Source organism: Calypte anna, chromosome 13 (assembly GCF_003957555.1).
Source record: "Calypte anna isolate BGI_N300 chromosome 13, bCalAnn1_v1.p, whole genome shotgun sequence".
In the NCBI taxonomy this organism is placed as follows: Eukaryota; Metazoa; Chordata; class Aves; order Apodiformes; family Trochilidae; genus Calypte; species Calypte anna.
The window spans coordinates 7,567,077-7,707,043 of NC_044259.1; the positions used below are offsets into that span (position 1 = coordinate 7,567,077).

At 52.4% G+C, this 139,967-nt stretch overlaps 4 protein-coding genes across 13 annotated transcripts in view; all 4 read right to left on the minus strand.

Moving 5' to 3' along the window:
• Positions 1-623: 623 nt before the first annotated feature.
• On the minus strand, positions 624-10,551 carry GRPEL2 (GrpE like 2, mitochondrial). Of its 2 annotated transcripts, none has more exons than XM_030459273.1 (4): positions 8,394-10,551; positions 4,362-4,497; positions 3,662-3,743; positions 624-2,071 (listed from the first exon to the last, which is right to left on the minus strand). In XM_030459273.1, exons 1-4 carry the CDS (start codon positions 8,447-8,449, stop codon positions 1,716-1,718), a joined length of 630 nt encoding a protein of 209 aa, XP_030315133.1. In that variant the 5' UTR covers positions 8,450-10,551; the 3' UTR covers positions 624-1,715. The 2 variants fall into 2 exon arrangements, with proteins under 2 accessions (XP_030315133.1, XP_030315132.1); XM_030459272.1 differs by having other exon boundaries at positions 625-2,071; positions 4,362-4,530.
• A 50-nt stretch (positions 10,552-10,601) lies between these two features.
• On the minus strand, positions 10,602-34,051 carry AFAP1L1 (actin filament associated protein 1 like 1). Its single transcript, XM_030459271.1, has 19 exons — positions 33,960-34,051; positions 19,823-19,951; positions 19,219-19,302; positions 18,757-18,854; positions 18,496-18,607; positions 18,027-18,125; positions 17,132-17,343; positions 15,900-16,079; positions 15,125-15,211; positions 14,770-14,863; positions 14,502-14,654; positions 13,827-14,038; positions 13,294-13,439; positions 12,666-12,744; positions 12,419-12,533; positions 12,045-12,209; positions 11,606-11,784; positions 11,208-11,336; positions 10,602-10,819 (listed from the first exon to the last, which is right to left on the minus strand). The coding sequence occupies exons 1-19, from the start codon at positions 33,973-33,975 to the stop codon at positions 10,796-10,798; spliced, it is 2,313 nt and encodes a 770-aa protein (XP_030315131.1). The 5' UTR covers positions 33,976-34,051; the 3' UTR covers positions 10,602-10,795.
• Positions 34,052-35,339: 1,288 nt separating this feature from the next.
• Positions 35,340-83,281, minus strand: ABLIM3 (actin binding LIM protein family member 3). Of its 8 annotated transcripts, XM_030459280.1 has the most exons (23): positions 59,045-59,120; positions 55,094-55,231; positions 52,637-52,820; positions 52,135-52,247; positions 49,692-49,818; positions 49,470-49,563; positions 46,517-46,604; positions 45,901-45,959; positions 45,352-45,423; positions 44,831-44,986; positions 43,771-43,800; positions 43,059-43,188; positions 42,105-42,203; positions 40,624-40,674; positions 39,326-39,460; positions 39,008-39,072; positions 38,503-38,650; positions 37,798-37,827; positions 37,325-37,383; positions 36,770-36,830; positions 36,544-36,551; positions 36,013-36,093; positions 35,340-35,594 (listed from the first exon to the last, which is right to left on the minus strand). In XM_030459280.1, exons 1-23 carry the CDS (start codon positions 59,082-59,084, stop codon positions 35,481-35,483), a joined length of 2,082 nt encoding a protein of 693 aa, XP_030315140.1. In that variant the 5' UTR covers positions 59,085-59,120; the 3' UTR covers positions 35,340-35,480. The 8 variants fall into 8 exon arrangements, 7 of the variants coding, with proteins under 7 accessions (XP_030315140.1, XP_030315136.1, XP_030315135.1 ...); XM_030459276.1 differs by lacking the exons at positions 43,771-43,800; positions 44,831-44,986; positions 59,045-59,120 and adding an exon at positions 82,983-83,281; XM_030459275.1 differs by lacking the exons at positions 43,771-43,800; positions 44,831-44,986 and having other exon boundaries at positions 39,326-39,445.
• Positions 83,282-93,401: 10,120 nt separating this feature from the next.
• ADRB2 (adrenoceptor beta 2) overlaps positions 93,402-139,967 on the minus strand; it is a 73,332-nt gene continuing 26,766 nt past the window's right edge. Inside the window, exon 2 of one of the 2 annotated variants that reach the window (XM_030458827.1) lies at positions 93,402-95,081. In XM_030458827.1, the coding sequence (XP_030314687.1) occupies positions 94,615-95,081 (467 nt within the window). In that variant the 3' untranslated portion in view covers positions 93,402-94,614. Of the gene's footprint in view, positions 95,082-136,222; positions 139,600-139,967 lie in introns of those variants that run through there. The other variant, XM_030458828.1, reaches the window with a different exon arrangement.

The following is a 139,967-nucleotide window of genomic DNA, read 5'->3' on the forward strand; positions in this document are numbered from 1 at the left end:
CATCTTCCTGAAAATTCTGCAGTGCCAACCAACTAGCTGCATAGTCTCCCCAGATGAAAGATTGTTGTAGGTGATAATTGAGGCTGTGGTAATCTTGAAGTCCACCACAAAAGGATTATGCAATTGAAGCCTGCAAAGGACTGGGAGAAAAATAACCTTTCTCCCAAACCTGCAATGGCATCCACCACAACTAGAGCTTGTAGAGTGGATCTCAAGTAATTGTTAGGCCATGGATCAAATTCCAGAAAGTAAAAAACCCAGGAATTAACAAATCAGTAGGTAAAATATCTGAAAACAGCCATTCCTGCTTTGATTTTGTGTAGTGCAGACCATAGGCTGGTTATCTAACTCTTCTGTCATTATACTGATCCTGCACTGTAAAGGTTTAAATTCTGATCTTAGTGACTGCATCCTTTCAACCTGAGATAAATGACCCCCAGGCAAAAGGACCACTGGGAAATACATATGCCATGCTGCAACAACTACATGTCTCCAACTAAGAGGACAGCTTGAGGTTAGTTTTCACTTCCTCAGCCTTCTGCTTCTTTTGTTTTCTTGTCACCACTGCTAAAATTGGTTCAAGGACACTTGAGATTTCTAGTAGAAAAGATTTTTCTCCTTGTATCAAAACCCTAAAGGTTTAATGTTTTCCATGACCACACAAAAGTGGAATCTGAATGTGAACTGGAAGTTGTTATCTGAGTACCATTATTGGAGAGCTGAGAAAATACAACAGTCCAGATTTCCTGCTTAAGGGCACATCTCCATTTTGCCAGCAGCTGCAACAAAGAGCATATAGTTTATCATGCTTGAACGCTGCACAAAGGCCCATCAGGGAAGACAGATTAAACTCCTCTAAAACATACTTTTTGGTTGGGAAAAGATAGATTTGAGAACAGTCTTTTGGCTCCACCAAGAACCACCACCTGGCTTACCTTTAAGAACAAGGAGGCAAGCTGAAGTTTTACCTGGAGAACAAATGTTAACACCTTAAACTCTGACCTAACAACAGAATTCTAATTATAACCTCATCCCTATTCAACTGTAGTACAACACAGATTTCTTTAATTCAGGATTGTTTCCCTGAAGTGACATGAGAAAAAGCTGCTCCTAAATGTCATTTCAAGTGATCATTCCCAACTGAGGGGTCTGGGGCCAAGGGAAGACATCAAAACCAGCCTGATAATATTACTCAGCTCTTTGAGCTTTCCTCTTCTGAGTGCTTCGCAAAAAAAAAGCCTCGCCACAACCCTGTGAGGTAGGTCAGTAAGTATTATTGTGTTCCCTTAACACAGATATGGAAACTGAGGCAGTGAAGTTATTTTCCTGAAGGCCACTGCAGGAGTCTGTCTCAAAGAGATGGAATCAGGAGACAAGATTCCTTAGCTCTCAGAGAATTTCCCTTTCTCTCCCGTCTCTCCTCTCTTCCCCATAACAAGTCTTAATGGAGAACGAGCAATGGAGAAAGGGGCCACAGTTCCACATTTCTGACAAATAGCAGGACTCCTAGTACTACTTCACATACTCCAAAAAGGATTATTAAATACACAAGTACCTTAGAATGAACGGCAAAATGCCCACACACATTTTAAAGAAGCCAACGTACAATACAAACCTAGCTTAATAAATAAGGAAAGACATGCAGCTGCAGCTGTGACTGTGTGCTGAGGGTCCCCAGCTCAGTAAGGTCCCAGATGCCACGGGCTGAGCCCATGTCATTCCTGTGACTCCACTGCCACGCCGACAAGCGCGTGTCTGATGGTGCGGCCGTGGAGTTTGTAGCCATCCTGTGTCACCAGTGCGATCGTGCCGGGCTGCAGCCCCTCTGCTGGCACGTGGCAGACTATTTCATGGTCATAGGGATCATATTTGCCACCAACAGGGTTCATCTTCTGAAGGCCATGCTTGGCAAACACACTTTGCAATTTGGCCTCTATGAGAGAGAGACCTTCGTAGATTTTCTTCAGGGTTGGATTTGGATCAGAAGGTTCTGCTTCTTCTGCAGCACTCTCAGCAGTCTTCTCCAGGATATCTGCTACCTCCACAAGGTCCCTGCAGAAACTCTGGATCCCTACAGGCAAAAAGAAGCAAGAAGTAAATGAAGGGCAGCTTACAGTACAGAGCTGTACCAATGACATGTACAGTTACATGTACCAATTACAGTACCAATGACATGCAGAAAATTATGGAAGTTTAAAAGCACCTTTAAAGCTACTAATTGATTTGAACCTTTACTTTAGTGAGAGCAGGCCATGTCTTCTGCATCCTGTAGCCAAAGCTTTAGCATTACATGGGTAGCAATCTAAAGACTACTCATATCAAGGTATATGCAGAAAAGGAACATCTATGTACATCGGTACACCTGACCAAAAGTACATTGGCATTTCACTCCAAAAAGTTCAATTAACTAAGATGTGTCATTTACCACACTGTTCCACACCCTTCCATACAGTCTCACAGACACTAATATCTTGCCAAGCAACTCACACTCATGCCCATGCACACAGTGAACAAACACAATGGGGAGAAGTAAAGACAATACATGACCTTTCAAAAGTACATCCACAATTTAATTCAGAAGTTAAAACTACTGTGAAAGGACTGGAAAAAATGGTATTTGGGTCAATTATGAAAAAGTCTTGCACTCTTTTTCATTAGAAAAATGGGCTTAGATCTTACACATTTCAGAAGTGGTGTATTACACTGTGCATACATGTTTAAGCATGCACAGAACAAAGAAGCATGAAGCAGAAGCAACAAAGGAGCAGACAGAAGTAGACCAATTACCAACCACTTCCTCTTGCATCAGAGTCTGTTTTAATTGCTCTGAGACTCCTGTGCCTCTCTCCACGAGCAACTTCCAATAAAGAACCCCATTTTTCTCCAAATCTGAAGAATAATGCATCTAAAATTCAAGGAGCTTGGAAAAAAAAATCCCATCTCAAAACCAACAGTGCTGATTATCCCAAAACTCAACAGCCACCTATAGCACAATGGGTAGGCTAGTAGGAAAAATATAACAGCTCAGTTTCAAAGCTACTTGAGATAACTAACAAAGAAATGCCCAAGATTCATACCTTATGGATAATAAGTTTGTCATTCTCAGACACAGTGCTGGCAGAGTACAACAATTAAACACTAGTTTCTTCCTCATTCACCTTCCTCTGTTGCCAAAGCTACACATCCAACTCACTCCACTGATGCTAAAATATTTATTGTAGAAGTTTCACAGAATTTCTGATATAGAAACTGACAACCTTTGTCCCAGGCAAGATCTACCTCCCAAAAGCTAGAGGAGAGAAAGGCTGTTAATGTAGTGAAGGAGATCACAACCTGATGACACAGCTCTGAGTATGAATACACCCTCCAGAACCAATTCTCAGGACCTGTTAATTTCAACCAGGTCTAAAGAACTACACTCAATTGCACTGGGCATTTTTATCACAAAACAGTCCCAGAGATAAATCTGACAGGAGTTGAACACACAGAAAAAATAGCGAGTAAGCCCAGACACCAACAGTCGAGGACAAACATCATGACAGACTTTACAGTGAATGAGGGTAGGATGGGGTGGGGAGAAAAAAGCTCTTGCTCAGCATTTTACGCTCACTTGGGCAGGCAGACAACTGTGGTAAACACATCTGTGCATCACTTTGCTTACCAAAGAGCTTGGCATCTTCCACAAACTTCTGCGTTCTCCTCCGGACATTCTCAGAATCTGACAAAGCTTTCCGGTACCGCTCCTGGAACCAGAGAAACAAGGGGAGATATCAAAAAGGGAGGTAAAACCCACTCCCTGACAAGTTAGCAGTCCCTTAGGAACAATTTAAAAATAACCCACTTCACATCAGAAGGTTGTGCTGCACTCCAGCAATTTCATTACATTCAAACCCAAGTTTTTCTCCTGCTGATTAGTCCCCACAACTTCAATTCCCTCAAAAAACCCACGTGGGAGCCAGAAGCATTCAGGGTGCAGCCCAACTGCACCCTGCACTATCAGGATGCTGCTTTTTGCATGAGTCAGTGTGGCTATTGGGACACTCCTTTCTCCAGTAGGCAAGTTTGTGGTCTCAGCAACAAATCTGCAATCAGCTGACTTATATCTTGGTGTGGCAGTACTGTCAGGGCAATTATCTCCAAAACTGCCTACAGTATCTATCTATCTATCTATCTATCTATCTATCTATCTATCTATCTATCTATCCTTAGTCACATCTGTTCTTCAATGTCCTTTTAACTTGATCCTTACCATTTTCACCATGCCACTGTCACTAAAGAGGACTTTCCTTCTCAGACAATCTGGTGCAACATGATATGTGATGTTAGTCAGGACATCGTGATGCCACCAGAAGCACACTCACAGTTAAATCCCTGACTTGTTCTTCCAATTTGATGGCTTTGTGCTCCAAGGCATGGTCAGATAGGGGATGTTTGGATTCATCACAGGGGTCTTCTGGGCCACATTCATCTCCTGTACTTCTCTGCTGAGCTGCAGTGCTGAAAACACATGGGGACCCTCTGAAATATAAACTAGTGACAAAAAAAGGAAAGGTAAGTAACAACAGAGTCAAACAGAAGAACTCATATTTAGTGTCATTACTAAAAGTAGGCTTTCCTAAAGAAGGTGCATAGAATTCTAGATAAAATTTTTGTTCTTTTTCAGAAAATATGGACAACTTGCACAGAAACACAAAGAAACAGATGTTCTGAAAAATTCTTTTATTGGCCCAACTCCCTCTCACACCTTACACCAGAAAGAATCTGCAGCAGATTGTTCAATTTACTTTCAAACCAGATCCATTCTGGAAACATTTTGGTATATGCTTAACAATGAAGGGTGTCTCCTTTTTTGGGAACACCTGGGCCCTTCCTCTGAGCAGGACTTCTAACATCCCCTTTAATGGAGGGTTTTGCATATACCAAGTGAAATGCAGCAGGGCACAGAAATCACTGCACTGGCACCAACTCAGGTGCCTGTGTTTATCCAGCACAATTCAACACTACACAGGAACACTAATTTAGGCCCCAAAATCAATACCCCCGAGTTCATGCTACCACACCTGCACTGTTAAGCTTCCTTACTTTTCAGCAAGGTTATATTGCTCTGGTACAATGTCACAGAAGTGCACAGCTTCTGTTTCTGGGTCCTTCATATCAGTCACGAGGCCTAAGTGTTGTTCAGCAATCCTGCTAAACCGAGCTTACAGCAGGAACTGGAAGGGACTGGTCTGTCTCCCTGTACTCCAGTCCTGGAGCTGTGCAGAATGCAGGTTCAGTGAGTTAAACCAGCTGAAAACTAACTCTGTGAAACAAAAAGACTGTTCTGTCTGTGTCCCTGAATAGGTTTGCTGACAGAGCAAATGAGTGCAAGTGCCAGTACAAAAGGGAAGACAAGCAATGGGAAGCCTGGTGAAATGCAGAAGAGAATAAGGACAAGGGGAGAGATGTCCCCCTCCAGGTGGCAGCCAGGGCTTAGACTGGGTCAGCTGTGACCAAAGTACAGTTTAAGAGATTATCTATCTATCTATCTATCTATCTATTTAATACAACACTGCTAAACACTCCACAACACTAACTACAAACTTCCTTTTTTCACCTGCATACATTTGCATATGTGATTTTTTTTTATTAAGTGGGTACTTAAAACATGATCTGTGTCAAACCACTCTCTATCAAACACAAATCTGAAAGTGCTTCTGCTACATACACTTGCTCTAGAATAGAGTGTTCCTTCCACTGATCTTTAAAGAACCACAGGAGGGTCTAGCATCAGGCTCTTTTCAAAGAGCTGTGCAGCCACTGTGGTTCTGGGTTCCAAAAATGCCAAGATGGAAGAAAACCCCACACTTTAACCCTGTCTGCAGAGAGATCTGTCTGGGGCAAAAGGCCTCATCTTGAATGACCTTTAAGATGCTTGTCACTTTCATTTTGTTGACTGGTTAACAGAACTTCAAAATTACAGGAAAGAGATGAAACCAGAGCTCTTCCATTGTAAATAAATCTCCCTTTATAACTAAAAGGTAAGTCTGTTGTAAGCACCAGCTCCAAGCTTTGTCCTTTACCATCTCTCCTTTCATTTAAAGAGGTGCAGGGATGGAAAGCAGCCATGCTACAGATGAACCACATCTGTATGGCTCATAGATGAACCAGAGATGCAGCTGAGAAATGCATCAGAGAAAGCAGCCTTGCTAGGCACTTCACAGGTTAGACTCCTGTGTCTTTAAAAAAATAGACAAATGAGTTAACTCTTTGGCACCCAAGAAGCAAAAATCAGTGAGTCACTTCCCTCTGCAAGCGATTTCCACTACACGGATGGGTGTTCCCTGTGTAGGAGGAGAGGGGCGTGAATGAACTGGTGCCTCAGCTACGTGAAGCAGAGAGCTCCCTGCATGGACTCCTTTCTCCAAGCATGTGAAACCAAGACCCAGAACACTCCTCCGTTGCAGTGAAATGTCCTGGCTATCACGTGCTGCTCAGACAAACCTGCCTTAAAAGTTGCAGGCAAGAAAAAAAGAATCACAGACTCAACTCCAAAGGGAATTCTTTGGAACTGCCATGCAGAATTGAAAATGCTGTTCAATTTACTTCCTCCTCCAGATGAAAGAAATATTCAGCTAAAAATGGCAAGTGCTATTTACAGCCTGCCCTGTGCTCCATCTTCAGAATACTGTAATGATCACAGCTGCCCTAAAAATAGACAGAAATCCCACTGGAGGAAACTGACGCATTCTGAAGTGACAGACACGTGGCAGTCCCAGAGCCTGTGAAAGGAGTGAGCATAGAGCTGAGCTGGTGATACATGATTTACAAACTCATGTCACAGAAAGCCAAACTGATAAATGTAGTTGAGGAGTTGATGGTATCCATATGCTTAAAGCAACTTGTCTTTAAAGATTAAACCACAAGAGCAGATCTCAGGGCAGAATGGAATCACCTCTCTTCCTGTAGCATAGGCACAACACTTTATGAGTTGTCATGTTCTGTCTAAACACAGAGTCCCACCCTACCTCTCCTTAATGCCCCCTCCTCCTCTTCCCAAGTCAGCGTGACAAAGCACACAAATGATGAGATACACAGAAACATCTGTGCTAGTGTTTTATCTCAGACAAGTGTGCTTTGGAAGAAAACCTTCGAATTTCCCCCAATTACTGCTTTCTGTTTCATCAGGAAGTGATACTGCAGATTAATACCACATGGATTCCTCTTTGATGGAAATTAAGCTCATGCCATGGTCTGGTAACCATGGTGTTGGTGGATCAAGAGTTGGACTTGATGATCTCAGAGGTCCTTTCTGGATGATTCTGTGATTCTGTGTGTGATCCTCTAAACTGGCCAAGGAGGCTCCCAGGCCACAGCAAGTTCAGGGTCAGAAGCCCGTGAGATGCACGTAGTGGGTGTGTGGGCCCACCACTCTGTTCCTCTTGGCTACAACACAGGCACAGCCAGAGAATTTGGGTACAAAAAGGAATTTCACAGAGATGGCACGTTCTGGTAGTCCTCCATGAAGAAAGCCTTCTCAGATCCTTTGGACAAAGTCACTTATTTCAAACTTAGTCACTATTTTGAGAGGGCCAAAGCAGTGTTCACACATGAGAGTGTATGACAGCATAAGGACACTCAGACTTGGATCTATATTTATTTCCAAACACAAGTTTCTATTATGTGCTGCACAATTATTTTATTGCATTTAAGTGATCTTTTGGACTTTTTTTTTTTTTTCAGAGAAAAAACTCCAGGATAAACCATGCATTTTGAAGTATTTTCACTTGCCACATTTCACTCAAATAACCCAAGCACCTGCTATGGATTTCACTTTTATAAGCCATATTCCACAACGTCCAAAAATACCCCTGAACACTGCTTTTCTTTCTAAACAACCATTACACTGACTCTCTTCCCTCTACAAAACAAAAAGTACAATACATCCAAAACTGAAAGTACAGGTGCTGCATCACTACCAAAAATAAAAACCCATTAAACACACAGTTTGTGAATAAATGGTCCGGATGAACAAAAAGAGACAGAGAAACCACCCGTGGGTCCGCGTAACCGCAGGAAACACCCTCACAACGTGACCGCAGAAACTTCTCCCTCAAGACGAATTTTTCCTTAAAACATCAACTTTCACAGGAAAACATCTTGCTTACTGCTTTACCTCCAAGCACTCCGAGGAGCAGCGAGACCCTCAGAGATGCAAGCAGTGATCCCCGGGGGAAGGGAAGGGGGACGGGTTACGGTGCCTTTCCGGAGCTCGCCGCCGGCCCACACCGCCGCGGGCGCTCCAGGCCCGGGGTTCTGCCACGTTTGGTACCGGGCCGGCCACAGGCCCTCGGCGGCCGTGAGCGGCTGAGGATGCCGCAGCCTCCCCGCAGCACCCGCACCGCCTCACCTACCTGCCGCACCGCGCCGAGACGACAGACCCGAAACGCCGCAGGGAGCGGACGGCCATGGCCCCGCACGCCGAGAAGGGAGGGAGGGAGGGAGGGAGGGAGGGATGGGAGGGATGGAGGAATGGAGGGAGGGATGGAGGGAGGGATGGAGGGAGGGATGGAGGGAGGGACGGGAGGGACCGGAGCTACGCGCCGGCACCGCCCGCCAACTACAGCTCCCGGCGGGCCCTGCGCAGAGGACGGGGCCCGGCGGGCTGAGCCTGGGTGGGGCACGGCCCGCTGCGGCGGAACCGAACCGGGCACGGCGGAACCGGAAGGCGGGAGCGCGTGTCCGCGCAGCTATTGGGGTAATGGCACCTCAGGTTTCACCTCTTGGTTCTCGGGCCAGCAAGCCGGCCTGAGGTGGGAGAAAGTGTGGTTTGTTTTTTTTTTTTTTAGCCCATGGTGAATAAACATTAAGAAAACCCCTAAAGTGTGGTCAAGTGTGCTTGTGAGCTCCAGGGGAGGCTATAGGAAAGGTGGAGAGGAACATGGAATCAGGGGGTGTAGTGATGGGACAAGGGGCGATGATTTCAGATGGAAAGAGGGGCAGGTTTAGAGGGAATAAAATCTTCACCGTGAGGTGAACAAGCTGGCACAAATTGTCCAGGGAAGGTGTGGAGGCACCATCCCTGGAAGTGTTGAAGGACAGGTTGGATGGGGCTTGGAGCAGCCTGGGCTGGTGGGAGTGTCTCTGCCTGGGTTGGGACTCAATGATCTTTAAGGTACCTTCACACCCAAACTGCTCTCACATGTGATGTTCTCTCACATGCTGTGGTGGTCCAGCTCTATTTCTGACCCCAGGTTCCTCATTTTGTTAATGGGTGAGGTGATGGCTTTGAGAGCATTTTTTCACCATTTCTGAAGTGAAACTGGATGGTGGAGAGAAGCAGTGACAACAGGGAAGCTGCTGCTGAGAAGAGGATGAGCACTGTGGGGAACTGGGCTTTCCTGCCCCTCACCCCTGGCAGAGGGGAAGCCCCATCAGCAGCTGAGCTGATGGCCCTGAAATCACTGCAGTCACTAACCTGGTGTACAGGACTCGTCCAGCCTGCCTGCCTCGACAGCCACTGCCCCAGACCTATCCTAGGCCATTTCACTTTGAGCAGCAGTTTACCCGACCATCCTTACTCCAGCCAGGGGAAGAGGCGTACCAGTGCCAGCATTTTTATTAAAAGCTGCTTACCTAGCTACTAACGAGAGGGTTTTGAAAGAGTGAGCAAAGGTAATTGTGGGAGCTGTGAGCATGAGTGGGTGATAGGTCTGCTGCTTTGTTCCTGCCACAAAAGCCTGGGTCTTTCCTTTTTACTCTTGTCCCTTGTTACTGCCTGTGCTAAATGACCTTCCCTCATTCCTCTTTTGAATTTCAGTCCCCCTCATTTGAAAGCACTGGGTTGTTTTGGTTTTTTTTAATTTTTAAACTTTCCTCTGCACCATTTTGACCACATGCCTTGGCAAACTGTGTCTGACTGCAGGAGCAATAGTGTGAAAGTGCTGCTGGCCAGGAGACAATCCCATCCCTCTCCCTGCTCCCCATACAGCTGCCATGGGGGAAAGGCAGTGAGAGCAAGAGCTGCCTTCATCCCCGGATCTTTGCAGCTCTTCTAAGATGTAAAGCAAGGGTGAACTGTTGTTTGTTTTTTTTTTTTCAAATGCTGCTATTTGAGCTTTGTTCATTCCGAAGGGAAGCCAGCATGCCCTCACTCTTACTGCCTGGAGGACAAGAAGAAAATATTGGACAAGGGCACTTGGTGAAGGACAGAGAGCTTGAAAGATGAGGAACCCTGAGATAAGACCCTGCAGAGCTGGGAGCAGTGAGCAGGGCAAACGATTGGCTTCTCTGAAGTGTCCAGTTCTGAGCAGCTCATGAACCCCAACACTGAGGCAGCCAAAAATCCCCTACAAGTCCGTGGTTGCTTTGGAAAGTGTTGTCCTGGCCTCCAGCATCCCCAGGTTGGCACATGCTGATCTTGATAAATCGCAGCACCTGCTGGGTAGCACTGACCACCAGCCCCTGGGCTCTTCTTCCTTCTGCACCACCACGGACACATACACTTTGTGCCAATCTCCTGGCCCCAGGTGAGGCTCCCCTCAGAGATGGGTTTCCTAAGTAGTATGTGACCCTGATCCACAAAGGACTCCCCTTCCCCACCCGTCCCCCCCCAAATCCCCATCCCACCCTCTTCCCCATGGTTCACAGTGTTGCCCACGAGGCAGCTGGTGCTGCAGTGGTGGGGTGTGGGAGGGCATCTCTCCCTGGATGCCTTCCCAGCACCCTCCTGGCACCTCGGAGAAAGGGGGCTTGTAGTTCTTCTGTGAGCCCCAGTCTGTGGCAGGGGCTTGGGAGGTGTTCCCACAGCCTGGCTTTAAGTCTGCTTCTTTTCCCATTCCTGCATAGAAAGGAAAAAAAAACAGGGTCTGAGGAGACATTGCTGAAGAAGTGAGCAATTAGTCATTTTGAGAGCATCCCACCCTACTAGGAGCTTTGGATCACCTCAGCATCTTCAAAGCCTGGGGTCACAGCTGCTCTGGTCATCACAGAGGTGATGTTTCCCCCCCTGCCCACCCAGCCCTGCACCTTCCAAATCACCCTGCAAGCCAGGCTCATGCCAGCAGTGAGAGCTGCTAAGCTGGGCCAGCCTGGTGGCACCCTGGCAGTACCCCCTGCTTTTGGACTAAGGAGCATCCTTTGTCCCCAGATTTTATGGTCAAGGAAGGAGGATGGGATGAAGGATGAGATTTCCCAAGGGACTGGGAAGGAGAGGAGTGAAGCTGGACCTTGGCCTTCCGCAGCACATTTCCCTTGTTGGAAGGGAGGATGGAGGGACTTCTCTTCCTCAGTTCAGATGCACAGTTAACAGGGACCAAGTGCTCAGAGGGGGTCCCATTTGGCTTGTTTGTAGCTTCCTGTGGAAAACCATGAGAAAGAAGGAGGAAGATTTAGGAGACCCAGGGAGCAAGAACAAGAGAAAAAAAAAAAAAAAAGCAGAAATTATCATGAGGCCAAAACAGATGTGGCTAAACCTAAACCTAAATGACTATTTCCCAACTCTATCCACAGTGGGACAAAGCAGGGGGATTGACCCTTCTTCCCCACGTGCTGCTCCCACCACCACCCCAAGCAAGCTTTCTGGGGGAAGCTGAAGCCATTAGAGAGAGGAAGGAGGTATAGTTACCCCATTCTCAGCCTTGCTGGTCACAGCCAGCCCCAGGGCTGGTCCTCCTGCCAGCGACTGCTTCAGCTGCTCCTTTACTTCGGACAGCTTGAGCTCCAGGTCCACGCGTTGCTCCTCCTTCTCCCGGCACTGCTCCTCCAGCACTGCCACCCTCTGCTCCAGGTCCTGCAGCTTCATCCCTGCTTGCACAAGTGCACCCGGCTCAGCGCCTTCACCGGGGGATGAGGGAACGGGGACAGGGACAAGCCACCCATGCTCCTGGAGGGGGACGCTAGATGGGGCTGCCAGCTCAGCAGCGCGCTGCTGCCAGCCTGGGTCACGGACAGCGATGCCACCGCCAGACCAGTGTCCCCATCCCGCCACAGCTCTGCCGCCCTCCTCCGGTACCCGAGAGCCTTCCAGCATTCCCAGTCACACTGCTCGGACAGCACCAGCCTACCCGTGCTGCCCTTTATGGCTTCCCGCAGCTCTCGCTTCTCTTTCCGCAGCAACACCAGCTCGCTGCGGATCGATGCTTTCTCCTTCTCCAGCTTCTCCTTCTCTGTCAGAAATCGCCTGGCGTCCTCCTCGGCCCGGTTCTTCCCGTACCTGTACTGGTTGGCATCTGCATGCACAAGGAGAACCTGTCATGAAGGCTCTGGCCCTGGCTGTACCAGTGCCACCCACAGCCCAGCTGAGCTGGCACAGCGCAACCCATCACCTGGGTGCTGGAGCTGGCCAGCCCTAGCCCAGGGTCCAGATCTCCTTGGAGTGTCCTCCAGCACTGGCCAAGGGTCCCCTCACTGTGGCTTGTGGCTGAGGGCCCCCACTCACTTGATGCGTGCCTCTTCACTTTGATCTGTGGGTCCACTCTCCGTGACTTCTCGCTGCAGGAGGAGGCATGGCGCTTCACCTGGGCTCCCGCTGGCCGCTCCAGCTCCTCCTCAGCCTGCAGCAGGGACAGGAGAGAGACTGACTGAAACACCCACAGGGCCACTGTGGCCGGGCCAAGGCTCCCCAGGGCATCTTCTCTAGCCTGGCCACAGGGATGGGAAAGGGAGAGCCTCTGATCCATGCTCACCTGAACCTTCTCATAGGGAACGTCATCATACACCACACGGGAGCAGTCTGGCTGGTGGTCCTGGGAGGAGCTGGCCCACCTGTGGGAAGAAGTGTAGAGAAACAAGATAAACCAGGTGCCTCGAACTGCCAAAGAGTGGGTGTGAGTCCACCTGTGCCTGATTAGGACAGGCCCCCTATTGGGCATGAGCAAGACCAGGGGGCCAATAAAGGTGGGACACACACCCACAGAGAGAAGCTCAGCTCACTCTGGTGCGAGGCAATGGAGAGGCCAGCAGCTTGTTGAGCCTCAGGAGCAAGAAAGGCTCCTTCCCGCTACAAAGAAGGATGGTGTCTTCCTTTCCAGGACATCCCTGCCAGCCCCCCAGAGAGTCCCTCCATCTCAGAGGGCTTCCTGCATTGCTTTCCCAGCTTCACTCATGAGCGCTGTACCCTACCCCACCGTACCCTACTACACATATCCCTTAAGTCTTCCATCAGCATTGATGAAACACTTTCACCTTTCCATCCTGTCTGAGGGAAGCTGCTCTGCTTTGGAAATCACCAGCCCTAGAGACATCCCCAGCCCAACGCTCTGCCCCCAGCACAGCCCCTGCCCAGCCCATGGCACAGCAGGAGGACATCCTTACAGGTAGGAGTGCCTCACAGCTGTCACTATGTTGGCAATGGTCTCCACATCCACATAGTCGTAGTGCAAGGCCTCTGGTGCTGTCTGGGAGCCTGTCTCCACCAAAAGCAGACCCAGCCAGCGGCCCAGGTCTTCAGAGCAGCTTGCCTGCAGGAGAGAGAAAGGGTTAGGGTCCATGCCCAGCTCCCAGCCCCTCGCTCTCACTCCCTCCCAAAGCCTCACTGCAGAGAAGGGTCCTCTGGCACAAAGCACGTGCAAAGCTTAGGAGGGTCCAAAAGAAAGCACATGAGTAGATATTGGAGGTCCCAGAACCAAACCCCCAGCTGCCCCACTGCCTTCTTCAGTCCTGCCAGCCTCCAAATACCTGTGCAGCTAGCCCTAGCTCACCAAAAGATGGCCCTGGTCTTCTTTAACGTGTAGGGGAGGAGAAAACAAGGCACTGCTTGCATGCAGGCACTGATGATCACAGGAGATGCATCCCCATGGTGTCCCTCAGGGGTCCAGCACACCCTGCCCACCCTGCTGCCTGCTCACCTCCAGCGCAGCCACCTCCTGCTTGTTGCGAAGGATTCTGAAGGCAAAGGGGTGTTTGGGCCCAAGCCCAGGGACCACCTCACAGCCCTGGAGGACGATGGCATTCACGTGGGTCCGCAGGTCGGTGCGGTCCTTATGGAAGTAGAGGGTGTTGCCCTTCAGGCGACACCAGCGCTCCTTCCAGCACTGGTTAACAAGGACACTGAGGTAGCCTGGGGGGTGGCAGAGTGGAGGGAAAGGTCTCAGCAGCTGCTCAGACAGACCTTGGATAGGCTTTAACAGGACATGGCTGCCCATAGATTATGACATGGCTCCCTACTCACTGAGTATTTCTATTCCTCAGTTTTCTCACAGAGAGCAAGCTGGGACACCCTGGACCCAGCCGAGGTGCCAGCTCAGTGCCACATAATCACCCCAGCCTGTTTTCTGGGGCATAGAGGTGACCCCTAACCCCATCCCCACACACCACGGGAATTTGAAGAGCCAGGACCAAGCACCATTTTGTATCCCAAGGGAGAGTCACAGCTCTCCATCAGTACAGTGAGCTTGTCCCCATGCCACCATCCCTTTACCTCCCACCTGCTCCCCACAGGGCCAGGTTGGGGGGAAGGATGCCAAGTCCCCATCACTCCCAGCCTGATGCAGAGTTCTGTCTCTGCTCTAGCCCACACGAACCACAGCAGGGGATGTCCTCTTCAGTGGAGGAGGTCTGTGTGTCCTCAGAGCATGGCTTCTTTTTGGAGAAACTGATGATCCTGGTGATCTTCTTCCCTGCCGCCCGGCTCATCGAGCCCTTCAGGTCAGCCAAGCCACTCTTTTTGCCCTTTCCTGGAAAGAGAACAGGGTAGCTGTGTGCCCCTGTGACATGTCACAGCATCCCCCCTTGCCAGGAGGGGATGCTCCCTGGCTGTGGTGCCCACCACCAGAAGCCTGCTTGGCTTACCATGCTCGCCGGGCTCTCTGCGGGCTGCTGGGGAGCTGGTCTCACCTGGTGCCACGCTGTCTGAGTCAGAGGTGTGCTTCTCCTGGGACAGTCTCTGCAGGGGGAGCAGGCAGGCATGCTGTCAACAGTGAGCCCCTGCAGAGCCCCCAGGGATGGCCACTATCTGACCTTCATCTCTCCTGCCCTAAGCTGGGATGTTCCCCCAGTGCCAGGGGAGCCCTGCAGACCTGATGCAAGGATAGGAAAGGGCCCCCACACAACACCAGGAGCTCTGTGCTCCTGCTATCCCTCATTCCCCAAGCTGGGACACAGCAGCCCCACACATCACCTTGGCAGCACTGTCAGAAACCATCACCTTATCCAGGTCCATCTTGCACGGCATCACCGGGGAGGTGGGGGCTTCCATTCCACCTGCTGCTGGACTGCTCACTTCCTTTATCACCTGTGGAAACAGCCACCAGCAGCTGCACAAAACTGAGCCAAGGGCCAGGGTTACTTTCCCTGGCTCAGCACACTCTCATTTTGCTACCAGAGCCAGGCTGAACCTCTGGGAGAGTAGTCCTGGAGGACAGGATACCAAGCCCTGCTCAGGGCACAAGACCCAGGGAGATAGCCCCTTCAAAGCTGCAACCAGTTTTGCAGATTTGGTCAAAGATCTTGGAAATCTCAGAGGTGTAGGACTTGGGTGCCAAGCCACACAGTCATCCTGCCAGCACAGCAACCACTATTTTACAGACAGGCAGAGGATGGCTTGCCCAGGCCATGTAAAATGACTCCATCCTCCCACGTTTGGGGTAACAGCCGTGTTTGTGGTGTGCACACAGGCTCCTTTCCCACCCATGGCCCCCTCCTCTTGCCCATGAACAAAAGCAGGAAAGGGCCACAGGGAAGAGGAGGGGAGAGCAAACATCCCCACCCCGCAGGGGCTATCAGCACCGGAGACACCCAGGCTCTGGGAAGCAGCTGGAACAGCCTCCCCAGCTGATGAGAGACAGGAGCAAAGCCCTTCCAGAGGGGCAAGACCTTTCCCAGGGCTGACCCCTCCCTGCCCCAGCCAGGGAGGATGCCAAGAGGGGTCTGCAGCTCCCCAGGGAAAGCGGGGAGGGGGGACATGGGGGAAGCCACGGTACCTTCAGCCACTCCTCAGCCTGCTCCTTGCTTTGCACAGCCAGCACCAGTGCCTCAGCCCCAGGCAGGGAGAACCGGAGCTCGTGCTTCTTGCGGCGCCCATCCTTGGGGACATAGATGACATTGCAGGTGCTCAGGGGCACCTCCACGTGTGGCTGACGGTCCTTGGAGCTTTTGTAGCACTAAGGGAAGCAAAAGGAATTGCTCAGGGTTTGGCTGGAACCCGGTCTGTCCTACTGCCGTGCCACCAAGTAGAGCTGGGATCCCTTCTCAGGGAAGCACAGATGGAGGTGGCTCAGTCTCTGCAGCAGCCCCAAGGGTGGAGGGCTGGGGGTATGCCCCCTCACCCTGGGGGGTCCCAAAAGAGGGGAGCCCTCTGTTTGCTTCCAAGGGAGGAGAGGGCACCCCCACCTCATGCTGTGCGGTGCAGTCACAGCCCTAGGTCAGGGTCTTGGCTTGTATATTGCTATTTTTCTTCAGCCTGGACCGAATCTCCCTCCCAGCCCACCAATGGGTTTCTGTTCCCCACGAGTTCCCCACAACAATCCCATGGGGAGCTCCAGGCTGGGCACAGAGTGGCTGAGAGCAGCCAGGCAGAAAGGGACCTGGGAGTTTGGGTCGACAGGAAGCTGAACATGAACCAGCAGTGTGCCCAGGTGGCCAAGAAGGCCAATGGCATCCTGGCCTGCATCAGGAACAGTGTGGCCAACACGTCCAGGGAAGGGATTCTGCCCCTGTACTCAGCACTGGTGAGGCCACAGCTTGAGTCCTGTGTCCAGTTCTGGGCCCCTCAGCTCAGGAAGGAGATTGAGGTGCTGGAGCAGGTCCAGAGAAGGCCAAGGAGGCTGTGAAGGGATCCAGCACAAGTCCTGTGAGGAAGGGCTGAGGGAGCTGGGGGTGTTGAGGCTGGAGAAGAGGAGGCTCAGGGGAGACCTCATCACTCTCTACAACTCCCTGAAAGGAGGTTGGAGCCAGAGGGAGGTCAGGCTCTTCTCCCAAGTAGCTACCGGTAAAACAAGAGGGCATGGGCTTAAGCTCTGCCAGAGGAGGTTTAGGTTGGATATTAGGAAGAAATTCTTTACAGGGAGGGTGATCAGGCCTTTTAAGAAGGGACTGGATGTGGCACTCAGTGCCATGGCCTGGTAATGGTGTTAGTGGATCAAGGGTTGGATTTAATGATCTCAGAGGTCCTTTCCAACCTGTCTAATTCTGTGATTCTGAGTTCTGGGCTCACCAGCAGTTTCCCATCCCGTATGATGGTGAGCTGCTTGGCCCACTGCCCAAAGCGCTTCTTGCGCAGCAGGAAAGCGCAGATCCTGCAGTCCTTCACCAGGTTCATGGAGGCTTCCTCTGAGGGCCACTGGTGTGTCAGCTGCTGCCCCTTCCCCTCCTCCTCCTCATCTTCATACGATTCATAAGAGCTGCTCATCGCATCCGAGTCATTGTCTGGAAGGAAGCAGGGGAGTCACCCCAGATGGCACCCTGGGGCCCTGCCTGCTGGGGATGCTCATGCACTGCCGGGGCTTCCCATGCCTGGCAGGCTCCAGCACAGAGCCTGGGCAGGGCATGGTGATGGACAGACTATCTCACTCTCTGAAAACAGCAGCGTTTTGACCTCAGCCACCTCCATTTCCCTTCTAAACCAGGCAGGATGCTCACAGACCAGCCCCAGGTGCATCTATCCAAACCCTTGGGCTGGCTTAGTTCTTTGCAAACCTCAGCCTTTGAAAGCCTGGATTAAACCTTCTCCCAGCAATAATCATGTGCTGGCCCCTCTTCCCCACTCCTCCTGCATGGGGCACAAAGTAGCAGGGCTCCACAGTGGTGTCCCTGCCCCAGCTCTCCTCTGCTGTGGCAGAAGAAACTCCTGCAGGGCACAAGAGCTGTGTGGGCAGGGACAACCCTTCCTCATGCAAGTGACAGACACAGCACTGATTGCATCCCTTCTGCTACACGAGGGCATGACAAACAGCACTCCATGTTCCCTAGTTTTTACCTAGCAGCCTCTGACTGACACATGAAGGGTTCTCCAGCCTCAGCTCCATTGGCCCCCAGCCCTCAAGCCCCCACTGTGGGGCTGGACTTTGCCACAGCTCTCCTCTCCCTGACAAGGGCACCCAGATACCTACAGGAGTTTTTTTGCTCCCCGTTGATCCTGGTGATGGGATAATTGCTGTCTGCATCCTCATAATAGCCATCCTCAATGGAGTTGGGGGGGCTGGAGCTGTCTGTGGAGGAAGCAAATGGCAGCTGGGCCTGTTCCTTCTGGTTTCTCCCCAGTGATGCTCTGACTGGTGAGCCTGTGAGCAGGGGCAGAGCAAAGCACACCCTCCCAGGGCATCTCAGCATCAGTTCCTCCACGGCTCCCACCTCTCCCCATCAGTCCCTTCCCAATCGAGCCAGAGCAAAAAGCTTCTAGCAGTAACAGGGATGGGAAGGAAGCAGGACAGGAGCGATGCCAGTGGGAGCAGTGAGGTTTCCTGACCCAGGACAAGCTGTCACACCCACTGAGGATGGGCTGGAAGGTAGAGGGATGCAGTGGACATCCCTCCACACTCCCTCCACCCTCCTGCTGCCCCAGCCCAGAGCAGGACTCACTGCGGGAGGTGATGTACTCAGGAGCCTTGCCAGGACCCAGGGGCAGAGCTTCCTCGTAGTAATCCTCAGGCGGGGGAGTGGTGGGCAGTGGTGGAGCAGGGTCTGCAGGAACCTACAGCAGTGACACCACCAGCATGAGCCAGGCAGAAGAGAGGGTCATGAGTCACTGCAAGGAACAGGAAGGGGTCCCAGCCCCAGCCACCACCACCTCCCCGGGCAGGTGAAGAGCAGACCTTGATGGTGGCCATTTCAGGGACTTACAAGTTTTGCTGTCTGGCTCCTCGCCAGTTCCAAACCAGCACCATCACCACTGTCCCCCTCCTCCTCTTGCATGTCCTGGAGATCCCGCAGGTCACAGTCTGCCCAGGGGTAAGTGGAGAGGGTAAAGGGAGAAGGAAACCCCATAGCTGGCTTCCCCATCCATGCCCTCAGGGGACCCCCAAGGCAAGCACTCTTCACTGGGAAGGTGCTAGGAGATGGAAACCGCTGGTAAACACAGCTGGGCTGGGGTGTGCACAGACCATGGCCATCCCCAAGCAGCATCAGGGGAGAGTGAACAGGCACCTGGGGTGACAGTGCCCACCCCAGGCACAAGGATGCAGCTTTCATCCTCCTCCCCCAGGGCACCCCAAGAGCCTCTGCTTCTCAGCAGGGATGCCAGGGCCAGCACTGCATCCACACAGTGTGACCTCTGGCCTGTCATTTTGGGTCACCCATACCTACCAAACTCCTCGAAGAGAGACTCCACAAAGCTGGTGCCATTGCTCAGGGACGACGTGTTGACATACATGTAGTCCACATCCTTCCCTGGGAGCAAGAGGATGTTCTCAGCCTGGGGTCAGCAAGGTGGCCGGGGCAAGCACCAACATTCCTCCCCACAAACACCAACCCAGGGAATCACAGGGAGCTCCTCTAGAGCAGGAACCCTCAGGGATGCTGCTGCTCTCTCAGGAGGGCAGGAAGGTGGGAAGGCAGGGAAGCCCCAGGTACATGGTCCTCCCAGCCTTCCCGTGGAAACTCCTGAGCTCAGCAGAAACTGGTGTCAGGAAGACCTTTGCAAAGCAGTGTTTCCACAGGGAGCAGCCTCCCCGTAGCCATGGCAGGGCTGATGCCAGACCCTGTGCCCATAGCAGAGAGAAGGCTGGAAGCAAGGATGGGGAGCAAAACTCCCCAAGGAGGCTGAAAAGTTGCTGGGCACAGAGGCAGCTCATCCCTGTCCTGCAGAGGGTTGTCCTGACCCTGCTGTTGTTTTGGCCTGGGGACAGCTGCTGAGGACACCCACTTCCCTGGGGACAGCCATTGGGCTCCATAGAAGTGGGACACAGACCTGGGGGTGGCTGCAGCTTCTGTAGGATGGTGGAGACAGCCAGCTTCTTCTCCTGTGTGGTGTCACTCAGGTACTCGTGGTCCAACAGCTTGAGCAAGACACAGAGCTCTGGGAGGAGTTGGTCCAGCACTGGGGGAAGCATGAAAAAGCCCATCAGCCATGGTGTTGCTGTGGTTAAGACAAGGCAGAAGGAGCTGGAAAAGCTGGAAGATTCCAGGATGGGGATCTTTCCCAGCTGGCCCAGCAATGGCTGTACACAGATGATTCTTTCATGGACAAATTCTCCCACCTGCCCACAGACCCCATGATACAGCATGAATGGAAACACCAGCTCTGCAGGGTTACTGGGCCACTATCAAAGGGCTTAGCACATGTATTTTTTCCACACAGATAAAACTACACCTCTGCCTAACCAACAGTGCATCATAGCTGCTGGTGCCCCCTCACTGTGACAGAGGGAAGGAAGGAAGGAAGAAAGGAAAGGAAGCCCAGATGCCATCTCCAGAGCCACCTGGTGATACCACTCAGGGAGACATCCTCCCACCCCTTGCCTGCTGGGTGACATTCATATTCCTCTGCTCTGCTCAGACCACCTGTGACCATCCAGCCCAGTGCCACCTCCACAGGATCCCCATACACAGTTTAGAGCCTTCGTCCCCATGCTCACCAACAGCAGCTCCTCTGCCCTGCTGTCACTCCTGCCCTTTGGCATCCCCACTCATCCACACTGCTCCAAGGCCACCCCACTTGGAGTCACTGCTCCAAAGGACAGTTTCTGCCCTGCACAGTCACCTGAAATATGTCTGGGGAGGGGATGGGGACTGCAGGATGGGAGAGCCTTGGTCCAACACACACAGCCCCAGAAGTGGCAGAAGGGCTCAGAGTAGTTGAAACCTTGGCAAAGAGGAGCTGCACCAGAAGCCACTGCTCATTTGCTTTCCAGCTTGTGGGAATCCCAGTACCTGCCTGGTCCTGGGCTGCTGAACCTGAGCACAGCATCAGCCTGGGGACAGAACCAGGCAGGAGAGATAGGAAAAAGCAGGATGAGAATTCCCTACCAATCACCTTCAGAGGCACAACACACACAATTGTGGGTCTTGTCTTTGATGTGGTGATTCAGGGGCAAGTTTTCATGAAGCAAAAGCACATTGCAGCTGTGGGGTTACCCATGCAGCAAGGCTCCAGAAGACATTTGGGTGTTCGTGTGGCAGAGCAAGGCTACAAAAAAAATTCATCCCTGAAAGCAACATTTGCAGTGCTGGCAATAGGTGACCAACAGCTTTGGGAAGGCAGGTTGGCCAGGGATGGGATGGGTGGGGAGGACTTGAACAAGGCAAATTCTGGACTCCAAATCTCTCGTGAGCTTCCACACCCATAACTGTGGAACTGCACGTGCAGTGACATCCTCATCCCAGGTCTCTTCCTGTACCTTATCTCCTCAGAGCATGATAAGACAAAACTGAGCTGGATGCAAAGCCAAGCTCCTGTTTTATACAGGACCACAGAGCTGCCCAGCTACACTGGCATCCAGGGTAGATCCTGCAGGGTCCAGTGCCTGCATTAGAGAGGCCCAGCTCAGGGACACCAGCAAACCTGTTGCTCTGGAAGCCACAAAGGGTGGGGAAGAAAAAAAAAAAAAAAAGAAAAAGGATCCCTGCTCCTGGCAGCAACCAAAAGTCATCACATAGTAGCTGAGGAGGCGTGCAGCTGGCTTTGGGTCTCCAGGGACAGGAGGAGAGGCCAGAGGTGACCACAGAGGCAGCTTGGATGTGCTGCTTGATGGAGATGGCTTGAAAGGGAAGCAGAGCATATGCCCTGACAGCACACTGACAGTGTACCTGTCTCCATCACTGCCTTTCCAGGCTCTGCCAGAGGAAGGGTCCCAGCAGAGCAGAGCTGAGCTGGCATGGGGCATGTTTCCCAAGGGACAGGCAGGATGCTGTGTTGCTACAGCTAGTGAGATCCTTGTTAATTATGTTCTTTAAAGAGCTTATGCTGGGCCCTATCTGATCTCCACATCCACTCTGCCCAACATCCATCAAAACCTGGGCTCCTACAAGTTTGACCCAGGATTTTGGATGCTAATTTCCACCCCTGTGGGCCATAATCCTGAGCATGGAGAGAGTCTCCTGGGACTGGTGGGAAGCAGGCTGGCACTGCTGCCCAAAGCAGGGAAAACACAGTAAAAGCAACTGCTGTTTCAAAGGCTTTCAGCGGAAAGGGAACCCAATATGAGTGGGCTGATGCAGAGCAGTGCCTGGCCAAGAGAAGCCCCCAGGCAAGAAGGCAAAATGCCCGGCCCCAAATCACCACCTCCCCAGGATGTGAGGCAGGATGCAGCTCACAAGTCTCTTCCTGCTGCCCCAGCTGATGGGCTTCTATCTCCACAGACCTTCTGCTTCCTCCTCCCCAGCGCCAAGCTAAACAGCAGCCTCAGCCCTTTCAGCAAGAGCAGCTCTGCCAGCACCCATCTCTCTTGGACAGGCTAAACCAGGACAGGTAATCTCCTGGCACAGCCTCAGCACATCTCCAGAAGAGCTGGTAGCATCCCCCAGCCCATGGGGAGGGAGAGGGCAGCCACAGGGAGAGTGAGGTGCCTGATCCTTCAGCTGGAAAATCACCCCACAGCAGACAAGCAACCAAGATACCCATATCCTGCTGATGCTCATCTCACTGCCTTCCTCCAGCATGCACCTCCCAGGGTGGGGATCTGCTCTGGCCACTTGAGAGCCTCCTGGGTGTGATGAGTGAGGGTAAGCACTCAGCTCCCCTGGTCCTCTCTTTGTCACTCTGCAGAGGCAGAAAAGGAGAGAAGAAGGGAAGATCCTCTCTGGGATGTTTGCAGAGTGCTGTGCAGGCAGGATGGTGCAAGCTCCTGCTCAGTGATGTGGTGGTGGCCTCCAGGCTGGCTGAGACACTCAACCTGCAGGGCTCTGTGGGGCAGGGGACTAGTAAGGAAGCAGCTGGGACAAAAAGCAAGATCCCCTCCTATGCACGCAGCACATGCAAGCATCAAGGGACACAGCCATCCTCCTGCCACCTCTGCTGGTTCTCAGCTGGCCATGAGGTCCCACGAGAGAGATGGGGACCACACACACTCCCTTCATCAGCTTCCCAGAGCACACCAAATCCTAGGCCACAGTGCTCACCAGCATCTCCATCCCCTGCCCTGTGTAGGACATCTCACATCACAGCCTCCATCTCCCGGGTCAAGGCTTCTGACCAGCTGAGCACAAAAGGGCAAGCGGGTTGCTATAAATAGCAACAAAGGAGGTGGTGAGGGGGGTGAGGAGACCCCACTGCACACAAGAAGTGAGAGTATCCGATAAGGGAGGTTTGTGACCCGGCATGGCAAGTGGGTGAGCTCATCAGCAACACCCCGAGCACCAGCGCTGAGCCAGGGCGCACGGAGCACAGAGAGCACTGAAGACGCCTTTGTTTCCCCCAGCTGAGCTGTCCCCTCCATCTCCCTTGTTAACATCCTCCAAAATACAAGGGGAGGGAAGGGAGGGCAGTCAAAGAGGCCTGTGATCCCAGGAGGACACACGGCCTGCTGAGCCGAGCTTCTGCCCAGGGGAGCAGAGGAGGAAAGGAATTAATTTCCTATGCTCGTTAGGCTTCCAGCCTAAATAACATTAATGGGGTGGCTGCAGGAAGGAAGGGGAGATTGCTCCAGGGTTGCTGTGTGGAGGGCAGCAGGTGATGGTGTGACTGATTCAAGGTTACCTGGTGAGCAAGGACCATGGTGTTAGGGCTGCAGTAGGTGTTGGGAGTGAGCACAGACCCCGTGCCAGCTGGTGGCTGTGCCCAAGCCATGGTGGGCAGGGGACTGGGCACTGGTGTGGGTGCACAGCCCTGCCCTGGGGGGCTCTGGAAACTATGGCATGAAACTGTGGAGCCCAGGCACAGAGGCAGCATCAGGACATCAGAGAGTTCCTGGGGAGAAGGTGGCACAGCATAGAACAGACACAGGTGCTGAGCAGATGACAGCCAAAAAAGGACCTTCTGTCCCCCATCCACCAAGCCACTACCTCACTCACCATATACCTCCACCCTCGTGCCTGCCTCTGCTGCTGACAAATGTCTCCCACCTGCTGCTGTCTTCTGGGGCTTCTCTTGCAACTGAGATCCTGTGGGATTGCAACACTTCACTGGGCTCAGGTTGTGGACAAGGACATCCCAGGACAGGGAAGGCTGCCAGGGTCCCCTCCCAGAAACTCACTCCTCTCCATGTTAGCCGCCTGCCCCACTGCTGTGATGGGGTGGGAAGATGTCAGCGAGGTCTCTGAGCCTGGGAAACCCAGGAACTGAAGCAGCAGATGGCTTTAGCATTAGCTAACTGGGGCTGGAAGGGCAGAAGGGACCCAGCTTTTCTGGGATGGTGTGAGCCAGAGAACCAGCACCAGGGCACTGGTGACATTCAGGACAATAGGGCAGTATTTCCTCAGTTGCTAAAGCCTGCCCTAGATGCAGCACCGAGCATGATGCTGGCAGAGGAGTTGTGTCCCCTCCAGCACCTCTCTCCACCCTGCACCCAGGCCAGCTCTATTTTTAGACCCCATGAGTGCTCCCCCTGCTCAGGGACCTGCTTCCACAGTGCAGATAAGGGTCTGGGAGCAGCCTGCAGCTGCAGAGCCCATCTACCCCTACCCGGCCTCTGCTCTGTCACAGAAGCCAAAATCAAGTCTTGCTCCAGCAACCTGCAGAGAGGGGGAAGAGGAGGAGGAGGAGGAAGAGGCTCCTGCCAAGCCAAAGCAGTTTCCTGGTGTAAAGACCCAGCTTTTGCAGGGGGAAGGAGAAGGCAATGCATGTGGAGTTGTCACCCCAAGCAAAGCCAGACTACAGCCTAAAAGAGCGCCCAAGGGAGGGGAGATGCTGCTTCACAGCACCACGATGCTGCGAGGCTGCTGCGGTGGGAGGTGCACAGGGACCATCCCCATCTCCCCCATCCTGTGGCTGTGGCTCTCCCGTCCTCCTCCTGCCCCCGGACCAGGCTTCCTCCCAAGCCAGGTGAAGGCTGGGGGCGAGGGAAGCCGGAGGGGAAATCGGATGCTGGGAGTAACAGCCATTGTTTGTAACTAAAATAAAAACCAAGCAAAAATAAATCCTTCCTGTTGGGGGCGGGCAGGGCCCCGGGACTCTGCCTGCCTGCGCAGGGTGGCTTAGAGCTGCCACCGGCAGCAAACAAACATTTATTGCTGCCATAAACAGGTGGGGCATGGGCCAGGGAAGGGGGGCACAGCCGGGGGCAACAGCACCAGTGATGGGGATGCCCCAGGAGATGCCCTGCAGGGAGGTCACTCACCTGTGGCATGAACAGACCCTATGCTGCCAGAGGAGCTGCCCACAGCACAGAAGCTGCTCTGCCCTCACTATGGGCTGATGTTGAGCCACATACAAGGAGCAGCCGGGTGCTGGGATGTGCCTCAAGGCCTCACTGCCTCCCCACAGCCTCCTGACCCAGCACCAGCCATGGGCATCACTAGAGGAGTGATGCCCAAAGTGGGTGTTGACAGCCCCCTCCAGCCCCAGCATGCTGCTTCCCAGCCTGGAAGGGGCAGTTTTCCCCCCACCACTGCTCCTTAAGGAAGGCTGTGGCCTCCTGAGCTCTTCTTAGCTGAGCTCCCAGGGCAGTTCCTGTTCCCATTCCCATTCCCAAGGAGGTTTCCTTCCAATGGGGAGGAGGCAGGCACGCAGCCGGTGAGGAAGTGCCTTGGCAGGAGCTGCACAGCGCTCCCAGAATTGTTCCTTTGTGCAGAAGACAGGAGGACAGACATCTGCCTGCCTGCACCCTGCCTGCGGCCACCACTCCTCCAATGCAGGCAGGAGAAGGGCAGTGCTCAGCCCCAGGGAGGCAGCAGGGATGAACAGGGCATCCCTGCCAGCCAGGAGCAGCTTCCCAGCCAAACATCACCATCACCAGCGGGGCTGGATGTGGGGCAAACTGGGAGGGCTGGGATGGGCTGGTGGGGCCAGGAATGTCAGTCTGGAAAGTACCTCCTCCTAGCAGTGCGGATGCCTGTAGAGCTACAAAGCGACTTGGCATGCTCCAGTCAGAAGGGTTTTTAGAGAAAAGGCAACCATTAAGATAACACTTGAGCTCTGGCAACATCCTGGAACAGTGGAAGATTTGCTGAGGGGCCACTGGATGCACATGAATCATCTCCTCCCTGGAAACAAGGGCCCCTTGAGTGAGGCAGATGAGCAGAGCGTCTACCAACTCAGCATCCAACAGTGTCAGCAGGAGATGGAGTTCTTGAGGCATGACCAGGAGCCCTCCACCCTCCCTTGCCCTCCAACTGCTCCAGCCAGTGCTTCTTCCCACCCCTCACTGTGATTAAGCCCCTTGATGTTAGCCCCAGGGCCTGGGCAGCCATCCCTGCTCCCCCAGTGGCTCCCAGTTTGGGTGCTGCAGCATCCCTGTGCACTGTGGAGCACGAGGTGAGCTCAAACTTTTAACTCATCCCCCAAGCTCCTGGCACCTCCCTGCTGCCTCCCCACTTCCCCATAGCACATCCCACTTCCCTCCAACCCAGGCTGCAGCAGGCAGGGCAAGGACACACATGTTCCAGGGATCTCATCATCATGAGCTTACAGTAACTAGTACTGATAACCCTGCAAAATCAGTCCTGGGAGATAAACATGAAACCTCCTTGCTCAAGAGGGCAGGAGGTCCCCTACCAGCTCTCTCTGCTGGTGCAGTCACCCAGTGGCTTCTCTTCTTACATGAAGGAGCCCACAGGGTTTGCAGGGCCCCTTTGTCCTGCTCCAGCCCTGGGAGAGGGGGAGATGAGCAATCAGAGAGGTTAAATAGTAAGAAGGCTGCCCTGGCTGTGCCTGCGGAGCCTCCTTCATCTGTGGCTCCTTCTGATCCAGACACACACCCCAATGCTGATAGCAGTTCGGGGGGGGGGATTTAATTTCCTAGCATGGCCCCAGCAGCACAGCCAGCTCAGCTGCTTTCAGCAGTGCTTGTGTGAAGGGTCCCATGCCTGGCCCGGTGCCTTTGCCAGCAGCAGCTTGTCTCTCCTGTATAAATAGCTCTGCAGAAAGCCTTATCACACAGCCTTGCTCCTAGCTGCTTGCCCATCTCAGCACAGACTGCCCGAGCAGCAAGTCCATTCTGAGGCAGAGCCAAGCTCTCCAGCACACTGTCCCCAACCCCTCCTGCTTCACCCTGGCCCTCTGTGCTGAAACAGTTTCTTGGAGTCCTTGCTGTGCCCCCAAAAAGCAGGGAAGAGCAAGAGGAGCAGGTCTGGGGCTGGTGCTCTGCCCAGTGCACCCAGACAGTGGTGAGAGCCTGGGCACGAGGGAATCAGCTGTAGGAGTTGGACCTCAAACATCCCCTTCCCAATGCACTCTTCTTCTGGAGGGGAGGTAGTTTCACATCATCCCCACAGTCTTATACATGAAAACAGGAGTCCTGAACTGAGAAGTGCAATTACAGGTTGAGAGAGCTTGCAAAGGGCAAAGATTATCACCTGCATTCACACCCCTGCCAGTGCACACTGCAGAAACCCTTGCTTTCTGCTGTGTGGCCAGTGAAGCCTCTTCCCTATAGAACTGGATTGAAGGAGAAACTGGATAAAAAGGGGATCACGGGGGTTCCCCTCCCAGCGAGCCCCATGCCAGTTTCACACCCCTTGCAGCATGGCCCAGAGGGAGAGCTGCTGCCCAGGGCTGGGGTCCCAAGCTGTGTGGAAGCTCTTCTGGTGATACCCACACTAGGAGCATGGCTTCCCGTGGAAAATCTCCCCTCCAGGAGCAGGAACCACATGCCCAGAGCTGTGTCTGCCAGGGCTGCAGCACCCTTGCCCCGTGTGCTCTTCCTGGCACCCCAGTCCCCTTGGGCAGTAGGTTGGGAGGTGACACCCTCCCCAGGTAGCCCCCAGCAGAGCCAGGGGCCATCAGAAAGCTCTCTGAACTGGCGTTGCTGCTGTAAGAAAACAGCAGAGCAGCCCTTTTTGGGTTGCAGGGGTAAGTCCTTCCTCTTAGCAGCTCACACTGGAGCAGAGCAGCTTCACAAGTGATGCAGGTAATAGTTAACAGGCTGATTAAATCATCCACAAACATCTCCTGTGACCCAGGCAGATAAAGACCCTCTGATGCCCCACACTGCTACAGGAATCCTGGCTTCTCCAGGGGCTGCTGGGGCTGTCCCCCCGGATCTGCTTATCAGTCCTTTCTCTGCCTCCTGAAGAAGATTGCCATAGTTTGCTTCAGCTCCCCAAAAGCAAACTTTTGCCTCTAACCCCAAAAGGCTGCAGCTGCCCACACCCCAGAGGAGGAGGAGGGAGTGGTTTCTGGATCACCCACTCCAACTGCTGAGCACAGCAAGAACTCGAGAAAATAAAAGCACCCAGGTGAGACATTACTGATATTGCAGGGCATGGGCAGGCCCCTCGCTCTACCCTGTACCCCGGGGGGCTTCTAGTCCCAGGCACAAGTTGTTTCCAGCCACAGGTCAGCCCAGTCAACACGATTAGCTCTGCAGAAACACACAGACCAGATTCAGCTTCCAGGTTACATGTCAGAACTGGGTGCCAGTCTCAGTGGGTCTGTGGTGGGACTCTCTGCCCGGGCCAGCCTGGGAGCAGGGCTCAGAGGCTGCTGGCTGGAGAACACGTTTAAATAATGAATGAAAAAGAGAGGTTTGAGATGCCCTTTAAAGGAATAGTCAGGCAGGGGACAAACCTGCTGAGTAATGTATATATATAAAAAAAAAAGCTTCAGCCAGAGGGGAGATGTTAGGATTAGTCAGAACCCAGAATAAACTCTGCTTTCTCCAACCAAAATTTTGGTGTTGGCCTTTTCAAAACAAACTCTGCAGAGCAGGAAGCAGCAGGTTGGCTTGGATTCCCCTGTGGTACCACGACTGGTGCCACAGCTATGTCCCCACCTGTGGCCACCCTTGGTGGCAGGGAGAACACAGGGAAGCCTCCCCAGGTCACACCTTCCTACCTATTGCTATCTTGGAGCTGGGGGACCCAAAGCTCTCACCTCTCTGTAGTCCTTCGACTCCACCAAACCTCAGCCTCCAGGACAGAAGGAATTACAGCCAATTGCAGGCAGGGTAGTGGAGAAACTCCCTGACTCAGCTCCCTGGTGCCAGTGAGAGCTCTCCCATGGGTTTACCCTCCCCACCACCCTGTGCCCAGGCAGACATGACTAGGTTAGTATCCAGGGCTGGTAGTTCTCTGGCCCTCAGATCTCAAAAACAGACACTCCATCCCTACTGACTGATCAGAGTAGAAAGCTCTCTGTACCTCAAAAGGTTGCTCTCTGTAACCTGTACATCCTCCTTCCCCAAAGCTAAGGTCCAAAACATCTTGGATACAATACCCGACCCACAGGAGCAAATCATGGGGAAACTGGCAGGGCTGACATCCTTCTAGGAGGAAGAGTCCCAGTGGGCAGCTGTGCCTGGACCTTCAGACACAGAGGAGAGTCTGGGACCCTGTCCTGGCAGGGTGTGGGTAGGGAGGGCACAGGATTTGCAGGAAGGAGCTGGTGGATCAGCCACCAGCCAGCTCCACTTTCCCAAACTCTTTCAGGCACAATGCAGACCCCTCTTCTCAGAGGTAGTGGGAGAAAAAAACACCTGCAGGGAAAATATCCCTATGGAGTTGGGGGGAGGGAGACAAGTGCTCAGCACTCAGCCTCCTGTGTTAGCATCCCTGCCCCTACCCCAGCAATGCCCAGGAGCTTGGGAACTCTGCCATGCACAGGTTCCCTCTGCCCAGTGGGGGCACTGGGACCCTCACAGTGGCCCCCTCAGCCCCCATCCCTACAGGGAAGCAATATTCCTGAGTTGGGGCAGGCAGGGCATGGCAGAGGATCTCTGTGTTTGGGGGCTGGGGCCTGGAGGACCCTTGGAGGGCAGGATAAGGGTATTTTCTCAGCTGAGAACAGCCTTTCCGTTTCCTTCCCTGGCCCAGCTCAGGTGCAGAGGCAAGGCCATTGGTCACAGCATTTCCTACCAGCTTAACCCCTGAGGGGCTGGGGGGAGAGAGGCAGGAAAACCAGAAGGCTGGCAAGCTTGAGCACAGGGAAAGATGCAAATGCTTTTGTTATTGCTGATGGCTCCATCAGCTCCGGGACTGATTCACTGCATCTGCTTTTAACTGCAGGACACAAATGAAGCTATCAAACCTGCTCCTATGTAACTTCTATTCCTGGCTCTGTCCATTCCCACCTTGGTTTCCCAAAGAGTTAAGTGACACTGGGGCCACATAAAAACGAGAGGGTGAATCCACTGGACAAGGAGCCAAAAAGGGATGGTTCCTCTTTACCAAGTCAGGTGGTTTTAATGCTGAAAAAAACCCCAAAACAAAACAGAAGAAAGCCAAAGCCATTCTTTAAGCTGCTCCTTACAGATCTCCTGCTAATTGCCAGTGATCAGAGCATACCCGAGTCTCCCTGAGCTCCCTCCTATCACTTCTACAATCACACACACATGAAACCCACTTCAAAAAAAAAAAAAAAAAAAAAAAAAAAAAAAAAAAAAAAAAAAAAAAGTATTTTGAGCATGGAAACCCCTTGAAGCAAAGATCTGGTTTTGTTCCAAATGGTTACGAAATTTCAGTGTTTTCCTTTGCCAGAGAGCCTGCCTTTGATGCGATGGGAGTCATATCAGGAGGAAAAATGGAAGGGGGTGCAGCAGTGGAGGCACGGGGGCAGCCTGGGGGTGGGCAAAGAAGTTATTTTCATCCTTCCCCACTGCGGTGGCTGCAGACAGTCAGTGCAGTATCTGCAGAGGGACCTGAGCTCCCTAAATGCACTCGCTGGGTGATGAAAGGCAATCTGTGGGTAGGAGCACCATGCCCTCCCTCTACTCTATTCATCCCATGGGTGCCCTGGCAGGGGTGCCAGCCCCTTGTTAGTACGGCAGCAGAGCAGGGCTGGCAGAGACAATGCAGAGCTCCTTGGGAGGTTTCCAACCAAAATGTCCTGCGACTGCCCTGGAAGAGTGGTATTTAATAGATATTTTGTGGGACTGTCAGCTGTGACATTAATTTTCACTGAAAATAGGTTCCTTATATTCAGAAGAAGGTGTGTGTTCCTCAGCAGAGAGCTTTAGCTGTGCCAGAGGAGACAGCAGCTAATGTAATGAAGGGTTAATGGGTTAGGACATGACTCCGGGATGCCAGAAACCAATTCAAGCCTCCACTTTGCTAAATCGTTATCTACTGTCTCCAGCAAGTTATTTGGCTACTGAACAACAGGCAAATCTTGGGTCAAGCCCAGTTTTCACTCCTTGTCCTCCTCCGAAAAGCCTTCCCACTGTTTGGGATGAGACAACTTCTTCAAAATCTTAAACAAAGTTTTCCTGTGCCGGGCTAAGAGCTGCCTGCCGGCAGAGGATTTCAGGCACACGGTCAGGGCTGCACCAGCTTCGCGGCTCAGCACATTTGCACCGGAAAGCAGCATTTCCAGGTCAAGAGCAAACGCGGAAAGAGGCAGGTTTTTCCAGACAGCCAAAGCAGATAGGACAGTCCCCAGGGTCCCTGGCTGGAGGACACTACCCCGCAGCAGTTGGGAAGGGCACCAGCCCCGCTCCTTCCCTCTCCCGCAGCCGGCACCCGCGATGTGCAAGGCAGGGCAGGTCCGTGCCCCTCCAGCACAGCCAGCCTGGTTTCACCCGATCCAGCACCTACAGCGAGACCCCCAGTTAAGGGTATGGGGGCACATGGAAGAATAGTTATAAGATCCAGGGTAAAAATAACCCCAGCGCCTGCGGCTTTACTCAGTGTCACCACCCCCGGGGCCGCCCTCCCACCACCCACCGTGGGGATGGTGCAGCCGGCGGTGGGCTCAGCCCCTGTCCCCCCAGGCTGGTGGCTATAAAGAGGCGATGGCCCCGGGCAGTTTCCTGGAGATGGAATGGCTGCAATGCGGGGGAGAGCTCGGCACTTGCCCGGCGTGCTAACAGCTGGCCCCATCTCTGTTTCCCACCCACTCCGCACCCCTTTCCACCGGGCTACGTGCGCAGGGCGGGTGGGATTCCTGCCGCCAGCAGGTCAGGAATGATCCCGGTTCCCTCCCACCAACCCCGCGGCCTCCCCATTCCTGTGGGATAGTTGGAGCCAAGTTTATCCCTGACACATCTCCACCGGCTTTGCTGGATTTAAACCCCAGATAACTTTGGTGCAAGACCTAAATTCTGGTGGCACAAAAGGTCAGAGAAGAATCACTAATGAGCAGAAGCTGTGAGACAGCCCAGCCCTCCTACAGCAAAGGCTTCTGGCACAGATCATCTCCCAAGTCATGCACACATACACTTCTTCATCAGCACAACCTGAAACAACTCTGCAAACAGCCCACAGCACCAGTTCCCAGGCTAGGCACTGGTGTAGAACTTAGCCCTGCACAGGATGCTGCCCAGCCTGCTGGGGAAGGCAGCAGGCTCAGCTGGAGCAGAATGTGATGAAGTTTTAAATAAGAAGCTAAGCAGAGCTACAGGTGAAGAAAGGTGATGCCAGGGAGCAGGCAGAAACTGGGAACAGGGCACAGAGCTCCCATCTGCCACTGGACCCAGCACCCCTTGCACTGGGAGAGGGAACTGGGTGAGATACCCACACCTTCCTTCTGCAACCCACAGCCCCCAGAGGCAGTCAGTGCCTCTGGGTGATGAGCACGAGGGTCTGGAGGAGGTTTACATTACCAAAGAGCCATTCAGGTGCCAAGAGCAATTCATTACAAGCATTCAAAGAAAAACAGGCAGGCACTGCTGCCACTACCATAGAAGGCACCAGCAAGGGGGATAAAACAAGAGAGTGGCTCTTCCCTGGCAGGGCCAGCCCATGGAGTGGCTGCACCATGTCCAGGCCCATCTCCACAGTGCTCCAGGATGGTTTCCACAGCATGTGTGGAAATTCCTGCCCTTCCCTGAAGTGAGGTCTTGGGTTTGATTTTTGAAGTGGGCTGGCATGCAAACAGGATGCAAACAGATCTCACCAGCTCACACAGCAAGAGAACAGGGAAGCTGAGACCCTCTGCTCTCCCCTCTTTCCATTAGTGAGGTTCTCTGGGACCTTGAAAGACAGCTTTGGCACCATATGTCATTTGATACCATTCTTCCTCCTGCAACAGGACCTTCCTTCAGAGCCAGTAAAGCACCCCTAGCTGGCAGGCAGGCAAGGCAAGTCACAGACATGGAAAATGCTGTCCCTCACACAGTCCCTGTCCTCTCCTGGGCTGCTGGGCACTGACACTGCTCTCTGAACACCAACACTGCAAGCAGCAGCCCAAGAGTCATTCTCCTCATGCTGCATTTCCCCTGCGGAAACACCACCCCATCCTTTTACATCGGGAAAGGGAACTCTTGACCCTGGGGTCTTTCTGGTGCTGACCCAGTGCTGCAGGCACAGCACGGCCTGAACCACCCTGAGACTTCAGCGTGGTCCCAGCCTGCAGAGCTGGAACAATGCCCCTGGCCTTCCTCTTGTCATTTTTGGCTGGTGCTGCTGTAGCACCTCTGAGGACCAGTCAAGGGCCAGGACCCCTGTGCTACACCATGTCAGCACCTGCTCCTCTGTTCTGCAGCAGAAATCCCGCTGAAAATCTCTCTCTCTTGCTGTCCAGGCAACCCACCAGCCCAGCCCCAGCAGAAAGCCAGGACCTTTTCTGCAAAGCTAGCTCGAAGCCGTGGCAGGTTTATTCATATCCCAGATCAAAGCCTCATAGCTACGTGAGCCCGATGCCACAGGCTGCAGGCGGGAATCACACACATGTAGGAACGCAACAGCTTCCCAGCAGGGAAGGCCCCCCATGGCTTTGAGATCCCAGCTGGGGAAACCCTCGGGATCCCAATAACTCCACCTAGAAACACACCAGTCACCTTCCTTTCCACGACCATAACAAGTGCTTACAAGCCTCTGGCTTTTCACCCATCTGGCCACCAAAAGGAAAGTGGCACCGGTTTGCCCCCCAGACGGCACTGTTAGTGTCCCCGCCCAGCAGGGATGGTGGGGGGCGAAGTAACCTGGGGACACGGTCCCACATCGGTGAGGTCTCGGGCGGTTGTGAAGGGACGCACGACCCCCAGCTCCCCGGGACTGGGACTCATTCTCTATCCCCCCCCGTGCCGGACTAGGGCATGCCCGTCCCGGTCCGGTCCCTTCCCGGTCCCCCTTACCGCTGAGCCGGTCCATGGCTGCGGAGCCGCGGCACCACCGACCGCCTCGGGAGGCTCGGGCGGACGAGTGTCAGCGGCAGCAGCCGCCCGGCGGGGCCGGGTCTCGGCTTCCGAGCTGCCAATCGTTTGTTCCGCCCCTCCCTCGGTGCACGGCAGCGCCGAGCACCGGCACGGACCGGCACGGCACCGAGAGCCCTCCTGGGGTCTCCTCGCTGGCTTTACGGCAAGAGAGTTCGACCCTATCGCTGGTGGTGACCCCCCCAATATGCAGCCCTGCAGCACCCACCGCCCTCCTTCTGCAGCTGAGGGGGTCCTCGGCTTCCCCCCACCCCACGCCATGCTATCCCCCAGGTGTTGATCCATGCCGGGCATCCAGGATCCCCAGCAGCGGCAGCACCTGGAGCTTCCTTCCCCCATGTGGAGGGCTGAGATCGGGAGCCAGCCACCTACACCTGCTAGCTGCTGGCCTGGGGGGGTTGGTTTGGGTGACCCCATTTTGGGACAAGATCCAGAATGAAGCCGTCGCCCCCCCCTCCCTCCTCCCAAAAGGCACAACTCCTGAGCAAGCAGTGCCCCCAGACCCCTGTGTTCCCTGCAAACCCCTTTGTATCTGCTCCCTCTTGGTGTCCCTCATGTGCCCCACCATGGTGCTCATGCCCTTGTCACTGTCCCTCCCCAACAAAGACCTCAAGGGACGTCTGGGCTTGGGAGACTTGTGGGGTGTCCTAGGGAGTATCCCCTACATGGCAGCAGGGCAGTGACTCCTGGCAGCCATAGGACAATTTCTCCCAACCTCAGGACTGCAGCTGAGCCCTCCTCTGGGGACAGCAGGCTGTGGGGACAGCAGCACAGAAATGTGCTTGGGTTTCACACTTAAAATTGGGAGAAGCAGTAATTGAAATATTAGATTATCATCTGTGCATTATCAACTGCCTTGGAGAGCTTCTCCATGTGGGGTGTCCTTAGCTCAGGACACTGGGGGGGAGGGCAGTGGCTCCTCTCACACCTCCCAGTCCCAGTGGGGAGGGAGCCAGCCCTGGCCTGATGTCTCCAGGAAGCTCCTGCCTGGGTGCTGCTCCCTACCTTCCTGGTGTTTGCTGGTCCATCCCTTCTGGATTCACCCTTTTTCTTTGCAAATGTACCCAGGATAATTTCCAACCCATAAATAAACACACACACCAGCTGAGGGGACAGGGCACCCCTCATCCCAGAGCCCCACTCTCCCCCAGTCCCAGGACACATCTTTGGGAAATCCTCCCTGTGGGTCACCAGAGACAGACACTGAACACTTGGAGTCCCCCAGGGCTTTAGTCCCTGGGGAAACCAGAGCACCCATAGAGAAAAAGGGTTAGAAAAGAAAAGGAAACAAAGCATAAAATGATCTGTGAGACTCCAATTCACTCTCAGGGGTGCAGAGGGCACCTCTGCCATGTACAGCACTGAGAATCATACAGAGCTGCAATATAGAGATCTTTCTATGTATATATTTATAGGTATGTATATATTTATAGTGTGCTGCATTTAAAAGAGCCGGGCTTGCTTCTTCAGCTCGTTCCTCTTCCAGAGGGCCAGGCGGTCAAACTCGGCGATGGTCATGCCAAAGATCTGGTAGAATTCCTCCTGGGAGAGGTGGCGCTGGGGAGAGACAGGATGCTGGGCCAGGGATGGCAACCAGGGCCACCACCCAGGGCCAGTGAATGCCACGTGCATGGCTGCAAAGGGGCAGGAGGGCACACAAGGGGGTTTGATGGCATCCTCTGCACAGCTGAGTGCAATGGGTGCTGCAGCTCCCAGCAGAGGAGAAGTACCCAGCTCCCTCCTGCTCCTGCCAAATGCCCTTGTGCTGTGGGCGTGGGGACAGCTCTGTCTGGCCAGTGGAGCAGCAGAGCCACTGGAACAGTGTACTGGCATGTGTGTGCTCCTGGGCAGCTGTGGAGATGCTCCTCACACATCCACAAGCCCCTCACAGCCCCACACTTCCTACTGGAGCAAAGAAGGGAGGATGTCTCTGAGCCCCAAGGAGACTGCACCCAGTGGAAAGGGTTCTCCTCACCTCTAGCCGAGTTCTGTCCACATCTTTGGGCAGCTGGTTCCTCCCCCTTGTCTTCACCAGGAGCAGCTCATAGGGGTATATCTGTACAGGGACAAGAAAACTGTGGGGTAGGTCCAGAGCCAGAAGTGGAGACACCTAAAAGTGAGGTCATGGGGCCACCAGGGCAAAGCCTCCTTTGCAGTGTTTAGCAGGGTTTGGTAGCAGAGCTGTCTACAGGGCTTGGATGGGACAAAGCAGAGGGGGGACTTACTCCCAGGGTGACAAGCACAACCCCACTTGTCTGTTTCTCACCCAGACCCTTCTGCCTAGTAAAGTGCTTGGCAGGAGGGAATGGACTCTGGTCCAAGACCCACCATCCCAGGATGGGGTTGTCAGGTAGAGATGGAGGGGGATGAGGGTAGGATATGGTGGGCAGAGGGCAAAGTTTCCTTCTGAAGGGGTTGGGGACACATGGACACATCTCTGGGTCTCCCTCTGGGTGGTAGTTGTACCTCTGACTGGCAGATGCTACTTGGAGCAGGAACATCTTACCTTGTACTCTGTGGGGAGAGAGAAAAGACAAAAGAGACATGAGCCACACCGACCCTTCTGTTGCCAGGATCTTCCTTCCCCTGAGGTTGCAGAGACCCCAACCTGTCTCCCGCCCTTTTCCCCTGCAGCCTGGATCCCATTTTTCCAGAGCTGCCTGCAGTGGGGTAGGCAGCCCTGTGACATCTATCTCTGTGTCTGCAGTGTCCCCAGCCCCATGGTACCCTACCTCGCATCCCCCAGTTGACGGCGTTCGTGCTGTCATAGTGGAAAAGCTCAGCACTGGGAGGCTGTGGGAAGGAGGCAGAGAGGGAGGAGTAAGAGGAAGTACATGTGAAACCCTCCAGATGCTCAACATTGTTCCACCTACGTGCCCAGGGAGAAGGAACCCACCCACCCTAAAGCATGACCTGCTTCCCACACCTGGCAGTGGGGAAACAGGCACAAGGAGGTGAAGTGGCAGGATCAGGTCTCCTAACCGCCAGAAACCACTGCCTTATATAAAGCAAAGCTCTTCTGCTGCAAAGCAACACTAGCATCCCTCTGAAACATGGCTGCAAGATGTTCAGGACAGGCACCTCCATCCTGCAGTGCTTGGACAGGGCATGCTGACTCCCAGTAAGGGTCATTTTGGATTCACAGAGACTAGCAGTGATGGCATGGGTGCAGTAAAGGGATGAGAAACACATGCTAGTCATGAAAGAGGGCTTTGAAGAGCCTGGGGAGAATGATGAAGGGTGCAGGGACGCCTGGCAGCAGCAGGATGGAGGCAAGAGGCACTTACCCTGTGCAGCCCATTCCTCCTGTAGGCAGGGAGAGAGGCCGACTTAGAAATAAGAGGATCTGCAAAGAAGCCACCAAGGTGCATAAGTGGAAATGTAAGGGCGAGTCCCAACCCCTGGAAGATCACCCATAGGGCCACCCTAGTGCTGTGCTTGCACATCCCTGACAAGCTCCACATCTGCCCAGCTCTGTCTCCTTCCAGCTCCAAGTCATTTCCAGCCTGGCTTCCTCTCGTGCCAACATTCCTCTCCCCAAAATCCCTTTCCTATGACAACCCTCACACAACACAATCTCTCAGTTTCTCTAGCTTGTCCTCTCCTGGCACTGCCACCATCTCTGCCCTGGTTCAGCTCTACCCTGGCCCAGCCTTTCAAGGGATCCTTTTTCTCTCCTTCCCCTTCAATCCCAGATCCAACTCAGCCTCTGGTCCACACAGGGAACCAGCCACAGAAAACTGGGAGCTCACACACTCACCACTGTCAGCCAGGTAATGTGTCCGGGGAGCTGCAATGAGAGCAGAGCCAGGCATCAGGGAGGATGCAGCACCCTGGCCATGCAGAGCTGCCCAGCTGCCTGCCCCATGGGTCCTGGGAGCCCAGCAGGGAGCCCTGAACACCCCCAAACAGCTCCCCAGCTCTGTGAGGAGCCATGAGGAAGGAGAGCACAGAGCAGGCAGGGGGATCTGTGCTGCCATGCTCCCCAAAGTCCCCAGGCCCCCCTGCAGCCCCAAAGTGAGAGGTGCTGGGTGCCCTGGGTGCTGTGCAGTGAGAGCAGTGCAAGCAAGGAAAGCAACCCTGGGGCCAGCCTGCAGGTTTGGAGTGCTGGGAGGTCCCCAATGTGCTGTTAATGGGGAGGTACACACACACACAGCAAACCCAAAACAGGTCAGAGTGAAGCCCACATGGCTGTGCTATGAGATTCCCAAGGGAACCTACAACCACTCCAGGAGGAACTTCACCAGGTTGCTCAGGCTGCAAACGCCTGCCAGGCAGTGCCACGTTTGAGGAAGGGCACAGGGAACAGAGGGAGCCCTCCAGAGAGGAAAAGAACCTTCCAAGTCCAATTCTGGTGCACAGCACCTCTCCCACCACCCCTTCCCAGTTTTCTGTTCTTCCCTTTTCACCCCAGCAAACTTCCCACAGGGGTTGGGGCTGGACAGATAGCCAGGGTTGTCCTTACAGCCATTGAGAGAACCCTCGTAGCCAGCTGTGTGCAGGGCTTCTCTGCTGCTGGCTGAGCTGCGAGGGGGTGTCCAGGGGTCTGCATAGGAGTTGGACCGAGCCTTCATCTCCTCCCTCAGGATCAGCCTGCCGATGCCACTCTGGATCTGGGCAGGGAAGGAAAGCTGCTTCACATTCCTCCTTTCCCTGCCCAGCTGTCCCTGCCCACTTGCACATCAGGGTAGGGCACGACACCTCCCACCATGGGCCAAGCATCTCCCACCTGCTCCCTGATCCCTAGGGATGAGGTATGGGGTGGGGTGCCTTGGCAAGGGGTGTGATCACCCTCCTTCAGACCCCATGTTGGGGGTGGCCACTGGGGAAGAGATAGTGGGCAGGAGGGGTGGTGGTGAACCCTTCTTGGTGGTGGAGCTGCACTGCACCTCCTGCCCAAAGCCAGCCTCCAGTGGGGCAGCCTGCTGATAGCTCTGCCCTGCCAGGCTGTGGGCAGGGAGATCACTCACCTTGTGCATGCCCCGGTCATACCCATCCTCCTCGCCTCCTGATGAGAACCTCCGGGCCCGGGGGGCTGCAAAAAGACACATGGCAGGGTCAGATGGGGACAAAGGTGGAGACAGGTAGAGAAAAGACAGTCCCAATCTGCATGGGGGACAGCTGAGTCTCAGTAGCTGCTAGGACTTTGTGGTCACTTTGGCAGGTATCTCAGCCCAACTCCACCTTGAGGTCCACACTCAACCTGGGGGTGTTCCCTCCCAGGGAATGGTTGGATTTGGGGGCAGGAACAGGTTTCCCTTTCCTCCAGCCCCATGCAGGGCTGTTACCTTTGGGGGAGCCTTGGAAGGACCAGTACTCTGACTCAGAGTGGTAGTATGGATCTGGGGAGTAGGCAGGGCTGTATTTGGATGACTGAGCGATGTCTTCACTGGTTTTGCTTTTCGTGGCTGCAGGGAGGTTGTCTGCAAAAGGAGAAAGCAGAGGTAACTGCAATGAGGACTCCAAGTCTCATCAGCAGGACTGATATCTTTATACACCCTGGGATGAAGACAAATCCTCTTCCTTCCCCTCCCCCCAGTGCCCACCAGCAATTTACATCTGGGACAGCACAGAGCTGAGAAGCCAATAATCCATTTTCAAACGGCTGACACCTCCTGGAGACAAGTTGCAGAAGCAGGAGATAAGGACAGGGACAGATCTGTCACTGACATGAATAGGGAAGGGACATGAGCAGCCCATAGCCCACAGCATCACAACCAGCTCTGGCTCCTGCACAGCACTCACCCCAGCCCCAGTGCCACCAGTGCCACCAGTGCCACCAGCATCCCCTGCCCCCAGGCTGTCCCATCACCTGGAGGGCTATAACTGCACAGGCAGGAGGGGACAAAGGAAGGCTCAGCCCTGGTGGGAAAAGGGCTTTGGGGCAATGGGCTGCATAGCCCAGGGATAGAGAGGTGACCCAAGCAGATCAGGCGTGGCAGGGCCACCCACAGCACCCTGCCTTGGTGGCACATGTGACAAAGCCAAGGATGAGCCCTACTCCTTTCTCTCAGGGGCCAGGAGGCTCACAGGGGAAGGAGCACCAGGGACAGCCTGTGTGGCAGAGCCATCCTACCCCAGGGACCCTTCCAACAGCAGCTACTTACAGCAGTGGGTGCAGCCAGCAGCGAGGGGGTGGAGTTGGGCAGATAGGAAGGGAGAGACCAGGGAGAGAGAAGAGAGAAGTTAAGCTACCGCTCGGGGGAGCTGCTGTCCCTCTGTGCAGAAGCAAGCAGGGACAGGGGCAAGCCATCCCCACTGAGAGACACCAAACACCACCCATATCTCCTTCCCACACCTCAACCTCCCCCAGCCTATTTCATCCATCCAGAACGGGCTTTGATTTTATTCCAGGGCTTCACGAGAAACTGCAATTTACCTTCCACACCTCTTTCCAGAGGCTGCTTTGGCTTCTGGCATCAGGAAGCAATGGCCACCTTTGTCCCTTTTGCTATCACCAAATTCCAGCACCCCAACATCCTGCCTCCACTCCTGTTCCCATCTCCCACCCTGTCCCTAAATGTGACTCCGCCAGCTCAGCTCCCCGCTGGGACCCTCCCGGTTCCCCCCTCGGGGCGGACCGTACCGTGTCGCTTATAGATGGGAGGTTTCCGGTAGATGTTACTCTCGGCGGCAGCTGTTGGAAGAAAGAAAAAAAAAGGGAAGAAAGAAGAAAAGAAGGGAGGAAGGGAAGGTCAGCTTGTGCCAGCTGAGACCGGACAGGACAGAGGTCCTGCAGGAGATGCTACTCCCACACCTCGTTTCCATCACACAAACTCCTCCGGGTCCGGGCGTCCCAGGGGAGCGCAGCACTGGGCCAGAGCCAGGAGGGCTCCAGACCGGGCAGCGGGAACGCGGTGAGGAGCTGCCCTGGGGCAGGGGTGCGCACAGAGGACATGCAGTGAGCGCCCCAGCCGCAGCATGCACCGGGGGCGACGGGCGCTGCCAGCCCCGGGAGGGAGCGGAGCGGGCAGGGAGCACCGGCAGCCCCTGGCAGCAGCAACGCCCCGCGGCTCCCACTGCTGCGGGATCTCGGGGGTGGCAGCGCCTGGAAGAACCGCCTGCGAGCTACCTGGGGCAAAACAACATCAGCCAAAGCCTCTTTCCGCAGCAGAGAGAGAAAAGAGCGAGCTGGGAGGGAAAGCGAACTGGAGCCTGGCGCCGAGAGCTACAGCCCGGGGCAGGCAGCGGAGCTGGCGGAGCAGGGAGGGGGCCATCCATAAACCACCGACCGGCAGCGGGAGGGCAGGGCAGGCGGCGGGGCCGAACCCTGGCAAGGATGGGATGGGATGGGAGCGAGGGATCATGACGGGGAGTCTCTGGGTGCCCTCACGGTGCTGTCCCAGGGCGTCAGCCCTGAATTGTGGAGGGTTCCTTCCACGCTTTGGAGGAGGACAAGGGCAGTGGGAGATGCCTATAGCTGGGCAGGGTGGTCTGGGGCTCTGGTCCCCCTGCGAGTGCTGAAGGATGGATGGGCAGCTCTGCCTGCTTCCCTCCCCACTCTCCCTTTTCTGCCCACTCGGTCCCCATTCCCGTGGGCTCTGCGTGGCCGGGAGCGGGTGGTGGCCCTTACCTGGTGGCCCCCTGCAATCCCTGCAGAAGGGGAGCAGGCATCTGGCAAGCCCAGAAGACTCTGGGGGGAGGGAGCGGCGGGCCCTAGGGGGAGTATAAAATAGTCATCTGTAGCGGATGGGTGTGGAAAGGCCTCCGGCAGACACGCTTCGGCTCATGACCCTGGGGGAGAGGCAGGGGAGGGGACAGGCTCTCTGCAGGGGACTTGCCTTCGTGTCAGGGGTGGAGAAAGGTCAGAGAAGAGGGAGAAGAGGGAATGTTGCAAGGATCAAGCAGACTCCAGGCGGCTCTGGGACATCTGGGTGGTGACAGGGAAGAGAGGAGGGTTCAAGCTGCAGGTCTTGTTTATGGATGGCCTCTACCAGGGGGTAGATCCTGCTGCCAGCTAGCTCAAGGCAGGCGGTGGAGCTACACATGCGACACAGGGAGGACGGCACATGCGGGCATGCCACAGACACGGCGCTTCCCCAGCGACCGGGGCGCTCCAGAGCCTACCTGGGATGTGAAAATGCTTGGGAGCTTGGTATGAGGTTGGAGTGGAGGACCTCACATCTAACTGGCTATAGTAGGGGGAGCTGCGCCCGCTCTCGGTGCCTACGCGGTGCCGAGCAGAAGCAGCCGTAAGTGACCGAGAGAGAGAACAAGAGGCAGAAAAAAAATGGGTGTTAAATGCAGCGGTGTTAGAAGAGCAAGGGGCAACCCAGGCTGTGGGGGTGATGGGGATGTGTGCTGGGCCGTGATCCAGGACGGAGCGTGATGGAGCATGGGCAGATTTCCCACATCTCCGGAGGAAGGCGGGATGCGGAGGAAACTCCCCCAGGGCAGCAGGATGCTCCGCTGCTGGGGAGAGGAAAGCCGAGCGTGCTGCAGAGGCAAATGCTGACAGACCCTTGGCAGTGCAGTGTTGGGGTAAATGCAGGACCTCCAGACTTACTGACCTTGGATTTTCCCAGTCATTCCTCCGGGGCTCCGAAGGACAGGAAACGTGGAACAGACACACTGTGCTGACCCCCAAGGTGTGCACAGTTGTGTGTGTGTAAGGACCTCCCTCTACTGCACCATCTGGGAACAAGTCCTCTCACACACACCTGCCCTAGGTCTACCAAGCCAGCTGAGGGGTCTTCACTGGACATGGAGGTGACCTCCTCCCTCCCTCCCTCCCCACCCCATCTTCATGAGCTTCATCTCAGATCTGAGCCAGGATATAGTCTCCTCATCCTCTCCTTGCTGCTCCCACAGCAAGAGTCAGGGGAACCAGAGGATGCACACAGCGGCTCTGGTCACTGCCCCACAGCTCCTGTTGCCATCAGCCCCTCACAGACCTCCTGCCTACTTGCCAGAGGAGGAAGCACTGATGTTCCCTGGGAGAAGCAGGGACAGTCTGATGATCCCTGCTCCACTTTGGGGTCTGAGCTTAGCCCAGCATGGGACTGCAGCTGAAATCCTCACCTGAGCGATAAAAATGGTGGGGAGACCTCGGGATGGTGGGGGACATGCCCTGGCGGCTGTAGGTGGGGGAGTCAATGTAGCCAGGGCTGGAGGCTCTCCTCTGTCGTGTGTCAAAGCTCTCATAGATGTCCTGGGGATGGGGAAAGGTGTGAAGAGAAGCAGGGTTAGAGCTGGTGACATGAAGGATGAGGCAAGTCAGTGCCTTGGCAACCATGTGGGGAAATGTCCACAGACAGGGGTCCCCCTGCTTGTGGCAGTCTGGGAGGGTGCATGCTCTGCAATGTGACATGCTGGGCAGTGTTCATGTCCTCTATGACTGGACAGAGTCCCCAGGTTGCACTTTTTTCCCACTGCCAAACTGCAGGCAGCAAAGCCCAGGGTTTGGGACCAGCTGATAGTGTCCAGCTGGAGGCTTTCACCCCCTTGCCTGGAAAACATCTTTCCCTGTGCATGTTACCAGATACTGGTGTGTGCCCCCCAAGGGGCAGGAGATGCACCCTGGGTTCACTCTGCAGGGAGGGCTTGCACGCTGCTCTCCCCTGAGCCTGAAGGACAGGACCCTCATGGACAGGGTCCCCCCCATGACCCCTCCACCTTGGGGAAGCATCCAGGCAGGGAGGAACATTCAGCAGAGCCCCAGTGGTCCCCGGGCAGAGCAACACTCTGGACTGGCAGCAGGTGACAAACCTTGCAGTGCCTGGTGGGGCATTACCTGTGAGTACGGGGAGAGGGTCCCCAGGGACTGGAAGTGGCAGGAGGCAAAGGGAGGGAGAAAGAGAGAGAGACAGCACACAGTTAAGGGGTGCAGTGACAGACTGGGGTCTCACAGTGACTCATTTTGCCCACGTCACAGCCTCATCACAGCTGCCAGGCAGCAGGGCAGCAGAGCAGGAAGGGAGCCCCTGACCAGACAGGGGGCTGGTGTGAGGATGGCACCTCCTGAATCAGCAGCCTGGATGCTTCATCAAGAGACCTCAGTGGAGCAGCTCGAGGGGGGAGAAGGTGGCTGCTGGCCCTGCAGTGCTCCACAGCAGCCCCATGGCCATGCTGCTGCATCATCACCAGCTGGGCTGGAGGAAACCAGGCTTGTGACAAGCCTTGGGAGTGGAGATTTAAGAGATGCTGACCCTTAGAGAGTCCTCTTCCAGGACCATCTCTGTGTGAGATGCTCAGACTCTCTTCTTCCACAGATTTACTGATAACATACAGCAGCCCCAGCCTGCACTGGGGAAGCAGGGCAGTCCCATACCACATGTCACTTGGGCATCATCGTATCACACTCTTGCAAAAACTCCCTAATCAAGGAGGCAGCCCTGCTGTGCTGGGTGGCAGGGTGATTGCTGCAAGAGGCCAGGCTGTGGGCTGAGCCTGCTGGCCATCTGGCCCTCCATCACAGAGGAGTACAGGTGTGTGCTGCCTCCACTCCTCTGCTCCTGCTGCAGGCTGCAACCACCCAAGGGTGATGTCTCCTCCTGCAGAGCAGCATCTGTCCCTCTACATGGTGTCTGTGGCACAGCATGGGCAGGGTGCTGCCATCACCTGATAGGGTCACTGGTTTCTTTCTGAATTCTACAGCAGCAACCAAGACTTCCCTTCCAGCTCAGGCCCTCTTCCCAGTGATGGGGAGCCTCCAGGAGAGGTCTTACCCCTGCTTCTGCCTCCCTGCAGTATTCCCACTGTAGTGAGTGAACCTCCATGAAGTTTTCCCCACTGCTGTGGCTTGGGGCTCAGCTCCCTGTGCTGCCAGCACTGGGTGTATTCAGACTCAGTACCTCCCCATAGCTATATCTCTCCAGCGTCTCATCCGATGTGTATCTGTGATAGGGCTCGTAGGAAATGAGGTCAGGACGCTGCACTTCATAGATGGCTTTAATCTTGGGAAGAGCTGCCAGATCTTTGTAATTAAGGATCTCATTATCCACTTTAGCCTAGGGAGAGGGAGAGACAGAGAGAGATGGAAAGGAAGAAGAGGAGAGAAGGAAAAGCACACAGTATGGAACCAGCACAGAGCAGACAGAGCCCACTATCACCCCAGCAGCAGGAAGAAGAGGTAAGAGGAGGTGCCCAAGAGGCAGAAGTAAGAAGGGGCAGAGGAGCTTGGGAGGATGGGATGCACCCCTCTGGTGGCACAGCTGCTGGGGTGAGGGGACATGGCTTGTCTGTGCTGTCCCCCAGTGCTGGATGTGTCCCTGGGGGACACCACACACTGCAGAGCAGCATTGGGAACTGCTGCTGCCTTCTCTGTGCCCAGAGCATCCATCCTGCCCAGTGCAGAGGGCAGAGCTGTACTTACACAGATGACACGGTTTGGGGAGCCGATACTGGAACCAGGGGGGGAGATGGAGGTTTCTGATGTTCTCCTGTGCTGTGGAGGCAGAAAAGCAGAAGACAGGTGAGAGCACAGCAAAGAGAAACCCCTGAGCAGGCACAGTGCTGGATGCAGCAAATTGTTGGTTTTGGGGACTGAATTTCACTCCAGGTCCAGTTCCTCTGCCATTTCATCTGCTGGCTGCCAGTGCCCATGGGTGCTGCAGGCTGCCCTGCTGTGTGCTCTGGCTTCTCTTGGGGACAGATCCAGAGTCAGGCAAGTGGCCTGGCAAGACCCAGTGGGCAAGTGTCTCTGTGGCCAGCTGGGCACAGAGAGGGAGCAACAGTCTGAGGGGGGACTGGGGGCTGCTGTGCTGAGAGTCACATCCCACCACCATCCTCTGGGCAGTGTTCCTTAGGGAACAGCCCTGTGTTTGGACAATGCCACACAACAGTTCATGTCTAGCATGAACTCAGGAGCAACATCACCTGGGCCGTGCCACCTCTTGAAGATGCCCCTCACCCTGCTGTCTACCTTTAGCTTCTTCTCTGCTCTGGCTGCCTGCTTGCAGATGGGGTGCCACACTTCGGAGCCTGCAAAGCAGCAAAAGGAAAGTCTTTCAGCCCAAGCAGCTCTCAGCCAGGCAGCTCCTGCTGGTTACACTCAGGGTAACACAGAGCCTGGGGAACCACAGCCCCTTGCACACCCTGCAGACAGGGTAAAGCCATCAAGCTTCACCCAGGCGTGCCCTGGCAGGCATGCTGAGCACACTCATCTTGTTGTCCACAGCAGAGCCTTCATGGGACCCCAACTCCATCTCTCTCAGTGCACAGTACCCCCTTTGCCACCCAGGGGGGATTGAGGTGACAGGCAAGCAAAGGTTACTGAGAGAAAGCCACACTGGGAGACTCAAAAATCTGCCAATAAGGAACAAAACCTCCTCCAGTTCAGCAACAGGGAAGGTTTCATGGGTAGAAAAGATTGCGGCATGGCCCAGGAAGAGCACAGGGGCTGAAGAGCTCTCAAGAACAGTCTCTGGCATTGCTGGTGGGCACTGGGACTCTGCCATGCACACAGTCCCTTTCAGCACATTGGTCCATGCTCTGACATGGGGCAGGGGAGCCCCTCCCTTCCTGCATGAGGATCCTACCTGTGAGGTACATCTCCTCCCCTTCTGTGAACATCTGGTGGCAGCGGACACATCTGGCACAGGTGGGGTGGTAGTGCTTCCCTCCTGCCTGCAAGGGTGGGCAGAAAAGAGGGGTCTCTGAGCAAGGCAGGGCCTGGCAGCATGCTTGCAGCCCTGGCAATCTTTGCTGCAGGCAACGATGAGATGAACATGGCAAATGCTTGGAGTGGCCTCAGAGACCACTGCAGTGTACAGAGAAAACCAGAGACGGCTCAATCACTAATGCTTCTGCAGGACTTACAAGCCAGACTTGGGACTCTCCTTGAACTGCCCAACACACAGGAAAGCTGAGCCAGGCGGTCCCAAACAAGTTTCCCCTACAAACCTCACCCTTAATACATTTCTCTTGGATTCTGGAAGTAACGGGGATCTCCGGCAATAACGCTCAGCCAAGCAGCCGGGCTTCGGACCCGCTCCTTCCCTCTACAGGTGTGAAGAGAAACAGCAATGTTTTTGCCCAGCATGTCACAGCAGGGAAGCAGTAAAGGGAGAAGAAGCCCGAAGATAAACCAAAGCACGGGCTTCCTGCTGCTCCCAGCCCCTCTCACTTAAACTTCTCATGTGAAGCCACGGTCAAATGCCAGCACTAGCGAGATGCTATTCCCCAGCTGAGCAGGAGCTGGGCTGCTCCCGGTGCTCTTTGGCAGCGCTAATAGCTGTAATTGGTAGCTTGTTCCCTCTCAATGTGCCTGCTAGCATTTCAATTATAGGCTCGTTTTCTGGGCTGGGACCTGGGAGGCTGGAGCTGGCTCAGGGCAGGGGGAAACTGGGCTGCACTGTTAAGAGCTCAACAAAGGACAATTTATTCCCATTATAATCCAAAAGAAAAGGAAGGATAATTTAAGGCAGCAGAGGGAAGACGAGGCTCTGGCTGGCAAAGGGGAGGGGTATGATAGAAGCGGCTGGAGCAGGTTGGAAACAAGGAGGACGACAGGAAAATTTGCTTCGGGAGTAACCGAGATTCTGACAGTTGACTGATTGCCCATAAAAATCAACCTGGAACTCAATTTCCTTGGGGTGCAGGCAGCGGCCAGTGGCTTTTCCCCTTCCGGATTATGCCAAAAATGAGTGGAATGTTTTAGGGCAGGAATGGAAGGTGAGTGGGAGAACTTGTACCTCTCTTCCTTTCACTGGAGTGCACGCAAGCCTAGGGAGGGGACAGCCCTGTGCCCCAGGCACCTCCACATGCCAGCTGGCAGCAGCACAAGGTGCTCCTGAGAGGTTCCCTCGGGGCCACCCAACCAGCTCAGTCCCACCTACCAGCTCAGTCCCGACTTGATTTCAACACAGACCTTCTGCAAAACATTCAACACCCACCACTCCCCCTTGAGGAGCAATTCTCAAACCATGCACAAACCTTGTTCCTTTTATACGAGTTATAATTACAGCTCGTAAAAGGCCGGTAGATGCTGCGAGGGAAGAGATCTGCTCGTTATCACTTGTGGTCCCTTAAAGACTCATTAATCATTCAAGCCTGGCTGCACGGCTCGGAGTGGCTTGAGAAAACCCGGAGGCTGCCAGGATAGCACGACAAAGCTCCTTAAGGACTAAAATTATTTAAAGGTGCCCTTTCCATTTCATGCTCTGCTGGAGAAAACAATTAAAGCCTCTGTTTTTTTCAGATAATTCAAAACTGTGAGCAGGCACAAGCTGGGTGGGGAGCGTGGGCTGAGCCCTGGCCATGAAGATGCAAGGGATGCTCTGAATGTCCCAGCACAGCACAGCCCCCCAGCACCCAAACCCTATGCCCCTCTCAGCTCCATGGACAGTGCCTGCAAGGTGGCAGCACCTCAGCTCTCCCTGCAGGAATCCCGGTGCTGGAGCACATCACTTGTAGCCTACCAGAGCCTTATGATGCCAGAAAGGCTCCAGTGCCCAGCCAAGGTGCTGATGCCAGACAACATCTCATGGATTCATCCAGCGTCTTCCCAGGGGAGATGGGAGAGCAGGGAATGGCCTCCTTGCCATTGCACCGGGGCCATCTCCAGCTTCCAGGCAGGCTGCCACCACCTGCATGCCTGCCAGGACCTGCAGAGCTGCTCTACGTCTGTTCCTCAAACATGCAGCAACAGGAATGCCCTGTGCTCACCCTGACTTTGCTGTGGTTGAACCAAGTGAAGAAAAAACACAAGAGTGTTGCAGCAAGGGAGGCAGCAGTGCCTGAGGGTGCTGGGACAGGCCAGCAACACAGCCTCTGAGCTCAGGGAGGGTCCCAGGTCATCTCTGCTCCTCTCACCTGCCTTCTTACACCAAACATCCCACACCATGCAAACACCCCCAGGTCCCTGCATCCCTCAATGGCTCTGTCAGAGCAGCTCCTGCTGGAGAGTATCCTGCCCCTGAGCAAAGCTCCCTCTGGATTTGGCTGGGAGTAGGGGACACCCCTGCCCTGGTGGCTTCCCTGTGAAGGCCTATGTTGTGGGGACGGCTGCTCCTGAGCTGGGTGTTCCAGCTCTTCACCCAGGCTTTGCAGTGGGCAGACATGCTGGATGTGTTTCCAAGGCAACAGGCAGGCTGCCTGCATGGGGATGTGCTCAGAAGGCAGGCTGGGGCAAACACAGAGGGGATGCCCTGGAGATGGGCAGAGTGGCAGCTGGTTAGGGCTGGTGGCCCCAGATAATGGACTCCAGACATACCCCAGCATGCATAGGCCATACCATACTCTGGCTGCTTCTGGAGATACAGTCAGGCCCTTATTCCAAACATCTCCAGCATAGTGGTGCTCCTCCCCCACTCTCAGCCCTCCAGAAACAGTGTCAGGTGTTGCCATGGGAAGATCCCTGGCCATGAAAGACTGAGGGATGGATGCAGGATAATGGAACACCTATGCCTCCCCAAAATACACTTCCCAGGGCAGGACACAGGCAGTCCCTGTTACAGACCAGGGTGGGGTGGCCATGGCCCCAGGACTCACCTCCAGGACCCTGCCACTGATGTACCGGTTGCAGGTCTCACACTTGATGCCAAACTGGGCATGGTAGTCAGACTCACAGTATGGGATGCCATCCCTTTGGAAGAGAGGGAAGAAGGAAATGAGCTGTGGGTGAGCTGGGCTGAGCACCCCCTCAAGCAGCCCCAGCAAGAGGGGAAGAGCCCAGCACGGAGATGCACGGCCATGCCTGCTGCTGACACTCACTTGCTGATGTACTCGCCCGTGAGGATGATCCCACACGTTTGGCACTTGAAGCAGCTGACGTGCCACTGCTTTTCCAGGGCCAGGAGGGACTGGCCTTGCTTGATCTCCTCCTTGCAGCCTGCACAGTCTGGGGGGGGGGAAAGGAGAAAGAACGAGAGTGTGGGACCACTGCAGAGAACACCCACATCTGCTGGTTCATGCTTGGCACATCGGTTGCACCCAGAGTAAAGTCCTGCCCCCATGGATCCCTTTTCTAGGGGATGGTGCTGTTATAAACACCCTGCCCCTGAGACTACTCCCCTTGGGGATCATTTCTTTAAGGGAATGTGCCACCTTTGCATGTTCCCAGAAAAAAAAGACATGAGGGAAAGCTTCCTGCTGGATCTGGCATCTCTGAGCCAGCTTTCCCTGCCAGGTGGTGAGCTTGAGCCAGGGCAAGTGTGTGGGCTGCAGGGCTGTGGTGTCCTGGTAGGTTTCCAGGGGCTCACCTCTATGATGGGAGCAGTGGGAAGAAGTGTCTGGCAAGGAGGGCAGCAGAGGAAGGGCCGTGCTCTCCAGCAGCCACGTCCGGCCTCACAGCACTATTTATGAGCCTCCCTTCCTTCTCTGCTTCCCCTGGCTCCCGTCAAGGCTGAGAGCAGGAAGCACATGGGCCATGGATCCCTGACCTTGACTTCTCCTTGTGCTCTTCTCCTCCTAAGCAGCAGGTTTGCCTGGATGGGGTCTCTCCTTCACCCCCTTCCCTGCGGCAGCACCAGGGATATGCAGTAGCACCATGCAGACAGCCTGAGCCAGGCAGGCTTTTCCATGCATCCCATCCCCAAGCAGCTCAGCACCAAGTCCCTGCCTGCTGAACAAAGCTGGGGAGATGATTTTTGACCCCAGCTGAGCCAGGATCCATTCTCTCTCTCTCAGAGATGCTGCTGTTTTTTGTTACTCGCTGGGCTGAGGCTACAGGGGAAGTTCAGCATCCTTCTTAGGAATCTCCTCCCTGCAGACTGCACCAGATCATCCCTGCCACCCTGTCTGGGTCATGCTGCCAGGGCCACCTCAGCTGCAAGGGGCAAAAGCAGGCAGCAAGCTTTCATCTGATTGCTGCCTGCAGCTGCCTATGAATAAAGAATGGTGGCCTCAGGTGACCCAGCACTGCAGGCCAAGGAGGAAGAGGATGGGAAGGGAGAGGAAGGCAGGCAAAAGGCAGAGCTGTGCAGCTGCTCTTCACCTGCCCTGCTATGGGAGACAGTGAGGTGCTGCTGGCTGCAGTCTGCCTCTGAACAGCCCAGGGTCTTTGTGGAAGAAGAGAGGGAACCTCATTCAGACCCCACCACATCCCCTAACTGCACCAAGGCCACGGTGAGGGCTGGGGGAGGCAGCTTGGAGGGGCTCTCTAGGACCCATCAGCACCAACTCATAACTCAGTCTGAACAGCCCCCAGCAGTGTCACCACTGGTGACCCATGGGTGACACCGTGGTCCTGGGTGCAGCCATGGCTGCAGCTCTCAGCTCCAGGAACTGATGTTCCAAGCAGCAAGGCAAGGCCCCTGCAAGCAGTAAGGCCCCTGCCCAGCCCCCAGCCCCCACCCCCATGGCTCAGGCTGCTGACATGGCAGGGCTTGGGCATCACGGTGTGGCACAGCTCCCAGCTTTCCCTGCCTCCTGCCCACATGCTGTGCTGAGACAGCTCCCCTGGGACCTGACAGCAGCAAACACCAGGCATATGGGAGACAGCAAAGCATGGACAACAATACTACAGTCCCCTTGCTCCAGACAGAGCCTGAGGTGAGTGTGCAGCAGCTCCACGTCACAGGGATGCTCTGCCAGTCCCCAATACACAGCCTCCACAGGGTCCTCTGCAGTGGCACAGCACTAAAGAGAGACTGGGGATCAGTGCCCCATGAGAGGGGGATGGCATGAAGAGAGGGTATCCCAAAGAACAACCTGGGGTCAAAACCAAGGCCAAATGTACCCAAAAGCCTGATCGTTGCTTTTGCTGAGTTTTACCTCAGGTTCATCAGCACAAAGCTGTGAGAATGAGACCTTGAGGGTTTGCAAAGGCTGTGACTAATGGCAGCATTGGGAAAGCACACAAGTGGTCCCAGGCTGTCATGTGCACAGAGACCTTGGTGTACCTGGACACAAAGCAATGTCTGGGCACTGCCTCAGAGAAAATCCAGCTTTAAACCTTTCCCACTGCCCTGGACAGTGCCTGCAGGAGTGTGGTACCCACCCAGGTCACAAATGGGCCAAGGAGTTTCCGAAACCAGCAGCAACCTGCAATCTGGGGTGGAGCTACAGGACTACCCAGTTCTTCCTCTGAAACCACTGTGAACGCCCGTGGCTCCGTGCAGTGGTGCACACTGGCCCAAAGCCATTGCCCCCTCCTGCAACATCCAGGCCCATGTGGTCCCTCTCCTTGCAGCCATCACAGGAGCAGTCAACTTACGGCTGGGACCGTGGATCTTGATGGGCTTGGTGCTGATGAGAGAGTGGGAGCAGTTTTGGCAGACGCAGTCCTTCCCACTGAAGGTCACCTTGTCTCCGATGGGGAAGGGCTTCCTGTGGCCAAAAAGCAATGGGGAGGTGTGAGATACTTGCTCCTGTTCGTGCAGGGCTTGGGGCTGCTCATCAGCTCCTTCCCCAGGGGCCAGCAGGACCTGTGGTGCCAGGGAACAGAAGAGCTCCAGGAAAGGGTTATGAGGGGAGGCAGCAAGTGCACGAGTGTGCTGGGGCAGGAAGAGAGAGAGAAGCATTAGGGTGGGTCTGCAGGCTGCAAAGGGAAGGGTCTGAGCCATTTTATTTCCACTAAGATAATGCAGAGGAGGTGCCTGCTGTGGACGTCAGTGGGGAACGAGGGGCTGTGGGCTAACAAACATCCCCCTGCCTGCTGCACAGCCAGGGGCTTCTGCAGGGAGGGTCCTGCACCCTTAGTGATGGCTTCAGCTCACCTGCAGGTGCTGCAGACAAAGCACTTGGGGTGGTAGGTCCTCCCGAGGGCAGAAATGACCTCTCCAGTGATAAAGTCCCCACAGCTGTCACAACGAGTCCCATAGAGCTGCTGGTAGTCATGGGTGCAGATGTACTCCTGGTTCTTAAAGAAGAAGCCGGACTGGGCCAGGTCACAGCCGCACACTGCGGGAAGGGACACGCACCCGTCAGGGAGACCTCGGGCAGGTCCAGCCCTGGGGCTCGGCACAGATCTCAGCGGGTGAGGGCATCTCGGGTGGGTTCCGTGGCCACCAGGCTTGGGGGGGCCTTCCCGCAGCACCACAAGAGGTCAGTGTTGGGCTGCGGTGGGGCCAGGGCCGGGCAGCATCGGGATTCGCCAAGAACAAACAGCCCGGGAGGGGCCCTGGCATCCCAACCGGGACCCACGGCACCGAGATGCGGTTCAGCCCCTCCATTTGACACTCACGCGGTGTTGGGAAGCCGAAAACAAGATTGTAAAAGCGTTGGACATGCCCTAGGGACAAGCTAGGAAGAGGTCTCCGCTCCCTGGGGCATGGCCATCTTCATGATGAGCTCTAATGAAGTTGCACCCTAATAGGGACAGGTTCTGAGGCACCCTGGGGTTGGTGTTCTCACTGCTTGTTTTTTCCATGGATGTTCAGCCCAGCCTCACTTCCTTCCCTGCTGTGGGAACCGTAAGTGGTGCACAGCCCATTAGAGTAATCCAAGGAGATCGGGCAAGCCCTTAAGAGTCACTTCCCTCCTACACCTCCTTCATCCACAGAGAGAGCATAAAATCCTGAAAGGCACCTCAGGAGTGGCACAGGGACCATGTCCTGTGGCCTTTACACTATGGCCATTGCCTGTCCTTCGAGGTGATGGTGGAGGTGGGAACTGCAGAGCAACCGAGCACCCACTGCCACAGCTCATCTTGGCCTCTGCTTTACCCTTCCTCTCCCAGCACCCTTCTGTCTGTCCTTGCACATCCCAACTGCATCTGGGGACAGAGGGTACAGCAGCCACACCTCCCCAGGGCACAGCAGGGTCCATATGGGGTGGGATGCAGCTCCTCTGCCACTGAGCATCCCCTGGAAAAGCTGCACCCTATAGCTGCGGGCAAACAGCCAGGGGGGACAGGGCAAGCACCTGATGTTCTCCCAAAACAGCAAATAAAATTAAATAATAAAATAAAATAAAATAAATAAAATAAAATAAATCAAGGCAAGTCTGGGCCCCGTTGGCGGTGGGACCTGGAGCACACCTCCTGGGTCACACCAACCAGGTGCCAGGCTCCCAGGGACACTCCAGGGACAAGCCACAGGGCTGGTGTGGGAGCAGGCAACAGCCAACCGAGGTGGCAAGGGAGCTGTGAGGGAAGGTGAGACAGGAGGATTTCCTCTCATTATTTATTCCCTTTCACTTGGAAATCAGGCAGTGAGCACTGCCAAGCTCTCCCTTCGGCAACTGGGCCCTTTGAAGCCGAGGGCTGTCTGAGAGCTCTGTCTGGATGCTCAGCTCCTGAGTACTCCCGCAGGTCCAAGCTGGGAAAAGGCAGGGGGCTCGGCAAGCCACCCCTCCTCAAGATGTCGAGCCCCCCAGAACAACCCGAGGCCCTCCCAGAGATGGGGGGCTGCCCAAACCATAGGATAGGGCTGCAGCCCAGGAGAAGAGTCCCCTCTAGGCAAAGCCTGTGTTCACAGAGGAGGAGAAACAAAGCATGGCCAAGGGGACAGGGATTTATGCTCTGCTTAGCACAAGGCACTGGGAGCTTCGAAGGTGAGAAATCTTTTTAAAAACCCTGGTAATGGGATGTTTTACAACCTACAGAAGCAGCCACTGGACTGGATGCTTTGATAAGTGCTTAAGGACCCCTCCAGCATCAGCTCCAGGATGTTAGCTTTTACAGCTCTGCAGCTCTCCTGCTCAGGGAGGATTTGAGCAACCCTTCTCCTCTATTTCTGACAGCCCCCAGGGGCCACTGAACCCCAGCAGAATCCCATGGCACTTTTGTGGCACCCTGCACATGGGTGGCAGTGATCCATCACCCACTCACAGCCCTTTAAGGACCTGCTCTGGACATCTCCCACACCTCACTGCCTCTAAGCCAGGCTGGTGACACCTCCTCCTCCTCCTCCTCTTGATTTAAGGACAGGCAGGCAGATGAAGGATGCAGTGGCCTCCCCAAATCACAGATGGGTTGTAGGTATGTTTGGGACCAGCACAGTGTGGGCTGTTGGCATTCAGGCAGTACCCAGGACTCTCCCCTATGTTCCCCCTGCCTGCTCTAGCATCATGCATGGGTGTTCCTTGTCTTGTGCAATTACGTCCCTGCCAGCACTGCACTACATCCACCCCTGGGTTGTGGCCACATCTCAGTGGCCAGGTGGGTTTGTCCCCAGCCTTTTGCTTTCTGGATTGCAACTTGGCCACCAGCTCTGCAGGCAGCACTGTCCTACCTTGGCAGGTGAAGCAGCGGATGTGGAAGTGATTGCTCTGGACACGCACCACCTCTCCTTTGCAGGTGTCCCCGCAGCGGTAGCACTGGATCACAGTGGAGCTGCTCCCAGAGGTGTAGGGGTTTTGCTGGTAGGGAACTGTTGGCAGAAAGGAGGGAGGGAAAAGCAAGAGAGGGGAAGGGTCTGTTAGCATTCTGCACATGGACAGGCATCATGGCACTGACCTCAGCTGGGCAGCTACAAGAAGAGCCCTTGGGACACTATAACATAGCAGCCATCACTAACAGCAAAGGAGAGCTGAGACTGTGCCAGCACCCAGTGACTCTGACCTAGGTGCTCATCTCTGTCTGGATGCAGGATTTCCTTGTCCCCCTGTTTGCAGTGCAGTGCAAGTGCCTGGACACTGCTCCCTGCCCTCAATCAGATCACCTGCACCATCACCCCAAAGCCATGCAGAGCTCCCTAGATGCTCTCCTATCTCCTAAGCAGGTGCAGAAGGACAGTGCAGGGACCAGTGACCCACCAGCTCTGCTCCTCCAGGCCCTCAGGCAGTCCTGGCTTGCTGCTGATCTGCTCAGATACACTCCTACAAGCACAGATTTGGCAGCAGCATGGGAAGGAACTGTTGTTTTCTAGAGCTTCCACTTGTTTGGTTAGGGACTGGATGAAGAAGTCATTATTCAAGGAGCTTTCAAACATCACAGCAATTGAGTGTTTGGCCCTGGTGACACTCTCACCTCCTCAGTGAGGAGCAGCATCCCAGTCCTGCTGCTCCGTCCGGAGTAGCACTGCAGCACATGCACTCAACCAAACACCACAGGGGAGGACAACATGGGCAAGAGCCAACCTTCTCCTGCTACTGATGGTCCTGGGACTCATCTCTGCGCCTCATCCCCCTCCAGCAGCCCTGCAGACCTTGCCTCACACCCCAGGGGAAGAACCATACAGAGCAGGGTGCCTTTCTGCTGTCTCAGCACAACCCTCAAACAGACAGAAAACATTTTAAAGAGCATCTCCCTTTCCCTGCCCCACCCATGAGTGCATGGGCTGCTGGCAGGAGCTGGCTGACACCATCCTAATCACTGCAGGCAGGACCAACCAGCAAAAGACTTGTTAGCTGGAAGATTTCAGGGAGAGGGAGTTGCAATTTGGCAACTTGAGCAGTGAGCATTTCAATGGACCAGAGATTTTCTGACCCAGTGCTGAACTTCATTCTCAGGAACAAGAGAAGCAGACGATTGAAACCTAGTACATGAACTCCCTCCAGAGCTGGAAGGAAGGGACACAGGACAGAGGAGATCACTCATCAGAGAGTCTTCTCATTTGCCATGTGGCAGATCATGTAACAGAGCACAGAATCAGCCCATTATTGGCTTCAGAAGCAAAGAAAGAAGTCAAAATGACATTGAGACAGTTTCTCAGTAGAATCCCATCCCATGAGCCAAGTGCCCAGGGACACACTCCACAGACCTGCAGCACTGCTCAGCACTGGGAAATAGGCTGACCCTCTCTGATGGCTGCTCCATCCCCTGAGGACTGAAGCTGCCTTGCTAAATCTGACCAGAGGTCTGCAAGGAAAGCCAAGGTGCTTTCCTATGAGTGCCTCCCAACCCTCTGAAAAGCTTAGAAGTTTAGGCTCTAGAATGGACAGGGACTTCCAAGAGCTGCTGGTACTTCCCTCCTGATTGGGCTCATGCATGCCAAGACTTCCCAGAGATGTAAATCTCTTTGAACCCCCAAACATGATGATGAACACCTAAAAAAAAAAAAAGGGGAGCAGGGTACCTCTACCCATGCTTTAGCAGGGAGGTGCAAGCCCTGAGAATAGGGGTCCAGGACCTCCTGCAGTGGCTGTCACTGACTGCAGTGTGGGGGGACCCAGGCCCGACCCAGCAGGATCTCCTGAGGATGAGCCAGATGGGGCATCTCTTCTGTAGGGGGGGTCCACAGCAGAGCAAGAGTTACAGCACTGAAACTTCCTCCCACGCACCCTGATGCTCGCACCCTCTTCGAGAATGAAGAAGGAGCCAAGCCCTGGGACACAGCCATGGTAATCAACAAAGCTCAGAGAGAAAAGCAGGAGGGAGGTGGGGTGAAAGGCTGGGAATTAATCACTTTAACAAACACTAAAATAAAAAAAAAAAAAAAAAAGGAAGAAAAAAATACTCAGTATCAGAAAATGCAGACATCACTTGTTCCAAGCTTCTGGTCTCTAGGGGAAACTTCTTGGTGTCCATAGCAACACATTGCCAAGCCCCTGCATTAACAGGTCTGATGGGAGGGAAGGCAGTGGGAAAGAGTGGAGGATGGAAGAGATGCTTATAGCTGCATTACACCACTGGCAGAGATGAAACTGATACAGTCACTCCTATTTGTGCCCACAGAGATGCGTCAGGACCCGGCTTAGGGCACCATCGTCCTCCTGCCTGCCAGCTTTGTTCAAGCCCTAAGCCAAAAGCTCCCTGATTTGTGATTAACCTCCAGCCCATGCTGGAATTTTTCTCTGGGAACATTAATGCATTGTTTTGCCAGGGCTGTGCTTGTTTTCCAGCAGGCAGCTGCCCGCCTCATGGCCTCACACAGGAAGTATTACACATCACAACACCTCTGAGCAGAGGGACAGCTGAACAGGGCAAAGCTCATTACACCAAAATAATCCAGTAATAACCTAAGTAGCATTAGTGGCTGCACAGGCCAAGGTACAGCAGTCAGGGTGAGGGGGTGGGAGCTGCCCCAGGAATGCCCTAATCTCTCCCCAGTTTGCTCCAGCTTCTGCCAGTACAGTGGGAAATTCAGCTGGCTTTGCTCAGGGATTAATTAATTTATGCTCTACAACACAGCACAAAAGGCTGCCCAGGGCTGGGCTCCTCCAGGGCTGCCACCATGCCTGGGGGAGCGCTTGATTTGTGGGGCCAGAGGAGCTGCTGTGGCCATGGCTGGGCAGGGAGCTGCTCCGGGGCTGCGTGGGCACTCCACAGATTTCCCACTGATCCAGATTAAGGTGGCACCTCCGGTCAGGGATCGGTGCCCTGCGCAGTTTCACAGACAGCAGCAGCCATACGCAAGCAAGGGAGGTTGTGACCCGGTGGGTGGAGAGAGAATGTCCCCACACAACACCCCAGGCTGTATAGAGGAGCTTTGTCCTCGAGGAGGGCAGAGCGAGCTTGCCCAAGCCCCGCTGCAGCGAGCGAGCTGCAGGTTCCCCATCCACATCCCCGGCAATTCCCCTCCTTCCTCCCAAAGCACCCACCTTCCGTTGCAGGAGGGTCAACAACCTTGTTTGCCTTCCTGTCCTCTTCCTGCACGGTGTCCCAAGCCCTCCACCGAGGAGCAGCTGAACCCTTGCACTGCCTCTAAAGGCTTTGGGCCCTTCGGGAGGGGCAGACAGAAACTGAATTCCCCCTAGGACGGGTGATGCAGATAATAGGGCACAGCCCCCCAGGGCAGGCTCAGGGCTGAGAGGCTGACACAAAGCAAGCTCTAACAGCTTCTGGGGACCGACGGACGGACGGACCGACGGACCGACCTACACCCCCCCACGCCCCCCCCCATACCCCAGCAGCAACCCAGAACCAAGCTCCCAGGAACACAAGGTGCAAGAACAGGGCACACAGGGTCATTTATAAAGATCCACCCATCATCCCTTCCTGGGATCAGATTGGGTCTTGCTGGTTTCCCACCTATCTCCCTCTCCCAGCCCTCCAGGAAGGTCAATTAAGTAGAAGCTACGGGTGTTGGGGTTTGCACCATTAGCAACAGGTAAATGAAAGCTCCCACCCAGCTCGGCAAGCCCGCCCCGATGCCGTGTTTGCTATTAGCATGTTTATCAGACAGCCTCTCCGCAGGGGCATGGGGAAGGCTGGTTTAATTAATTACCAGTAATTAATACTTGCACAGTGCTCAGAGAGCCACAGGTGAAGGGGACCAAGCATTCACCCTGTGATTAATTACGAGAGGCGGTGCTATCCTGGGAAGCTGGGGGTCGGCACATGCAGCGAGGGGCGAGCGGGTGTCACCATGGGGCTGGCTCCAGGGGGGGATACGGCTTCCGCGGGGAGGGCGAGGGGAGCTGGGCACCCCAACCCCGGGCATTCCCAGCGCCCTCCTGTCCGATGCCCTGGCACTAGGTGAAGGCGAGGAGGGGGCTGGGAGCACGGCAGGGGCGAGGGAGGAGGCTCAGGAAGAGGAAGCCCAACCCCGCCAGAGCGCTGGCCCCGGAGGTGTCGAGGCGATGACTGGCCAGAAAGGAATTTTTCTGGAAGTGCAGGAGGCTGAGGGAGAGGCTGGGGTGAAGCACCAGTGATGGGACGTGATGTGCTGGGCTGGGGGCGGAGTGCGAGGGGATGTAAAAGAAACCCCCGCTGGGATGCAGGGAGGGAGAGGGGGAACTCCAGGAGCCTGCATCCCAAATGCTTTTGCCTCGCTGGAAAGCAGCCCCGCCGGCCGATCCGAGCCCTGTGGGACGTGAGGGGGAGGATTTCCCCTCCAGGCAGGAGCCGTGCTGTGTCCCCAGGGTGGCTGGAGAGGAAGGGTGGGAGCTCCAGCAGCCGTGGAGTATGGGTTTCTCATCAGTAGCGAGGCTGAGAGCTCCTGCCTGATGTCTCACAGTGGCCAAAGAGCTCAGCCATAGCCATAAAAACACCTCGGGGAGGAAGGGAAAGACAAGCTCAGAGTCAAATGATGCTGATGCAGAGCTGTCTCTGCCCCCCCATTCCTTGGGAATGAGCCTGCTCCAGCTCCTGGCCGGGGAGGCGAGGGTGGGGAAAGGTGCTGGAGCCTGTCAGCAGGAGATGGCCGGGGGGACACCCTGGTATGGCAGTCCTGGTGGCCCAGCTGGAGGATCTGCTGAATTACCCCTAAAATAGAGGAAGGGGGCAGCAACTGGGGGGTTCAGATCCAGTGAGCAGTGCAGCACCTGCTGTGACACCTGTGTGGCCATCTTGGCTCAGGCAGCTGCCCCCTGCTCTCCATCCAGCTCCTGAGGACAAAAGTCATCTTGATCAAGAAGAAAACTATGTATTTAACTTTGGTCAAAATATTCTCTCTTCTGATCTTTCCCCTAAGTAAAATCCAGAAGTATCACACAATTCCTCACTTGATATTAAGTTTTTAAGGCTGGAGCAGCCAGGTGCTCCCAGTAAAGGAATGGGACACTGGCAGGTACCATGGATCTCCTGTTGGGATGGTTTGAGCCTGGAAGGACGCTGCTTCTCCCAGTGTTTGCATGGCATTCACTGATGTCCCCACATATGCAGTGCAGGATGGGGCTATGATGGGCACCACCAGGGAGCATGGGCTGGGAGCAATGGGGAACACCTGCTTTTCATGGATCAGGCACAAGAGTATTCCCAAGCTATCAGAAAACAGCCCCGTTGGTCTGTACAGGGAGTTGTGCAGGCAGGATCACAAACCTCCAGCATGATCACACCACCCTCTCCTCTCCCAGGTCCCAGGCAGAGCCATCTGTGGCTTAAAACCTCCACTGTGTCACAGTTCTTCATCTAGCTCTAGGCTTCCTTAATTAAATCACAGTCAATTATTGCTTCCACCTGCGTCACGCTATCCCCTTGTCCCCCACCCCCTTCACTCCTGCACCGTGTCACCTCCCTTGGTGGGACACTGGAGGGAGTGGGCAGATCCAGCATCTCCTGCTCTGCTCCTCAAGCTCCCAGCACTGTGCTGGCTGGGAAGCAAAGCAACTACTGCTGGGGGGTTCCCCAGAGCTCCTGTCAGCTGGAGCTGGGAGAAGGCAGCTGTGACTCTCCCTGTCACACAGACTTGAGTGGTGGCTGGACAGGGATGCAGGGAGGTGCCCAAATGGGTGCCAAAGCCTCGTGCTAAGAGCAAGGTCATGGCAGGACCATGTGCTAAGGTGTGAGTAGGTCTGTGGCAAGAGACACACTGTTACTGCTCCAAAATGAAAGAGGAGGGGAGTAAAAAACACAGTTGGAAAAGGCAAAGGGGAAACAGAAAGAGGGATGGAGAGACAGAAAGTGGATAGACAAAAAAAAAAAAAAAAAAAAAAAAAAAAAAAAAAAAAAAAAAGCAGTGAATATTGAGGGCCCTGCTTGCACAGCAGAGTTAATTTCTGGCTGTGTTCATGGAAATTATTCTCCAAACACGAGTGCTGAGGAAGCCTGTGATTGTCTCTGCACTGACCCGGCTGCCGGCAGTGCCTGTGCCTGCCTGCAGGATGTTTACATCCCCAGCAGGGCTGTAATGGGCTGGGGAAACCCACAGACCCTACTGCCCGCCGAACCAGGTTTTACCTCTTCCCCTGCATAAATCTGCAGCCCCCTGGGTACTCCCCTGCCAGCAAGGCCACGGGCTGTGCCGGGAGAGGGGTCCCAGGATGTCCCCGGTTTGCTGAAAGCACCGAGTTCTGCAATCTGACAGCTGCAGGGAAATTTGAAGACCACAGTGCAGAGCAGGATAGCAACAGAAAGCCTTGTGTAGCGCTCCCAAGCTTCTCCAGCTATTCCCTGGGTCACCCAGAACTGGAAAGGCAAGGAGCATGCTATCCCAGCTCAGCCAGGGAGCAGCATGGGGAGGTAGCCAGCCTGTGCAAAGCATCCTCACAGTGACTGTCACACTCAGAGCAGTGAGAGGCTGGGAGAACAGCTGAGCATCCCTGTGCATGGGAGCTCAGGAGGCACACAGCTTGGGAGGGGGCTGGAGTGAGGGAGGAGGTCTTGGGGGTGTAATGCAGGAGGGTAACACGTGTTAGGAGGAGTTTAATGTGTGCTGTTGAACACAGATGCTTGTAACTCCGTTGTGGTCATGTCTCTGCCCTTCATGTGGGCTGCTTTCCTCACATCTCCAAGTGCTGCCAGGGTCTTTTCTTCCCAGACAATACTTGTACAGCTTGTCATGGCAACAGGATCTCCTTGAACTGCAACTGCAGCTGGGATTCGTGGTGCTAGCATGTTTGCCTGGCTGCAGACATCACAGCAGCTGCTCCCAGCAGAGCCCTGGGTCCACAGACCCTCAAGCAACTGGGTGCAAGCAGGACCCCAGAGGGAGAGCAGCAGTCTAATAAGGACCTAATAAGGTGGATCCCTAATAAGGGCAGCCTCCCTCTGCCAGATTCCCTCCATCTGGGATGCAACTGGCTTCCAGGGATTTTTTTCCAATGATTAAGAGAGCACCATGCAGTTGCTTCCATTTCATCTCCTCCAAGAAGTATCTGTAGGATGCTCAGCCCCCCTGGGCTGGGACAGCTGCTCCCTACCTCACACACAGCCCCACAGCAGTGATTTGCAGGAGGAGCTGAGTGCTGTGGGAGGAGTGAGGGTGTTGATCCAGCAGCCCCCTCCCACGGGCAGGGTCCCTTTTGGGTACAGTCCGTAGAGCTGCAGGCAAAATCCTCCCAGGTGCTGCCTGCCTCCTGCCAGCACCAGGCTTCCTTCAGGAGCCTTATTCAACAAGTAATATTGCTCCTCTTATCCTAACATGCTGTATCCCACCCAGAGCACCCATCGTACCAGAACAGCAGGATGCATCCCAGAACTGACACCAAGTGCCATAACAACCCCACAGGTCAGAGATGAGGAACTCAGCCCCTCTGGTTGCTCAGAGATCCCCCAGCCCCTGGTGTAGCAATCTGCTCACTGAAGGCTGGAGTCCCTGCAGCTGCCTGTGTTATCTTAGAGTTTCTCCAGTCTCCCAAGCCAGGCACTGTATTCCCACTGCATGTGGGGCTGGAGATGTAGTACTCAACAGGGAATTGCAGGCTCCAGGAGCTGCAATAGATCTCCAAAAGGTACAGCTTTAATTTCACAGGAACTATTTAATTCCTCTTTCCTATTATCCCTGAGAATATCTTAGCAGTTCTGGGTGTCTTGGGGAGAGGAAGAGAAAGGATGGATCGCATTTTAATTAATATTGGTTGAAATGCATGGCTGCCCAGGACAGGAGCTGTGCTGAGCCTGGAAGAGGGGGTTATGCCAAAGAGGAGAGGATGGCATGGCAGTTCCCAGCTGCTGGAGGGCTGGTGCTGGGTCCTGTCTTGGGAAAGCTCCAGCAGGAGAGCTGGGAGCAGCCCCCTCTGCCCCCTTTCCAGGCAGGAGAAGCCCCCCTCTGCCCTGCACCAGGCAGCTGCTTTCCTCTTTCCTCTTAAAATATATATTAAAATAAATAATAAAAAAACATTAAAATAATGCTTTCCTCCTTCCTCTTAAAATATATATTAAAATAAATAATATAAAAATAGTAAAATAATGTTTTTGAGAACATTAGCAAGCCACAGCCCAGAAGCTCAAGCCCTTCTCTGACACAAGGTCAACCTCCTGAAGGAGTCCCAGCACAGCCCAGTAAGGGGCAGCCACCCTGATAATGAAGCTGGGGAGTAGCAGCTGTCCACATGGCCAGCACCCAGAGGTGGCTGTGAGGCTCTTGGGACTGCTGTGGTCCTCACTGGGTGCCCTACTGAACACAAGCTCTGGCAGCCAAACATGCCTTTGGGCTGAGCAGGGCTCAACTCCCCAGCATTTGGCTATCCAGACCCACTGCAGTGGTCCAAAGCCCCCACTGCCTCTGGGGCTAGAAGAGAGGTGCTTCCCTCAGCACATGGGATACACCCCTCCATCCATCCCCTCATAGCTACCAAAAGACTCATGCTGCCAGGTCCAGGGTGTCTCCTACCCCTTTCAAGAGCAGCCTTGCCAGGAAAGCACATAGGTTTTGCTCAGGTATCAAGTGCAGCAGGGGTGCAGGGGACCACATCAGAGCTGCTCTGGCCCCAGGAGCAACACAGCAGGACCAGATCCCAGCTCCACTGAGAGCTTCTCATAGCCAGAGTCAGGTGCCTGCATAAGACAATTTCACCCCAAACTTGGTGTCTTTGGTGCCACCAGCCAGTCTTGACAGGATGTGCAGGGCTGACAAGGGCTCGGTTCAGACACCCCAGAGCACCCTGCAGCTCTCAGGGTCAGGAGCTCAGGTGCCACCCAAGGGTCTGGGAGCCAGCCAAGCAGTGCAGAGCCAGCAGCTGGGCAGGGCATGATGGTGGCACAAGCTGCTGTGGGGCTGGGCAGCTGTGTGAGGGTGGCCAGGAGAGCAGGAAACTATCGATTTGCTTTGCTTTCCAGAAAAATGGAGGGAAACATTCTCTTTCTCCCACATGGGGAAAGAGGAGGGGAGAGGCAAATGTGTGTGACCTGAAGGAGAAGATGGAAGATGCAGACAGCAAACGGGCATCCCTGGGGTCCAAATCCAGAGCACGTGCACTGCCCAGGGCTCCTCTCTCTCCCCCTCACCCCAGCAGGGAACAGCAGAGGTGTCCCCACCACCACCCCAGGGGACACACACTTGGATGCCCCCAGAAGATGCCTGCACGCACACCCCTCAGCTCTTCACTTGCAAGGCTGTTAAGATGCTGGATCCAGGCCCAGAAAGCCAGAACAGGTCTGTCTTGAGGAATTGCTTCTCACTTCTGAGGGTCAGCTACAATTCAGGAGGTCTGAGGAAGCAACAAGGAACAGCCACAAAGCTCAGGGTGATGGAGAGATGCAGTAGGCACCAGGGGGTTGGGGGAGGAGGGGGGAGGGAACAGCCTTTTGGGACATTGCAGCACCTGCCAGGAGAGGCAAGATGAGGCTCCATGCCACTGCACAAACCCCATCCTTTTACACACAAAACCAGTGACAACTTGGCCAGAAGCACAGCAAGAGCCAACAAACACACTCCTGCCCTCTCACCCAGGCACACATCCCTCTCCAGCATCCCAGACACCCACAGGCATCCCTTGCCACACTGGGGCTGCTCCAACTGCACCCTTTGCCCATGGTCCCAGCAGCCACTGCTTCCCCAGCAGATGTGCAGCATTCTCTGGGATCAGCATTTGGGACTGCAGAAAGGTTTATTTGAGGCAGGAGAGGAGGGATCCTTGCTGAGAGGCTGAAGATGGGATTTCATCCTTACATCTGGTTCAGCTTAAAAACCTTGCCTGAGCTGCTATAGATACAACTAAATTGTTTATGAGCAGGGGGTGTGAGGCTGGTGAGTGCATCCAGCACACGTATACACTGAACATCTATGGCTCAAGCTCTGCCTGGGTCCCACAGCACAGCTGTGGTGGGGATTACCTTGGGACAGGGATCTGGGGGAGCACAAACCCACCCAAGCAGCCAGAGAGACACATGGCTGCTCTTGGAGGCCCTCTGTGGATCCCAGGTGCAGAAGGACCACCAAAGGCCACGTTCTCTGGAGGAGACCATGCTGCAACATACAGCCAAAACCTTGGTGGCAGCAGCCTCCCTCTGCCCCTGGGACCCTGCCATCCCCATGGGGTGACACACAGCCTCAGTCCTGAATCTCCAGTGCAATGGGATGCTGCAGAGCGAACAGCAAATATGAAAGCCTTCTCCACATCCTCTCCTCTACTGCATCCATCCCCCCATCCCCTGACACCCTTCTCCATCATATGGCCACTGCATCCCACCTATCCTCTGGGTGTGAGAGCTGCCACCTCCAGCAGGGACATGGCAGGAGCTTCAGACCACCTGGATCCCCCCAGCCTCCTCATCCCCACTGCTGCCCTTGGCTCTCCTGCACAGTCCAGGGTAATGCTGGCCAGGGAAAGGACCTGCAGGGTGGTCTCCAGTGGTATTCAGGTGCTGGCCAGAGCCTGTGTCCTCCCCCAGATTTTATTCATGAGGCATGACAAGTGGGTGAGGCACAGACACAGCCAAGCAGCTCCCTCAGCAGTTCTGGACAGCCAGAAGGCAGAAGGCAAGCACCTCAGTAGGGGCTGGACTCAGCCCCAGCCCACATGTGGCTATTTTCTGCTCTAACCAAGCTGGACAGTTTGGGGGGATCCATAGATGCAGGTGTACTCAGGTCCTAGAGTCAAGGGGTGCCAGATGTGTGTGGGTAGAAATTACTGAGCTCAAGGTCCTGGCCAAAAGATGGAAACAATTAGCTTGTCATTTTGCAGAAGCCAAATTTTCTGCTAAATAGAGGCTGTGTTCAATGCTGGGAGGCGATATGTGCTGTGTGGGAACACAGCAAGCCCCGGGGACTCTCCCCTGCCCACTGCTGCCATCCAAAGAGGCAGCAGCCTGGATGAGCTTTAGGCAGAGGAATCTGTCCCACTCCATGGAAAAAAACCAAAACAAGACAACAACTAAAACCCCAAAACTCAACAGGGTTTTCTGAGGAAGTAAGAAGGGCAAAGAAACTGTCAGATGGTCTGAGACACAGTGACATCCCCCATTGGGCCTCATAGGGGGCTGTGGATGGAGTCAGTGCCAGGGTGTCCAGGACAGGAGCTGACACAATGGAAACATTCAGGCTGGATCCTCCCATGCACCCGAATGTGCTGGAGACAGGCAGGACAGAGAGGAGCTTATTTCTGCCTGATGCATGGGGAGATTTTTCTGTTTGCTGCTGCTGTGTTTGGTATTTGCAGCTTCCTGAATGGAAATGCTTTTCCCCTTTAACCTCCACCCACAAGCCCAATGGATTTTGTTGCAGTTTTGAAAACATATGGTGCATACATCAAACCCATGAAGGCTGCTATATTTAACATATTACAAAGCCAGCCAGGAGCCAGCATTTTTTAACTAGGCCAGTGTCTGAGTATGAAAAATGGGGGGGATTTAGGATTTTCTATACCAGATCAGAGAAACAACCCTGTTCGATGAGACAGAGGTAGGTTGGCAACCAGCCACCTTGCAGACTGTTGCTAACATGGTCTGGGCTTTTGGGAGAGGATCTGCCCAGTTATTCCCCACCCCCCCACCTTGCTATTTCAGCAGGGCCACAGTGCTGCCCAGCCCAGCACCTCTCTGCCCTGATCACTGCTGTGCATGCACCTGACCCAGAGCTCAGTGGTTTGCAGGGGATGCTCTAGACAGACAGCCCAGTGCAAAGAAGAGAAATTCTTGCCTTCTGCAGGCACAGGTTAGAAGACCAGAAGCTCCTCCATGTCATTTCTCCAACGTGAAGCTTGTTCTCCTATTCTGCAGAGTGCAGTACACTCATTTGTTTTATTTTAAACCATACTCATGCTGGCATTGTAACTCCAACCTGGGGGACTACGTCACAGCAAGGGAATGAGGGGTGCTGGATTTGCTATTTTTAACTCTTTCTCCTCTGGGGAGGGAACTGAAATCCAATCTCCATCCTGAGTTACTGTATAGATATTAATGCAATGGAAATGGGAATTCAGACTGGAGGTGACAGCTGGCAAAGGGAGCCCTGGCGTCACAGAGGGGACAATCTCCCCATAAATAGGATGTAGAGAAGGAGTATATATTACAGAGCAGTCTCAATGCCATCAGGGTGTGCTCAAAGGGACAGAAGGTTCAAGCCCAGCCACCCTCCAAGCCAGCCCCATTCCAGGGGATGACTTTACAGCTCAGAGCCAGCAGCAAAACACCATCAGGAGCTTCCCCAGAAAGCTTCAAATTCCTCTGTCTGCTCTTATATACTGGGAAGGTGCTTTCTAGAACAACTGGGCTCTCAGCAGCTGTGCTCCTGGACTGGAGAGGTGTTGGGGGGGGGGTGTACAACACAACCAGGACCACAGCACGAAGGGCACTGCCACATCCCAGTACAGACATCCTAACCCACCTCACTGCCTGCAAACTGAGACTGCAAGACACAACATCCACCCTCAGTGAATAACTATGGACTGTTCCACAAAAACTGGGCAAACCCTCATTCATAGAAGGGTTCAGCAGAGCCCCAGTGGGGTCCTTATAGCCACAAGCCACACAGCACAGAGAGTGTTTACTGCTTTTCTTAATCTCTGTGATCCCAGCCCTAATTCTGTTCAAGGTAACAAATGGAGCCTTTAAGTGGTCATAAAAAGATTGCACCCACCCCCCATGGAGCTTATTTGAGACACCTGGCCATGCATATGGGTGCTGGAGAGGGGAGTGAGGGGAGTGTGGGAGGCACCAGGGCTGTGCAGGTGATGGGGTGCAGGGGGGACAGGACCTCACCAGGGAGAGCTCCGTGTCCAATAACAGGTTTCAGGCACCACAGGCATTACAGGATGGAGCAAGGGCTTGTAGGCTGCTCAGGACAGTGTCACAAAATCTGCATCACCAGCTCCTTGCTGCCAGGTGCCCATCTCTCCATCTCTGAGCATCTTCTGGGAGATCTGCAGAGTACAGCCCCTTGGCTTTCTTTGCAAGGGGTCAACAGAAGGATGCCCCTGAGGAGACAGTCCTCTACCAGCAAGCACCCCAAAGTACAGAATGAGGTGTTGGCCAACAGTGGTGACAGGGGCCCTGTCACCTGAGGCCTCTCTGTAAGCCACTGCTCCAGCCTGGCCTCCCTGATCCTCCTCCAGCAGCTCAGATCCATTCCATTGCCCCAGCAGAGTCAGATCCCCCTCTGTGCTCTGCAAGGGCTCCCAGAGCTCCTGTAAGGCACTGCAATCTCCTCCAAAGCTGTTAGTGTTTAGCTTCTGCCATGTGTCTGTTTCAGTTGGACAGAAACTGAGCTTTTGATATTAAAAAAACAGCAGTTTTTGTTCCTCTTGCCATCTGTATGTTTGTGTATTTCCCCTACCACCATGATTAGCAGGCTGGGCTCCAGCCAGGTTCAGGAGGAGATCTTAGTAGATGCCTTCCCAGCAATTTAAACAGCTTCATCACTTCTTTTATGGATGCCCTATTGCAGACCTCATCACAGAGATCATAACAGCCCCAGCTGATGCTCCCAGCACCACAGCCAAGGCAGCAGGGATGGGGAGGATGCACTCCAAAGAGCACGAGTGAGGACCAGCACCCAGGCAGTGCAGGTGAGGATCAAAACCCCACACCATGAAAGGCAACAGGAGGTTTGCAGCACTCCTGCCACGTCCCCCAGCAGGGACCCAGCTCACCAGCACCCCAAGAGCTCTGCCAGAGCAAGTCCAAATCTTTGTCCTCTCTGGGGTGCACCCTCTCTGGGTGTCTCTCTGGTGCTGTGTACTATTTGCAAAACCAAGAGGATAAAATGAATCAGTGTGGCCCCAACAAAGCACAGAACCCAGCTGATGCCTGTAAGCTCTTATGGAAACTGGCAGAACCAGAAAACTGGCTGATTTTCCAGACCAGAGCCAGCCACCTCCTCTCTGCAGCACATCCTCCTCTTCTCACCCATCCACAGGCACCAAAGCTTGGAGAATCCCTGCAGCCAGCCCAGGGATGGTAAGGACTCAACCAAGCCCATCAAGACCTCAGTTTCCATCCCAGGCCAGTGCTGTTGAAAGCCTCTGGATGGGTTTTGGTAACTGCACCTCCCCCTGGCACACCCACCCTGCGCACCTCAGGCAAGCCCAGGCTGCTCCAGGTGCAGTTTCCCACATCTGCTCCTGCATTTCCCAGCAAAAGGAGAGTGGACAGGGAAAAGTCACGTTTGCAAAGCATTTCTGCTCATTTGAGCAGCTCTGGCTGCAGGAAGCCAGGATATGCTGGGCTCTCCATGCAGGACTCTGGGAGGGGAGCAGTGCTGTCAGGGTAACTGCTCTGCCTTGGCAAACCACATTCTGGTTCCAGGCTGTCTGATAAACAGACTTGAGCTTGCACATACAGACATCTGCCTGAGGCAAACAGCAGGACAGAAACATACAAGCAAATTTGGCAACTTTATGTGAATTAAATGTGCATTTAATTGAGATTTATGGAGGGGTGCAATAGCAATTGATTATCAAAATCAGATTATTTATGGGGGTTTAGCAACTATACAGGAGATTAATGTTGTTTCCAGAATAAATCCTCAGTAAATATACATTTCCCCAGTAATCAGCTAATAACATGTCATCCTAATTAGCCTCATGAAAGGGGCACAGAAGCTCTGACAAATACTGAAAAGATACATTGTGATCTGCAAAGCAGAACCAGAAAGCCACAAGCTGCACTCTGCCTCCAAGCCTCAGCTCCACTTGTGTCCCCCAACACCAGAACGTGGCCAGGGGATGCATCTAAGTCCCCACTGCCAGACCCAGTCCTCCACATCACAGCCAAAGACCCAGAGGATGCTTTATCCAAGGACAGAGGAGGTTTGCACCCTGGGGCCTGAGCCTTCCCAAGGCAAGGTCAAGTCACAGCAGCCACTTGCACAGCAACAGGGGAAGAATTAGCATGGCTCCTGAGGTGGGAAAAGGAAGCTTATTCCCAAGAGCAAGAGGAAAGGTGCACACATGCTCCCTACTTATACTGTTTTATATTCCTCTCTGCTGGCAGGTGGTGGTGCCCCATTAAACCTAAATGGATTGCCTGGGCTCAGCAGCTCCTCTCTTTTCCTTAAGTAGCATTTGCTCATTAAAAATATAGTTATTGAGGATTAACAGTTCTGACAGCAAGTGGCAAGGAAAGCTGTGCCATACAGCCAGCCCTGCCAGTGCCTCCCCTAGCCTCCTGCACAACGCTGCACAGCCCCATCCTGAGCTGGCAAGGGCCACCCAGTGCTCTGACCTGTCACCTCCCCAGCCAGAAGGATGTCTTGCAGGAGATGTCTCCAGGGACCTCAGTCCCTGGGAGGACGCAGAGCTGGTCCTTCTGAGGAGCAGGAAGGTGCTCTGCCACTCCCCATGGCCAGGGCAGGCACAGGACCATTGCTCTGGGATGCAGAGATGCTCTGGCAGTCACCATGGCAACCCTGGTACACAGCCAGGGCAAACAAAGCTGACAGGAGAGAAAGAGAGAAAAAGGCAAAGAGAAGAAAGGAGTTGAAATAGCAAAAACCAAGGAAAGGGCAACAGCCTGCAGTCATGGAGCAAAGGCTGGATGCAGGAGGGAGCAATGGAGTGGGAAAGCATAGGAATTGCAGACAAGGAACAAGTGGGGAGCTATCTTTAGGCTGCTTACCTTGGGATGACCTTCAGCAAGGCAACCCAGGGTGTATGCTAAGACTCCCCCAAAAAAGTAGTGTGTGAAACAGCACAGCTATTTTAGCAAAGAGAAGACGAGAGAGCCCACTGAAGTAATTTGTGCAGGAGCAGCTGGAGCAGGAGATTGGCACCAGGAGAGCAGTGCCTGTACCTGCTGCAGCACAGGGAGGGCTTCCAGGGAAATGCACACCTCCATCCCAGTGATCACACAACATGACACTCTCAGAGGCTTCATACACCCCCAACAACATCCTGTGTCTGACAGGACACAGGGTGGCCCAGTAATGAGGCCCAAAGGTGCCAGCCAAGCAAGGCTCAGCACTGGGCAGGGACAGAGGGGGACATGGGAGGATGAGGCACATTTAGAACAATAAACACCCATGAGTGTACGAGGGGTTTTGGCACAGCCATAATCCTCTCCCCTCCTCCTTCCCACACTGATGCTCTCCTCAGCTCTTGCATACGCCCAGAAACCCGACTTCAAAAGGAAGGGGGTGGGCAGCAGCAGGCAGGCAGACTGCTGTCTCCTGCTAAAAGCCTTTGGTGCCATTCATCAGGGTTGGGGGAAAAAAAAACCAACCAAAACAGCCTTCAACCATTGGGCTGGAGGCAAACAGCCAAGCTCTGCCATCAGGTCCTGCCGCCCAGCAGCCCTGTGCTTCCACCATGGCTCAGACCCAGAGATTTAACCCTCCCTTCTGGACAGGGTGGGTTTAGCCCTCCCTTCCCCACCTCACCTCCCTGCTATATATATGCCTAAATAAATCCATCTGTGTACGGTAAGCACCAGAGATCCTCTTAACCCTCCATGCTCTCCACTCTGGAATGGAGGCTAAGCACTGCCATGCCACAGGCAGGGGAATTGGGGCATTCTCCAGTAACAAACCCATTCATGCAGCTCAGCTCATCCACACTGAGGTCACAGCTCCCTTCCCTGCTCACATGTCCCTCCCGAGTCGAAGCAATGGTCTGTCCCCAAGCCACATCTCCCAGCTCCTCATTAGTGACAATTAACAGGCAATCACCAGGCCCAGCAGAGCTGGCACTTTTCAGGGAACAAGCCCCCTTTCAACAGGGCAAAATGAACGCGTGCTTTGTTGTGAATTCTTTTGGGCTTAAATGAGCCAAAAAACTGCCTGCCAAGGAACAAAATTATTTCCCAAACAGGACCCTTTATGCCACCTGACCAGCCAAGCAGGGAGCCAGGGCTGGGGCAGCCACAGATGACCTCTCCTGGCAAGCCCTTGCTCTGCCACATGTCTGTGGGATGCTCTCACAGCAGAACACAGCAAAAGGCAGGTGAGGTGGGATCAGGACTGGGGGTACCCCCTGCCTTGGGGAGGGTAACAGGCATTTGCCAGCTAGAAGCATGCTGCTGGCTCTGTGTCACCCACTTCTCCTCCAGAAGTGATTTCAGAGCAGGTGAGAAGCTCCTGAGAGCCAGCAGAATCCAGCCAGGGCAGGAGGCACCTCTTCACCCTGCCCAGGCAAGGGGCTAGGCCAGTGTTTGGCAAAGGAGGGAAGGCTGAGACCTCAGCACCCAGAGAGGGTGGCTGGGCTTGGATGTCAACTCCTGTGCTGCAGGATTTAAAAAAGCTGTGGGCTTGAGCAAGAGAATGAGACTGGCACATAGGTGAGTGGCAACCCTTTGCCACTGTGTGTGGCCAGTGTCAGGACTGGGCAGCACACACTCTCTGCCTTCAGTATTTCCCAGCTCAGAGCCAAACAGGGCTAAGCCCATCACCAGCCTCTGCTTCCCTGGGTATTTGCCTCACTGATAAGGAAGTTAAAAAAAAAAAAAAAAAAAAAAAGAGACAAGCAAGCAAGAGGGAGATGGCCTGGATATGACAGGCTGGCAAGTTTGACAGAGGAGTCTTATTAGCAGCCTTTTTTTCCCTGCAGTTCAAGCAGGGGCAGAGCCAAGCAGAGCTTCCCAGCACCAAGCAAGCCCGGCCGTGCAGAGCTTGGATTGCCAGTGGCAGAGCAGGGGCAGAAGCAGCAGCTGAAGGTGCTGGGAGGACAAGAGAGAAGAGCAATGCTGCCGTCTTCTCCACAGCAGGAGTTCCATCCTCATGCCCCAGGATGGGAATTCCCGCTGTCCCTGCAGCCCTTCCTCCAGCAGAGGGGCTCATCTGAGCCTGTGCTGTGCCCGCTGAGCACACGCGGTGCCTTTTGCCGCGGGGTATTTGGGACCGCGGGGATTGGGTTCAAACCCGCAGCTCCTCTGGGGCTCAGGGATGTGGGGATCAGCGACTGCCACTGAACCTCCACCGGCTCTCCAAGGGGAAGGAGAGGAAGGATCTGGCAGATCTCGAAGCTGACTAAGAGCTCTGAATGCCCACTGGCTCTGCTGTACCAAGTGCAAGCCAAAGCAATTAGCATTTCTTGGAGACACTCCGTGCTATCTTCTCTGAGTGAGGGGGAGAGCTGCCCGGAGCCTCTTCCTGGGATGGAGGAGATGCTGTGGTGGCAGTGACAGAGCAGGGCTGTCCCACTGAAGGGACAGTGGCTCTGGGACCACTGCTTCAGCCAAGCTCTGGGTAACATTCTCCTCACTCAGCCCCAGCCCCAGTCCCAGTCCCACCACCACCAGATTTGCCTCTGGGTGCTGCAAGCTGTCAGGCAGCAGCAAACCCAAGAGAAATAAAGAGCAGAGAGGCAGTTCTCAACACAGATGAGCCCAGAAATGTTTGGGCCATCACGCAAGAGCAGCAGCAGCCAGCCCAGGCCACCCACAAGTCACAGATTATTTTTAAAAGCTACTTGTAGAATGCACTGAGCACCCACAGAAGAGACAGCCCAAGCTGGTGCTTACCCCATCCCTATCCCCCTCCCTGCACGTGCAAGGAGCACATCTCACAGCCAGGCTTTTTATAGGGTTCCCCATTCCTGCTGGGCATGCAGCTCAGTGTGACCACACCACCCCCTCCCTCAGTAATCACTCACATGCCGTTCACTAGAGTCTTTCCATTCCTTCTCTAGCTGTTTCCTCTTCTCTCCTTATTAGGGATCCACCTACCTATCCATCTCCTCATTCTCTCCCCCTCTGTGGCTATTTTTAAAACGCCCTGAAACGCTTTCAACTGGTAGCATCCTCAGGGATGTGAGGGATTTTATATGTAACCCATTGTGAGCAGTCATCACCACATAACTCATCATGCAGGCAGTGACTTTTTTCAAAACCAAGGGAGGGGAGAACATCCATGCCTGGTCCCTCAGCTCTCCCCAGCCAGCTCACTGCCAGGCACCCCTGTCCTAGCAGGGAAATATTAGGTCCAACCCATTCCTATCCCAAGGGGCAGCTGGGGCAGAAAGTGGGACAACAGTCTAAGTCCTCTCAAGTAGCACCTGTGGGTATATGAAGGGATGGTTTTTCTCACTGAATAAAAAGCTCTGAGCTGGGATCATCAAGCTGAAGGAGGGCTTCCTTGCTGAGAAGATGGCTGTGGTTTCTCCCTATATGCCCATGCACATGTAAGCTTCTGCACTTGGTTCCCACACAAACTGACAGTCAAGAAATGGGGGATATGTTGCTCTTGCCAGCAAAACTCCCCCCAAAGGCACAGCCAGCCCCAAGAAATTAATTTCTGGCAACAGTCTGGATAGAAAGGGAAGACCAGGATTTTCCTCATCAGCCCCAACCTCCAGCCCAGCTTGGATGGAGGAAGAAGCATTCAGGGACAATACAGGCACTGGACCAGCACCACAAAACCCACTTTTGCCCTTTATCAGGTTATTCCTACAAAAGATCTTCCTCTCCCTTCTCTCCCAAAAATCTGGCCAGCGATCTGACACATGTACCAAAGCCACCCCTTTGCCCTGGCCCACCCGTGCCACCTATACCCCAGCACAGCTTGGCAGGACCTGAGGGCAGGTGGCTAAAATCTTCCCTGCCAGGGGAAGGCTCAGTGGCTGCTGGTGCCAGCGAGGGGCGGGCACCCTGACCCAGCCGCAGGACAGCATCCCCGGCGGCTGCCAGAGGGGATTACACTCTGCATAACCTGAGAGGTGTCCCACAGCCTGCTAATGCGACGACATCCTCCGTGTCACCGGCGGGAGCCCTTTTGACCAAGTGTTTTGTGTGTATCTGAAACAGAGGCACCAGCTCTCCAGGAGCCCGGACTTGGTCACATCACTCAGCCGATGCTTGGGTGACGCAGCTATTTTTAGCACTCAGCAGGTTAGAGGGAGCTCGTCTTACCTTGCTTCACCTTCTCCATTCTCTGAGGACCGGGTGCTGATGCAGAAAGTGCCGAGGAGGTAGGGGAAGCTCAGCAATGGGGAGGGACACGGCCAGGGTGTCCCCAGCCCAGCGCAGGGCAGCCGAGTGGAGGGAGAGTGGGAGGGTTCGCAGGGACGGGCGCTGTGATCCGAGAGGAGACAGAGGCTGTGCAGGCAGAGCCGAGAGCCGGGGAAGCCTGTACTCAATCACACTCGGAGGACTGCTGCGAGACCAGCAGAGAGAGGGAAAATCCGGAGCAGAGCTGCGTGCTGGGATGGCAGAAGATGCCTGTGCCAAGCTGCCCAGCACACTGCCTGCCCAGCACTGCCCTACCTGGGCTGCATTTCAGCTGGGGATGAGTGAGTGGGGTCTGCAACACCCCCGGAGAAGCTCCGGGATCTCTGACCCAGTCCCTATTTCTCTGGGCCAGGCAAGGAGAAGCTCTCCATGCCTTTGCTGCAGGCACTTGACCGCTGATCTCCAGCTTGCAGAGCAAACAAACCAGGGGAACATGCAGTAGGTCCTTCTGGGCATCCCAGAGACCTGTTTGCTGGTGTAGCCACACAGATATCCCAGCTGCTGCAGACATCACAGCCACTCTCATCAAGCCACTCAGCAACCGAGACGGCCACTGCTGTGCCCAAGCCATCCTGAGGTTATTTTACCCAGGAAGAACACTCAGTGGGTCAGTGAATCAGGAGACAGGCAGGACAGCAGCAGCAGACAGCCAAGCCCTGATGCAGCCCTGCCTCATGGCCAAAGCCAGAAAGTTCTTTCTTTCCAAGAGGGGCTGCTGGGGGAGGCAGATACCCCTCTGACACAGCTCTGGAGCTTGGATGGGCTGCAGCTCCTAATGCACAACAGCAGCTTGCATCCCTCCTCTTTCTCTCCTAAAGCTTTTAGCAGGGAAAACTCCTTCACTGGGGGGTGTAACCCAGGCACCCTGGGGCAGCCACCCTGCAGGGATGCTCCCTGCCTCCACTGAGAATCCAGGCTGGGCAGCAGCTGCAAGTGGGAGATCCCCACCATGGCGCCTGACATTCCCCAGCAAGAGCCAGGGAACAACCCACCCGGTCCCCAGCTGCTTTAAAATTAGCTCCTCTTCACAAAACTCTGGGCTGGGCAGTCCTCTTTGGGATTCCTCTGCACAAAGGAGTCTCCAAGGCTTGCAGGAGGGTGGATTTCAGGAGGAAAGCAACAAGATTTTCAGGGTCAGTTAGTTCAAAACACAGAGATGGGGAGGGACAGGCAGTGCAGGACACCAGTGAAATGCTACAAATGTGTGTGTGTGAAGGCCACTGAGCTGTACTGAGAAGCCAGGCACCTGCCCTTTGGCAGCTCAGACTTTGAGCCCTGCTCTAGGTTGTGCTCATCTCACTCAGCAGCAGCTGACTGCAGCCTGGCTGCATGTCCCTGAGAATCAGTCATCTAATTCACTACTGGGAGAACAAGTCAAACCCTGAAACTCAAATTCAGATGCAACAGATTCAAGTTTAGCTGGGGAAGGGCTCCAGGTCTCTCAGTCCAACAGCAAAGCTTTTCACACCCCACAGCAGTGTAGTGCTCTCCAAAATGCCACTTGTTGCCAAGAACGAACGCAGAAACTCACAGGATGGCTTCAAACCCTCAAGCACATCTTCTCTTACACTGAGAAACCCTCCCCTCAATGATTTTCCTGGTTGTCTAGTCCCAGAAACAAGATTCAAAATGGAAGTGGAGTAAAACGTTCATGAACAGATAAAACCAAGTGATGCTGGGGGCCCAGAGGACCTTGCCAGGCTAGAAAGGGTAAGAAGAAAGGAAGGTCAGAGAGACTGCATGAGGAAACTGTAGTACCAGCTCCTTTTTCTTCCAGGTCTCCACCCTAGGCAGCAGAGAAGACAATCAATTCCCAGGCCAGGGCTTATGGCTGGTACTGATAAAGCACTGACAAGACTATACCCAAACTGAAAAATGCATGGATAAGCCATGCCCAACCAAAAACCTGAGCCAGCATCAAATAAATGGGAACTGGGCACCCAAGTTTGCTGCCACACTACATCAGCTTGGTCCTGTAAAGCTTCAGACAGTCCTTTTGGCCCTACTCTCGCTGAGTCCTTGCCATCACCAGTCTATCCCCAGGATGCTTTCTGAAGGTGCTGCAGTGCTCACAGCATAGAGGTTCTGTGGTCTAAAAATACCTAATTAGATGTTCCAACCACTTCATTATGGCACCATCAAGACAGGACTGCAGGGTCTGGCAGGAACTTGGTGGGTTTGTCTTGACTCCTTTGCAGCTTTGAGGAGAACAACGAGCACCACATTGACTCCTTCCTGACAGCAGGACAGTCTGTCAGTAGTCCAGCCTGTTGGCATCACAAATCAAATTATCTGGCTAAACTGACTGGCACTTTGTCATTAGAAAACTTGCTATTTATTTCATAAGAGCATCGTGGTGAAGTAATTCAATTGTTTCAATTGACTTTATAGCATGCACTTCATCGGCCTGCAGGGCCACTTTCCATGGCTTCTGCTCCTCAAAAGGCAAACTGCCAAGAAAGCAGAGCCTGAACAAAGCTTGGTGAGAGGACAGAGTCTGTCCACCAGCCTGAGGACAGAGAGAAGCTGCCTGGGTTCTGAATTTTCTGGCACTAAAGTGAGTGCTGTGGGTGACTGTCCTTTGGTATGGCTCCCAGGAGAACAGAGAGGACAATTTGTACCAAGTTGTTCGTGGCAGTAGAGTCAGGTTTGGGTGTCAGCTCAGAAGAGCAAGATGTGGGGGGAGATCCTGGAGTTCTCCTTGGTACCCAAATTCTGCAAAACACAGTGCTAGAGCCTTCCTTGGAGAAACATGGATCCAAGGTAAAGTTCATGGCTATGTTTGGAGAGGAAAGCAGGAAAGTTGCTTTCCATCTCCTGCAAGATTACCTTACACCCATGTCCCTCCTTTCTTCTCTCTCCCACCTGAACTCTTGAGTCAATTCCAACTTTACTGAAACTCTCCTACAAATCTCCTCAGAGATAACCTGCCAGAGAAGGAAAAGCTCTGCTTGGAGACTTGTCTCTTTCCCCACTGAATGCAGAAAGCCTGTCCAGCAGCTCTCTGGGGAGCCCGAGGGCTCATCCAGAGCCAGTGCCCATTTTCCCATAAACCCAGGGACTCAGCAACAGAACCACTGCTCCAATCAGCATCTGACTCTGCTGGGTCCTCCTCCACTGGAACTGTGCTTTGTCCCCAGTTCATTCCATGCCTGTGGCAGCCTCCAGCTCTGCTAAGATGAAACAGGCACCAGTGCTGACCAGGAACCCCAAGTTCTGTGCCTGGAAAGGATCCTCTGCACCATAACACCCCAGGTCCGACATCACTCTTGCAAAACCAAGAGCCTCCTCAGAGGCAAGATGCAAACACTACTCACTGAACCATCACACTGATGCCTCTGGGTTCACTACACTTGGGAACAAAGCAGAAACACCGTGTCCTCCTCAGCAGGTCCTGCCCTGTTGGGTGGGGACACCCTGGTGAATCACTGAGCTGGGGATGTGCAGCACCAGGTGATCTCTGTTTACACAGGGACTGAAGAGTTGGGTTGGCTGGTAAACACCTTGTAACCACCTGTGCCCAGAGATTACTGAGTAACAACTTAGTGGATCACCATGTAACAGAGAGCATGGTTTAGGAAAGATGAAAATAACCAAGCAAACACGCTGTGCTCATCAGGCACAAAGCTTTCCAGCCCAAATGCTTAGCTAGCCAGCCTTCCACTGTGACTCCTTGCCCAGCTTTGAGAGTAGAAGAGCTTCTGAGCAGGAATTTGAGGTGTGCCAAGGTGTGGGATGGTCTGGGGAAACCACTTTCCACCCTGCAAGAGCTCTCCATGCTCCAACAAGCTGCTCAGAGGACAGAAGATGGAGTAATAGATGGCACTGCTTCCTCCCACCCTGAATTAACTTCCCATGGGGACAGAGTCTGGTGTCCATCTCCAGGGTGCATGCTGGAGGCAGAAGGGAATCTGGAAGATCTCTAGTTTGTGAACCAGTTTCAATCACCATTGCAACACTCAGTCAGAACCTGACAAAACTGGTTCCACACAGCAGTTCACCAGGGTTTCACCTCCCCCAGGAGGCGTGCGTGGCTTTGCTCAAACCAGGGTAGCCCTTAAAAAGGGGCACCTTGATCCTGTCAAGACTTCCAGCATCCCCACCCCATCCCAACAGAGCTGGACCATGTGCAAATGCCATCTCCCCTGGGTTCCACTAGGGTGACCCCTACTCACAGACTGTACCCACTACATGGACCTGCAGCACCCAAACCCAACTGCGACCTTCAAAGCAGCAGACGGGATTATTCAGTCATTTCAGAGAGTTCTAAATCCCTGGGGCAGCTGACAACTTCAACCCTGTACCTTTTAATGATGACGAAGATTGATCACATTTAAAACCCTGCACCAGGCCAGTGTGAGGGAGAGGTTGAACCCAGATAGGAGGTTTCACAGGGCAATTTTAAGGGATGTTCTCTTGGGGAAGGCTTTGTACTACAGGATCCAGCTTCAATGGAAATGCAGAGCAGCACTGTTAGATCTGTTTATGAACGTATGAATCCATTTGCAACCAATTAGCAGTGCTAACTGGAGTGGGAGGTATAAACAATGTAAATATCAACATTATGCCCTTGGAATGCTCACCACACACCTGGTGAACCCAGGAGGAGAGGCCACCTTTCCAGCTAGCACAACCCTTGCACCCTCAGGGCCACTTGGTCTGCTCTGCAGCCTCAGGATATGAATTTACACTCAAAAATCAAGGGCCTTTTCCTCTTCATCTTAAAAACAAAATTTCCATATGGCTTTGCCTTCCTTGCATGATGGGACCCATGATGACATGGGAGCTCCAGCCCTGGGACCCATGCCAGGGTGAAAAAGCAAAGCCCTGTCCTCTCAGCAAGGGCAGGCAAGACTCCCACATGGTGTGCACACAGCATCACCAGAGATACATCTGTACAGCCTGGCAAGGCCTGCACAGAGTTCCCTGGAGGCCTCACAGGTAGTTCTGCACAACAGCATGGCTTGAAGCCAGCCATGGCCCACAGCCCCACATTTCCTGCCTCACGTCAGCTTCAGACAGGATAGAGGTGTTATCAAAATGCACCAAAAATAAGACAAAAAGCAGTGGTGTGAATTCACATATCAGATTGTGGCATTTTATCCTCAGCTGCTCATAATATTGATTTGTCAGCCCCCCAAGTTTTGGTGCTGCAGCCACAGGTACACCTGTGCATCACCACCCCATGAGCAATCTGCCTTCATCCATTATCTGTCCTCTTGCTGTGTCTCTCCCCTCTCTTCTCTCATCTGCACAGGTAAGTCCTGTGCTCCAGGAGAGAAACCAAGACTGGGGAGGCTGGAATGCAGCTGAGCCTGCAGGTTGTATCCCACCATATCCAGCCCTCAGTCACCACAGGGTCTGGGGGAAAACAAACCAAAAAATTCAAAGCAAGACAGCAGCAGAGCTGACCATGTCTTGGAGGCAGAGATGCAAGCAGGGCTGGGAAGCCAACAAGTGGCACCAAGCACCCCTGAGCCACTACCAAAGAGCTACAAAAGCCATTGCAGTTCACTGCCAGATAGCATCAGTGGGGTAAAACAGAAATGGCACAGAGGCACTGGTACAAGGCTCCTGGGCTCCATTTTTGTCTCTCATGCACATGGATCTGAGGGGTCCAGGCTGGGTAAGGATGTGCAGAGCTGGGTGAGGCAATAGTGAGAGGGGACACAGCTTCTGTGTCAGAACATTCTGAATTAAAAGGTGACCCCACACCCCACACCTTGCTCACAGAAGCAGACAGCAGAGGGCCATCACATTGCTAAGAACAGACAAGAGCCAGCATTTGAGTATGGCAAACCCTGCTTTGAGCCCATCTGCAACTAGGAAAAAGTATGGAAGCTAACAGGGCAGAGCCCACTACCTTGCAGAGTTTGCACAGTGCCTGTATCAGGTGTGGTCCCAAAAGTGTATCAGGTGTGGTCCCAAAAGGATGCTAAGTAATTTGTAATTAATCAACCCACAGCACAGGAAGAGATAACAGCTGTGACAAAGTTCCCAAACCTTAGCTGAAACACACAGCTACTGAAAAAGGTCATGGCAATAGCTGTGCAGATTGTAAAGCCACCCAAAAGGCTGAGCAAGTGCCACAAGTGGCAACCTGATGCTGGCAGAGGCCAAAGCTGATGCATGGAGCAGTGATGGGCCCAAGGTCACAGAGCAAAGCAGTGGCAGAAGCAGCAGCACCTCCCAGGAGACTCCCAGCTCCATTGCCTGCCCCATGGCCTCCTCTTGTGAGCCATGCCAGAGCAACAGGCAGGCAGCACGCTTGGGGTTGCTGGCACCTCTCTCTGTACTGGGGAGGACCCAGTAGGAGTTTTGTGGTGCAATCAGCCATAACACACCAGTGCCGTAAACAGCTCTTATCACTATCAGCAGCCAAGCTGACTATTAAGAGCTGGAAAGGAATCCCAAAAGGAAACAACACACATTTGTCAAAATTGGCTTAGAGGAAGATTAACAGTCCCACCATTTGACCACTCTGGCCAGGAGCACCTGGTGCCATCCCAGCCCTTCACAACCAGAGCCAAGGTCATCATCAGATGAGGCAGAGGGAGAACCCTTTGTTATCAGGCATCCAGCAGGCCCCTAAGGATCAGCCAATTTTTTCCTACCCGGGCACAGCCAGCCCTGCTCCCCTGGAAAGGGGTTTGCTCCTGTCCCAGGTGCAGCTCTTGCAGAGGGCACCTGGAAACTTCTCACCTCTGAGGCAGCTCAAGAGAGCTGGAATCACCTGTTCTGTTACCTCAAAGCGTGCCAAGGCATTTTTCACAGTGTTTTACTTGGGAACCACCCCAAGCCCTCAGATTGAGAAATCTCAATGCACGAATGTGATGGAGAAGTCACTGCTCTGACACTTTCTGCCTGAGGGATTTCTCTCCTTTCTTCTCATAGCCTCTAGGAACCACAGAAGGGAGGGCAACTTCCTCGGGCAAGTCATCCCAGGAAGATGACCCTCAGGTGGCCATCAGGATGGACTCCTTTGGCTGGGGACTCACTGTTTTTAAAGAATGCACCAAAGCTGTGCCAGGGAGGTGGGTACAGATGTCACACATAATACCACTGAGGAAAAAGAAATTGATTGTGACTTGATCACACCTGATCAATCTTTCCAGACTTTGCAACAAGGACACAAAACCAGAAGTAACCAGACCAGTACCAGATGCCAGTTCTCATCTTATGCAGCACATTTCCAAGCTCTGCTGCTTTAGAGAAGCATACATAGTACATGAGTGCCTCTGTCCCTGTCTCTCACACAAGCACAATAGAAACACCCACATCCCTAGCTGCAGGAGATGCATGTTTTCCTGTATTGCACCTGTGCTTTGCTCAGCTCCCTTTTTTTCTAGGTCTCTCCTCACCCTGCTTCTCCTCCACACCAGCTGTGCTCCCAAAGTCCATTTATATGTAAGGCAGCAGCATCAGCAAGTGAGCCTGCTGCCTGTCAGAGTGCTCCTGGCTCCCTCTCACCGTGTTCCATATCGACATTTTAGTCCATCAGCTGCCCTCCAAACCCCAGAGATCCAAGCCAAGAAGTACTTGGTGGGAATAAGCACCATGGCTTAGACAACATGAAAGAAGGGCCAGCAAAGCCAGGCCCTATCAGACAGCAAAAGGCAAGCAGGAAAACACAAAATTCATCCATCCCATTAGGCTTGTCAACCCTGTTATGTCATTTTTTTTCCTTCCCGTTCCTCCCAGCCAGATCGGTGCAACACCAGCCCCGTTCCCACCTCAAGGCAAAGGAAAACCGTACTTACTGCTAGTGCTCATCGTGCCGGTGCCGGTCCCCCTCCGTCCTTCTCATCCAACAAAAGGGGCAAAGACGCTCTTTAAATCCTCTTTTTTCCTCTGCTCTCCCGCCAGTGGGAGGAGGCTGTTTCTCTCCTTCCTAGGAGAAATATTTCCGTGCGATCCAGCGGCTAAGGCATCCCGAGGCAGCCCCGGCACCCAGCTGGGCTGTGTCCCCGCCCGCCGCCGCGCTCACTCCCGAGCGTCCGGACGGCAAGGTCACGGTTGCGGGGAGTGGGTGGCCCGGGGGAGGGTCTCGCGTGGGAGCGGGGGACCGCGCCGGTCGGACCGAGGCGCAGCCATGCACTGCGGAGCGCGGCCGCGGCCGCTTCTCTTATACCGGGGTGTGGAACCGCGGCGGGGGCCGCGCCTGCCCGCCCCCCCCCCCTCCCGCTCGCCCCGCCCCGCCCCGCCGGCTGGGGACCAAGGACCGGGGAGGGGCAGCTCGGGGGGCACCGGGGAGACAACGCGGGGCACTGCGGGGGGCGGCGGCCCGGCCCCGGGGGGCGACTGCGGGATGCGCCGTCTCGGCACCGCCGCCATCTGCTGGGCACCTCCGGGCCGCGGTCCTGCCCTGTCCCCTGCCCACGGTCCTGCCCGTTGCCCTGCCCGCGGTCCCTACCCTGCCCGCGGTCCTGCCCGCCATCCGGTCCTGCCGCTGCTTTGGCCCTGCCTGCTGCCCTGCCCTCGGTCCATCCCTGCCACCTTTGCTATCCTGCCCTTCCTGCTGCCCTGTCTGCAATCCTTCACGCCGCCCTGCCTGGTGACCCCGCTCACTGCCCCGCAATCAGCCCTATCTGCTCGCAGCTCCCAGGATGCTCCCTCCTTGCCACGGGGCTCTCCCGCACCGCTCGCTCTCCGGCCTGGCCCTGCGGTGGCTGAGCCGGCAAATAAACCTTGTCCCAGGACAGAGGCACCGTGGAGAGGGATGCAATCTACGGTGAAAAAATGGATTTCCTCCAGTGACAAGGTTTCCCTCTGCTACTGTCTCCTGGAAACTGTCCAGCCTGGCCATGCTAGCTGTCTCGGCAATCCCCTGCAGGCAGCCCGGCTATCTGTCCCAACTGGGAGCAAGGAGGAGGCTGTGGTGTCTGTACACAGAGAGGAGGATGGAGAGTGGGCTCTTCCCTCACGAGCAGCCTCCCTCTGCTAGCAGCGCATCAGGATTCCTGAAGGGCTTCAAAGCCATTAGCTCCTTGTTTTGTTGTGAGATGCTATCTGTCAGAATAAAGCTTTACCCAGCCGAGCTGCTCCCAGCCTGCGAGTGGAGACAGAGCTGTGCCCGCCCTGCCTGCAGAGCCCCCAGGACGCTGGCGCTGAGATTCAAAAGCTACGGTCTCACCCCTAATGAAAGGGTTTTTCATGCAGCGTGACAGGCGCTGCATCTCTCCCCCTCCTGGGGCTGGAGTGCAGCCCAGAGAGGGCCTTTTGCTTTCCCTTTCTCTCGCTGTGTTATTTGCGGCAGCAGATGTTTTGCAGTGACATGACAAGACAGGTAGCAGGTCGTGTGAGCTCCGCCTGTGCTGCCGGTGACAGGCAGCTCGCTGCCTGCAAGCCCTGCTGCCTGTCCCCTTCGGGTCTGTCCCCTCCTAAGAGGTGTCAGGATGGTGATAACATCAGGACCAGCAGCGGGGTCAGGGGTGTCCCCGCAGGGCTAGGGGAAACCAATGGGACAGGATGGCTACGGTTGCCCCATAATCACTGATTTTGAGCCCCTTTGTGAAGTTTCCCTGTGTCTGAAAAGTGCCCGGGGTGTCCCCTCCTGGAGGGAAGGGCACAAGACCTCGGCACAGCGAGGCTCACACCTGTGGTATCAGTAACGTCCATTTGGAGAGTCAATAAAACAGACACGATGTGAGCTGGTCCCCACGGTTCAGCGAGCTAATTAAGCTTCTTCCGCTGACCTGGTTTCCAAATCTTGTTAACTTGCTGCCTTTAGAGCAACTTGAAATTACCAGCACAGACAGGCTGAGGTTGCAGAGGGCTGTGGAGGTGGTGGGTGGTGGATTGCAGGGTGCTTTGGTGGAGCTCAAGAGGCACCAGCACAGAAACCCTTCCTCGTTGTCCCTTCCCAGATGGGAAGTCTCAGCACCCTGGAGCTGCACCAGGGAGAAGGAGCAGCGGGCACTGCCAGTGGGCAGGTGGGCAGGGCATCCCCTGCCATGGGATTTTTGAATTTTGGAACTGGTGAACTGATAGCAGGGAGCTCAAATCCCTGCCACCCCCTTATAAACATAATTCAGCCAGTGACTCCCACACAGAGACCTGGGGTCCATGGTGCAGGGCATTGGTCAGAGCTCCCCAGCATCTGTGCTGTCCCAGCACATCTTGGGAAATCCCTTTTCCTTTCCTTTGACAGAGGAAACTGGCTGTGAAAGCTGCCATAGAAGGGGTGTTAGGGATGTCTGAGGCAAGAAGTCAGAAATGAGGAAATGTCAGGATGTTAACACAGACTCCTTTCATCCCTTTGTGTCTGTGCATCACAACACACTCTCTCACAGCAATTATTAGATGTGTATTTTTCCCAGAAGGCGCCTGTCTCATTCAGTACCCAGCATGTACCACGTAGCTCAGGCTGTGCAGAGGATGCTGCTGCCTGCAGGACCCTGACTCGTTCAAGTGAAGAAGGGACACAGGAGCAGTGAGGGTAAGAGGACAGAAGAAAAAAAGGTGCTGAGAGCGCCACCTGAAACCAAACTTTCCCCACCAAGTCAATAACTGTGTTTCTTCTTTCCTGATGCCTGGCTTGAGCAATTGATTGGCTGGTTACAGGGAGAGCTGGAAGTTTCTGGTTGCATGTGGAATCACTGTGAGCTGGGTTTGAAGTGTATCCTGTGCTATACCAATGCTAAGAACATGGAGAAAACCAGGTCCAGCATCTCTGCAGCTGATGGCCTGGGATAGCCACCAACCCACACGTGTCTGCTGAGGCTGTGCAAAGCTGCTGTCCCAGGAAGGGATGTTTGGTCCCCTGGGGTATCCCCATCCTGCTGCCACACATTGGAGTATCTGGGAAAAGCCTGGGGAGGGGGATCTCTCCTCTCCCCTGCATGACTTGGGACCAGGAGAAGAATTGAAGAGGGGAATGGAAATATGGTACAGCAAGGTCCCAAGGCCAGGGGAGATATGGCTAGGAGAGGCACCAGAGATTTAAAAGATCACAGAGGCAACTCTGTCCTCAGAGTGACTGGAGGGGTAGTTGAGCAGCAGCCTTAGCCCTGACATTTCTGTACTACTTGAAGCCATAGCATCCCTTTCAGCACACCTAGAAACAGACACACATTCATCACATGGAACAACGTTCAAAGTTCTCCCTGCAGGAGCCCTGGCTCTCCACCCACTTTCTTTCCCCTTTGACTGGCAGTCATCTTGGTGAGCAACCTTCAGTGTGGCACCCTGTGAATCAGGAGGAGTGGAAATGCCTTGCCCAGAGATTCCAGCTGCAGTCCTGCTCCAAATGTGGCTGTGCCCAGAGCCACCAACTGCCCCAAACCACATCCCTGCCACCCCAAGCTGCCCCACAGACCTGCCTGCATGTGTGCTGGCAGCAAAAATCTCTCCTTCCTCTGGCAAGATTAAGTCCAAACAACAGGAGCAAGATGCTGTGGGGGCCCCAGCCCAGCCCAGCCCAACGCTTTGTGTGGAGCACTAGGAGGGCTGCAGAGAAGCAGGACACTGACTCATCGGAAGCTGGTGACATTTTCCAAAAAAAGCTTTTAATTCCAAGGGCTGTTCATGTTCCCAAAGGCAGGAGAGAAGCCTGAGGGGTCCGAAGACCCCAATTATACCACAGCACATGGTCCTGTGTCATGAGATGGAGGAAATTCTGCAGCACTGGACAGTTCCCACTCATTTTTTCTCTAATTCCCCTGCCTCTCCTGTGAAGTGAAAAAGGTTAAGTTAGGAATGGTCAGGTGCTGCTGCCTGTACAAAGCCAGACTTGCTCTTCCAGTGATGACAGAATTACTTTCTAGATGCTTGGAGATAAGTATTTTGAGTCGCTGGAAAACATAGCAACTGGGACGAGAGGGATTGAACTGGGTAGTGGGTGTTTCAAGAGGGCATCCTGGGAGGCCATGGTGGGACCTGACAGCACAGTTGCTGTCTCATCCAGCACAGGGCCCACTCCTCCTCAGTCACAGCAACCACAAAGTCATTTCACCAGTGGTTTGGCTTCCTTCCAGTTTACACAGAAGCACAACAGCCCTTCCCAGCTATTCCCCATGTCAGCAGAAGGAGACACAGACAGGCAAAGGCAGATGTTCTCCAAGGCTGCCTGCATTAATGTTGATAATCAAATGATACATTATTTTCAAGCAAGCTCACATTTTCAGTCATTAATTTTAGTGCTGTCCAAATAGTTTCAATGAAAAAAAAAAAAGGACTTGGGGGTAGTGAAGAGCAGTTGTGAGCTGGATTTGCTCCAGGCAATGCTGAAGTTCACCATAGCCAATTTTGCAATCTGTAGCCACCCTGTAAAGCCAGGAAAGGATGCCCGTGCCATGCATGGGAAGAGGCTGCAGGTCCTCTGGCATTATCCATCTTATCCAGCCCCATCACAGGGGCTGAGTCCCTAGGTCAAGTGCAGATAAATATTCCCAAATCAGAAATCAGATAAGTGAAGTGCTGTGGAAGCTCTAAAGTAACTCATCCTGAATGTCAGGAGTGATTGGGCCTTCACCTCCCATCAGGACACCAGCAGAGGAGAGGTGCTGCACCATTTACCTAAGAGGGGTTAATGGCAAAGGCTTTGGGGCACTGGAAACCAGTGTCAGTCCTTAAACCTGCAAAGGACTTCCACCCTGACCCTTCAGGAGTGCTGATGTCCCTGCACAGACCCTGCTGCTGCAGCAAGCTGGAGAAGCTGAGGAGCATATTGGGTGGCTGGAAGCAAGGCAGTTATCAGGGTTTATTCCCTGAGGTTGGGCATCTGGGGACTGCCTCTGCTCTCTGTGCATGCAGCTGAGTTATGTACACCACACTGGTGCAAAGCCCCTGCTCCTGGCCCCTTTGCAGGGTGAGCAGGGACCCCATGGGGGACAGCTGCCCCCACAGCCTGGCTGGCAGCTCCTGGGGCAAAGCAATACAAGGCAGATTCCTACCAGCTGCAGCTCTGTCCCCCGAGGTACCTGACCTGCTTTCCATTGCCAACCATGTTTCAAACCCATTAAAGGTCATCGGAAGTCGGTTTATTTTTAGTTTTCCCTCTTAAATTGCCCTGAAGCAGCAAGGACTGATGGAAGGAAGGAACATCCTCCTCCCATCAGTTGCTAGCTCAGGATCCCAAGATGTAGTTAATGGACAGACTTGCCAGCATAGACCACTTGTTAGACAGCCCAGCCCTGGGACCTCTCTACTCATAAAAGCTGACTGGCACACCTCCACCTTCCAGAGCTCCTCAGGGATCATCAGCTTCTTGGAAAGAGCAATTCACCCTTCACAGGTTCTGCTTCTCTCTTATTGCTGGAGGGGCATTGTCATGATAACTGTTTTTTCCTTTTGTTCCTTATATTGTTTCATGGATAAACTGAGAATCAGGGTGATTCCAGGAAAATCTCAGGGAACTCCTCACTCTGGGGGGTGGTGGCAAAGGTCAGACCAGGTCTCTGGACCATGCTGCCCATTGCAGTTCAGGAGGAGACCAACATGACATAATTAAGAAAAGGTAATTTCTTTTTACACTTCTAAGCATGTGAAATACTGCAGCCATAGCTAGCCTTAGGTAAGCAGTGGGTTATCTCTCTTCTAGGAAATCTTGCTTTTTTTTTTTTCCCTTTCCAGTCTAAAAATGGAATGCAGACACTTAAATAAAATTCCCAGAGAACAAACTGAGAAACACCAATGGGATATGAATCCAAGTGTTGGATTAATTAGCTTAAACTGAAAGCTTCATTCTGATTTCAGCCTTGGCTTTATGGGAAAAAAAATGAAAGCAACAAAGCTCTGTAAGTTGAAATTCAAGATGTTTCCACCCTGAAAATATCAAAAATGAGGTACTCAGCCTCACTGAGCTGCCTTTGTTGCGTCTAAAAGGAAATGGCATCAAGACTGACACCTTAACAAGCAGCTTGGCTCATTAAGATCTTAAAAAAACCCCACCTAGATCAGGCATAAACAATTAATCTTAGTCAGTATTTCTATTTTTTTTCCAGAGGACAGCTAAAAATACAGTTGGGTTTTTTCCCTTTTTTCCCCAAATTATTAGAGAGATTTCTTTCAATATATTCCCATAACTGGTGAAGCTTGAGCTGTGTGAATTAGAATGGTGTGGTTAATATGAATTATGGCACTGCTCATATCAGCACTTGCTGGGCCTGGCAGTGGGGGAGAGCAGGCACTGAGTTTTGCTTTTTGGTGCTATAGGTTGCAGGAGAGGGCTATTCAGGGATGTTGGGAGGAAAAGAAATACAGAGGTTGGGTATTTTATACTGTTTCTAGTCTGAAGATTAACAAATTGAATTTTTGTGACCATTTGCCTACTGTGGGTGAAATTGAAAAATGAAAAGATTGGAGATCCAGGGGGTTGTGCTCACTTTGTCATTTTTTTATTCACCTTCCTTGTCCTGTGGCATTTCTGTGCCAATGGCAAAATAAGAACAGGGGTAAGAGCAGAGTCAGGGAGAATAATAAAGGAAAAGAAAGACTTGAAAGGAGAAATACAGGAAACTGAGAGGCTAAAATGAATTATTTTAAAATTTTTATTTTCTAGAGTTATTTCTAAGTGAAACACATCACCTTTGGAAACCTCTGCAAAGAGGACAGCTAATGCTTTGAGCAATTTTCCCTTCTGATTTTCCAACTTCCACCTCTATCCAGTGCAGGCACCTGAACTAAGACACACTTGGCTACACATCCCAGGCAGGGTTTTCTCAGCATGTTTCCCTGACCTGTGGTATCTTTAATACAGAGACAATAAAAATCACCACTGGAACTGAGCATGGCTTCACTGACTGCTTGTTAGCATGGTGCAGAGAGGCTGCAACCAGCATTTCCCAGCTGTGTGCTCACAGCACTCCCTTGCAGATGGACTCCAGATCCTCATGTTTCCCTGGAGATGTTCCTCCAGTCCCGGCCGGTCACACTCATGTCCCCACTGAGCCCGACATTACTGCTCAGGAATGCCAGACCCGCCGAGCCTTCCCCTCCCCTGAGCCTTCAGAGCCTTCCCTCATTTTCCTTGCACAGCCCTCGCCCATCCAGGGTTGTTTTCCCACCCCGTTCTCATCCCAGAGGACAGGTGCGGGTTGCTGGTCCCTGCTGGCTGCGGCAGGTTCCGAACCGCTTGACCCGCACAAGCGGGGAGCGGGAGGTGGTGGGTGCGCGGTGGCTGCTGCCATCTAATGGTTCCGAAAGTTTACAGTGCAGGAGGGAGGAGCCCGGCTGGCCTGTGACCTCTGCCAGTTTGGGAGATGAGCGTTTCCTGTCTCCAAGCCTAGGAGAAGACCCACAGAGGGATCCTGGGGCAGGTCAAGTGCACTGCAGCACCCTGCTGCCTGCAAACTCATGGAAGCATCAGGATTTGCACACTCAAACTCACCTGGAGAGATATGATGGTGTCTCCCAGCAGCCAAGTATCCCATCTGTGTAGGGAGGTGGTCAGTGCAGCAAGTTTCAGGCAGGGCTGGGCTCCCAATGCCAGCTGTGTCCTGTGTTCCACATCCCTCACGGCAAATCCCAACCTCCCAGACTGGGATCTCCCTTCCCAGCTGTGGGCCAGCAGAGAGGAATCAACTCAGGTCACTGAGTGAGGTTCAGGTTCAGTGAGGCAGAGAAGGCAGGAGAGCTCTGAGTCAGATCCTGCATGAACTCAGTGCCCCAGTGTGGGCTCTAGGCCATTATTGGCATCCCAGGTCCTGCCTGGTCATATTCAGCCACCAATGGCTGCCAATTCTCCTGCATTATTGATAGGATTAAGGCCATTAAATATTCTGTCCAGCACTGGGCAGAGATACTTCCAGCCTGGGAGAGAGCAGGGATGAGAGGCCAAGGAGAGAAGCTGTGATTGGGTGAGGAAGCAGGAAGGGTTGAGCTGGAGGACTTCTGTGTAGCAGCTCTTCCATCCATCAAGAGAAATCAGCTGGCCAAGAGGCAATTTTCATCACCTGAGGACTCTCTTCTGCTGTGCAGACCAGGTGAATCTGGCTGCGGCTCAAAGTCTGTCCTTGTGAGGCTGATTCCTGAGCTGGGTAGACATTTTGGCTGGATGCACCACCGGGCCAGGCTTCACAGTGGTGGGAGAGCTGATGAAAGCGTTAGCTGTTGACACACTTGCACTCAGTGGTGGGAGAGCTGAGAAGCAGTGTTGGGGTTGGAGCAGCAGGAGGCAGTGGTTACAGGTGAGAAAGACTCCTTTTCTGCAGGTGACATGGAGAGCAGCCCCTGCTCCATCCAAGCAAGTCAGGGGTATGGGACTGGGCTGTCTGGGGACATGGGACAAATTGAGAATGTCAGAAGCACATGACACATCTCCTCAAGTCCCCTTGTGCCCTCCACCAGAGTGTAGGTGTCCTTGTGCAGGATGGAGTTGCACCCACCTCTTGCAATCTTGCCAAAGCACAGGCAGGAGAGACCTGACAGGAGTCAGAGGGAGCAGGGAGGAGTATCCCTGAGGGTACATGGCAGTTTCATGAGCTCTTAGCCAAGGACATGAGTTCCAGGCTCTCTCATCAACTTGGAAGAAGCTGCTTGAGAGGCAGAAAGGAGGTTTTCCCTGATAGTCCTGTGCCTAAAAAACTGCTGTGATGTCTGATGCTGTGACTGCCTCCCTTGCAATCATTGATAAAGCAGTGGTGGTGCTGGGAGGTCCAATAGCTCTTTCCTGCACTGGGCAAGGGTGCCTGAGCAAGGCAGTGTGATGAGCAGTGGCTGCTGGGGCAGGATGGCTGGGTAGGAAAGCAGTGATCCAAAGAACTCAAAAGGGCTTTGAGAGGCAGCACAGAGGTGCTCCATGCTTGCAACTCCTCTCCTTGCTGCTTCTCCTACACCCTTATCATTAAATCCTCTGTACTGAAACCAGTGCCTCTGAAACTCCTGCACATGAAATATTACAGTAGGCTTGTCCTTGATGCCTCCAGATCTTCCTGAAAGCTGAACTGGGAAAAACACCAAGATGTTTGCTCAGGGGTGAACTAGAAAGCCCCTTGTAGCACCAGCAACACAGTGGTAGGCAGGGGCTGCAGAGCTCTTAAATTCCTGGAGCTCAACTGTTTGGCTCTGGTCCTTCCTTTTTCCTTCCCAGTCCTTATCTGTGGCCTCCACTTCCCTGGTTCTGTCTCCACACAGTCTGGGAGCTCCCCTGGGTGATGACGCTGCACCTCTGCCTTTGAACGTGGTGCTCACGTTCAGAGAGCTGCAGGCAGGAGCAAGGAGGATGCTCAGGGTTCACAGCCCAAAGCCAGGGAGGAAACCTCAGAGCAGCAGCCTGGGCTGCTCTGCACAGCTCCCTGGCACACAGGTGGCTGCTCTCTGTGGGAAGGGTGGTCCCAGCCTCTTGACCCACACGGGCATTGCAGACACCCGTGGTCTGTTTTCCAAGAGTGCTTACTTCCTCTGCCTCTTTTTGGAAACAATGTGAGAGGAGCAGACCTCAGCAGTTCTGGAAATTAAGCGCTGAGTTCAGCTCAGTTCAGCTCCAGAGCCTGCTTAACCCCTTAGCTGCAGGATGGAGCACATTTCCCAGTGTAGGCAGTATCTTTGGGTTGCTGCACAGGACAGCAAAAAGTAATAAATGTCTTAGAGGTGCCAAAAAAGTCTTGAGTCAGAAATACCTTAAAGCCAGGCCTGTCTGGCTGCATGTCAGTGACTTGCCATGCTGGTTTTGCTGCAAAACCATTTCACTGCCCCTGTATTCTGCAGCTGTGCATGAACCCCCTCTTTCCTGAGCTGCCTCCCCCTGCCAGCACAGCAGGAAAGATGCTCAGTACCTCCCAGGCTTGGGCATGCAAACTATAGTGGAGATACGTGGGGACAGGTGCTTGTCCCTCATGCTCCTCTGTGCCCACCCAAGCAGCCTGAAGGGCCCAGGATTGCAGGATGTGTGGGCATGGTGTGGGCAGGTGCTTATCACTGCTCCGTGGCTGTCTGTAGAGGTCAAAAGCAAAAGAAAGTGCAGGAATGAGGAAATGTCTCCACTGGCTGTGCTGGCCTCTGCCAGCTCCTGTTCTTGTGGCTTCCTCAGCTGCAGGGCTGGGTGGGCTTTCAGAGGAGGAGGGAAGGAAAGCACTGCTCCACCTCACACCAAAACATCCCCCCCACCCACAGCAGAGAATCAAACCCATGAAACTGGAGGTTTTTTGACCTAGAACAAAATGTTTAATCTTGTTTGCCTTTTTCCCTGGCTGAAGTCAGGTTTAGACTGACTTTCTTTTTCTTTCAGATTAATTTTTAAATAAAAAAGTGAAAAGCTTCGTTTTGAACCCATCAAGCAACAGTCCAACTTCTGAGCACTCACAGAAGGAAACAGGAAATTAGAAAAGCTTGATATTAATTCTTCCATTGTTTTCAAAAAAAAAAAAATCCCAATATTTTCCCATGCTAGCCCTGTATGTGGAGTTCTGCCAGGGTGCACAAATACTGCTGGGTTCACAGATCTCTTGTTCTGTGTGTATTTGCATTTTGTCAGAGAAAAAGGGGGTTTCAGAACTGAATGCCACCTCCCCGGGATGTCTGATCCGTGCTGCAGGTAGAGCCTCTCCCCGGGGCTTTGCTGTAGCAGAGGCAGAGCATCCCCGTGAAGATGAAAGCTCCAAGCCCCAGGGACACAGCGCCGGGGCAAGAAGCTGGGACAGGTGAGTCCGGGAGAGGCTGCTCATGCAAAACAACAAAAAATGGGAGGGAGCAGGGGCTGGAGCAGCCACACTGGGGCTGACCAGAGCCCTAAGCTGCTCTCTGGCACCGTCTCCACGGGCAACCTCGCTGTCCCTTGTTTACCGGGGGGAAGGTGGTGCCCGGGTGCTCGATGCTTCCTCCCCTCGGGAGCTGGAAGGCTGCCGGGCTGTTTATAGCATAACTCGGGGTAACTCATTGACCTCCACGCCAGCGGCTCTGCTGGGAAGAGGAGGTTCCCAAGATGATAAGCTGGTCTTGGAAGGAATTCCTTTCCTTGTGTGAGGGAGTGGCGGTGCCGGGTGCCTCGCAAACACGTACACAGCCCGGGGCACACGCACGGGTAAGCACCGCGTCCCGGTAGCGCTCCCGGGGGGACCCGGCTCGGAGAGGCTGGAACTTTGTGACCCAAAGAGTTCTCCAGGAGGAAAGCGGTGCTGGGGAGCAGAGCAAAGGGCCCTGCGCAGGCATGTGCAGAGGAACAGGTAAGTACAGCCCCTTGCACCCTCGCTGTCACCCTGCCGGGTCTCTCGCTGGGTGCCGGTCTCTGCCTCTGCCCTTCGTCCCCAGCTGAGCAAACACAGCCGGGACGTGGCAGTTCCAGGTGGCTGGAGCAGCCCGGCGCAGGGACACGGCTGCATAAACCCAGACTGGGCGGAAATTTGCATTTTTCGGTCGCAGCTGAATTTTAGGCTTGGAATGACGGGTTTGGTTTGGGTCTTTTGCGCTCAGGAACGGATAGAAGGAGAAGGGAAATAACAACAGACACCCCCGGATTTAGGGAAGTGGGTTTGGTCCCAGGGAAGGGTGCTGCTTTGTGACAGCCCTGGAGGATGACAGTGTCTGCAACAGCTGTGTCCCCCAGACAAAGAGTGCCCAGACGGTCACCCTGGGCAGGGACGTGTGGCTGGCACCCTGCCCACAGAGGCTGCCCAGCTGGCATGGACACACAGGGATTGCAAAGGGAGCAGAGACCCTGAAGAGCTTACACAGGCAGAGACCCTCAGCCAACAGCAGCTGAAATCCCCAGGAAATTGCTACTGTAGGACTGGGCTTTTCCAGAGAGGCCAGGCTGAGGTCTTCGAGAAGCAATGGGAACTCTCCCCGGGAGATCCAGGAGTGGTAAGCAGAGGGGTAGGGAGTGGAATGGGAGGTTTTTGTGGTGCTGGAGAATTCCATCAAACAGGAGGCTGATACCTTTGCTTGTAGAGGGGTGGGTTTTGTTGTTAAGTTACCTAGGGAAACTTAAAGGAAAAAGAAATTTCAAAATCACAAAGGAAGACATTTTTGTTTAGAAAATGAAACATAACATTTTGTTGATTAAAAAAAGAAAAAAAGTACTATTGTCCCCTGAGTAGAAGATTTTTACCCTAAATAGTGAGCAGATATTGATAAAACCAACAGCATTCTAAGCACGGCAAAAAACTTTGTCTGAAAACACCTGCCCTGTTTGAGCACTGACCACTTGGAAAACATGGTCCTAAATCAGCAACATCTGTCATGTAAAGATGTGCCCAGCTCCACCACAGGAACTTGGTCTGTGTGCACAGGCAAGCTGAAACCTGTGCCTGGATCTGAATTCCCCCTCCTGTTCCTCCACCTGCTGAGCATCCCTAGGTCAGCTGGGGAGTTTTCTAAATGTGGTCTTTCCAGGCTGGTGTGCAACAGGAACAGACAGTGTCCTTGCCACAGGGAGAGCAGCACCAGCCTGTCCCAGCAGCTCACCTTCGCAGGTCCCTTAGGCCACCCAGCTGCACAGGAGACATCAATTGACTTTAGCAAGCCAGGAGAGAGCGCAGGGCTCTGCCACCCCATGCACCTGCTCAGAAGGGTGGGTAGCTGCAGCAAGGAGATGGGGAGAACTAGGGCCCTTCTGCAGCGCAACACCATCATTTGACATCTGGTTTTCCTGAATGAGCAGACACAGAAATCAGCAACACTTTCTGCCTTTCTCCTGGCAGGCAGAGGCAGGGTGCACAGGAGACATTCTGCTCCCTGCAAAAGCCTTTGGTTTGACTTAACTTCTTTTAGAATTTCCCAGACAGCACCATGAATGTGGACTCAGTCCTCCACAGCCTCTCCCATGCTGCTCCTGCATGCTTTGCTTTAGGGTGTTGCAGTGGTGTGACGGCAGCTCCCATCATGACATAGGAATCTGTCTGGTGAGAAAAATGCTCCCTGGAGTACTTACTGTGCTGGAGAAGCCCAAGACCTGGTCATGCATTGGGATCATCTGGTTGTCTGGGAGAGCCAATGTTCCTGGAAGACAACCACAGCAAACAAGTCACCACTATGGTGGCACTGGCTGCTGAAGCAAAAGTCTATCCCTAAAACACCTCCCTATCTATGACTTCTCTTCTCAGGCCTTTGGGTTTTTATTTTGCAGGTGCTGTGTTTCTCTTCCTCGGAGATACTCTGCAGACATCTGTCACCTGTGGCACAGCAAGACCACACAACTGGTCCTGAGTCCTGGTCCTGGAGTCTGGAGAAGTGTGTGAGTGAAGATGGAACAAGATTCCATCCTGGACAGCCCAAGAGATCCTGCACATTGGTCCCACGTGGTGTTATATCAGGGATCCAGACAGTTCTGATCTCAGAGATGAGATGAGCCCTGCTAGCTCCCTAAGAACCCACAGTGTCTGTGCTTGCAGATAACTTATTTGTGGCTTGCCTGGACCTTGCTCTGCTCTGCTGAGGTTGGAGTGGTGCCAGCTGCTCTTGGTGTCAAACAGGGAGTGTGGCAGCTGGGCTGGTGAGGAAGGTGGTCCAGGAAGGGCTGCAGAACCAGCCCCGGATAGAGGATGCTGGAGGGGCCCCAGCGGGGCGTCCCCAGAGGTGAGGGACTTGCAGCAATGTCAGCAACAGGGTTGCCTTTCGAGGTGGGGGAAGATCAGAGCTGAAGCTCTCCAGAGGGCTTGGCAGAGGAGGAATGAGAGGAATGTGCATGTGGGCTGGGCAACTGTGCTCCCAAAGGCAAGGACAAGAGCAGAGCCCAGGGAAACAGCGGGGCCAGCAAAGGGGCAGCCATGGGATAGGAGTTTTCTGGAATGCTGAATCCCTCTGCTAGGAAGAAATACCAAGAGGCTCTGGGAGATGTTATTGCAGACTTTCAGTACCTAAAGGGGCTCATAAGAAGGTTGGAGAGACTGTTTACTAGGTCTGTAACAACAGGACAAGGGGCAATGGTTTTAAGCTGAAAGAGCAAGATTTAGATTAGATATAAGGAAGAAATTGTTTACTGTGAGGCTGTTGAGACACTGAAACAGGTTATCCAGAGAAGCTGTGGATACCCCCTCCCTGGAAGTGTTCAAGGTCAGGTTGGACAGGGCTTTGAGCAGCCTGCTCGAGTAGAAGGTGTCCCTGCCTATAGCAGAAGTAATGGAACAAGATCTGTAAACGTCCTTTGAGATGCTTCAACTTATCAGATGTCTGCTGGAAATCCAGGACTGCAGAGAGGAACCAGTCTAGGAGGTTCCTGGACTGTGTGGAGGATAATTTTCCCACACAGCTGATGAGGGAACCAACTAGGGAAGGCACCCCACTGTACCCCTTGCTTGTGAACAGAGAAAGACCTGTGGGGGATGTGATGATTGGAGGCTGCCTTAGACACAGTGCTCATGAAATGAGAGAGGTTTTGATTCTCAGAGAAGTGAGGAGAAGGGTGAGCAGAGCTGCCACCTTGGACAGAAAAGAAGGGCAGAGCTTGGCAAGTTTAGGGGCCTGCTTGAGAAAAGCCCCTTGGGAGGTGGTCCCAAAAACTAAAGGAGGCCAGGAAGGCTGGGAATTCTCAAGAAGGACATCTTCAAGGTGCAGATGCTTGCACTAACTCTATCTCTCTACATTACCTGAAAGGAGGTTGTAGTGGATTGTTGTAAGTCTCTTCTCACAAGTAACAAGTGATAGGATGAGAGAAATGGCCTCAAGTTGTTACCCCATGGGGGTTTAGATTGGACATTAGGAAATATTCCTTCACTGAAAGGTTATCATGCATAGGAACAGTCTGCTCAGGGAAGTGACCTGCTCACTGTGGGGATGGTGCAAGAAGCAGAAAAGTCCCTGGCTCTGTGTAAGCACTGCTCAGCAGCAAGGAAAACATCTCACATTACCAACACTTCTTTCAGCACAACTCAAAACATACCCCCATTCCAACCACTGTGGAGAAATTAACTCTATTCCAGCCACCCAGCACAGGCACCATCCCTGGAGGTATTTTTAAAAGATTCACTGGGGGACACGGTCAGTGGTGGATTTGGCAGTGTTTCCAGTGGGACTCAGTGATTCTAATGGCCTTTTCTAACCTCGACATGCTATGATTCCAACCCAAACCCTTCTCTGACTCGGTGCCCACCGCCCCCACCCTCTGGCAGAGGTTGCCCCATCAAAAGGCTCTTTGTGCATTGTGGCGGGCTGAGCTGCGGTGCGGCCGGCAGCGAACAGGGTGCTGGCCCTGCCAGAGCAGCCACAGCCACTGGGACAGGGCTGCTGGTGTTGCTGGACACATGGGCTGCTGCTTGGGGACCCCCTGGCACCAGGACCTGTCCCTGGAGTGCACAGGTGAGTGGGGATAGCACTGCCCTGCTCTGCCCCAGCCCGCTGCCAGGCTGCAGGGCAGAGCTCACCCTGCTGCTGCCGGGGCTGCCGGGGGAGATTCCTGCCCTGAGCACTGGATCCTGCTGGGAATGTCTTCCCTGAGGTGGAGAGTGGTGTCCCCTCCCCTGGCTGTGCCACTAGATTTGGGTGGGTGAGGGATGAGGTAGGGCAGTTTGGCCAGGGAGGGGGAGAAGATGATTTGGGGGGAGGGAGGTGGTTTATTCCCATGGTTTTGACTTTTTGATGTTGCCCTTGTCCTGCTGCCACTGTTGCCCAGCAGCATCCTGAGGACTGCAAGGTTTGGAGAGGCCACGGGCTGCTGCCAGGCACTAAGGTGCCAATCTCATAGCAGTGAATGAGCTGTGCTAAGGGGCTGGAGGAGGGAGGTGGCACAGGGCAAGTGGCAGTGGCCACATGTCCCCTGGGAGAGTTGGTGCCAGCAGGTGCCACCAGCACCTCAGCCCCAGCTGCCAAGAGTGCAGCCCCGAACACCAGGACTTATGCTGGGTGCCACCCCAGGGCTGTTCCCTGCCCAATATTCCAAAGTATTTCAGCACCAGGGATGTAAATGTGTTACTGGCATGACTGGAAAGGACTCCCCATCAGCAGTTTCAATTGGTCCCTTGAAAAAGCTCCCAGTTCCCTTTCTCGGCCTGGCCTAAACAAAACCAAACATTGAACTGGTGAGTGCTATGAGGAGAAATCCTGTTTCAACCCTCACCCAAGTGAGCCCTGGCCCCTGCATGCTGTGGGCACCCACCAGCACACTTTGTCATGTTGCTGGCAGAGGTGGCACGAGCAGTGGCCAACCTGCCACCTCCTTCAGCACACCATGTGGAGACCCCTTGAGCAGGGATGATCCTGCTGGGGATCCAAACACCTCTCCCACCACCTGTCATCCCCAGGCAAAGACTGTGACTCCTGCTGTCCCCACTCACCTGTGCTCCTGCCCTGCTGGGACCACCTGCAGCCCACTGCAGCCAAGCGCTGGGGAAAATGGTGGCAGGAGAAGACCATGGCTTCAGGTACCCATCCCTGGGGAAGAGGGATCCAGCCGGGGTCTGCTGGGATGCAGGGAGGAGAGGGGGGATGAGGGAAGCAACCAGCAGTCAAGCCCATCCCAGGCAGGACTCAGCTCAGGTTTAGCTCTGCCTCTGGCTCTTGTCACTTCCTTGTCTCTGTTTCCCCCACGAGTGGAAGGCAGCAGAGTTGCTGGATGAAGTCCTTTGTTAAGTGTGTTCAGATCCACTGCTGAGAAATGCAGAGCCTTTTCTTTCAAATAAAAGCTCATTCATTGCTTGTCCAGCCATGGACCATTCTTTCCTACTACAAACTATAAATAAGGGTTATAATTCTCTGTACAAATAACAGGTTTTTTTACTGACTAGCAAAGCTGGGTCAATAAAAAGAAGTGCAGACTTTAGTTATGGTCACAGAAGTGACTTACAAAAGCCACTGCCTGATTCAGCTCCTGATCTCCAGGTACAAGTTTGTTTTACAAGTGCAATCTGATTATTGACAAAAATTATTTTTTAATCTTATTATCCCTCCATGGCCAACACAGCTGAGGAAAAGCAAGCAGGATTTTTATTTGCCTCATTGCCCTCATTAACATAATTACAAGCTAAAGTTTCAACTTCCTGAATCCTTGACTACAATACTTGATGATGTGTGAAGCAGAGAAAATGCAGCTTGGATTTCAGATTACCAACCACATCAGGCAGGAAGAAATCTCATTTTGACTGTCAAACTGATAAAGAAAAGAGTCTTGCAAGCCCTTGGTTTAGGGTTAGGGTCCTCTTGCTCTGAGGTTTTCCCCCCCCCAAAAAACCCACCTCTAGGACATATAAATCCCATGGATCTTGCTTCCACCGTGAGCATTACTATCCCCAGCCAACCCATGGGCTTTGCTTTCAGGGACATGGTAAGGCAGAATATCAGAGACAGCAAGCTCTTCTGTGTCCCCATCCTTGGTAGGTAATTCTGGAGCATCAGAGCCAAGTGACCCCACTACTGAGGCAGCAGAAGGCTCACCAGACACCTCCTCAGTGCTGCTGGCTGTTGGAGAGGGCTTTCCACCAGGTAAGACGCTGCCTTTGGCATCAACCAGATTTCCAGTGGCTTGGGTTGTAGCAAGGGCCTGGACTGCAACTAACCAGCCCCCTGTCATCCCTTGAGTTTCTCACCTTTGTTGCTGGAGGGATGATGGGCTCTGGCTTTTGTGCTTTTTGAGCATTGCAACCAGGCCAGGGCTGGGGACACTGGTGGCTGCAGGGAGCAGTGTGGCAGAGGCAGCTCTGTGTGCAATCAACTCTTCTCCTCCTTAACCTGCACGTTTCCTTTTCAAGAGATTCCACTCTTCTTCTCTTTGAGAGCCGCTCCACCCGGGGCCTCAATTCCCAGCTCCAGGAAGCAGCCAGAAAGAAGCTGTGGGCTTCTGGAGGGTGATTGACAGAGATGCCTGTGCCCTGTTCAAGTAGGAGCCCCAGTTTGGGAGGCAGGGTGTGTTACTGGGTAAGCTCCTGGTGTGATGAGATGCACGATGGGACATCCAAGTCCTGCTGAGAAAGAGAAGTTTCTCCATGGCCACTGCAGGGAGATGCTTCTGCACACTGGGATTCGTAGGGGAACTGGAATGGTGGGAAAAATTAACTGGGAATGGGTGAGAGGCAGCCAGAACTTCACAGGGCTGAGAGCACCAAAGTGTGTTCCAGATTCAGGTTCCCAGTGGAGGTGGCAATCTTTGGATATGGCCAGCAGCCTCAGAATGTTTGGTTTCATATAGAAAAATAACTCAAGGTTTAGAGATGTTTCCTGGACTGAACTCTCCTCTGCTGTTTAAGGCCACGATACCTCAGGCTCTCTGCAGAGCTTCCCAGAAGATTCTGGAACAGTAGAGATGTACCAGTGCCAGCAATAACAAAAGGAGAGCTTCTCACTTGAGACACAGTTACTGCTTTCAGCCTCAGAACTGCAGTTTGGAAGCTGCTCCTGTCCTGACTGAACATGAACCCAAGTGTAGTAGTATGGGTACTTCATCTCTCCTGAAGGATTGAGCTGGCTGGAGCACTGTCCCCTTAACACCACACAACCAACTTGTACAGTTTTGGTCTCTAATGAGTACCTAGTCTTCATTCCAGGTTCTATTTATTCCCACACTGGCAAGAAGACCCTTTTTCAGAGTCCCAGAGCTGTCCTTTAATCTTACTTTGTCTTCCATGTGTAGGAGCTGTCAGCCAGGCTGGTGTGTATGCAAGCACAGGAGGATCGGTTCCTTCTCACCTTCAAACCTAGAAGAAGTCTGGAAGTTTTCCACATATCTGACTTTAGGTAATGTTTTCAGCCTGTGGAAGAGCTAAACAGGTGGTGTGAGAAGCCATTTTTGGAGAATGTTCTTTGAACCAACGAAACAGGGATGTAAGAGGGTGGACAGATGAATATGAGTTAGAGACCTTGGCATCCATCTACAGCTTGATGAGAATCACTGCCTATCAGTGAAAGAGGCACAGGGGATCGCATTTTGGGTAATGTCTCATGGCACTTGGGGATGGAGACAGAATAAAGGCTCTTGCCTCCACAGGGTGGCTGCAGATGGCAAAACTGGGAGACATTCCATAGAGCACTTCCTGCCCTGCCCAGTGAAGGGAAGGTGATGACACTGTTTTCCCACGTGGTTTCTTAGGATATGTGGGCAGATGCTTGGAGCAGCTTCTCTTTGACCAGGAGTACTGGCTAAACTGTGCTCTGATGGAGGATGTGGAGATAAGAGTTACTGTGGATGAAGAACACTTGGCTGCCATATACATGGGTCTTCTGCTCCAAGAGGTGAGAAGAGGCTGCATGTGTAGGGACTTCCTCAGAAGCATCTCAGCAGAGCAATCCTGTAGCCCTGTGCTGGACTGCACCTTGCAGTTGATGCATTGACCTGCCATGACTCTTTCTATCTGCAGGCAACTTTTTTCCAGAGCAGTGCCTAGAGCCTGGCAGCCAGAGCAGGAGGGAGAGGAAGGCTTGCAGCTCTGCAGGAATGAGCCTGATCCATGTGGAAGAATGTTGGAGAGGAGTCTAAGTGGGAAGGGATGTCCTTACTGACTGGTCAACGGGGCCTGGTGCCTCTGACAGCTGTACAGCCAATACCTCAGCCATTTTACCAGTAAGTAGACTGGCTAATTAATAGTGCTCAAGCCAGGATCCTTTCCTGATCCTGATGTATGGGATAGCACCAAGCCTGCAGTGAGAACCTGCCCTTTCCTCTGGCAATGAGCAAGAGCTACATAATTTGGTGAGGAAATACATTGTGCATAAAGACAGTCACTGGAAAGAGCTCAGGTCCTGTTATGGGACAGAGCAAGGACATCAGACATCAGTCCTGGACAGTGATTTAAGTCATACTTGAGACTGTTTGTGATTTACAGGTGAATAACTGGGAGAAAAAGCATGGCCTAAGTAATTCTAGTCAAGGTGGAGCCTCATGTTTGTCACTTGGCTGAGCCTCAAAAACACCCACAGCTCCTCTTGTACTCACACAGTGAAATCCTCCTTACAGGCTGGCAAAGTCATCCTGCTGGGCTAAACCATCCTGTGTGGTGTGAGGCTGCAGTTGTGAGGAACAAACTGCCTTCCAGTAACACCCAGTAACACCATTGCAAGGGATTACTGGACTGGCTGTGCTGGCCATGCTTCCTCCAGAGCAGCTTCAGCACTTCAAGGGGACCAAAGTACTGTTCTGCTTGTGTGAGACCATCCCTGGTGGTGGTCTGAGGACAGGGCTGCTCAGAGAGGACCAGTGTGTTTCCCCTTTGCCTTGCAGGTGGTTCTTGAAGAATTATACTGTGAATTTTGGCATCTCCCAGGAGATCAGTGGGACAACCTCTCAGCCAATTGGTGAGTGATATTTGTCACACGGCTGCACTAGGAAAGGGCACAGCCACTAATGGAAAGGGCTCAGCTCTTGTTCTGACAATGACAACCCACTGCAAGGTGCTCTCAAGTAATTCTGTGCCCTTGGATCATTTTAGTGGCCTTGCACTGAAATGCCCTGTTTGCCTTGGTTTCCCAGTCAAAGGCAGGTGCAGAGCCACAGAGGACCACAGAGGAGCAGCATGGGATGAACTGAGTTTCTCCAAAGGAGACAGCATAGAAGTCATCGGCTTCCTCATTCCAGGCCTCCCGTGGTTTGTGGGCAAATCCCTCAGCAGTGGGAATATGGGCTTTGTACCCACCAGATATATAAATCCCCAGACTTGCGAACCTCTGTAAGTTTACTGCTGCCATCTAGATTTAATTTAAACTCAGGAGAAAAGGAAGGGAAGACTCCTAGTCCCAACTGAAGGGGATGGGGAGACACTGACCCTTTTCCTCTGATGTCTGCCTCGACCTAGGGGAAAGGGCTCAGCATTTCTGAGTGAAGAAGAAAAGAGCCCCCTCCTGAGCATCCCCTGCAATGGTGGTGAGCAGCACTTTGTCACCTTGCTCAGTGACCTGGCAGGCACTGACATCACCTCTGTGTACAGGCTGGGTGAGTTTCCCTGCTCCTTACTTGCCCATCCCTTGGCTCCCCATGGAGAGCTGTGCAGTGTCTGGAGAGCTCCCTGATGAGGCATTTGCAAGGAAGGCAACTGCTGTAGCTGAGACAGCCTACGGGTCCTCTGTTCAGCATAGCTGAGGTTATGGATAATCTTTGGATAATTATCTGGATATATTTATAATATTTTTATATTATATATATATATTTTATATATATATAAATATAATTTGGATAATTATTATCACAGATAATAATCTGTGGATAATTATCCACATAATAGTGTAGATAAAGACATTGCCACACTACAGTTTTCAGGGCTCTTCTCTGCCTCCAGGGCTGCGGCTCACCCTGGCAGATGCAACTCTTGGCTGGTCCTGGCTGTAGGTTCTTGCTCACAGCAGGTCTGGGCTGCTGTCTGACCTTTGGGTGTGTATCAAGGGGGATGCACGGCTAAAGTGACAAGTGACATCATCTCCATGCCCATAACAGGAGCCAGCTCAGAGTTCCTGGGTGATCATCTCAGTTTTTCTATCCTTGCTGCGTGGCTTTTGGATGACACCTGAATTCTCTGTCTCTGCTTCTTGCCTTCTTCCTGTCAGGAAGCAGAATTTGACCATGGAGGGCTGAGCCTGGGATCCCCAGAGGTTCAGGGGACCTCCCAGAACAGCAAGGTGAGGTAGGGTAGAGCCTGTCAGAGATCCACATGTATCTAAACCCTCCAAATGACAAGGGTCTGAAGAGAGACAGATCTGATAAAACCCTACCAGGGCAAAATAAGTTCTGCTTGTTCCCAGCTAACTCTAACCTTACTGGTGCTCTCCTCACCACTAGCTAAAAGCTCTTCTCCATGATTTTTCATGGAAGCAGACCCCAGCAGACAGAGGGCTTGGGTCTGCAGCTATGTTGTCAATGGGCAGGAGTAAGCAGGAGGAGATCTCATGGTTTGAGCACTGTGTCTGCACATTAACACTGACCAAGGCTTTGGGCTTTCTCTTTTCTGTTTATCTCTCTGGGCAGATGGTTTTGAACCCACAGCCATGTTCCCAAAAGTGTCTTCAGGTGAGTATGTGGAGGGAACTGAATAGGATGCTTTGATGGTGGCTTCTGAGGGTGAATTTTGACACAGGTAAATATCTCACTGTGCTTTGCCTGTCTCTTCCAGAGGCTGTTCTCCATGGCTTTAAAGACATCCAGCTGATCCAGTCATGGAAGGAAATAAATGGCTTGGCTACCACTAGCACCTCTGAGCTGTCTAGCCCAGGGAGTGAATCAGCCCCTGCCACATTGGAAGATGTCCTTCTGGAGAAGCTGGATGATTTTGATGATCCCAAGTTCTTTATTGACCTGAATGCTGGAGACATGGAAGATGCTGATGTCTTTGACCCCATATTGACCTTCCTTAACCAAGACACTTACGTGCCCAGTTTTCAAAGCCTCTATGATCTCAGTTTTTCCTTTCTCAATTCCACTTTTTATGGTTTCTCTGATGAGGATGAACTGGTCTTGTACCTTGAGACTTCCAGGAACTGGGCCAAGAGGACTCATTCAGTCTGGGCTCATGTCAGGCTCTGTTTCCTTTTGGGTAAGCTCTGCATCAAAAAGCTCAAGTTCTCCCAGGCTCGAGTCTACCTTGAGGAAGCCCTGAGCACCCTGGCCAAGGGGTTTGGGGACCTCCCTCTGCTGGCTGCATTGCACGTGAACCTCGCCTCCATCTACTTGAAACAGAACATGAAACACAAATTCTCCACCCTCCTGGGAAAAACAGTGGCCTTGCTTGCCTGCTTGCCTGGCCACTCTTTCAGCTCTGAGAACGAGTTGGAAGTCCTGCTGTACATCTTCAGGGAAGCCATTGCTGTGGGCAATGCTCCCTTGGAGGCACGGATCTGCTTCCTTATTGTCAAGCTCTTCCTACAGCTGGGCAAAAATGATGAAGTGTTACCCTTTACTGAGCATCTCCAGTGTCTCACCACCACTTTACTCAGCCCAGCTGACACCAGCTGTGTGCCACTGGATGCCACTCCCATCCTGAGCTATTTGTATGACAAGAAGTACTTGCCAAATATTGCACTGGCCTCTGCCAGGTTATTTGTTCCCAGTGGTGTCAAGGGGGGACCAACACCCATTTGGAGAGCTGGCTTCATACTCCAAAATGCTTCCAAACTCCTGGGAAGCCAACTGGAGAGGAGCAGCATCCCAGCACTGGCTTGTTTCTATCTCAAACAGGCACTGCAATTTTCCTGCAAGAACAGAGCTGTGCCCACCCAGAGGACTCTGTGTGCCATCTTATCCAGGCTGTACCTCCAGCATGGCATCCTGGACAGGGCAGTTGGTTATGCAGCCACAGCTGTAACCCTGAGCAGACTGATGGGTGAGGAGGAGATTTTTGAGTCTTCCATCTCTTTGGGGTGGATGTATCTCCTGAACAACCAGCCAGGCCCAGCTGCAGACATTATGGGGCAGCTCTTGTGCTCTCTGCATGGGACTGACAGTGTGACTCAGGGGGGAGCTGTGCACAACCTCCTGGCCATTGCCCTCAAAGGAGAAGGGCAAGTACTGAAAGCCATAGAGAACTACTTCAGGGCCCTGCACAAAGCCAAGGAGACTGGGAACAAGAGGAACCAGGCTATCACATTGGCTAACTTGGGGCAATTGAACCTCTCCCGTGGGGCAAACAAGCTGTCTGAGTTCTACCTGCTCCAGTCAGCTAAACTCTATGCTGAGCTCCAGGGCAGTGAAGACCTCGAGATGGAGTTAGTGCTGGTGCTGATGTGGTTAGCTCAGGCCATGGTGAACAGGCAGAGGATGGAAGATGGCAAACTCTGTTATGAACTGGCATTGGGTTTTGCCCTGAAGTGGCATAACATGAGGAGTGAGTACAGTTTTGCTGGCAGGAGCCAGGGTAGCATTCACCATCCTGTCAGGTCCACAATGCAGCCCTCTGATCTGTCCTTTTCCCTTCCCTGTACCATCCAGGTCAGCTTCACATCACTGAGTGTCTCTGCCATTTCTACAGCAAAGTGTCCCCCAATCTCCAGGCCTGCATTACCTACCACAAGCACTGGGTATCCTTGGCACAACAGCTCCAGGACAGAGAGATGGAAGGCAATGTCTGGCAGGCCCTCAGCCAGCTCTACCAGGCTTTGGGCACGTCTCAGTAAGTCCTGTTGGTGGCTGTTAGATGCTGTTATTGTGGGATCACCCAAAGCATGAGCAGTGGCTTTCCTGGGGTGTCCCAGGAGAAAGGTGCTGAGGGTGAGGGAGCTCAGGCTGTGGGTTAAGGAGCTGCTGAGATTTGTGAGGGGTCTCTGTGCAGTGAAGAGGGGAGAAATTCAGAGCCCTGACAGCAGGGTGAGTGCCAGGCTGTTAGATGGGACAGAGCTGAGGTCTGGCCAAGCACAGTTTAGCAGAAGGACTTCCAGCCTTGATCAGAAGGGACCCAGTGACAGACAGGGAATTCATCACTTCCTTTGGAGGCTTATTACAGTGATTAATTACCATTCACCAACACAAATAGGTTCCTTATCTGTTATTTGAATAAGAATGGTTGCAGCCTGTAGCTGCTGAGCCTGCCCTCCTTATCTCTGATGGAATATTTTCCCCAGGGAGGTACTTAAGACCCTGAATCAGCTCACCTTTCAGTCCCCTGCTTGACACGTGGAGGTGACTGATTAGATTAGGAGCAGAGGGAAAGAGATGGGACAGAAAACAGACTTTTTCAGTCTTTGAAGGCAAACATGTCAAATAATGGAGACTTAGACACTATATCCCTGAGGGACACATGGAGAGGGGTTGTCATTAACTTGGATGTCAACCTTCCCATGCCAGATAACAATGCATTCAGAGAGGTCAAACAATAGGCAGAGATGTGATTTTGGGTGCCTCTGCTCCTATGTGTAGCTGGGACTGACCAGGGCTTAGTGTAAGGGCACAAATAAGGTTTGCAGATGATCTGGATAAAAATCCTCTTTATGAGCTGAAACAAGGAGGGGTGGGAAGCAGGATGGTGTAGGATTGCCAGGTGAAATATAGCTGTACCAAAGCATGGAGACTTCCATGATTTTACCAGGACACACTACTCAGAGCTGTGGCTGTCCATTTGTCTCTAACCTCTGGCAACTGTAGGAGAACAAATCAGGATTGGCACTGGGGAGGTGCTGTGGTAGCTTTGCAGCTGAGTGCTGAAGGTGTCCTAGAATTCCTCTGGAATGGCTTTTTGTCTGTTGCCATCACAGGGCTTTGAGACAGTCCCTGGACTGCACCAAACAGAGTCTAAGGATCTTCATTGATCTTGAGGAGACTGTGAAGGCAGCAGAGGCCTGGCTACAGGCAGGAAGGCTCTACTACCTTATGCAGGAAGATGAACTGGTGGAAATGTACTTCCAGGTATGGAGGAGGTGGCTGGAGTAGTCCCATTCTCAGCCTGGCTACCTACATTCTCATCACAGCTGTGTTGCCTCATAGGAGCATTTTGGGGCTGGAAAACCTGGAAGGCAAAGTTCTTATGAGCAGGTTAAACTTGCTGCTGGAAGCAGAAGCCATTGCCTTACACTTGTGCACTATCTGACACTAAGTTTCTCGTCTTTACTCCCATACTCTGGGTTTAGAGGATTCTTGGGTGAAAGTAAGTGAATTTATTGAATAAGAAAGGGACGTAGGAGTTCAAAAGGAAGCTGGGAATGCCAGGAGGCTGGTTCCCATAGAAAAGAGGTAAGGCACCAGGGAAGTGCTTCGAGACTTCTTGGAGTAGAAGACTAGTGGGGTTTTTTTCCAATTGAAGCATTATTTTGTAATCAGAGATGCAGCTGGATATCCAGCTGATCAATTTGTCACACTGACCCTGCACAGGGATGGGTTATCTGGCTCCATCCTGACACACATCAGTTGGAAATGCAGCACAGAGTCCCACACACCTCTTGGCCATTCTGTCTCCCTGCTGTGTGGAGCACTGGGGCTCACGTTTAAAATGATTTGGTGTTATTTAATTACACGAATGCCTGTGTGTAAATGTCTCTTCCCAAGGCTCACTCCTGTTCCTCTTCCTTCTAGGCAGCCATTCAGACTGCTCTGAAATCCGAGAACTTCTCCTTGGCCATGGATCTTTATGAAAAAGCAGGTGACACCTTTTTTAATGGAAGCCGAAACAGAGATCGAGCGTTGGAGTTTTATAGGGTACAGATCCCTCCAAGCATTCCTGATCTTGTGTCCCCACGGGGTGATGGATGTGGGGAACTTTGCCCCAGGGATGGATGCAGCACTTCATAGCCAGGCTGGAGGAATGGAGGTTGTAGAAGGATGGGGTTATTCTGAGTGTGCCAGAGGGTTAACATTGCTGGAGGGGGAAAGCATGCAGCAGAGATGTATTTTGCAGTGGCTGCTGCTCACCCCAGAGATCCTGTGGGAGGTAGGAACAGGGTCAAAAAATCCTGGCAGAGCTAGCTTAGAGGTGGTTTCTCCTGGGGACATGCACAGAGTCAGAATTTCAAGCACCTGAGGAAGGACAGAGACCTGATGCTTTTGAGAACCAAACTCTGGGATATGAAACTCGTTTTCAAGGGAAAGAAGGGGCCAGAAACTCAACCACCCATCATCTACCTGCCATGCCAAGTGTTTGGTCTGTCTCACGCTGCTCTATCATCATGCTGTGGGCAGTGCTGTACTGATACCTTCAGGAACAGCCCGGGCTCACTCACCCTTCTCTCTCCTCAGGGAGGTGCTGTGTCCTTGGCCAGGAAACTAAAGGCAACACAGACAGAGCTCCGTCTTTTCAATAAGCTGGCAGAGCTGCAGATTGGGCTGCAGGGCTATGAGAAGGCACTGGAGTTTGCCACACTGGCAGCCAGGCTGAGCCTCAGGGTTGGTGAGTGATGCAGAGCCTCAGGGTATGGGGCTTTGCTGGCTTCTGTGGATGGGGTTGCAGGTGAAAGGGGGATCTTCTGCTTTCATACGACTGCTGGACCTATTCTTACCCAAAGGGGTAATATATTTTTAAAGGTTACTTCCCTTTTCAAGTTGCAGGGCAGGCATATGGTGGTGTGGCTTCTGTGGCAGTGTTGTAACTGGCTGAGCAGAGGGGTCTTGCTACACCAGAGCATGGGAAGTCTGATGAAGGCACAGGACTAAAGAGTTCCTCTCTGCCCTGCCTCTTCTGGGAAACTCATCCCCTCCTGGTACAGAAATAGTTTGAATGGGCAGAATGCAGGCATAAATGTCTAAGGTGGAACCAGGCTTGTAATAGCCCTTTCCAGCAGCCAAGAAACGCCCTGGTTGAATGATGTACTCCTTGGGCAATCTGTCTGACCTTGGTATCAGCAACCCTGCCTGTGGCTCTGTTTTCTCTGAACCATCTTCAAATCCAGTGTCTCCTTATGAAGATGTTTGTGCTCCCAGACTGGTGAGCAAATACCACCCTGAGCATGCAGCATGCAGGGCTGGGGGTGTACTGGGAGCACACTGCAGGCTGACTGAACCAGCAACTCTTTTCCAGGAGATCAATTGCAGGAGTTGGTTGCATTCCACCGCCTGGCTACAGTCTACTATTTTCTGCATATGTATGAGATGGCAGAAGATTGCTACCTAAAGACTCTTGCCTTGCATCCCCCCTTGCTGCAGTGCTCTGGAGAGGCTCTGTACTACTACAAGGTGTACTGCCACCTTGGCAACCTCACCCTGCACAAACTGAAGGTAGGAAACCTTTCCATGATGCTGCTGCGTTGAACATTCTGGTCTTGACAGAGCTCTGGAGGTGTAGCATCACATCACACATGTAGATGGCTGCATCTGCTGACTCTCCCTTACAGCTACAGCTTTAGAATAAACACACCCAGTGCTGGCACAGCCAAGTTTTGAAGGGGAAAAGGCAATTTGGGAAGAAATGCTGGCTGTATAAGATGGGACTGTATAGAACCACTAGGTTCTGTCTGGAACCACTGGGCTCTGCTCCAGCTCCCTTAGAACCTGTGACCTTAAATTAAACCACTCCCTAATGCCTGCCCTGTCGTTTTCTGTTAGGATGAACAGGATGCAGCATCCTACTTCCTCCTGGCCCTCGCTGCAGCAACTGAGCTGGGAGACCAGGAGCTGCAAGACCTCGTTCTCACCAAGCTGGGTGACATCCCTGGTGCCCTGCAGGGACCCATGGGCACGCTGGGCTGTGCCACGTACCGGCCCAGGTGGCTGAGTGAAGGTGGCCACGTCGTCTGACCAAGATGCCACCCCAGGGACTGCAGTGCAAGCCATTGAGAAGCACCATGCCATGCCACTGGGATGGGTCCATGTGCTCTCCAAAACAACCAGCCCAGAAGAGGCTCCATGCTTCATCCTAAGGACTTGGAAATGTTTGGTCTTCTTGTCCCTGGCAGGCATGGGACCAAGCACTTGGGACCCTGCCCTTATTTTTTAGGAGCAGGGACACACCAGGCAGGATGAGGCCTGGGCAGTGGTGCTGGATGGTGAAGTTCATCAGGGCTGAGTGGCAGATGGTGCTCTGGGGGAGCAGCTGCCTGGGACAGGGGACAAAAGAATGCTGCCAGGTGCCTGCTGGCTCCCACACACACACCTCAGGTCTCATGGAGCAGCTCAGCCCAACCTAGACATGTTTTAACTTGAATAGCAGCTCCTGTATTTATTCCTATCTGGTTTCTCTCCTGTCTGCTCTGAGGATGTCTATGATCTGGATCTCTGCAGAGCCTGGGGCCTTTTTGGTACAAAGCACAACCAAAGCTAGAAGCAGAATTAGGAGCAAGGAGTGAGGCTGGGTGCACAGGACTGCACTGTGGCACACATCCATCCCCCTGGGCAGGGGTGGAGAGGGCACAGAGGGAATTTTCTGGGGAGGAGAGGCAGCTGCACTGCTTTTGCATGGGCCAGTGAGAGACCAAAGAGATCATCGAGCAGCAATCGACCCTCGAGTGCCCTGAGCTCCATGACTTGAAGAAAAGCCAAAAAATAAAAAACTCCTCTGCGGAGCAAGCAGGGGAAGTGGGAGGCATAGAATAGTCCTGAGAGCAGCACACAGGTCTCTTCCAGAGCCTGTCTCACCACCAGAGAGCAATAAATGCCCACGTTTGCAGCTTCACGCAGCGAGCGCCGCTTCCTTGCTAATACCACCCCGGGTTTCCAGTCTGGACTGGTGCAGAGTGAACAAGAAATTTTTTTCTAGCTCATCTCTGCATTAAATCTTGGCAAGCAGTGGCCAAACACCCAGCTGAACCTTCATAGGAATCCCCCATTCCAAGCCTTTTCACCTCCCTGACATGCTCCACTGCTTGGAAATGCCAAACGGAGAACTTTTATTTCCTCACTGCTCTTTACAAACCCTGAGTTCATTTTCCCCTTCTAATCCCTGAGAAGCATCCATCATCAGGGCAATGAGTACTTTACTGCTTGTTTACCAAGCATCCCTGCAATGCTGTTTGGGGAGCCTCAGCCTCAGCTCAGAGGAGGTAAATCTTCCTCCTCTTTGAAATACACGGAACTCGAGGGAGAACAGATCCAAAAACCTTCCTGCCTCACTCCATGGGATTGCCTGTTCTCAATTTAGGTGGCTGGTGCTCACCATGCTAGAGCAGGATCTTTTAATCAGTTTTTCAGGTTAGTTCCCCATTTCCTACACGGGGAAAGCACATTTTCACATCTTCCTACCAGAAGGCAGGTCTATGACTGAAAAGCATCCGCACTAAAATATCCCTCCCACTGCCAAAACCTGAGGCTGTTCTGCCCAGCACCAGTGAGAGAACATGGGCTTTGTTTAAACACAGAGGGTCAATGTCCCAGTTGGTCTAAGTCAGTTTAGTTCCATGAAGTCAAACAGAGGTGTTCTAATTAGCAGGGACTGTGGTTCTGGCCTCAATGCGTCCTCTTTAAAGACAGATTTCCAACTGAATGTGTCCTCTTTAAATTACAGCAAACAAGTTTGTGGTGCCTGAGGAAATAAAAAAAGATGCTTGCTCCTTGGGACTGTCCCATAAACCATCATTTCCCCTCTCCTGCCAGCCTGGCCTGTGACAAAGCTGGGCTGTGTTCCTAGTGGGATGAGAGGTCAGGATGGCCAGGGCTAATTACACTCCGTAATAATAATAATGGAAAATATCAAGTGGAACTTGGAGTGCCCAAGGGAAGGTCTCCAGTGCAGTTTTGTGAGCAGGGAAACATGCTTTGGGGACTTGGTGCCAGAAGAAGTCACCAGGTGATGGCTCAGGTGCTGGGGCAGCCAGGCTGGGGTTTATCATCCTCTACCCCTTCCCTGACTGGGAGCTGCCTGTTTTTTAGGCACAGCAGGGAGCAGCTGTGTGTGTAGGTCAGGAGGCAGCACAGGGACCACATAAGGGGTACAAACCCTGGGTGCTGCAGGGTGCAGAGCCTGGCCAGAGCTGTGATGTTTTAAGAGGAGGGTGGAAGACCAAGAGAATAGAAACACAGGAAGTATTTATCCTACACGGGGCACTGGCCACCAGTGTCCAACCATCCTTCACCAGCACTGATATCAGCCCAAACAGAAAGAAATAGGGGAAAGGGAAAGGATAGATCAAGTCTCCTCTTGCACCAGGTATCATTATCTTGTAGCTTGTGACTTATTTCTGAGCTGCATGTGACTGACTGCTCCAGGCCCAGTCCCAGGAGCATGGAGCAGTCTTCAGCCAGCCAAGCCATCTCTCCTTCAGTCCTCAGCCAGCTGAGCTGGAAATAGCACTGCTGGGGACCACATGCAGCAGCACGTGAGTTCACATGGCTGCTGAACCAGACCCTTCCCTTCCAGTCCTTCCAAAAAGTGAAGGGTGCTGTAGGAACTTCCTTGCTTTGGCTTTGGTGCTTCAGCATGCTGACATCTGGACCTGGTGCTGACCCCATCCCCAGGTGCCAGTGCTGCCTGTCCTGCCATAAACCCACCCAAGAGCCAACACTGGCACTTGGACCCTGGTTTTGTTTTATGCCTCAGGCGGCCATTTAAGAGACTGGATTTCTTTAGCACGTCCTCATTCTTGGACAGTGTAAATACCACAAGAGTAATTCTTGGACTGTCTTAGCTCCAGTGTGAGCCTCCCAAGGTTTTAGGAAAAAGGAAGCCGTGATAACTGTAAATATTGGTTTGGACAGAAATGTAGAGATAACTAGATTTATATGGGTTTACACAGAAACTACTCTTTCCTGTAGAAATACAACATCCAACTAATAATTATTATCAGCAAACATCTTGTGTTGTTCCTTCACTGTTAAGTGCTGCAAATATTCCCCAGGCTTGTGCTGGATGGAGGTCAGGCTGGATGGAAAGACCTTTCTACTCCCATCTGTACCATCCATCTCCGAGCCAGCCTTTTTCCACTCCTTGCCTCAGATCCTATGTGTTAAACAACGGATAGAAACCCTGGCTGCTTGGGAGGGAAGCTGGAATTCCAGTGGTGTGCCACGCAGATCCAGGGTGTGGGTGGGAGCCTCCTCTCCCATCCCAAGGGCCTATACCAGGACCCCTTACCCACAGCCATCAACCACAGCTCATGCTGAAAGCAAACCATGGCTGTGCAGAGCTGTTCTGGAGCTCAGTGCTTGGATTTGTAGCTGCAGTCCATGGATATCATATCATTTATCCATCTTCACCAGCCTTGGACTTTGGCAGAAGCTGTCACCCAGCACAGAGAGCTTCTACTGAAGGTTCCTCTGTGATGTGGAGGAACAGAGAGTCTGATGCAGAAGCAAACCTGAGCTCATCTTTGAGGTGGTTGGTCCTTTCAAGCCAGCATCTTCCTGTGTTGTGTGGAACAGTAATAAGAAGCTGGTAAACACCAGCTGTTCTGCTAAGCAGAGGTGGCTGAAGTATGTAAGCTGGGAAATTTAGATTAAAAATAATTCATTTTCACAGCAACCAGGCAGGGTTCTTGTTCAGTGATAATTGGGATCATAAATATGTATGCCAGGAGGCGTGTTGGAGGTTGATGCTGGGGAGGCTGAGCAACAGCCAAGAGTCACCGACTGTGACTGCATGAGCTTAAATAAACCTTCCCTGCACCATGCAGCACAAACCCGTGTGTGCACTGCTGGAATCCCTGCCCTGGGAGCTTCCTCTGTCCCTAAGGGAGGGGAGAAGCAAAGCTAAAAAGAGAGGAAGGGCAGGACAGCTGGGAAAGGGACAATGACTCTGGGCAGGGGCTAGTGAGGCAAAAAACCTCCCTGCTGGGATATACAAGTTCTTGTGCTGAGATGCCACCAGGCCTGGGTCAGCCACAGGACAGAGAGGTATCACCAGGATATACCAGAACTGATCTCCAAAGCTGCTTTTGTCTCTCATGGGCATTTTGCATTCAGCAGGCCTGACTGGAGGTGGCTGCTGGATGATTTGCTGGGATTTGCTGGGGAAAACATCTCTCTGGAGAGAGCAGAGAGAGTGAACTGGTAAACATGGTGCAGAGAACAAAATCCTTTCCAAGCACACAGCTGGTAGAAGCCATGTGTGTCAGTGACAGGGAGACACAGAAGGGCACCTGCCTCTCCTGGGTGCCAGGTGATGAGCAAAGAGCTCCATGGTCCCTGCCTGACTCAGCTCTGCAGACAAACAGGGTGGTGCCAGGGGGCACTAAGAGTCCCACTTAATCTTCCTAAAGCTCCTCAGCATGGTGTCCCAACCATTGTGTCCCAAAAGAGTCAGGAAACCTGGCAGCAAGAGGTGCCCTTCAATACAGCATGAAGACAAGTGTAGGAAACAACACAAGTGCCAACAATTCCTGTTACACTACAGGAAAAAAACAAAAAAGAAAAGACTGTATTTGGCTGCTATAAAGGCTGTTGGCATACAGTCCAGGAATCAGGATGAATACAAAGAAATGAGCCCAGGAGCATCAGATAGTTTTTGAGAAAAGAAGAATAAATTCTTATATAACCAAATTCCCTTTGAGCACTGGGGTGGTGGTTTTATTTTGCTATTTTGTTCTGCACCTGCTCTGCCAGTGGTGTGGGGATAACACAAGAATGCATAAATATACATTGGTCTGTAGGGAGCAGAGGCTGCAGCATTTATATCCTGACTTTAAAGTCTAATTCTGCCTGAAATACCTTCATTTCCTTGCAGCTGTTTTTTGAATTGCAGCAAGACCTTTTTCTACTGCTGTCCAATATTTAAATTATGCTCAATCTCAATGTATTAGTATGATATTAATTAGGTTATATATAAAAAACTTAAATATGACTCCATTGCATCAGGCTTATGTTCTTCTGAAATCTCTCCCTGACTTCCCTAACCCACCAGCTGGGCTTTACCATTTTCTCCATCTCATGAGCTGACAGGAGAACAAACTGTGCTGGTGGGGGCTGTGCCTGGGGCAGACCCTGCTGGAGCCCTGTTCTTCCATTTGCATCTTAACTCAGTTTTCTGACTGTCTACATCTGGCTGATGGAGATGGAAAACGTCACATGAAGGACTGAGATTGGGTGATGGGCTCTGCCTTGTTGGCAGAGGAGCTTCTTTTCCAATTTACTTCATTCCTTCCCTTATTGTTACTTCCAATACATCTTCCCCAGGCAGATCTTGTACTACAAGAGTCATTCTTTTCTCTTCATTAGTAACATTTCTGTAAGAATCCCCTTCCTGGAAATCCATCTTGGATATTTTGTGTTAGCAGAGGCACGTCACAACGTGTCACTTGCATTTGGCACTTCCTTGTGTTTTGTTCCTGTGTGTGCAATACCCAAAGGCTTTCCCTGAGGCTTGGTGGTGACACTGGTGAGCTGGTGGCATTGCCTGCACGACCAAACTCTCAGCCTGCTCTGCTTCCCTTGGCATGGTGCGAATTTCCAGCCTGCATCTCGTGCTGTGGCTACACCACAAGAGGAGTTTCATGGCTCTGCCTGCTTGGGCTGTGCCATCTCCACTTCCAGAGTGCTGTTCACCCAGAGATTCCCCCCATGTCCCAGTGTTATTGTCACACTGCACACAGCTGCCTTGCTTTGTCTGAGCCACTCCAAGCACTCCTTTAGCTGCAGATTTCCCCTACCAGCAGTGTTACCTGGGGGGATTATCTGAAACCCTCAGTCATGGCTTTGACAGGGGGGTTCTTTCCCTTGGTTTTCTGCTCAGCAGGCTTTAGGATAACAATTTCTCTTGCCATGGTGACAGTACAGGAACCATATGCATGTCATTTTCCATTGTCATGTTTTTCTCAGCAACACCCCCGGATCATTCTTTGCAGTTATCTTTCTCCTTCTGCTTTTTATCTCTGTGTATTGTCTAGGATGTGTTTTGCTTTTTTCTCTGATATTTCCTTTGCTGGGCAGTGGAATACTGCTGAGTCTCTTTCACTTACCCAGCAAGCCTGCCCCTAGGTGCCCCTTCTCAGACAAGCTCCCTCTTTCTATTTGGTAACAAATGGGACAAACAAACAAATCTGAAAGGATTATTTTACTGGTCAGGTACTTTGTGAACACTGGCCATAAACAAAGCTCTTGTTTTCCAGGCTCAGAATTGGATCTCAGCTGTTGATGAGGTGCTGCTCACTGCAGTCACAAAGCCTTTCCATAGCCTCCTACCACTTCTCCAGGTGGGATGCTCCAGGGGTTTCCCAGGGCTGCTCACAGGACAGGCATGTGCAGCCTTTCCCATTTCCCCATTTAAAATTCCCAAATATTTTCTCATTATTACAGTTTTTATCAATATTCATGCTGAAAGTTCATTCTGGACTCCCTGGATACACATTACCCCTATTGGCCCTAGATCTCCTGGTTTAGCCTTTCAAAAAGACATCCAGTCCTGATTTTCAAAGCCTAGAAGTAATAGTGAATGATTCCATCCCTGTGCATGCTGTTCTGCTATTTAATTACTTACCCTGCTTCCAATTTTGAATTTGTCTAATTTCAATTTCCAGGCTTTGGATCTGCTACTCGGTTGAAGACCTTCTTAGCATCACAAGGCTTTTTCTGAGCTAGCATTTATAGTTTGTAATCAAGTTACCCATCTGTCCTCTTATTTCAAAGAAAATAGATTGAGTTTCTTTAATCTCTTACTGCATGCCCAGGTTGCCAGACCCTTTTTGTTCTCTTATACGTGGAATGCATCTTGGCATGAGTTTTAAGCATTCATATATGTGCTGAAGAAGCTTTTTAAGGAGAGAGGAGAGAACTCCCCAAAACTGCCTGAATTTTGCAATTCAGATTGGCATTGAACTTGCCAGTTTTGATGCTGCTCCTACATATTAAGAAATGTGCTTAATATTCAGTTCCACAGATTAATAAACATGCTCCTTTTCTGGCTGCCTTGAGCTAGGCAAGATGATACATAAACTGCAAAACTGTCCTGAACCTTTCACAGTGTCATTAAGACAAGGTACGAGGGGAACCATTTCCCTAGAAAGATCAGAAAGCCCCAGGGAGAGAGGAGAGAGGGAAATCTGGGTGCCAATGTCTGCTTCATGCTTACAAAGATGGCTGAAGCCACTTCACATTTTCAGAGGGATGGAAATCAGTGCTGGCACAGGGGAAGCATCAGCCACAGACACATTCAGACAGCCAAGGAATAACACAAGCTACAGTCAGTGCATCTGAGGGTGCCCCTGTGGCTTTGTGGGAGTCCAGCACTGGGAGCCAGCCCAGGTCTCTTGACTTTGTGACCACAAACTTGTAATCCCTGCTCGGTGACCTGTGAGCAAGCCTGGCCATGGCTGTACTTCCCATCCTCACCCATTCATCAGCTCTCAGAGGTCTGAGACTCCCAAAGAAATAGTAAAATAGATTTAAAACCCAATCTGGGAAGCTCAAGGCTGCAGAAGGGGATTTCCCACAGCCCAGCACAGTGTTGGGGTCTCTGTGCTTCAGCCATCCCCACCTGGAGCTGCCTCTCTCCCACTGGGCTCACTGGGGGCTGTGGGAGCAGCAGAAGTGATACCTGGGGCACTGCACCAAGCAGCCTGGCCCAGAGGGGAGGTTTGGGAGGGACAGTCTGGAGAAGTCAGGGGCTGCTTGAGAAAAACATGAACTGGGGCTGGCAGGTGGGAAGGCAGGAAGAGGTTTCCATAGCAAGGAGCCCCTTGCTCCAAAGCAGGACTGTGAGGGGTTGCCCTGGACTTCTTCCAGAGAGAAGTGCAAACTGGAGCCTGTAGAAAGCATCATCACTGGCCAGAGCTGCTTTACAGACAGGCACACACCAGCTGAACTTGTTAATTCAGTTTTAGTATGACAATCATTGAATGTTTATAAAAATCAATGGATTTTTAAAAATTACTAATATTCAGTGACTGCCCAGGAGACAGGGATTGATTTCCTACTCATCAGCCAATTTTTAATTATTATTATGCATCAGTGTATTTAGTTTCATAAACAAAAGGTAATGAAAACTGAAGAGATTCACATTAGTGATCTATAACTTAATTTATATACCCAGCTTTACTAGTTTCAAGCCTGGAACTTTCCAGGAGAGTTTTAGCCCACATCCTCAAGATACAAACATTGAGGATAGCTCTCTGCAGCACTCACACTGCAATCTATATTAGCACCTTATCTCAGCCAGCTTGCCCCACGCCTGCTGCTTCACAGGGTGCCCAAGGGGAATGCCACACTGAAGTACTCAGTGGCCCTGTCACCTCTTGTGCATGTCACTGCTTCATCATATGTCTTGTTAGCTAATTAGAGGACAGAAGAGCAAGTGGCAGGAGTCAGAGAGGCCCTACCAAACGTATGAAAAATGTCAAATGAGCTTAGAAAGCAAAGCCCAAGGTGTTGCCCTTTGCAAAAGCCACACTTTGGGCATCTTGTTCTTGTCATTCAGGATGAATAGGCAAATGTTTGTGCTCTGCCAGGACAGCTTTGTTGGTGGAAATATATGTTTAGCTCAGCATCTCACTGCTGCACTGTCTATGGGTGACCATGGGCAGTGTGCCACAGCAGGGACTCTCCTCACCACAGAGCAGGGTGAAGGCACCATCTCCAGAGAGTGCTGCTGTGCTCTGCCTGCCCAGGGCTATCCTCAAACTTTGGAGGGTGATTTCCAGCATTGCCTAATTTTTACAGCACTTGAGCTGGGTTACACTCTCCTGGGGAAGCTGAGATGCCTGTTAGCTATGCAGTGAGTGATGACTTTTGCCATGAGCCCTCCCTGCCAGCCTGATCTCTTCTATTAATTTGTTGGCTGAACAAACGGCTTTTCCCCAGCTCTACAGTGATGCACACTCAGCTCTGTACCACAACCACAACCAGCCAGGGAAGCACCAACTCTTGGCCCCACCAGAACCAGAGAAGGACAAGAGAAGGTCCTCAGGTTCTGCTAAACAGGCAGAGCAAGGCAGCACTGAATGTGCCTCTGCTCAAATAAATCTGAAAAGTGAAACACCTTGCTGTACAAGTTCTACCAGTGCTCTGCTTCTGCAGCCCACCCCATGGGCAGGGGGTATGTCCTGCCCCAGGTCTGTGGGAAAACAGGAAAGCAGGAGTAAATCCTCCATTGGAGAATGCATCACTACTTTCTGAAATTTGTTTTAACATGTGGCCTGCAACATTGATTTTTAAAAACTTTCTGCTGCTTATTTAGTACTGAAATCAAGAAGTGTGCCTGTAAGCTCTAAATTTTAGGGAGTATATTGTACCTGATTAATTTTATGGTCTGCATTGCCTTTAATCTTGGCTTGCTATTAATTTCACAGCAAAGCTCTGTCAGTTTTGATTCCTGGGATACCATATCATGCCATTTGTAAATTGATTTGTGCTTTCTGATACTTCAATAAACCCATTTGGTATAAACACAGCTCTTCATTTTCCTGTAAGTACACGGTGAGCAAGCAGAAACTCAGCACAAAAATAGACATTTATTTAACCAACAAGTCTAACAAGGGGAGGGCAGCAGGAAAGACCAGCAGTCGGCTGACAGCTTTTAAATAAGGTGCAGATTGCAGTGCACACTGACCAGCAGTTTGATCTTCAGGCAGGACCTACTGAATCCAACATCCTGCTTATTCACTGCCTGCTGTCTGCAGACAAGAGGTTTTTGGGCACTGCTGGCATCCCCCAACACTGCCCAAGCTGGCCCTGGTGTTTCCCAGCCCTGGCACCTCTCTGGGTCTGCAACACACTGGAGAGAGCCAGACTGGGTGGGTGATCAGGGACCCTGGGAAACAAAGCCAGAACTGGGGGTGAGCTTGGTTCCACATCACTGGGAGGTCACCCAGGCCCTCTCCTCCCTCTCCCCATCACGTGTGTCCCTCTTCTCCCCATCCCCTTCTCCTGCCTGATTTCTTGTTAACCTCACCCTTTGTACTGACACCCCAGGTGCCTCTGTAATGTGGCACAGGAGGACAGGCATGGTTAATTATAATTTCTTTTTTTGCAAGCAACTTTCCCTCTATGTTATCCTGCCCAATTCAAGGCCACACTATGGAGAGTTCATCGTTCTCACCCTACCCACGTTTCTCAGGGGGAGATGAGTTGCAGGTTGAGGCTCAGGCAGACAGCTCTGGGGCCATTCAGTGCTCTGGAAAGCCTGCAGTAATTACTAATTAGATTAATTTGATAGCTGGCATCTCAGCTCTAGGTAGTGGATGATTCACAACAGAGGTCTCACTAACAGTATTGGCTAAAAAAAACTTTCCACCATGTGAAACACTGATAAACATGGAGAAGAGACATGGAATTCTCAGCCAGGAGGGAGGATCTGCCAAGGGCCATGCCTACGGCACCTGCCCAGCCTCCTGGCAGAGGAAGGGAATGGAACAGAGCACCCTGTGTTGGACAGATCTCCACCTGAATTCTGGACCAGAACTGCAGGAACCAGGGAACCCTGGACAACATGGACCAGCTGCTGCAAAGCTGGAGGTACTCAGGGCTGACCACTCTGGCATGCAACCACCACGACCTTACTGGGAAAGACCAAGAGGAGGTAAACAACCATTCTGGAGGCTGTTAGCACCAAAGATATTGTTAATCTCATGCAATTATCTTGTGGACTGCTCATGAAAAGGATCTTTCAAGGAGAGAATTGTGTTTTGCTGAGTACATTGCTAGAGACTTTGCTATATAGGATGCAACATGCACCCTGCATGAGCAGTGCCTGCAGGAAAAGCATGGCAGCATCCTACCCAGAGCACTAAGGGCTAAAAAAAGCTTGCTAAAAGTTGTGAAGCTAGCAGGGACACAGGGAAATGCCTTGGTACGTGGGACTACTCTGCATCCCTGCAGTACTGTAAGCTGGGGAAAGGGAAAGTTGCAGAATATGTAACTACAGGCAAAGGGATCCACCTCTATAAGCTGTTTTTTAGTGTGCTAAGTTGATAGACCTCCTTTTGTTTCTGTGAAGTGAGCTTTTAACACCTCCCTTAACAATCAGCAAAATGCAGGTTTTGTAAATGTTCTCTTCTTGATGTTTCTTTTTTTTTATAAACCCAGAAACCAGTATAGAGGCACACGCTTTGGTTACTCTATTAACATTCTCTTTGTAGCTTCATGTTTTATTTCTTTTTTCCCCAGTTAATGAAGCTTATTTGTATGACTGCAGATTGCAAAATGAGAGAGCTAGAAAAGTTTTACTACAAGTAGCTGCCAATTGCCATTTAGACTTCAATTATTTTTTTTGTCCTTCGAGATCAATACTGCTTTTAACTATTTCAGATTGGAGAAGAGGCATGAAAATATTTTATTTTCACAGAAGGCATATGATTAGACCACTAGTTACGAGTCACCAATCATTTCTATGTTAATGATCTGTACAAAGTTGTTGTTTTTTTTAATTTTTGATACCTTTTTTTTCAGAAGCAGAAAGACTGGGAAGTGGTTTAGCACTGGGAAATGCTGAAGTCAAACTTGACTTCTTGTATTGTTACATGTTGGTTAACTGGGGAAGTGAGGCATTTGGAATAATATAAGGAATTGTAAAACCAGTATAAGAAGTGTTTTCAGCATGTTTTCTGAGGTGGTTTTGTAACAAATCCATCTTCACTCTCAGCACTGACAGTGGCTGGCTGGGAGATGTCTGTGTGGGAGAATCAAATTGCCCAACCTGCACTAAGTTAATGATGTTGAGTAAAATCTATTTATTTATTTATTTTACTCTTTTAATCAGGCAAACTGTTTTATGGCCTGGCTTTTTTTTTTCCTGAGTCTGAAATGCTGAGGTGAAGGAACTATGCAGAGAAAGGAAATCAAAGAAATCACACACACAGGTGGGGACAGAAAAGAGTTGTCTCCAGTCCCCGTGTGCTGCAAGGCAGCAGGGTAACAGCACAGCCATGCACTGTAGTACAGAAAGATGAGATGTGGGGACTGGGGTACAAAACTCCTGGAAGTCATCAGCAGCTCTGAACTGCTCCCATCAGAATGTGTCACCTGGTGCAGCCACTGCTGCTGATCCCCACATCTGAGAGGTGCAGGGTGTGCTGCTGCTTGGGCAGAGAGCAGCCTCTGACATATTTTCAGTGGATTTTATCTCCCCTTTGGTTATCCCACAGTGGAGCAGTGCAACCACCTTCCCATGAATGCTTCTTCAGCCCAAGGAGAGATTGGAATGATCCCTGCTGGCAGGGTCATGGTGTGGGTGGTTGCAGCCAGGGCTCAGGGCTGAGCTCTTGAGCTTGGTGGCCACTCACACCCCCTCTCCATTGAGATATCTCTTTGTCTGCTCACAGGCATTTCCAGAAAATGTCACAAACACTGCTCTGTGGGAAGGGGGAGGTGGCAGGGCAGTAATAACATCCATTCCCCCAGCAAGCCCACATGGGAATTGGAGGCTCTTCTGCTCCCCCCATTAACACCTTAGATTAGACACTGAAGCCACAAGGTGTGGTGAAGCTGAGGATGAAAAGAGAAGGAAGCTCAAGTAGCTACTGTAACAAAATGGCTCATTTTTCTTTGAAATTAATTGTCTGAATCCTGACAAAGCCTGTTGTTAAAAGACCATCCTCACCTCTTTAGTCATCAGAGTTGTTTGTAAAGAGCTCCCAGAAACTGGAAATCATACCCTCTTTTCTGGCTCTCTTGTCCATTTCCATCCGGGGGAAATTCATGATAATTCATTAAAAACTTATTGGCACCCCAGAGCCAAAGGCAACAGGTCTCTCAAAATGCCCAAATAAAACACAGACTAATGAACAATCACTGTCAAATGACCAAGGAAAGAAAAAAAAGGACAGCAAACTGAACAAAAAAAAATCTTAAACAGTTGCCTGTTAAGCAGGGGCTGTAACTTGGAGTTCCTTGATTCACACACCCAACACTCACCCACCACCCCTCTCTATCAAATGACTCAAGGCAGATTACATCATCCCAATGCCCTGGGACTTGGCTTTTGTCCTTGAAAAGACAGCAATGGAGGCAGTCAGGATCCTCTAAACCTAAAATTGCAATTTAAATTGTGTGAGTAAACTTGCCATCTGTTCCCTGCACAGTCCCACCAGGAAAAGTCAGCGGGTCCAAGCCCGGAGTTTGGCAAAGGAGGAGTTACCTCTTTGCCAACATGGGGTGGGCAGCAAATCCAGAGGAGGGAAGAGCCTGATGTGGTGAGCTGAGACTGCAGAGGGACAGAGAGAGCATCAGCTGGTGCTGTATGGCTGTGAGAATGCTGGAATGCTGTTATCTGCTGGAACAGCAGTGGGAAGAAGAATGGAAAACAGCCTGTGTGTTGGGCTCTGCTATACAACAGCACTGCCCAGGTCTCCATTCAGCAGATCACAGCTTCCCAGGCCTTTTCATTGTAGTTTCTGTCCTTGCAGTGAGCTGGCAGACTGGGGGAACCCTTCCCCAGGGGCCCACGTTCTCTGTCATGTCACCACCTCCACAAATGGCCCATGGAAGGAGTGGGCTTTGCAGCACCTGGGCTGCATCAATATCTATCTCTTTGTGAACATAAACTGCCCCTGCTGCTTGCAGTCCCTTCAGATTATTCACATCGATTCAGCACTTCTAATGGTTAAATACAATGTTCTCCAAAGGCTGCATTTAACAGAAAGCTTGATTGGATTTGCTGCTTAGAGGTTGGGTGGTTGTTTTCAGTGATGTTGCTGTTTGGTTTTTTACTAAGTGGAACACTGTGTCATTTTGGAAATGAAGAATTACCCTCCTGCCTTTTCATAAAAGCTTCCATCTCAGAAGGATTCACATTCTCCTGCTTAATAAGACAACTGAGGTACTGCATGCCCCACCATCACTTCCAGAACCTTCTGCCTCTCAGCCACCACCAGCAGAGCATCTCCTGCAGGATGAGCCCAGAAACAAGATGCTGGGGGATGGGGGACAGGAGAGGTGGCAGGGCAGGCAGATGGATGCAGAGTACCTGGCTGTAGGGCTCCCTTGGACAGGGAGGTAAACAACTGGAGGAAAGCAGGTTTTGTCCAGGTGTTTGTCCTGGAGCTGGTCCTGCATGCCTTTAAAGAGAAGTCAGAAGACAAAATGCAGGATGAAGTGATTCAGTTGATGTTCCCAGGAGCCTACTGGCAGGGCTAGGAAAAAATCCCTAAAGCCCCAATGTACTGTGCAGCTTTGCCTTCTAACAGTTTATCAGGAGTCTGAGAATCCATGGGAAATGCCCAGACTTTAATCTGAAGGAGGAACATGTTTCTATAGAGGACCAGCAGGATACAATTGCTGCACGCATCTGTGGCAATAGCTATAGGGAAACTGGGCCATTGGGTTTTACTGAGAGCTGACATTGCATTTATGTCTCTATCTTTAAGCATGTGACCACACAACTTAAGAAAGCAAAAACAAGGAGAGAACACCACACTGAAACCCATTTGCTACCAGTTAGTTTAAAAAGAAGATGTGAAAATGAAGATTGAGTAAAAAAGTTCCTAACCTGGCAAAGCAGAAATCCTTTGAAAAGCAGCAGAGAGAAGACAGATTGCAACTCAGCAAGATGTGTCCATGGCAGGGAGCTGCAGAGCCAGGGTTTCCAGAGGGGCTGGCACTGTGCCTGCCCTGGGGACATGCACCATGCCTGCCCAACACTGTGTGCATGAGGATTGCTGTGTACACGTGGGCATGGACATGGTTCTGCTCTCCAGCCTCTGTGCCTGATAGAAGATGGGCAAATAAAAGTGACCTGGAGGTCCAGGGTTACATCTGGTTAGGCTCAAGGAGATTAAATCCATTTCAGGATCTCTAATGGCCCTCGCTCAGCAGTGTCACACTGGAGCCAGGACATTAAGGGCACCTGTCAGGGCTATTTCAGGAAAGAGGCCTCCTGCCTGGTGCCCCCCTCCCCTACGCACTGAGCTCACAGGGAGTCAAATGAGGTCTGGTGGGGCAGGACACATGGCAAGTTGTGTTTTAGTGGAAAGCCTGGGTGAGAAAGGGGCTTTCTGAGCCATCTTGTCACACACTGCTCCAGAATGGGCTCTGGAGGTTTATTTTTGGCATCTGGGCTATTTTTACCTGCAGGGTTTGGACCCAAATGCAGACCTCAAGATTTCAAAATCCTCCCTTTTTCTCCCACCCTACTGATCCGCCAGTCTCCAAACTCATCCCTGAAGGACTGAGGAATGCCAGAACAATCATCCCAGCCAGAATGGGATCCACAAACACCAGCAGTAGGCACATTCCCATAACATCCCCTACTCCAGACACACAAGAGGCCAACAAATCCTTCCTTTTCCCTATACCAATATTTACTTCCTTCTTCATAGAATCATAGAATAGGCTGGGTTGGAAGGGACCTCAGAGATCATCGCGTCCAACCCTTAACCTTCTTTTTTTTCTCTTTCCTTTTTTTTTCCCCACTTTCTTTTCTTTCTATCTCCTTCCCTCAAACTTCTGCCTCCAAGCTGAACTGAAGAGCTCCCTCATTGCATTTCTCTTGTACTCCCCAGCAGAGCTACTTTAGCAAACAGAGCACCAGCTGCTATGTCCTCCTGAGCAAACCCACAACCCTTAGAGATGGAGATGGAAGTCAGCTGTGGAAAATTTAAAGACTCAGCTGCACATAAGTGGCAGCTGCCCAGGTAGGAATCCTGGCTTGGCTGGGGAGCTTCTTGATGACCTAGGCTGCAAGTTCATAGCTGAGGAAGTTTGTTCTTCTCTGTCCTTTGCCAGAGCTGCTCACATCTGTCTCTGCTGCACATTCCCAATGATCCTGGTGATGTGCTCCCTGTGCTCTGACACTTCTTTTGGGTTAAATGTGCCAATCTAGTTCTTAGGGTATCTTTGTTGCTGGTGTGGCTTCAGGAATGAGTCTCACCTGAGATTTTGGCTTAAAGATGTCTGTCCCTATCCCAGCTGCTGTGAAAAAGCCTTTGAGGAGCACCTGTCACAAGGGGAAAAGCAACTTACGTTGATGTAATTTAGTTACCAGGAGGGTTGAAAGATCTGTGCTTTAGTTCCTAATGTAGAAAATGATCCTCTTGCTTATAAATTCTGTTGCATCAGCAGAAGCATTTTGTGTTGCTGAAGACTACTAATCACTAAAAGACAGAAATATATCTGCCACTGAATTTTATCCCTGTGCTTGAGCAGGGAATTCAGACACCTCTCAGCTCTCTGCAGAGCTCTCTCCTCCTACAGGCACTGCCCTGGGGAGATTAACCCTGAAAAAGGGATGAAAAAACAGCTCTAGCATGAACCTTCATTCCCTGTTACTGAGTCTGGAGGGTCACTCAGCCACAACTGCAGGACCTGGTGAGTCAGGCTCCTTTTTCTCCCCTCTAGTATCACCCTGAGAATGGTCCCTGGAAGCTGGGACAAGGTTACATGAGGTGGCATGGAGTCTGAGATGGGAGATTTCCAGGAGCAAGCAGAGATTTAGTAACCCTGGGGGGTCTGGCTGTGCCTGAGCCCTGCAGGGATTGGAATAATGAGAATTTACACCTGTATAAATCAGAGATGAGATCCAGTTTGGATGCAGCTTATCAATACACACCACTCCAAAACCGAGGCACATCCATGCATTTGTACACTACCCCTGGAAGGGGCACTCTTCCAACCTTCAGAGTCTCTGCAGAAGTACCCACATTGGAGTTTTTCTGTTCCAGAAGACAAGACAGGGAATAAATACTGGGGGAAGCTGTGCAGGATAAATTGCTGCTGCAGAAATAAATCCCTTCAGCCTGGCAGAAGCTCTATTTATCTCCCAAAGACTTTGGTCTCAGTGTCTCCCAGGGGAACTTTAATGGAGCTTGTTAGGAGCTCCCATGACAAACAAACCTTTGTCACATGCCAAGAGAAGAGGAAAGTCTGCCAGCTCCCTGCCTCCCCCCTAGAGACATCAGGGGATGCTCCGTGCTGTAAATGCTATGCCAGGGGACAATGTGGCAGTGCCACTGAGAGCCCTGTCTGCAGAGGGGCTGCAAAGCAGGGCTGCAAGTGAAGACCCCACTCCCTTGAGGTGCTGTGGGCTTCTCAGCCACCTCCCTGCCTGAGGAGGGCTGGAGATGGCAGCCAGGCTGCCCCAGCTCTGTCTGTGCTCTGCATCCGCAGGAGGCACAGGGGCTGGGCTGGTGCTGGCACCTTTGCCTTGGCCTGGGATGGTCCTCTGCTTTGAGTTGTCCCCACACTCACTTTGTAGTGTCACCTTTGATGAAAAGCTGGAACAAGAGCTGTCCCTTGTCTCATCAGGCCTGGTCCAGCTCCTCTGCCTACTGTTTGTGGGGGAGCATCTTTCTGTGGTAGTCACATTCCCATCAGGTTAAATTACTCAGCTACTGACTGCATTCATGAGGCAGATATTGACACATCATGCTGGATAAAACGAGGACTGCTACATTAACTGCTTTACTGCTCAGTCTGTAGAAAGAAAACTGCTGTTTGGTTCTCCCCAAAAAGCTGCATATTCAAAAGGTTAGAAGGATGTCTCAGCATGAATCAGGCAGCACACATATATCTAAGATCAAAAGGATTGCCAGTCCAATTCACAGCCTGGGTTCCAGCAGCAACAGGCATTTTATGTATAAAAATTACTCTCCTTAATGTTTCATCTCCAAGTCAGGTGTCTCTGGAAGTCTTCTCAAGTCTTTTTTCTCATCTCCCCACTGTCCCAGACATCCCTCAGCTGGTAGAAGCAGGTCTGTAACCAGGAGTGTAAATGCTCTTTTTTGTTTCCTTCCTCAGAGACAGTCTTCTTTTTGAGGTTAATTTTGAGTCATTTTCACGCTGCAGCTGCCTGCCCAGATCAGAGGGAGGAAGCTCAGCACATTGGGCTGTAGCAGATTGCCTTATTTTGGGTTTCAGACCATCAGCAGGGCATGAGCTGACCAGTCAGGGACTGAACCTCCTTTTTCTGCCTAGGGATGGGGATCACATTGTGGGCCATACTGAGTGCTGCCCTGGCAGGCTGAATGGCAAGTTTCTGCCTGGTATATAAGGAAAGCAGGGGGTTTAGCACTGGGAAAGCTAGAAGAAATGGAGAAATGTTGGCCTTGTCCAGGGAGCTGTAAAAACCCTATCTTTGGGACTCTCCATCAGGCATCTGATGCTCCAGGAGTGAGCAGTGCTGGTGTGCGCCCTGTAGGACCACAGCACTCTGCCCTGCAGGCAGCAGAAGGGAAAGACAGCATGGAGAAAGCTTCAGGTTCAAGTCAGTGTGCACCACATGGAATAACTTCTCAGTGGAAACAAAAATGGGCTTTTAACTCTCTGCATCAGTGCTGGTTCCTCAGGCACACCCAGGGCACCCACACAACACTATCAGCATATTGGGATTCATGTGGGCACCAGAGTCTGCACTGAAAGAAGGAATAGTGATGAGGCCATTATTTTATTGCACTTTCTGGAAATGCAGATGTTCCCCCCCTGTCGTGGTAGCACAGCCAGCAGCAGTGTTGCAGGCACACAAGGACTCAGTGGGCTGCTGGCACCTCCAGCACCCAAACCTCTGTTGGTTATAGGCTCCCACAATCCAAATCTTGGCCTGATAGGAAAGGTTTCCTGGTAGGAAAACACATCAGTGCAGTTGTGGTACTGCATGGACAGGGATGGCTCATAGTAGAGGAGGAGCTGACACTACCTTTGCATTGAGACCAATATCCTCTCCCTGACAGTGGCATCTGATGTCCAAGAGCAAGGAGAGGAATACACAAAGCAAGCAAGCAAGCCCTGGCCAAATGCATAAGGTTTTCCTGTTCCTCAGCCAAGTATAATAGAGCAGGACTCAAAGCCTGCTGTGTTCTGTTTTAAAATGATCCCAGTTCACTCAGGGAGCCATTGGGCTGCACACAACAGGCTGGTTCCCCAGCCCTGGGATGGTGGGAATGTTGCAGAGGCTGTGCTGGTGCAGCCAAGTCCCTTTTGTGTTGCTCTCTGATACCCTCATCTGTCTGAATCTGGAAGTTCAACCTCCAGGACAGGACAAATCGCCAGATTTTAGAACATGGATGTGTAGTTTGGGACCAGGACTGCTGTTGTTGAATGGGAAGGAGGGGCCATTGAATGTCCTGGGAGATGTACCCATGGATGGAGGGAGACCCTTTCTTCTCCCAGCCATGCAGAAGGCTGCAGGGTTCAGAGCTGAGCTGGAAAGCTTCTTCTGCAGCCTGTAGCAAAAAAATGGAGGTGCAGGTGAGCTTTGAGGAAATACAACCCCCACTGGAAGGAAAAGAGGAAGAAGACAAAACAGTCTTAGAAAGGGAGGTACTGCTCAAGCAGTTGCTCCATGTCAGGCAGCTGTAAAATGCTGAGCTAAGGGCAATTCATGGCAAAGAAAAAGCAGACTTTAAAAACAAGTTTGCTGCCTTCAAAGTTCTCCAGCAAGTGGTTTCCCATTAGAAGTAACCTTGGAGATGCAGTCTCCAGGTTGACTCAGCATCGGCCGGGTTGGCTCCGCAGTCTCCAGCTGTGCCAGCGCGATGCTGCTCTAGTACATTTTGTAATTGCTAATTAGAGCTCCACAGAGTGCAACCACCACAGGAATCGATGCTTAAATAAGCACAGGGAGGTCTTAGCAAACGAAATGGGTGTTCATTTCTATTCTGGGGACAGGCTTGTTCTCTGGTTCCTGTGAAGTAGTCTGTGTTTCTCCATGAAGCTCAAGCGTGGCAGTTGTAACTCCCCACTTCTGCATCTGCTGAAATCTTTCCCGTGACTCATTGGCAGTGGCAGCTTGCAGATAAACTTGGCTCTTTCTGTCACCCTGCCAGCATTGCATGGCTTCAGACTTAGGAGGCACAGGGGTAGCAGGAGTGTTGGCTGCTATTTTTTCTAGGTGTGTAACCATTACATGAGGAAATATTCTTAATCAGTTACAAAGAAAATGAAGGCAGAACCATGGGCTTCCCCTGAGGTTTCAGGGAATTTGCCACAGGAGAAACAGACTCCAGCTGCTGAGGAGGTAAGGGGTGGAGACTGCCCTGTCCAGATGGGAGGAAGCACTGCTGAAGCTTCAGGACTTGACGTGAGCATCTTGTGGGCAAATGGTCCCATCTCCCTGCAGGAGGGGCAGCAGCAGGCAGAGTCAGGGCTCCAGGTGGCAGAAGAAATGGCATGTTTGTTTGCAGCAGGATGAAAACAACACTCTATGAAAGCTTTCCAAGGACTTGCCCTGCTGGTGTATCTTCATTGAGGTTTGGAGCTCCTCTGGTATCTCTGGCTCATCACATGACCTGGCTCCTCTCATCATGAAAATTCTCTCCTGTGAAGTTCCTCTTGGGTTTCCTGGTCTGTTTAATGACTGCCCCATTTCAGTCTTAGAAAAAGCACCTCTTTCTCCCCCTTCCCTCCTTCAAGCCCCCATCTAAAGGCTGTGTCTCTATTTCAGCTCACTGTAGATGCAGGACATTCTGCCCAGCATCCCGTAGAGAGAGAGGCTTCAGCCTCTGGCTGGCACCTTTCAGCCATCCCAGGATTGCTACAAACTTGGCAATGTTGTCCTGATTGTGGTGGGTGCTGAGCACCTTGCTGCTGTGCCCAAGGATGCCCTGGCACCCTTTCTGCACCCAACTGGGGAGAAACTTTGCTGCTGAGCAAACCTCAGCCCTCTCAGTTGGTAACAAGCACGGTTTTCCTGCACTTGGAGCATTCTAATCCTCCCTGCCCTCAAGCATGCTCCAAAAATAGAGCCCAGGCTCTGCCTAGCACAGCCCCAGCAGGAACAGGTGGCCCTGGGGCCACCACAGTTGGCAGGGCCACCCAGAGCCCACTGGCCTCCCAAACATGGGCAAACAGGGCCTGGTTTCTCCTGCTCTGTTCCCATATCTTGCTGCCAGGCACACCAGGGCTGTGGCAGTGATGGTCACCTGGAGTCCACTTGCCAAGTGGGATTTTTAAGCTGTTTACCAAAACCTCTGGAGTCTGTAGAAAGAGCAGCACACAGTATTCAACTACAGCCACAGGACGGTGAGCTGGAAGTGCCATTTAGGTCTGGTTAGCCTCGATTTGGGGGACAAATAGATTCCAGCAAAACTATATTTTTTCTCAAAAAACCTCCCACATTACTCATTACATTTTCATAGTGGGATCTCTTAAGTATGTCAGACTTCATTTTGGATTGACACATTCATTTTGGTTTGGTTTTGATGATAAAAGCAAACTGAGAAATTTAATTTCCTCTTTCTTTCTTTTGTCCTTGAATGCACTTGTGGAGATGATGCTGAGAGTGTCCTTATTTTTCCCCTTCCTCTCCTTTGTTGTATATTAAAAAAAAATCACAAAACGTATCCAGCTGAAGGAGTGCAGAAGAAAGTGGAATAGTCAGCAGGTCAGTGTACTCCACTTAGCATTAGAAAGAGGAAGGAGAATGCAGCAAAAGGGATGTGACTTAGTTGTTTTTTTTAAAAAGAAACATCTGAAATGATTTTTCCAAGATGACAAATATAGTCTTTAAACAAAACAAAGCAAAACACAAAACCTTCCCAAAAATCTTTCTTTGAAGGTTGCTGTTCCTTGTGCAATTGCTTTCTGGTTCTACAATTTGTTCAGGTTTCTCAGAAGCAGCAGCAGCTGATGCTTCTGCCTCCCTTGCAAAGTGGTCAGGGATGTGCAGGAAGGCAAAGGGGAATCTCCAGTTCCCAGCTGCATCTGTGCTGCCCTGGGAAGGCTGACACCAGTGTCAAAATAAACCTCTTGCCATGGGCCAAGTCCAGGGCCATTGGAAAGGCTCTGGAGATCCTGAGTGGCCAGGGGTTGTCTGAAAAAACGCAGATGTCTCCAGCTGAGCTACTCCAAAGTGCTTTTGTGACCCTGGTAGAAAAACAGCCTGTCTAGGGAGGCAGCTTGTGCCAGCATAGGACTGGAATAATTTCCTGATGTTGAGCTGACCCCTGCTTAACCAAGGTACACACTTAGAGGCTGTTTGCAACCCCTGGATCTTTTATTTACCTCTTCTTTCCTGTTTAGATCTGGAGCTCTGCAGGACCAGATCCTTTCCCACAGGGCTGGGGCAGTTCACAGCATCCTGGAGCTCCCTGCTTTGGTTGCCTCATTGCTACTGCCATTGCAAGCACAGTTAGCAGTCACCTGCACCCCTGGGAGCCCTCACAACCTTTCCATTGGCTTGGGCAGGCTTTGAATGAGAATTAACTCTTAAAAACATGGGCTGTCCATGCAGGCTGCAGTCAGGACTAGCAGCAAGTCAGTTCATGGTTGGCAACAGCATTAGATATTTCTCTAGTGTTTCAGTCTCCAGTCACAGCAGTCTTTTGAGAAGCAACACTGACAAACCAGACTGGTGTCTGTAATGTCCAGATGCATTTTTGCTGTCATTTGTTGTGTTTTAATTAACATCATTTCAATTTCTGCAACACCCCTTCTTCCTGTTTTTAATTTCCTGCTGTCAGATGGCTCTCATCTCTGTGCAGGTTCACTTTTTCATTACGAATTTCACTGACAGACACATACAAAAAGAAAAGCAGACAACCCATCCCCCTTCGTTTCCACAACTGATGAGGCAAAAATGTTCCTCTCAGCATCAGGATTCTGCAATCAAAAGGTGACCCCTTCTATTCATTTCCACGGAGACCAAACCAGAGCATCTGGGATTTAAATATTCTCTCATAATAATAAAAATTATGGTAAATTACCAGCATGAAGTTATTCAATACAACATTTAATGGGCTTTGTGCCTATGGAATTAAAAGTAAATGTGTCCAGGAGACCCAGAACTCAGCTTCTGCTTGGGGAAGGCAGAGCAGTACTAGCTGAGGCTGCTGGAGCTGTTAGAAGAGGATGGCGAATAACACTGGTGCTGTGGCAGCAGCACCCTTTGGAGTGGTGTCAGGCCTGGAAAGCATGGAGATGGAGAAAGGGACACATCCTCCAGAAGGTGTGTAAGGCATACAAGGCAGGGAGAGTACCAGCTGCTTATGCCCAGCTGTGTTGTTTTTAAAAGGATGCTAAAAGATGAAGGACCAGTGAATGAGGGGAAGTGGCTGCAGCTGGGAGGGCCCATGGCTCACAGGTTGGGATGGGAACTGAGCCACCCGTGAGGGCATGATCCTCCCATTCCTCCTCCATCCTCCAAGAAAATCTGTGCCCCAAAGAAGAGGCACTGCAGGAAGGCATCCCACAAGGGTTGCTGGGCATCAGGGCCTGGCAGCTGACAAAATGACCCTGAAAGTTGCAGTTGGAGCATGTGAATATTTTCCTCCTGTTCTGCTGCTGGCTGCACGTGAAAAGCCTCTGCTTTCCCTGTAGCCTCTGCTATTTCCCAGGAAGAGTGAAAGTGAGCCAGATGTGGAGTTTTTTATTAACCTGCTTACATTTGCAAGTGATGAGGCATCTCATCTGCTGCAAGAGGTGATGGTGCCAGAGCATCAAATGAACAAACAGGTCAGAAAACAAAGAGCAAAGAGTGAATCTTCAGCTTGGTGGGGGTGGAAAGGGGTCACTTGATTCCTGGAAGGATTAAACTGGCTTGTAAAAATAGTCCCATTCAGACAGCAGCATTTGTGAACACTGACACCTCAGCTTAATGAGGTTCTTTACCAGCCATTTAAGAAAACCATTTTATATGCTGCTCTTAAGAGGCTGAAGTTGCCATAACTCATGTTCATACCTCTAACCATGAAAGGATGAAGAAAAGGTTTATTGCAGTTATGTACTGCAATAATCTTCTCACAGCTCTTTTCTCCGGATTGCTTTACAGTTTTAGGAACTTTAGAAAGGTATTTGGATATATCCTGGGATGTCTGGAGATGGCAAGGTTGTGTGTACTGTGTAAGACTCAGTTTATCCAGTCCCAAAATCCAGGGCTGACCCCAGAGCTCATAAAGCCAGATACAAAGTCTGGGAGCTGGAGAGAGCCCAGCCTATTCATTTGCCTGCTGAGGTTAAACAAGCCTCTTAGTGGATGGCAGGTACTCTGCCACATGCCTGGCACATAAGTGAACAATAAGTGACTTTGGAAGTGTCCTTTGGAAGTGAGGATGAGAGATGCTGAGGTTTTGTTGTTCACAATTAGACTAAAAAGTGGAGGTAAGGCATGATGGAGATGTGCATACAGTGATGCAGCAGTTGAAGGCTGTCTCTGTTCCTTGGAAATAGAGACCAATTCCCACTGATACCTTAGATCTCACCAGTCCCCAGACTGCAAGGATCTGCAGGGTGATGCTGCCTGAAGCCCCATGCCAGGGAACAGGCTGCTGCCAGGCACAGAGCACAACCACTGCCTTGAAAATCTTTATGTATTAGGGCACTTCAGAGCCTTCAATGTTTTAAACTGAGATCATTATTAGTCTAATCATGAATGCAGTTGGAAATAGATAATTTTGATTCTTTCATTGTTTATGGACCAAATTCTTCCCCTGACAATTGCTTCTGCAGAGCTGTAATGTTGTCACTGCCACCGTGCCCCAAGTCATCCAGGAGAACAGCTGAGGATTGAGAGGAGGAATTAAGGCACTTCTGCACTACCACTGATCTGAAGTTTGGGCAAAGACCCAGCCCTCAAGATCACACACTGCCACACAGGGGACTCCAGATTCCTCTGTTGCCATCCTGTGAAACCCTTGAGAGACTCAGTACCCTACTATATGTTGGCTTTTCTTTTTTTTCTCCTTGGTTTCTTTGACCTGTCCTCCTCCTGCTCTAGTACACAGCACCTAGAGAACCAGCACCTACAGGGAAGGCCTTGCTGTTGCTCAGCTCCTCTCTAGCTCTGTCCTAGGGTCCCATTCCCACAGTGCCTGGAGATTTTGCAGCCTGTTACCCCTCAGCATCAGCAAACTTTGGGGAGAGGCCCTGCAACCTTCTCTACTGCATTTTATCTTTTGATTTTTATCTGCCTGCATTCTGCTGCTCCCCCAGGTAGCCCCAGCACCTCCCCACAAGCTGCCCTGGGATCTGCAGGACTTCACAGCCACTTTCTGTTGCCACCATTCAGGTGCAGTTCCTTCCACTGGTGCTGCTCAATGAATAGTGTAAAAAAAAAAAAAAAAAAAAGAAGAGTAGGAAGAGGAGGACTTTTCATTCTTTATTTGTAGGAACAATTTGTTCAGTGAGAAGAACAGAGCTCTTACAACCACAATGGTGCTGCAGCCATGTGCTGCACACACAGACTCCCCACACCGACTCCCCAGCCCCTCTGCTGCCCACTGCTTCCCTCCCTGCCATGCTCCCAGAATCCATCTCCAAGCAGCACAGACCACAGCTCCTTGCCACCCCATGGATTTCTTCCCCCCACCCATTCCCAGCCGGGCTGCACAGGCAATACTGGAGCATCCCACACCTTCACTGCTCAGCTTTGCTGAGATGGAGACTTTGTACTGTCCCTAGGAAGTATTTGCTCCCTGCAGGATGTGAATGCTGGTTTGCTTTTGGACACAGCTTTACGCCTGCTCTTTTCCTGCATCCTACATGCTTTGCAATGAGAGAGAAAGCAGAGCTGCTGAGGAGCCCAAGCATTGCCAGAGATCCTGGCTGCTCTGCTTGTGGGTGTGGGTCCCTGACGAAACTCTGCATGGCTGAATTAAACAAATGGGCTCATTCTGTGCCAAACTATGGGAAGGATGGGGAACAGCAGCCATCAGGGTGACAGAGAGGTTCTTGGAGCAAGAAAGAGGAGTGAAGGTCAAGTGTTGGAGCCTGAGCAGGACATAATGAGCAGCAGGTATTTAAAGAGCATCACTAAGAATAATGGAATGAAGTTTTCAGGAGGAAATGCAGGTGGAATATGAATAGCAGCTCCTGACTTGGACTACAGAGAAAGTTTCCCAAATGACTTCACAATAACTCTGGCATCAGGGCATTTAAAAATAGATGCAGTACACCACCAGGAAATGTAATACATGGAAGAAGCCTGAAGGGCTATAGGCAGATGGATTTGTAACATCCCTTCTATCTCCAACTCTTACAACTCTGCAAGGAAGGAAATGATCAGCAGTTTTAGGGCCATGCTGGCAAATTATTAGAGCAAGTGTATCCATTTCACTTACTGAAACCTGCTCTTGCACGAGAGGATTTGTGAGAAAAAGAACTACAACAATCCCATGCATGTCTCTAATCTGAAAACTAATCCCAAGGGAAGTGTTTCCAGTAAACAATAAGTAATTTGAGCCAGCCAGGAATCTTCTGAGGAACAGGTTTTGGTTGGGAAATACTTTCATTCAGCAGTCACACAGGTTTGGACAAGGCCTTGGTGAGGCATCTCAAAGAGAAGGGAATGGGAGAAGCCAGGCTGCCCTGGAGCAGCCAGAGGCCCTGCCAAGGGATTCCTGGGCACCCCTGCTTCCTCCTGAGCGTGGGAGCTGTGGGAGAGCAGCTGAGCATGGGAGAGGAGCAGTTCCTCTCTGCATTGGGACACACAGTACTTTCCATAAAATGGGAGACCTTACCACAAGCAGATGCTGCAGGTGTGCCAGTTTTGTAGCAAAATGGGTAGGAACAAACAAGGCTGAACATGAACCATTCCAGCACAGCTACAGCACTCTCTGGAGAGGTTTGTGCCTGCTGGTCTCACACTGGCTGTGTGAAATGGGTCTGTACATGAATCTCTCTTTTTGGACTGAGCAGAAAAGACTGCCAGGCATCCAAACTCTGCAAGCACCCTGGTGGAAACCTGCCCTGGCTGGGGCCTGCCCCAACTGTCCAAAGCCAGGTTGTATGCCCAGTAAATTGCTTCCTTCCAACTGGGAGAGCTGGGAGGACAAGATCTAGGCAAGCAACTTGCACAGAGACACATACCCTGCACAAGCTCAACCAGACAGAGAAAACCTGGCTAGAAGGGCTTTGCAGAGCTTATGAATCCTACAGCTGTCCTTCCTAGCAAAGCTTTGCCCTGCCTGTTCTTCATTCTCAAAGGATGAAAGTTTTGCACACTCACCCCAGGGAAAGTATTTCTGGTTTAACCTCAGCCCTTCCCTCCTGAAGCATATGCCCACTCGGTGGCCATGCATGGATCCTGGCATACACCTGGCACACACCACATGCACCTTCACCCTCCTTCCTCTCTTGGCTGTGGGTGTTGGAGGGGAAGGTGCTCTGTTAGCAGCATTGCATCAAATAGCAAGGAAATAAATAAATAAATATGATTGCACATGAGGGAAGGATTTGACAGCTGGAAGCCCAAGAGAGAAGGGCTGAGATGGGGCTCCTGGCACAGCTCAGTACCAGCATGTTCCTTCCAGGTCTCAGGGAGCAGCTCAGGGACCAGAGACCTGGAGTCACCCAGCTGGGCAGCACAGTCTGCAGCTGGGACACCATCTGCAGGTAAAAGGTGCATGTTTTCCCCTGGCTTTGAATCAGTTTTTTCTATAATTTCCTGTCTGAGCCTTGTCACCCCCCTGCATCTCTGTCTCTTTCTCTGATGAATGCGATTTTCCAAATCCATGAAGCAGAAGTCAAGTGTGCAGGCTGCTGGCATCCTCATTTGCACAGCTACAGGAGAGGAGCAGATGCTCTGTAAAAGTTTTGGGGTTCAGGTGTGAAAAATCAGCTCCCAAGTGTGGCTTGTTGCACCAGCACATGTGAGAGAATTGCCTTTTACCCATTTGAAGTCCAGGTGTTGTAGCTGCATATTTGTTGGCAAAAGGGGCACACAAAGGCCACATTCCATCTGCACTGTGCAGAGTCAGCCCCATCTAGCAGTGGCTCTGCAGTGGGCAGCTCAGCCCCCCCAGGGGCAGAATGTGCCCTGTGCTGATCCTTCTGCTTGTTTGTGAGGGTCTGTGCTCCATATGCAGTACACAGAGGCCTAGAGAGAAAAAGAGGTAGACAGAGAAGACACCAGAAGGAGAAACAAGCACAGAGTAAATCAAAGCAATCTTCCACACTCCAACTCTCTCAGTGTTGCTCAGATTCCTATTTCAACTCCAGCCCCAGCCAGCATGTGGACAAGCAGCTGTGGGCACATCCTGCTGGTCTCCTGACCTGACTGGAAGGCAGTGACCTTGCTGTGCCTCTTCCAAACCACCCACTGAAGACAGCCACGTGGTCCTCATCCTCCCTGCCCTTTTGAAAGTGCTTTCCAGGGATGCTGTGCCAGGGGAACCCCTCAGCACCTTTTGTGGTGATGCGGACCTTCACCTCCTTCAGTTCACAGGGCTCCTGCAGCCTCTTCAGATGCACTGACTCCTGCAAAGTGCCTCTCTCAGTGCCAGCAGAGCCTTTCCTGGTCTTTTGGTTCTCCTTCATCAGCTTCTCCTTCAGGCGATGCACGATGGGCTATGGGTTGGGATGAAGACATTTGCCAAGGCAATCACTTCCCACAGCATCCCCAGGCTCAGAGGAGCAATTCCATGCTCCCACGCAATCTCTTCAGAGCCCTCGTGAGCTCAGGATGGTGAGGAAGAGAGATCAGCCCATTCAGCTCTCAACCATTCCTGGGCAACCAGGGATCTCTGCGGGACAGAGAAAGAAGGGGAAAAAAAAAAAGGCATCAGTTTAGCACAGTAGAGGTTGGACTAGAGAGCGAGTCAGAGATGTTGAAGCCAGGAGAGAAACTGGACTTTCTCAGAACTTATTGGTCCCGCCTGGTGTACACCATAGCCACTGGTCTATCTCACACCCTCTCCAGTGGATGAAGAAGCACCAGGAACAGGTCCCTCTCCACGTGCTGGGCTCCCACTTTTCCCTGCCCATCGATGGCCCCAGCTGCTGATGCTGCAGCTCCTCGAGGTGGGGAGTCCCCTCGAGGAGTCCAGTCCCCAAGGTTTGCGGTGATGTTTCTACAGTGCCTTTCACTCCTGAGCTGTGTGGGTGGGATGTT

Bases quoted from the DNA above. Each gene is read 5' to 3' on its own strand.
- GRPEL2 (XM_030459272.1), bottom strand. From the start codon at position 8,449: ATGGCCGTCCGCTCCCTGCGGCGTTTCGGGTCTGTCGTCTCGGCGCGG. The intron at 3,744-4,361 runs GTGAGTGTGCTT...CTCTGGTTCCAG, and splicing joins AACAAGTCAGGGATTTAACT to GAGCGGTACCGGAAAGCTTT. The intron at 2,072-3,661 runs GTAAGCAAAGTG...TTTTGCCTGTAG, and splicing joins GGAAGATGCCAAGCTCTTTG to GGATCCAGAGTTTCTGCAGG.
- AFAP1L1 (XM_030459271.1), bottom strand. The intron at 16,080-17,131 runs GTGAGCCCAGAA...TGCTTCCCTTAG, and splicing joins TACGGGATGGGAAACTGCTG to TGCTACAAAAGCTCCAAGGA. The intron at 14,039-14,501 runs GTTCGTGTGGGC...GCCACCCCCCAG, and splicing joins AGAGGACATCCCCTGCTGTG to GCTACCTCAGTGTCCTTGTT.
- ABLIM3 (XM_030459280.1), bottom strand. From the start codon at position 59,084: ATGTGCCGACCCCCAGCTTCCCAGGATAGCACCGCCTCTC. The intron at 52,821-55,093 runs GTAGGACAGTGC...CCCTTCCCGCAG, and splicing joins CCGCTGCTTCACCTGCCAAG to TGTGCGGCTGTGACCTGGCC. The intron at 37,384-37,797 runs GTGAGTGTGTGA...GCTTCTTTGCAG, and splicing joins ACATTACCTGGCTGACAGTG to ATCCTCTTATTTCTAAGTCG.